Source organism: Vigna radiata, chromosome 11 (genome assembly GCF_000741045.1).
Source record: "Vigna radiata var. radiata cultivar VC1973A chromosome 11, Vradiata_ver6, whole genome shotgun sequence".
In the NCBI taxonomy this organism is placed as follows: domain Eukaryota; kingdom Viridiplantae; phylum Streptophyta; class Magnoliopsida; order Fabales; family Fabaceae; genus Vigna; species Vigna radiata.
In genome coordinates this window covers 3,652,209-3,776,303 of record NC_028361.1, presented here as the reverse complement: position 1 = coordinate 3,776,303, position 124,095 = coordinate 3,652,209, and the positions used below count along the sequence as shown (strand labels likewise).

At 31.4% G+C, this 124,095-nt stretch overlaps 13 protein-coding genes and 1 long non-coding RNA gene across 33 annotated transcripts; 10 read left to right on the top strand and 4 right to left on the bottom strand.

Moving 5' to 3' along the window:
- Positions 1-2,442: 2,442 nt before the first annotated feature.
- LOC106778096 lies at positions 2,443-9,263 on the bottom strand. Of its 2 annotated transcripts, XM_014666009.2 has the most exons (10): positions 9,115-9,263; positions 8,238-8,460; positions 7,818-7,975; positions 7,456-7,601; positions 6,047-6,109; positions 5,864-5,956; positions 3,999-4,160; positions 3,803-3,906; positions 3,204-3,382; positions 2,443-3,076 (listed from the first exon to the last, which is right to left on the bottom strand). In XM_014666009.2, exons 1-10 carry the CDS (start codon positions 9,215-9,217, stop codon positions 2,817-2,819), a joined length of 1,491 nt encoding a protein of 496 aa, XP_014521495.1. In that variant the 5' UTR covers positions 9,218-9,263; the 3' UTR covers positions 2,443-2,816. The 2 variants fall into 2 exon arrangements, with proteins under 2 accessions (XP_014521495.1, XP_022631310.1); XM_022775589.1 differs by lacking the exons at positions 6,047-6,109; positions 7,456-7,601 and having other exon boundaries at positions 5,864-5,973; positions 9,115-9,262.
- Positions 9,264-12,472: 3,209 nt separating this feature from the next.
- Positions 12,473-15,822, top strand: LOC106778086 (heptahelical transmembrane protein 4). 5 transcript variants are annotated; one of them, XM_014665987.2, is made up of 4 exons: positions 12,473-12,668; positions 12,793-13,025; positions 14,227-14,500; positions 14,969-15,822. In XM_014665987.2, the coding sequence occupies exons 2-4, from the start codon at positions 12,793-12,795 to the stop codon at positions 15,620-15,622; spliced, it is 1,161 nt and encodes a 386-aa protein (XP_014521473.1). In that variant the 5' UTR covers positions 12,473-12,668; the 3' UTR covers positions 15,623-15,822. The 5 variants fall into 5 exon arrangements, with proteins under 5 accessions (XP_014521473.1, XP_014521472.1, XP_014521474.1 ...); XM_014665986.2 differs by having other exon boundaries at positions 12,790-13,025; XM_014665988.2 differs by having other exon boundaries at positions 12,758-13,025; positions 14,227-14,458.
- A 7,785-nt stretch (positions 15,823-23,607) lies between these two features.
- Positions 23,608-27,051, top strand: LOC106778048 (galactomannan galactosyltransferase 1). Its single transcript, XM_014665934.2, has 2 exons — positions 23,608-25,262; positions 26,557-27,051. Exon 1 carries the CDS (start codon positions 23,866-23,868, stop codon positions 25,225-25,227), a length of 1,362 nt encoding a protein of 453 aa, XP_014521420.1. The 5' UTR covers positions 23,608-23,865; the 3' UTR covers positions 25,228-25,262; positions 26,557-27,051.
- A 130-nt stretch (positions 27,052-27,181) lies between these two features.
- LOC106777451 lies at positions 27,182-29,318 on the bottom strand. Its single transcript, XM_014665033.2, has 4 exons — positions 29,151-29,318; positions 29,017-29,080; positions 28,724-28,945; positions 27,182-28,625 (listed from the first exon to the last, which is right to left on the bottom strand). Exons 1-4 carry the CDS (start codon positions 29,220-29,222, stop codon positions 28,480-28,482), a joined length of 504 nt encoding a protein of 167 aa, XP_014520519.1. The 5' UTR covers positions 29,223-29,318; the 3' UTR covers positions 27,182-28,479.
- Positions 29,319-33,067: 3,749 nt separating this feature from the next.
- Positions 33,068-33,942, top strand: LOC106777421 (VQ motif-containing protein 29-like). Its single transcript, XM_014665005.2, has one exon. The coding sequence runs from the start codon at positions 33,426-33,428 to the stop codon at positions 33,867-33,869; it is 444 nt and encodes a 147-aa protein (XP_014520491.1). The 5' UTR covers positions 33,068-33,425; the 3' UTR covers positions 33,870-33,942.
- A 3,588-nt stretch (positions 33,943-37,530) lies between these two features.
- Positions 37,531-39,898, top strand: LOC106778090. Its single transcript, XM_014665995.2, has 3 exons — positions 37,531-38,215; positions 38,401-38,588; positions 39,012-39,898. The coding sequence occupies exons 1-3, from the start codon at positions 37,666-37,668 to the stop codon at positions 39,693-39,695; spliced, it is 1,422 nt and encodes a 473-aa protein (XP_014521481.1). The 5' UTR covers positions 37,531-37,665; the 3' UTR covers positions 39,696-39,898.
- A 2,464-nt stretch (positions 39,899-42,362) lies between these two features.
- On the bottom strand, positions 42,363-46,522 carry LOC106776469 (ACT domain-containing protein ACR1). Of its 5 annotated transcripts, none has more exons than XM_014663935.2 (8): positions 46,240-46,522; positions 45,648-45,779; positions 45,457-45,502; positions 44,612-44,726; positions 44,294-44,361; positions 43,228-43,872; positions 43,046-43,150; positions 42,363-42,968 (listed from the first exon to the last, which is right to left on the bottom strand). In XM_014663935.2, exons 2-8 carry the CDS (start codon positions 45,716-45,718, stop codon positions 42,588-42,590), a joined length of 1,431 nt encoding a protein of 476 aa, XP_014519421.1. In that variant the 5' UTR covers positions 45,719-45,779; positions 46,240-46,522; the 3' UTR covers positions 42,363-42,587. The 5 variants fall into 5 exon arrangements, with proteins under 5 accessions (XP_014519421.1, XP_014519420.1, XP_022631534.1 ...); XM_014663934.2 differs by having other exon boundaries at positions 45,648-45,776; XM_022775813.1 differs by having other exon boundaries at positions 45,648-45,771.
- Positions 46,523-50,483: 3,961 nt separating this feature from the next.
- LOC106776533 lies at positions 50,484-54,260 on the bottom strand. Of its 4 annotated transcripts, none has more exons than XM_014664016.2 (5): positions 53,955-54,260; positions 52,454-52,603; positions 51,917-51,967; positions 51,518-51,569; positions 50,484-50,860 (listed from the first exon to the last, which is right to left on the bottom strand). In XM_014664016.2, the coding sequence occupies exons 2-5, from the start codon at positions 52,568-52,570 to the stop codon at positions 50,670-50,672; spliced, it is 411 nt and encodes a 136-aa protein (XP_014519502.1). In that variant the 5' UTR covers positions 52,571-52,603; positions 53,955-54,260; the 3' UTR covers positions 50,484-50,669. The 4 variants fall into 4 exon arrangements, with proteins under 4 accessions (XP_014519502.1, XP_014519501.1, XP_022631281.1 ...); XM_014664015.2 differs by having other exon boundaries at positions 52,454-52,574; positions 53,955-54,257; XM_022775560.1 differs by having other exon boundaries at positions 52,454-52,574; positions 53,918-54,027.
- LOC111240534 lies at positions 53,670-54,202 on the top strand. Its single transcript, XR_002665943.1, has 2 exons — positions 53,670-53,795; positions 53,936-54,202. It is a non-coding gene; the product is annotated as an uncharacterized LOC111240534 (long non-coding RNA).
- A 3,167-nt stretch (positions 54,261-57,427) lies between the features above and the next one.
- On the top strand, positions 57,428-59,630 carry LOC106778067 (protein PHLOEM PROTEIN 2-LIKE A10-like). 5 transcript variants are annotated; one of them, XR_002665945.1, is made up of 3 exons: positions 57,428-59,008; positions 59,080-59,181; positions 59,369-59,630. XR_002665945.1 is itself a non-coding variant. In XM_022775571.1 (2 exons), exon 1 carries the CDS (start codon positions 57,728-57,730, stop codon positions 59,006-59,008), a length of 1,281 nt encoding a protein of 426 aa, XP_022631292.1. In that variant the 5' UTR covers positions 57,428-57,727; the 3' UTR covers positions 59,369-59,630. The 5 variants fall into 5 exon arrangements, 3 of the variants coding, with proteins under 3 accessions (XP_022631292.1, XP_022631291.1, XP_022631290.1); XR_002665944.1 differs by having other exon boundaries at positions 59,365-59,630; XM_022775571.1 differs by lacking the exon at positions 59,080-59,181.
- Positions 59,631-72,850: 13,220 nt separating this feature from the next.
- On the top strand, positions 72,851-73,818 carry LOC106777426 (bZIP transcription factor 53-like). Its single transcript, XM_014665009.2, has one exon. It carries the CDS (start codon positions 73,061-73,063, stop codon positions 73,583-73,585), a length of 525 nt encoding a protein of 174 aa, XP_014520495.1. The 5' UTR covers positions 72,851-73,060; the 3' UTR covers positions 73,586-73,818.
- A 13,540-nt stretch (positions 73,819-87,358) lies between these two features.
- LOC106777078 (AP2-like ethylene-responsive transcription factor ANT) lies at positions 87,359-91,175 on the top strand. 4 transcript variants are annotated; one of them, XM_022775890.1, is made up of 9 exons: positions 87,359-88,026; positions 88,119-88,647; positions 88,887-88,969; positions 89,159-89,167; positions 89,330-89,418; positions 89,513-89,586; positions 89,679-89,738; positions 89,848-89,924; positions 90,340-91,175. In XM_022775890.1, the coding sequence occupies exons 1-9, from the start codon at positions 87,768-87,770 to the stop codon at positions 90,951-90,953; spliced, it is 1,794 nt and encodes a 597-aa protein (XP_022631611.1). In that variant the 5' UTR covers positions 87,359-87,767; the 3' UTR covers positions 90,954-91,175. The 4 variants fall into 4 exon arrangements, with proteins under 4 accessions (XP_022631611.1, XP_022631610.1, XP_014520083.1 ...); XM_022775889.1 differs by having other exon boundaries at positions 89,679-89,753; positions 89,845-89,924; XM_014664597.2 differs by having other exon boundaries at positions 87,360-88,026; positions 89,679-89,729; positions 89,845-89,924.
- An 8,579-nt stretch (positions 91,176-99,754) lies between these two features.
- Positions 99,755-101,703, top strand: LOC106776495 (inactive LRR receptor-like serine/threonine-protein kinase BIR2). The gene has a single exon (XM_014663971.2). It carries the CDS (start codon positions 100,462-100,464, stop codon positions 101,266-101,268), a length of 807 nt encoding a protein of 268 aa, XP_014519457.1. The 5' UTR covers positions 99,755-100,461; the 3' UTR covers positions 101,269-101,703.
- Positions 101,704-113,057: 11,354 nt separating this feature from the next.
- On the top strand, positions 113,058-115,510 carry LOC106777325 (1-aminocyclopropane-1-carboxylate synthase 3-like). Its single transcript, NM_001317154.1, is given in 3 exon segments — positions 113,058-113,400; positions 113,631-113,923; positions 114,268-115,510. Coding segments are annotated over 3 exon segments (1,419 nt in total). The 5' UTR covers positions 113,058-113,253; the 3' UTR covers positions 115,247-115,510.
- Positions 115,511-124,095: the final 8,585 nt, after the last annotated feature.

Here is a 124,095-nt window from a genome sequence, read left to right as displayed (position 1 = left end):
CTATTCAAGCCTCACAATCATACAATCATTCGGCTCTACAGGTACTCGGCCATTCGGCCTCACAGGTGCTCGGTTATTCAAGCCTCACAATCATACAACCCTTCAGCTTCACAGACATTTGGTCATTCGGCCTCACAGGCGTTCATTCATTCGGCTTAACAGAATCTCGGTCGTTCGACCTCCAAGGCATCTCTCTCGCTGTTCGGTTTAGAAATGAGCAACGCCTAAAAGCACACTCCCCAGTACAACAAAAGCAGTCTTCCTCAAACTCATAAGTCCTATAGTTAATCATGGCTAAAGCCGAACGATTAACTCGAACTTAGGGGGCATAATGTACAATATGATATCTGGGTCGATCGGTTACGATATATCTTATTAAAGATATTGATAAACAGAGGATAAAATAATCAAAGGATAATCAAGAATATATATTTAAAGATAATTAGCAACTAACAAGATTTTCAAGTAAGTCTATTTATATTATATTTTGTTTTATTGGGTTTATATCAGTTTAAGGTCCATGAGACAAATTATAAATAGAGAGCCAGGGTCACAAGCCAAGTAACTTCCAATCACCTTCAAATCATCTTCTACTCATGCTTCATTCACACTAAAAAATATTCTACATTCTACAGTGATACCAAAATCACTTTCTAAAGAGCTGAGGCTCTTCAATACACGCCTGACTTGGGCGTCAGAGTGCCTTTTGCAGGTACCTCCCCCTGGGAAGGCGGACGAGCAGTCAAAGCTTGAAGATCACCGAACGACCAAGATTGCAAGCGATCGAGCGGTCAGGAGTAAAGAAGACAAGCGGAGGACCCAGTTCAAGCATCGGAAAGCGGCAAAGCCACGTCCGAATGGCCAAATGTCTGTGAAGCCAAATGGTTGTATGATTGTGAGGCTTGAATAGTCGAGCACCTGTGAGGTCGAATGGCCGAGTACCTGTAAAGCCGAATGTGGTACAACAGAATATTCGGCCTCACAGGTGCTCGGCTATTCAAGCCTCACAATCATACAACCATTCGACTTCACAGACATTTGGCCATTCGGACGTGGCTTTGCCGCTTTCCGATAGCTTGAACTGGGTCCTCCGCTTGTCTTCTTTACTCCTAACCGCTCGATCGCCTGCAATTTTGACCGTTAGGTGATCTTCAAGCTTTGACTGCTCGTCCGCCTTCCCGATGGAGAGGTACCTGCAAAAGGCACTCCGACGCCAAAGTCGGGCGTGTATTGAAGAGCCTCGACTCTTTAGAAAGTGATTTTGGTATCATTGTAGAATGTAGAATATTTTTTAGTGTGAATGAAGCATGAGTAGAAGATGATTTGAAGGTGATTGGAAGTTATTTGGCTTATAATCCTGATTCTCTATTTATAATTTGTCTCATGGACCTTAAACTGATATAAACCCAATAAAACAGAATATAATATAAATAGACTTACTTGAAAATCTGGTTAGTTGTTAAATATCTTTAAATACATATTCTTGATTATCCTTTGATTATTTTATCTTCTGTTTATCAATATCTTTAATAAGATATATCGCAACCGATCGACCCAGATATCATACTGTACACTATATATTACAGTTTATAGTTTTTTTAACTTTTTTTTTTTTAATTTTTAATTTTTTAGTTTTTCTTAAAATATTCTTATATATATAAAATCAGTATCGTATCATTGAATCTTACTTTTATCGTTATATATGTTATTTTGATACATTAACATTTTTAAAAATTAAATAATTTTGTTTTTCTTCAAATTTAACTTTTATATGATTATTATAAAAATATTTTTGATTAAAATTAACATTTAATTAAATATTTTTAACAAGATTAAATTTATTTAAATTTATATTTTACATGAAATTTTGTTTTAAAATTTTAAATGTATCTGTGTAGATATTTTATTACATTAAATTTTAATATTATTTTTATTTAAATTTATATTTTAAATAATTGTATATAAATTTATATAGATATGTGAATTTATATTTCAAATATTTGAATAATATCATATATTAATAATTTTTATAAAAATGGTAGAATTGGTTTAAAATTAATAATTTTATAAATTTAAATATAAATTTTTTAAACAAAATTTAAGTAAAGTTTAATATAAAATATAAATTTAAATAAACTTAACATTCTTAAAATGTATTTTACGAAATTATCAATTTTAATAAAAGTATCTTTATAACATTTATATAAGAGTTAAATTTGATGTAAGAGACATGAAATTGTTTAATTTGAAAAAAATTAGAATTGAATTAAGTTAAAATAACAAATACAAACATTAAATTAAGATTTAAACAATAACTTAACACAATACATGACAAAAAAAATAATTTTAAAAAAGAAAACTAAAAAAAATTAAAAATTAAAAAAACACAAATTGTTGCAGATTTTTAAAATAAAGATTCACCACCAATGCAAGGCTAAATACTGAATCATAGAATCTAAGTTTGGCATAAAACGTGTTCTTAAAAACAAAAACGAAGTGAACACATTCTACAAATTTCAAAATTAAGACTACATCAACCGGTATGGTCAGCGTTGGATACGAATTCAAACATTTCCCGGAAACTTGCCAGTGGAAAAGATCTGAGAAACCACCAGAGCAGGGAATGAATATCTATAATACACCCCACAAAACATTACTTATCACAAAAATTTACAATATTTAAGTTTGTCTATTCTACATTGCTCTCGTGTTTGAACCTTCTGCGATGGAAAAACAAGCGTTAGCTCAAGGGCAAGAAGTCCTGTAGGATTATATCAACTACTTCGATCAAACTGTCATAAATTTGTGGAGAACGTTTAGGTGCTTCCAGACCAGAACATCCATCTACGCCCACGACCAGTTTTCGTGTTGGGCGTTACGCTTATCCTACCTGCATTGGAGGTCAACCATTTACCGAAATCAGGGGATGCAACAAGTTCTTCCAAGGCTTTTTCAGTTGACTCCTTTGTGAACGCATCCCATTCTGCAGCTGAATATTTTTTTCTCTCCGGCGTGTTGTGTATTATGGACGGGTATAACGCTTCCTTCTGTGTTTTAAGTGGCGTCCTAATGTAACCTGGAAACGCATTTATTTAGCGTGTTAATCACCACTAATCTCAATGTTTTTCTTCATTGATCAATCGGTAGAAAAAAAGTTGTCCAAAGGTGACACTTTTAAAAGCAAGGATACAAGAGAGGCAAACCTTTAGGAGAAGATTTGCAAGGCGACAAGGTAGGGCTTTTCAGTCGTGGATGAAAAAGTGGAGAGTCCTCTTCATTTTGCATATTGTTGTACATATGTTCATCGTGTGAACCATCAAAAGGTGACGAGTCAGGAACCTGGGATCTCCTTCTGTTTTTCTTGGGTGATTTAAAGAAACGCCTGCAAATTTTTTCCACAATAAATACAAACCAAAAATTGAAGGATGCATTTAATGGACCAATACGAAGAAACTCTCACGATGACAACGTGTAGCAACTCCCAAGGGTAAAAACAAATAGAAAATAGAAATCTCCAAATATATTTTTGTATTTAACAAAATTTGCAGCATTCTACTAAAGATAAAAAACACAACGCGGTTTTAGAAAGGGAAATTGCAATCAGTAGGCCTTGAATTTGTTGAAATGACACATGCATTTCCTCTTCCATCATAGAAACAACTTGAATTTCCGATATTACTTCCTCACCAATAACTGAAATCACTGCCTAATAATGCTAATGTTAAACTGACAAATGAATGTAATAGATAATATCCCCTAATATATATTAATTGTACATTTAATTAAGAAATTCTGGACTAACCTGCGTAAATGACGAATGAATCTCACTCTACGCATCCGCTTCAACAAGGAGAGGAGTGATCCACACAGTAAAGCCAATGTTCCTATCAGGGGATCCATAGAACTCTAGAAACATCTTATCAAATTTATAGTCATGTGCTTATCTTGAGCATCAACAGCATAATAAAAATGTTGGGGAAGAAAATAAATAAACAAACCTGAAGAATCATAATCGCAGCCAAAATCCTTATAGCCCACGCAACAAATTGAGCAGTGTTTATGTCCACTGATCCATCTTCAGTCAAGACAAGCTTGTGTACCACCCAGAACCCCAACCAAGCTCCAATTATTGCAACAAATGTCAGCAGAAATATTGCCAACTGCAGTTGACATTGCATAAGTTAAGTGCTTAATGATTGTCATATTTGACTATTTGTGCATTGGACAAATATAACTAACTACAAAACATTTACTAGAATAGGCACAAAAAATACTACTAAGCAATGAATACCACAGAAACCAAGAAAGAAATGACAAATTAATGAGAAATTGCAAGAAAGTATTCATTGCGTACAATGGGATCAACTCTAAAGTTGAAGAAGTTGTTCGATAGCTGAATATCCCAAATTCAGAGTCCATCTAAACCATCTAGTTTTTTTTCTAAGATAGACCCAACTTGTATCCATTATTCATAGTATCTTGAGACTCGTGACTAATTGCAACAATTGGTATAAAAAATTTAAAAATACAAAGTTTAATTAGCTAAGGAAAGGTTGGAAAAGCCTAAGTATTTTGAACTAGTACGCAAATAAGAAAAGCTATGCTAGAATGGCTTGCTGCGTAGGGTACTGTGCGCTCACAAACTAAACCCGTAGGAGAAATCAATAGTTCTCCCTTGGCAGAGGCAATTTTACAGCTTAGGTTATATACTTAGTATTAAATCCAATTGAAAAAACACATACTAAGTTTTTTTTCCACATTGACAAACCATTCTCTTTTAAGTCTCACATTAGGTATATAATGCTCTTTCAACACTCCTTCCATCTCCTTTATAAGGAATCAATTATATACTAGCGCCCTCACTTTTGACTTGTAATCATTCATATCTTTAGCAAGTCGCATGCCATCTTCTACATCCAGTATCTCTTTTTTTCATTTTCATTAATTTTTCTCTCTTAAATAGGAGAAAATAAATGAGATCAATCTGACTTGCAGTTGTAGCAAGAGAGGATGTTAATTACTTGGAAGTAGAAATGGGAGAAGATTACATACCACAGGTTTCTAAGTTTAGACATCTAAGATAAATATTACAAAATGATGGGAAAATTAGTAATGATGTGTTACACAAAAAATACAAGCGAGATGACTAAAATGAAGAAAAACATTATGGGTTATAATATCATGCTCTATGATAGTGTACATTGAAATTTAAAGTGGCAAGAGAAAAAGGTGAGAGTATAAAAAAAAAAGAGCATATTAAGACGGATGGCGCAAGAAAGGACAAGATACAAAATTAAAGTATACAAGATATTAACATGACACAGATTGAAGAAGAGATTAAAAAAAAAAGGTAAAGGTAATTTTGGGATTTCATGTATGAGAATAGTGCTTGTAATGGATGTGAATGGTTGAGCACACAATGGACAAGTATAGCACAATGTAGGTTCCAAGAGTGGAGGGGGATTGGAATGGCATGATAGTGCCACCATCATACTATTAACAACTATGGCTTTAATTACATAATTGTATTCCTCGTGAAATGCACCTTCTGATCCTTATTCCTTCTGCTGAACTGAACTCAGGACTGTTCCTAACATAGTATTAGCAAAATTAATTTGTCTATTGTTCATGTCATGAATGATGGCATGGTTTTACAGATGGATGGCAATGGAAACCCTGCGTGATCATTTGTTGTGGACCATACACTCTTCAATAGCTAGCCATTCAAATTTACAGACAAAAATAAATGAGACTAACCAACACTATCATAATTCAGAATACATATGAATATCTGAAGGATATTTTTAAGCAGCAGTCCCATGTCTAAGAAAATCAGCGGAAAACAAATAGGTGACTTACATACAGGATTATACATGTCTTCATCAATTCCTAACTCTGTAAGTACTGAACGAACTAAGCCAGGAATGTAACGGAGGAGAAAAGTACCAAAACCAACCTGATTTAAAATAATACCTGAAATTGTTAAGTATATGATCCACATGATTAGTACAAAGATGGAAGAGAAGTGCGTTAAGGATAAACTTACAGCAGTTGAATACATAAATATAGCAAGGGAACTCTTACGACCAGTTGGAAGAACTTTCATTCCCTGTCAATTTATATGCGGCAATTTCCATGTTAATGTCAACAACAAAATTTCGATAGACATTTAATATAAAAATTAGTTTGCAACTGAGAAGTCAAACTAATATAGAGAGAACAGGAGTTTTCACTTCAACATCCAGACAACATTATACTTTATAGATAGGTATAATCCTCATTAGTTTTTCTAGTCTTCTATTTTACTTTATACTGAACAGAATTTATTTCCAGAATGAGTCCAACTTTCTTGAGTTGGGAAGTTTTGATCACATGAAAAGATCATATCACTCTCTATCTTCCCCTTCTTTCTTTCACGTATTCCCTATTTCTCACTTGTGGCTCCACTGTGTCATATCTCTATGTAGAGATAGCACTTTCGTACACAGCCTCCTTCCACCACCGTTGCAGACTACCTCCCATGGCCTTCGCTGGTAAGAGGTCTCACCCCTCTCCAATTGTCATGGAAGCCATCTCCTCCACGTTACGTTTTCAGATAAAGGGTCTTCGTATTCTTTGTCATAAGCTCACTCCCTTTTTTTGTGTATCTTGAGAATTGCATATTTAACTTCAAATGAGATAATCATCACATGGTTTCATCATATTTTCCATTTAAGTTTCACCTAATATCACTTGATTCAAATGTTAAAATGATATGCTATTAAGATACTAAATGAAAAACGTGATAAAAGGAAAGAAAATTAGCTTGCCTGTACATTGTTGTCATTTTCTTGATTTAATTAATTTAGTTTTTTTTCGTAACAATGTGTGATATTGCATTATATTTCTACTTAAATTTTATTGCTTTTTGAAAGTAACTGGCTAATTTTTAATATATATATATATATATATATATATATATATATATATATATATATATATATATATATTGGTGCCATAGTTGAATATAATATTTTATAATGAATTTGACTAGAAGATTAACTGCAAATAAGTTATTTCACTAAAAGAATGTATATGGGATAAAAGACACTTTATACTTGAAAAGTTCTATTGAAATAAAAAAAATAAAAATAAAACAAAAAAAATCTTTTATCACCATAAAATATGTAAAAAAAAATATTGTCAAAAATGTTTATGACTAACGATATAAATTTTAACCATTCCTAAAATCACAATACCCAGTATATATGATCAATACTCAAGATGAAGAAAAATCAAAAAGACAACATCGTATAAGATAATCTACAAACAAAGCAAAAGAAAAGTTTTCTTGACAAGAATTGAACTTTGAAGGTATGATTGACTACTCAACAAAACAAAAAGATTAATTATAAACAAACTAAGATTCGTTATTAAAAATTTTAAAATCGAAAGTTGAGGAAAAAAAAACGTTACCTGATACAGAATAATCAGTACAACGAGAATTATTCCAATTGCCATTGCACTGCTATAGTAAAATGCTAATGAATTACTTATAAAGGCTGCAAGGCTCATCAGAGTAATACCCAATACTAATAACACAATTCGATATACAAAAAATTCTGCAAAGGCGGGAAAAAAATATCGTTAGTGCTGGATGTAACTGTTCTTAAATGTGATCAACAGAGCTTCAAAAAAATGAAACTCATATTCATCAGTAATAAATGCAATATGTACATTTGGATTAGATTTTCTTTTATTTTATGCCCCCCTTCCTAACACAGATTTAAAAAAATAAAAAACAATTATTCTTCAAAAAGAATAGCTGAAACATTTACCTTCTTCGACAGAAACCTCAAAGTTTTCCAGTGTGGATCCAGCAGTCCTTATATCTAAAATCTTGTGGTCAAAAGGGGACATTGATCGAGTCCAAGAACCCTTGGCAACCTTCTCCCACTGGCTATGTGAACACATCCCGGCTACAAGAGACACATTCCTGAACAGGACGTATAGAAATGTCTTAAATCAAACACAATGATCATTTTTCCAATAACAGTTTAGGTGACAAATAGATATAGAGCAAAGTGCTAGTTCTTGAATAACCAAATGCATAAAGCACAAAATGAATGACTGTTCTGTCATGATCACTCATCAACTAAATACACAATAAGACCCTAGTTGATAGATAGTTCCATACACCACACACATGTACAATGTATGATCTACAATGTATGATGTACACTAGTACAAATACTCACCTATGGAAACAGACCTCTATGTTTGGCAGACGAACATTTGAGTGTGTAGGAAGTGGCAACACCTTCACTCTAAAGGAATGTGCAAATTTCCCCAGGCTTTTAAACCTTGACAATCCATGTATATAAACTCTTTCAACAACCACAGTAGCACCAGGCTTAGAACCAGGAGAATTTCCCACAGGCAAGCCACGTGATAGCTGCAGTGTGGCATTTTGAGTAAGAGCTGCAAAAAGAAACAAGGAGAATGATAAGTGAAATTTCAACATTTACATAATTATGGCACCAGATTACTGTATATATAACACCAAATATACAAACAACAATCTACGTTACTTGAAACAACAAATTCGTACAGAATACTAATATTAGTTTTTATGTTGAAAGGAAACAAGAATATTTCATCCCATCCACTACAATTGTGGGCGTACCAATAAACATTCATGAGGACTATCCTTAAGATGAAATCTTGTGACCAGATAATCATTAGGAGTTTACAAGTTATTTTAACATAAGAAAGTGTAACCATAAAGAATAATGTAGAACGTCTTTTTTAACGTTGTTGGAAAGGGAAACATGGAACGGGCATCATTGGCTTGAAGCAGTTCCAAATACAAAGTTTCAACATTTTAAACAAATTTAGGGCAACTTTCTTTCCACCGTTGCGTTTCCCGTCAGTGATGAAGATATTATCCTCTACTATCCAGCCAATATGTTTCGAGTTCGACAATCAAACAATGTCATAGGAAACAAGAAAAAGTGTAACCAAACTTTCCGGGAAGAAAAGGCACAACCAAACCAAACCCTATATTTGAATCCATAAAACGAAAAAAAAGAAAATAACAAAATTAATCAAGAAGGAAGGACAAGAATGGCATACACAAGGAATGTTCATCGGCGAATACCAGAACTGCAGAAGCCCAGAGGCAGAGCAAGTGAATAATCCAAGCAGATTGCGGGGTGTGAGAGCCCGCCATTGGCATACCAGGCTTGGCAATTGTGAGTAAAAAGAAAATAGAAGGCGCGCCTTCTAAATCCAAAAAAACTTAAGGGTAATTCTGCAATTTTATTGAGCATAAATTAACCAACTCTTTTTCGACAATTGCTTTTGGTCATTCGTGATTTCTTCTTTCACCTCCCTTTGTACTCCCTGAAATAGTAAATTTTTGGATTACACATTTTGAAGGTATTTTAGAAAACAAAAATTGAAATTGAGATTCCATAATGCATTTTTTAATTGATTCTTAATCTGAATCATGTATTCTAGACACTCTTTAAGAAGATTTTGAGTTTTTTAAAATATTCAAGTATATTAATTTTAAATGTTTTATTTTAATAAAAAGTATTGAATTTTATATTTATTAATTAAGTAAAGTGTCGATAAACATAAATCCCAGACATTGATAAAAATGAAAATTATCCCTGTAAATTTCATTTAAAAAAATATTGTCGATGTTAAAAAAATTAACTCTACGTAGGACCATTAAATTCCAACAAAAGTCAGTAGTATATAACTATGATGTGGATGAATAAATAAATAATTCAACCAATATGAAAAAAAAAAAAAAATATATATATATATATATATATATAAAGAAAAAAAATGTCCAACTTATATCATAGTCCCTTTAGTTAATATGTCACACAGCTAAATAATATATTTTGTTAGGTTTACCCAAAGACAATATTATCATCACTCCGACTTTGTTTGACTTTGCAAAAGCCATAAGAAAACTAATTTCATTACACTTTGTTTATTAATAAAATACAAAAAATCTTAAAAAAAAATACCGACGCAAGTTATTAATAATAATTAGAAGTTAAAGTGTCAAAATGCATAATTTAACAAACAAATAAATTAAATATTTAAAGTTTAAACATTATTAAATAATATTTCAATATTTAAAAGGATGGTATTAGAAAGTGAATTTTAAAGTCTAATTCAATCCCACAAAACGGATGAAACAAAATTGTCCAAAAAATAAGAATATCGGTAGTATAAACTCTGAAAACATATTAGAAAATGAGTTTTAAAGTCTAATTCAACCCCACAAAATCAACTTGTAAGGTAAGTTTGCACCTCACTTGTATATTATAAATTGGTCTTATCTCCCAACATATGAAATTGTGAATTCACATAATTAAAAACAATTATTAAAAGAAACAACACATAAAAAATCAATAAAAGATAATTGATAATAAATTACAAGTTAATCAACATTTAACTCAATTAAAACTTCTTTAATCTTCAAATTAAGTATATCAACCTAATTTTATCCACATTAAAAAAAAATCAAGTTGACTCGGAAAGTTGAAATCACTTTCACATCACTGTTTAATTTTCAGACATTATGTACTCAAAAGTATATAAATGGATTCCGATAAAGATGATTAAAAATAACAATTGATATTGATTAAAACAACAATAAACTATCCAACAAGATCTATTGATAAAGGAAAAAAAATGAAATATTTGAAGAAAATGCACGTTACACGAAATATTAACATGCCCGTCCAACACTCAAAGGAAACCTTCCAACTTAATCTATGGTATGTGTAGAAATCTATGTCAACAGTTTGAAAATGAAATTAGATAGAATATATATGGTTACATGACAAAGCATTAATTAACAAGTGGGTGTAGTTTGTTCCGTAGAGATGTGGGTCTATACCAATCCTTGATATAAACGTCATTTCAATGTTTAATTCCGTGCATGAGAGAGACACAAAACAAGAACAACGGTCACATTATTCATGAAACACCTATAATTTCATTCCACTAAAAGTTATATTTAACTAACACTTTCCCATCCAAAGTCTCAATTATTTTTCTTCATTTTGAACTAATTCACACTATTCTCGGAGTTAATATTTTAGCAAACACCTATATCTAATTGCTAAAATCTCATTAAATACTACCTTCACTATAATGATTATCATCGTATTTATAAAATGTTTTTGACATATTAAGATTTGTAATAGTTGTGACGAGGTCATGATAATGAACCATATTTTCAAGGCATTTTTATAATTTATTTTTTATTTAAATCAATGTGTATCATAAAAATTACATTTTAATTTATGTTTCACTTTAAAAATGATTTATTTATTTATTTTACTTTTATGATGGAGCTTTTTATTTAAGATTACGAATCTCAAATTTTATATCTATTAAAAATATCTATACCAATCATAGTGACAATAACTATTTATTTTAATTCTGAAAAGGGTAATGATACTTTAACACTCAGAGATAAATTTTTGACACTATCATATCTCATATTCTGGGTAGTCCACGTGTTTTAAAAAATAAATAAAATGATAGAATGACGTGGATTTAATGTATAGTAACATATCTGGGTTCAATATACAAATAAGTGGATAGTTTAGGCTAACTTTTAGCATGAGGAGGACCATTCCGAAATAAATGTTTTTCTTTAAAGTGATGGTGCAGAAAAGAAAATGGTAGCAATTAACATATAACTGAATAGTTTAGGCTAACTTTTAGCACAAAGTGGACATATTTGAATATGTCACTTATTTTGAACTCCAGAGTGAATTTACGTCATTCTATCATTTTATTTTTAAAACATGTGGACCACCCATAATATGACACATGACCGTGTGAAACATTTGTCACATTCTAGATGTCAAAGTATCGTTATTTATATATTATATATATAAATAATGACATTATCTAGTTTTATTCTCATTATTTATATATTATATATAAAAGTGAAAAGAAAAAACTAAAGGTAGTCTTTATAAAAAATGAATAAGCATCTCAACCAGCGTTTTTATCCTCTTTCAGAAAGTATATAGAATCAAAGATCACTGACCATAGCCTTTCTTATTGTTAATTTTTAAGACAGATATTTAAATAAATACTTATAATTGTTATTGAATAATTGAATTGATAAGATTATGCTTGAAACATATATAGAAATTAATCCATCTTTAATTTTAATTTTTTTCCAATTGAATCAGAGTGTCCATGTCTATCAAATAACCTTCATTAAGAAAATGCGAGTCACGAGGAGTGAGACGTGTAGGCATTATCCACCAAAAGTTAAAAATAGGACGTGATTATCTTTTGCTAACAAAAATTTGAACCGTGATTAACTTAGTGTAATGATGTTTTGTGGGTAATTAATCAGGCTTTTGGAAACTGTGGCTGGCGTGGCGCAACAGGCAAAGGAAATATCGTGTCTAAAAGGACTTAAAAAACAAAGAACGAAACTGTAGGTGGCACCGCAGCATCTCCTTGAAGAATCTTCCTCGTCACATCACACCTGTTAACGTCGAAATTTCTTGCAACTCTAATAAACTGCGTTTCCGCAATCAACTTCGTTACATTTCTCGCATCGTCTTTTGTTTTTCTCTCTCTCCCTTCCTCACAAATATCGCCACCTCTTCGGTATTCTACAATTCTAGGTACCTTTTAATCCCTATGTTTTGCGTAATAATCTCTATTTTCTTTCGTCTTGGAGATCTCGAAGAGCGTTTAATTGCGTTTGTTTTAGGTTAATTATCGTTTTGGCTGTCGAATTGACAGAAGATGGGGGCTGAGGATTTGAATTTGATGGAGAACGAAGGAGCGTGTCGCGGAAGGGAAGGGAAAGGGAGGAGGCTGTGGAAGAAGGTGAAGTACCAGCTGGTGGAGTACCATTCTTTACCCGGTTACTTGAGAGACAACGAGTACATTCTCGGTCACTATCGATCTGAATGGCCCCTCAAGCAGGTTCTGCTGAGCATGTTCACCATACACAACGAAACTCTTAATGTTTGGACGTAAGGATTTGCATTTCACCTTCCGCTTCCTATTTATTGTTTCCCACCAAAATGTTATGTTTTACTGTTATTTTTTTTCTGGAGATTTCTCTCAGGATTTCTTAGTTCTTTTACATGCGCTGCTTCTGAGCGTTTGTTTTCGTTCTGGGGATCTGTTTTGCTGGATAATATCCCCGTCATCGTCTAAATAATTCAATATTACACGAGGAAGTAAACCCTTTTTTGAATGAATGAATCGGTGGAAAGAAGAGAGACAGAGTGGAAAACAATAAAGAAATAAAGAAAGAATGAAAGAAAAGATAATAGGTACGATGATTGAGATAAAAGAGAGATAGAAAGAAAATTGGTACGTGAGAGATATAGAAGAGAAAGTATGTTCATGAATATAATTGCTGCATGTATGTTTGTTTTCCCGTTCATGGTAACACGAATTCCTGAATTTAACCAGAGAACCAATAAAGGGTTGTTTTGCAAAAGTAAATTGGTAACACCGTCAACGGTAACCCAGACAAGCATTATAACTCTGGTTCATTTTCCCACAAAAGATAAAGGCTACAGTATCATTGTTGTTATTAGCTTTCAGAAAGTGATGGGTAGAGTGACTTCATGGGCACTCCAGAATTTAGGGCCTATACATATGATTTCCAGCCTTGTTTCCTGCCTTTCCTTTAATCTTTGTTATCAATGAGGGGGACTGTGACTGTGAGAGCATAGTTCAATTTGGACTGTTTTATGAGGGAAGCCTAATGTTCATGGCTCTCACTCCTAGCCCTGTGAACAGAAAGGCAGTTTCTGCAATCAGAATCCATGATCAAGAGTCCACAGACCGTAACTATCAATCATGTCTCTTATATATTCAAATTATTATTTGCTCTTTTTTGAGGAGGAAATATCTTGTAAATAAATCTGTCCAATTTTCAAAATATTTTTAGAACAAGGTTGTCTACAATTGAATTGTATTGAGTTAGCTCTGCCTTTTTTCCATCTGGTTGGTTTTCCTGGTCTTTACCTTGTCTGTTAATTGTTGGTGTTAAATAACTATTGCCTTACAAAATTTTTACTTTATATTTGTGTTTCTTTTGTAAAGACATTAGCAACTAGAATGGCACAACCAATATTTGGATTAAAGATATATGTTTTTAGTTTAGTTCGTAGTTTTCTTGTTCTCAACCATTAAATGACAAAATGCTATCTTTTGAAGGCATTTGGTCGGGTTCTTCATATTTCTGGCATTGACCATATACACTGCCATGAAAATTCCAAAGGTTGTAGATCTTAATTCCCTACAGCATTTTCCTGACATCATGAAGCCCGATCTGCAGAAATTACAGTCAGAACTCTTGACGTGTCTTCCTTCCGTTCCCGATTTACACAGACTCAGAGATGAAATCTCAAGTTGGCATATTAAAGAACATCTGTATAATTGTTTGCCTGTAAGATTTTCCAGTAGCAATCATACTGATGTGTGTGTTCTGGTAATTGCTTTACAACTAAATACTTGTTTCATTTCTCTTTTTCCTTTTGTTGCTGGGGGATAGGCAGTGAGGTTTTAAACAAGCCCTCTGGTTGCTATCTCAGTTGGGTTTATCCTCTCTTTTTTCCTACTTGATGATAGATTCCTTTTTACAGATACCCACAATACTGATCTGATTAATAATAATCTATGTGTCGGGGTAAAATCTTTTAATCATATGGTTGACGAAATTTTAAAAAATTATAATCCTGGACTTAGAAGTTAGACTTGTTATACGGAATGATGGATTAATGATGATAGTTCCGGTAGAACTTTCTGCTGTGGTATTTCATATGTTTCTCTGTTGGAAAGTTTCGCCGGACATTTGATTTTTTTTTTCCTTACCATACTGTTTATATTGATGATTGACTAATGACTAGGTTTTGGGAGCTAATGCAGCATTGTTTATTTCTTTGTTGATTATGTGCAGCATAGCGTAAAGGAGGACCTGGCGAACATAATAGCACCACTTATGATTAGACCAATTACAAGGTGGCCTTTTTTCGCATTTTTAGGGGGTGCCATGTTTTGCTTGCTAGCTAGCAGTATTTGCCATCTTCTATCATGTCACTCTGAGCGAATGGCATACATCATGCTGAGGCTTGACTATGCTGGAATTGCAGCCCTCATAGCCACCTCTTTCTACCCTCCAGTATACTACTCTTTTATGTGTTATCCATTTTTCTGCAACCTTTACTTAGGATTTATCACTGTACTGGGTATTGCCACCATCTTGGTTTCTCTGCTTCCAGTGTTCCAAAATCCTGAATTCCGCACCATCCGAGCATCTCTCTTCTTCGGAATGGGTTTGTCCGGAGCAGCACCTATACTGCACAAACTTTTTCTATTCTGGGGCCAGCCAGAAGTATTTCACACAACCGGATATGAGATCCTGATGGGTGTTCTCTATGGAATTGGTGCACTGGTTTATGCCACTAGGATTCCAGAAAGATGGATGCCTGGGAAGTTTGACATTGCCGGACATAGTCACCAATTGTTTCATATATTGGTGGTGGCTGGAGCATACGTTCATTATCGGGCAGGGTTGGTTTATCTCAGGTGGCGTGATCTTCAAGGTTGCTGATTTAATAAGCATCTATAACAGTGGTTGAATACTCTGCTGTGATGTTACCAGTAAGTATGTTTAGTATACAATCCTCTAACTGATGTGAATTTGTGATTCCAGTTGGGGATGTTTATGCAACCATAGGCATTATGTATACACTTAGACCCTCAGAACAGAGCATTGATAAGGAATAAAAGTTCATTTACTCTCTCATGGCATACCAGAAACATTATTCTCTATTTGTGTGGGCGTATGCTTCTTATTAAAGCTGTGTAGTAATATGCTTGCTCGGGAAGTCGAGATACTATTTAGTAACTATTTTCTTTTTCGTTTTCTGTATTTGCAATATATAATATTTTTAAAAGGAAAAGATCCTTTATTAATAATTTTGTTGATTTGAAACACACCCCAAATTACAGGAACTTGGAAATGGTAACAGGCTTGATGTAGAAAGTATCATTTTCTTCTTTTTAAAAAATGAAGTGTTATTGAAAATTTTGTTCACTGGACTCACTTTTTTTTCTTCTCAAATTCGGTTACTTATATGGCCCAAGATTACAACTTTAATTTTTGTTTCAATTTTGAAGATAAATGAAGCTTCAATAAAGTTAGTTTTTCATAGAGTTGTAAGAGGGAAAAAAAAAACATTGTATCAGGTCGTTTAACCTGTTTTTTAAATAGATTATAATTTTTTCAAGGACTAATACACTATTTTTGTCTGTTTTGAAAAAAAATAATCAAATAAAAACAAGTTTTAAAAAATAAGTTACATTAATTAAATTAATTTAGATATGATAATTTTTTAAATATAAATAAATGTATAGAGATTAATCATAATACATATATTTAAAATTTTAATAGTATTACTTTTATTTTAAAAGTATAATTATTATTTTTTAAAGTGAGTTGTTCCATCCAAATCAATTACATTTAGATTATAATTAAACTGAGAAAAAAATTAGTTGACACTATTACGTATGCTTGACACTCCTTTTTAATAATATATATCATAATTTTAAATTAAAAATAATATAAAAATAATTAAAATATTATTATTTTAATTGTAATGTACTTTATTTTATTTTTGTGTCAAAATCACAGTCTTAAATAAATAGAGCAAAAAATAATTTAATTTAATTTAATGTGCAGTTTGTTTTATCTAACCTGTTTTTTGTGAATTTTTAGAACGTATGTACCAATTCTATTTTGCAAGTATAATATTGCCATATTAAAATGTTAGTAGTATGAGGCTTAATATGATGGGGAAAAAACTCATAAGTGCGTAATTAGTTGTTTATCTCCCATTGAAGAGTGATAATAAGAACTGACAAGCTCAAAATTATATGCAAATAAAACAAAGAAATATAATATTTGCTATCAAGTATAGAAAATAATCAAATACAAAATCATTATGTTATAAAAGTGTTGAAAGTTTTAAGAGTTCAAAATTGAAAGATGAAAAGGGAACGATTTTAAAACAATGGATTAGACTGAGAAAGTAATATAAATCGCAAATGTAAAGTATGTTTGACGAATATCTTATCATATAATAAAATAAGAGAATATAAGACAATAAAACAATAAGGTTACAACATAACAAAACATATTTAAATAACAAATTTCAATTAAAATTACATGCAATTTTAAAAATGACTTTTTATTTGATGATTTTATAAATAAGGAAAATCGTTAATTTTTAAATTAAACTATACAAATTTATATTTTATTTGTAGAATAACTTTTAGACTATAAAGAAATATGAATCGTTCATTCCACAACATCCCATTATAAATTTAAAGCCTGTGATAAAAACTTTTTTTGAGTTGAATATTTATTTTGAAAATAAATTATATAACCTTTAGAGTACTCTATCTAGGATTCCACTTCTTCGACTTTTCTCATTTTTTTTTTCCCGAAAGCTTTACGTTATGTTAAGCCATATAAGTGACTATTTCTTACAATGATAATTAAGGAAAACTAATCTTCTTTCAAAAACAAACTATGATGATGCAAGGTTTATCAAAATAAAACTTACAAAACAATGTTCTGGAGAAAGTTTTATAAAGTTTTTGGGTTTCAGAAGGCTTTAAATTTTATATTTTTAGAAAAGAAAAAAAAACATTTTCAAATACATTTAAATTATGAATAACGATATTTTAACATTTTTTTTTATTTATTTTAATGAATATTATTATGTATTGTACATTTCATAATGGAGTATTCAAAAAGTAAGTAATTAAAAAATAATTTGGAAAATAAGATTTTATGCAACATATTTTTTTCTAAAATTGTATGAATTTCCAGAAAAGTATATTTATCATTTAACTTTAATGAGAAGATGCGAAAAGAAATTAGGAAGGTGCAAGAAGAAATTGCCAAAGTAAATCGAAAATTGGTCTGGAATTACTAAGGCCCAAACTGGATAGATCTGGTGGCTGGAGCGTAGGTTCACGGACCGGGTGTTACTCCCTGTACCTCCCCACATGCTCCTTATACCTCCCCATTCCATTTTTAGCCTTTCTTTATTTTTTCTATTCTAATTTTATCCTTTCTATTTCAATTTTATACTTTAGGGATGTCCGGATATCAACATCCGTTTACGGATGTCTACGTCCGTTGAAGGATAAAGATTACGGATGTTGAGTTGCGTTGCATTGTTTTGATCTGTGTTAAGGTTGCAGTGTCGTTGTGATTTGTCGTAGCAACGTTGGATATACAGAGAGAATCCGAAGAAGAAATATGAACACAAACATCACTGCATGACAAAACCGGAGTACCCTATCGTTGATCGCAACCCTCCCTTCACCGGAGTCCTCTCGATTATCTCCCATTCGTCACCATCATCGGCGTTTCCATCTCCGTCAGCTATCTCTCGGGGATTAAGCCTGAAACTAGGGATCCTTTGATTGTTACAGGGGTTTGATTGGAGTGATGGGTGGTTTCATGTATGCTTACCATAATTCTGCCGGGAGACTCATGGGTTTCTTCCCCAACAACCACGAACTAGTTCGACACAACAAAAAAAGTAATCTTTTTTCGTTTCTCGTTACAAAAGTTGTTTCTGAACATTAATAATGACACTTTGCCTCTCCTATATTTTTAAGCTTTTATTTGTACGAAATTTACTTCATTCTCCTTATAAAGGAGTGACAAAACCTTGTTACTTTTGGATTCTATAATTTCGGTTAAGGGAAGCAGTGCCAATGTAATATGTAGTATGCAAGTTTATGGATTTAGTGCTATTCATTGTATCCTCAAATAAAGGTAACGAAAATTAAAAATGGGAATGGGAAATGGAAGCAAGAAAATGGAGGAGGAAACAGAAATAGAAAAATAAAAGAGCTAAGAGGAGGAGAGGAAGAAGAGAGTGAAAGGGAGAAATGAAAGATATGTGAGATGGTGGGGTGTGGGGGTACCGTGTCAGTGAAAAAGGGAATGAGAATGGGATTTGGATTTTAGATTAAAATAAATAAAAGAGAGAATGAGTATAAGGGAGGTGAGGAAGAAAAGGGGCGGATCTCAAATTTTGGGAGGGGAGAGGGGGTGGGACTGAGCAATGAGTAAAAATAGAGTTTGGTAAATAAGTAAAAAAATTAAAAAAAATATAAAGGTTAAAAAAGTAAAAGAAAAGGTTATACTTGTAATTAAAATAAAAATGTAGAAAGTTGCAGAGGTGGAGGAAGGAAACGGAGAGGTGGAGAGAGTAACACCCTCACGGACCGGAAGTTCATGGTCCCAATAGGCCCGTACGAGGACCACAGCCTTAGGGTCCACTGGTGGCCCAATATTGTGTACGGATAAGAAGAGTGCTGGAAAATAATACAATCTCTAACATATTATTACGACACAATTTTTTTATTAATTTAAGTTAATTCAAATTATAAAAGTTAAAATATACTTATCAAATATTGTGTGACGTCTACAAATTTTGCAACTGAAAATTTTAATTAATAAAAGAGAGTATATTAAAAAACTGTTTTTATGCCTTTTTGTTAACTGAGTCAATTGTAATCGCATGTAACATTGACAAAAATAAAAGAAACAAACAATCTACACCAACATATCAGTTCTTGTCAAAATCCAATGGCTAAATTTTGGAGACAAGTCACGTGGCTTGGGAGGGAGTTTTATTTTCACACGCATTAAATTTTCGATTTTGATATTATGGCAAAAGTCATTAAGAGACTTTAAACTATATTAAGGATTCATTAAGTATAGTTTCTAATGATAGTATATAGATATCGTTTGTGATAATGGTGTATAGATATATCTATAGGTTTAGAATTAATTCGTATTTATCATTTTATCTATAGATAGTGCATTTTGTCAAATAAGATTAAATAAAAATTATATATTCTTTATTTTAGATTATAGATGGTGTTTTTTAGGGTTAGTTATCTTTTGTGGATATACTGAATTCCGAATTCTAACTAGGATGAACTTATTTTTGATTTAGGATGATGGAGATTAGGTATCCCGTTCTAATAAATACTTATGTATTAATAACTTTAAAACTGTATTATCTCAAAAACATATATTTTATATCATTTCATCCTGAAGAATGTCATATAATTATAATTATTTACCAAATTAGCTACTGTCTTAAGTAATTTATTTTAAAATATTTAATAATTTATTTATATTAACACATTATAAATTCTATTCGTCTGATAGTTTTAAATTGATATGTACGGAATTTAGCGTTTGGTGGATGATGAATCATGATTGTACAGGCGGAACTCCCATCAATATATTATACACTTAGTTTAATGTTTCCATAAACATTATTTTTCAGTTTTTTTTAAATACTTTTACTCTTGAGCGTAATTTACACATTATATTAGCTTATCTTAGTTTTCTCTCTTGGGAATACAAAGACCTATAAGGTCTGAAAAAAATATAGAAAATTAAATATATGTGTTTCGGTGTTAGAGTCCGAGACCGAACCGACCCTCTAATCCTGTTTCCGATCGTCCGACCCGTTCGTCTTTTCTGATGTCTTTTATGGATCACCCAAGAGGTCCTGCAATAAGAACACTCCGACGCCCAAGTCAGACAGTAGATCAGTTAACTGGACCAATTTTGATTAGATTCAAGATCACTTTACCTGTCCTGCTGTTCCTATTTATAGACGATGTATTCGTAACTGACCATTAATTTCATTGATTTGCTATGCCTTCCGTTATATCTCCATCAAAGCCTTTTAATGCTTCCTCGACCCCACATCCACTTGATTCACACCATCCGGTATTAAGCCGCCTTTGCCTCCTGCGACTTTGGTAACCGGACCGACCGGTCTTCCTCCAGCACCCTTGATCCGGCCGACTCAACCGACCCTCCTCCACTACAATATGAATTGGATTAAATAAAAATATTATCCATCCAGAGTTATATTTACTCTTTTGAGGAATATGTTAATTTTTATGAACAATCGGTAATTAGCTATAATCTGTACAAGGTAGTTGATATCCGATAATTGATTTTCTACCTCTATTGAATATAAGGTAATCGAAATCTAGTATTAGAGACAAGATAGTTGATATCCGATAGTTGACATCCAAGATGTGTTGACCAATCAATTTTCTTAAGAACATCTTGGGCCACGTTCAATACTATAATTTTAAAATTAGTCAAATTTATATTTTCAGTTGGAATCAGTTTAAATTAATATAATAAGCATTATATATATGGGTGATGGTCCTTTAAAGCGCATAAAATGGGGTTATAAAGAGGGGGCCTTTAATCAGTGCATGATTGAAGGCAATACTTATGCATAACAATAATTTCGTTGCCCTAATATACTGTTAGTTGTCAAAAATATTGCCTCTCCGCGACTACATAATTAAGTTCTTTTTCATCAAAAGAAAAAGAAAACTGAAATCCCTCTCTTTGTTTTGGACCCAACCGAGTTCCTCAAAAACCGACAACAGAAAACGTGCTTTCGTTAATTAGTATAATTGCGCCTTTCATATATATGTTTGGCCTCTTCATACTAATTTTCCCTCTATACTTTACCACTTTGCACACCCTTTTCAACATTCATTCAATCTTTTACATAAAAAAGTTATTGTTGACCCGTTAAAGTCGAATATCGGCTTAAATGCCGGAAGCATCTCATAATTAAAATAGCGCAACAAAAGATAATGTCATAATAATTCGTGTAATAAAATTGGCTATGAAAGATAAAAAGAAAATTTGATTGAACATGGTAATATATTCGGTTCTGAAAAAAAAAATAGGATAATGATGCTATGTGATTAGTTTATATTGATGTTTATGATTATTATTATTATTAATCGTGAAGTAATTTTGGACCAATCACTTAATAACATGTAGATGATGTTAAAATACTGTATATCCAAAAAAAATATAATTAAAAAGAAGATAAATATGTATCAAACGCACTTGAAAGCGTTAAGTGTTTCTGGTATGAGGTCGAAGATTGCTGTTGCCCAAACTCCAACTACGTGTCTCTTGATAGTGTACTCTTTTAATCGAATGTTCAAAGTGGAGGTAGACATGTAACTAAGAATTTAACGCTTAGATATATTTCTCAAGAAAATTTTTGTACAGGCTTAGATTACTCAAAAAAGTGTCTTTTACCTGGAAACTAAACACGTATTTCCAAACCAAAATAAGATAAGATAATCAAACCTAATAATTACTTATTAATGACTCTTACTAACTCTATTAATCACTCATTAATGATCATAGTTACGACTTTAATGATTATCCTCTATGATTGTAACGTATGTTTCTCTTGCTCGGTTACTTTCTGTTCAGTCCCACACTAGGCCGATAAGTCATATACGGTACAGATAGTAAACCTTAAATTGCGATCGTCAGTGCCCCATCATAAACATGTGATTATGAAATGAGAATGTGTATTGTTTTATTTCAACTGTAACCGGTCAATAACCAATAGTGTGTCTGTCCCAGAGCAGAAATTCTTAAATTGATTGGAAATACTTGGACCACAGACTAACAGTTAAATTCCTTACACTCAGAACAGTGAAAAGAAAAATTAGATTTTGTTCCTCGCTAACTTGCATGATAAACGGAAAAATTTTCATGTTGAAGATAACTTTATTCTTGTTGGTGTTTTAACACGTTATGGAGCAGCGCAGTAAAACATCTTTGACTGAATAGGTATATATAATGACAAGTAAGAAAAAGCGCAACAGATAATTTTTAGGTTTTTTAGAAAAACTTAATTACTTTACAGCGAATATTATACTTTGATAATCTATACAGTTTTGCATGAACTTAGTTACTTATTCTGTTTGTGAATCTGAAATAACCTTAAATATGCGGAAGTATATATGCTTGTTAGATTGAGAGGTATACTGGTAGAAAGAAAGTTGGAATGGACTTTAAGGTGTTTGGCGGGACCAACGTGTCGGTCTCATTCCACGTGTCTATAATATGATGATAGGCACGTGAATTGCAACGAAACAAAGTAAATGTACGTACCCTACTTCGGTAATCCCTTTGAAAGGAATTAATATCAGTACCGGAGCAACATGCAAGGTAAATAAATGGTGTAACACCGTACCCTATCCTCCATTCATTCTTCCAATTAATATAAATTAACTGAGTTATTCTTATTGCTACCATGCTGATTTTTCATGAGAAGCATTACATATATTTCGCTTGGATTAAAGGAAAAACACTTTCCAGTCCCCTGGTTTTCTTTAATTTTAGTCAGCAGCTTCAATCACGATATAAATCTATAAAATCAGTTTACTTGGCCAATTTTGTACTGTACATGATTTAAAGCTTTCACATGCTCATCTCTTCTTTTCTTTCTTCATCCATCACTGTCCATGTATACATGCTTGAATGACACAGTCATCAGAAAAGAAATTAGAATCTTGAAAGTCAGTTTTCTGATTCTTTTTGCAGAATAAAACGTAGATGCGTAACATTAAATTAAATTAGAGCAAAACAAATTCTGGTAGTTAACGTTTAGAAATTTGTCGTTTATTTGTTTGGTTAATCTCTTTAGTTGTTTTTTACCTTTAACTTTATTTTTGGGAATTCTGCCATGCCGTAGATGGCGCGCTACCTCTTTCTTATAAACAACAACAATGCGCATAAAGATAGTCCCAGAGAGTTTCCAATGTTAGAAACCTATAGTACGTGTTACTCTTCTGCTTCCAGTCACAAACTCTGCTAATTTTATTGTAACCAACACTGGTAAAGTGGCCAGAATTCTGCGCAACAGCACGCAAGGTTTCCAGTTTCCACACTTCACTAAAATGGTAACATCTGAACTCTCTGATCACCACCACCACCACCAGCACATTAGCAACAATTCTCCCATGGCGAAGCCCATTTCCCGAAACAAAAACTCTTCTATATTCCTCTCCGACGGTTGCCTTTTCCTCGGAGGAGCATTATCCGCTCTTATCCTCGTCTGGGGTTTCTCCTCCTTCACCACCTTCCCCAACGACACCCTCAACTTCGAAACCCTTTCCCAAAACGACGCCGCATCGTCCCGCACTCCCGACTTAACTTTCGACCCTCCGGACAAAACTTTCTTTGACGACCCGCAAATGGGTTACACCATGGACAAGAAAGTCCGGAACTGGGATGAGAAGCGCGAACAGTGGCTCAAACTCCACCCTTCGTTTTCCGCCGGGGCAAAAGAAAGGGTTTTGATGATCACCGGCTCGCAGCCGGAGCCGTGCCGGAACCCTATCGGCGACCACCTTCTCCTGCGGTTTTTTAAGAACAAGGTAGACTACTGTCGGCTACACGGTTACGATATTTTGTACAACAACGCACTCTTAGACCCCAAGATGTTCGCGTATTGGGCCAAGTACCCTGTGGTGCGGGCCGCGATGATGGCCCACCCGGAGGCCGAGTGGATCTGGTGGGTTGACTCGGACGCGTTGTTCACCGACATGGAGTTCAAGCTCCCTCTGGAGCGTTACAAGGGGCACAACCTTGTAGTTCACGGGTGGCCCCACCTGATTCACGAGAAGAGAAGCTGGACGGGCCTGAACGCCGGCGTCTTCTTGATCCGAAACTGTCAGTGGTCTTTGGACTTCATGGAGTCGTGGGCCAGCATGGGCCCGCAGACGCCCAATTACGAGAAATGGGGAAAGACGCTGCGGTCAACTTTCAAAGACAAGTTCTTCCCGGAGTCAGACGATCAGACCGGCCTGGCGTATCTGATCGCGATCGAGAAGGATAAATGGGCGGACAGGATTTACCTGGAGAGCGATTACTACTTCGAAGGATACTGGAAGGAGATCGTGGGAACGCTGCAGAACATCAGCGAGAAATATAAGGAGATGGAGAAGGGGGTGCGCAGGTTAAGGAGGCGGCACGCTGAGAAGGTGAGCGAGAGCTACGGTGACATCAGGGAAGAGTATTTGAAGGATGCCGGGTTCGGTAAAGGGAGCATGCGGAGACCCTTCATCACGCACTTCACCGGATGCCAACCCTGCAGTGGAAAGTACAATGCCATGTATTCCGCCGACGATTGCTGGAACGGAATGCACAAGGCTCTCAATTTCGCCGATAATCAGGTCATGCGCAATTTCGGTTTCCATCGCTCCGATCTACTCCTTAACTCCGTTTCCCCTCTCCCTTATGATTATCCTCATCCATGACATCATCATCATGACGATTATGACCATGACCCCAGGTAATTCTTTAACTAATCTACTATTATTCTTCACCAGTTGTCAACTAATATTCCTGAACCAGTAGTTTCTTTATAATTATAATATTTCATTCCAGTTTAAGTGATAATTTAAATGAAAGGGATAGTTTCATTCTTCACGAATCCCTAAAATCTATTTTAATTTGTTTGGTGCTTTGTCCCATATTCTTTGGTAATCTTGTCTCCCTCACTTTTTTATTTTGACTAAATCAATGCTCTTTTTGATTATTATCACCTTGCTGCATGTCGTGTAAATTATAACCCAACTATTCTGGTTCAAAACGAATTCACGAATCCCACGCCGAAATATCCTCCCAAACCACCGGTGACAGCATAAAGTGAAATCCTCTGTAATCTCGAGTTTTACATTGCTCTGTTCAGCATGACTAACTTTTGTCTATTCTTAGAACATTAATTTTTAAATCCTATTGAAACTAACATAATAGCAGCACCTCTTGAGCATATAAAACTTAGGTATTGTACAATCAGAATTAGCAGGGTATTATTTTCTGATGAAAAATGGTATCTCATTTTATCTCAACAACATCAGTCCTTTTACATACCAAAATTACAATACTTGTTGTGGAGATAAAATAGTAGTTTTGTTATAGAAATCAACAATTTTTGCTGAGATACTAAAATTTTGAAATTATATAAGAATATGATAAAAACTAAATTTTGAAATAAAGTAGGTTTAGTGGGAATTGGAATACTGAACCAAAGCTCTGCGTAATTGCATTAGAAAAGCGTAAACATTGACGGTTACAGTGTGGGCATAACAGTAGTGCAACGTGAATGGAGACAAAATAGGAAGTGGTGAACAGATGAAGGAAGTTGAGTTTGTGCACACTGACAAGATTTCAATATGACATGGATTGAGGCAATCGAATGAAATGATACCTTGTATTATTGCAACATGCGGGTAGGGTGCCAGTTACGTTGTTGATTGTCGCTCAACCAACATGATCTTCAAATCATTCAATCCAAGGAAGTCAATCTACATACCCAACCATGTTTATCATTACTTTCCTGGAGTATTGGATCTGACAATCATGGCATTGGCTAAAAGGCCACTTTTACTAATTGTTTGCTTAAGTCCGCGCATGCATTCATACAGTTGATAAGCTGATTTTGAAAAACCTTTTCTTTATTTGAATCTCGAGGTGTTTAAAGTGTGCAAGATAATTCCAAAAAATGGAAAACCCTACGCTGTTTGTTGTTTGTTGTGGAAACATTTTATCGTGGATCTAATAAATGCTTACTTTTGGATGTGCAGTGTGAAGGACCCAGTGAGGTTGGATACATTTTACTGCGGGCCACTAGTAAACATGGATGGATGATGGGCATGAGCATGTGCATGAGTACAGAGTTTTCTTTCATCTATCTGTATTATTATGGGATTGTGGGGTTACACTCAACACTTATACCATTTAGTATCATACCCACCCATGTCAATATATTAGTTACTGTGGTGAAGTTTGGCTGTTTTTGTTTCCCTTTCCTCCAAGGCTAGTAGCTGCACATGTTACATATATACCAGTATAGCAAAATAACAGTGTTAAGCTTTGTGACGTTGTTATGGCTGCTCTTTTAGTGTTCCCAATATCAAGATGGCCAAAGAAGCCTATGGACTGTGACGTGAATTTTTGGAATGGGTTTTTCCATTACCAAACCTCTCTAAACTCATTTCTAAATACACCACAGTACTCTCCAATCAATATTTGTTTTTTGTTCATGTTGAAAGTTGGCACTACAAAACTCCCCAGATTTCCATTAGGTGTCATTTAAATAAGTAGGAAATGATTGTGGCAAAATGAGGCGAATCGCTCCATTTAACGAGTTAAGGGGAGTTAAAATATCTATTTAATTTTATAATTCATTCAACCCAATCTCACTATTTTTAAGTGAGTTGAAGGTGTGTTTGTTTGAGTCTACTCGTTGGGCTTGTTTCTTTTTAATATTCGTTATAGTTCACTAAAATTGAATTATGATTGTAAGTTTATTAATATTAATGTAGTTCTTTTTTTAATCTTTTAATGTCATTGGTCAGTGAGTGTATTTGCTGTTTTAATATATTAATTAGTGATTATTGTATTTTTTTGGCTTATATGCTTTTCAATTTATTTGCATTCATTTGGTGAATCAATTCACTATTCTTTTACAACCCATTTTGATTTTTTTTTTAATTACAGCAGATCAATCCAACCTTCATTACAAACTATTTTTTTTTTCACACGTGTGATATCATCACCCCAAATTCTTTGAGGTTCGGTTCATTAACGCCCAAGATTTCATTATGGCTATTTCTTCGTGCACCCCATTTTTTCTTGCTGCACCCCAGTATCATGAATTGGCCATTCTACCCTGTCTCTTCTCTGTCATTGGCCTCTGGCAGATGAGGAACCTGAAGAAAGAGTTCCTCTAGCACCTCCCTAACCTCGCCGGAGTTCCTCTTCATCAAAGAGGTCCGTCGCAACTGTTGTTTCTCTTGCGAGAACCTCACCTTTTGCATCGATTGCTGCTACCTGGCTGGAGCCCTCAACGACGCCTTCACATTGGAGCATCAAATAGCAGCTATTTTACACATTCCCATATTTGCGAAGGTCCAACGAGTCTCCTGTCTTTGAATGTAATGGCGAGGGCACTTACATTGACAGTTGCACTAACATTGTTGGCACTCTGATGATGTAGATGCAGAAGAATGAGTGATGGTGGTGAGGAATGAGCGAAGAAGATGAAGATCCAGTGTGAAAATGCCTTCTGAATTTTAAAATCCTAAAGGTTTTTTTTTTTTTTTAATTCATTCCATAAATAGTTTTCAGACTGCACATTTCGAAATACATTAGTGTATTTCAGATATGTAAAAAAGGACCAGCATTACAGGACTTCTCGTTTTTCATCACCTGGATGCAAGAACTGTAAACCCATTAAATGCGTCTACCACTTTCTCCTCTCGTGATCGATGATCTATTTTACACATTCCCATATAAATTGAGGGGGTAATAAATGAAATTATGAAGGAAACCACAGTCACAGAATGATGCTGTTAACCAAGGAAATTTGTTGAGTAACAAGAAGCAAACTCGTTTTAATACAGCCATCCATTCTGAAACTACTTTACAAAATTAACCACTGTATCACGAGCTCAACTATACTCTAAAGAATAGCATCTCTATCTGTGATTGTTTCCAGCATATACTTATAAACGGGCTTCTTTTAGGTCCTCAGCGGAACTTTGATTTGTGTCGCCCAAAGTAGAGGCATTTCCCTTTTGTTTGGCAAGCCTTTTTGCCATCCTACGGTGCTTCACTTTCCCTGATTTACCACCACAATCCGCCACACCACCTAAACCAACGTGTGTTGCATAAAAGTCAGAGAAAACATAACGCGATCAATAACACAATAAGACGTTGATAAAAGGATAGTGACAATGTTCTTGGAACCTTCTTCAGAAGCATTTGATCGAACAGGTGGAGTATCACGTGTAACTTGAGTGGAAGTCAGAGGCAACAGCGGTCCAATAAGTTTTCCGCGACGAACGACTTCTTCCTTCAGTTTCTTCTTCCGAATTTTCTTTCGCTGGGCCCTGCTGAGCTTCTCTGTCTCCGAGTCATGCTCTTCTTCAACGCTAGTCGAGGAATTGTTGTCACAATGATCCAAAGCACCTACATTTCAACAATGTTTCTTTCAATTTTTGCGATTGTTAAAGCATGGTTCCTGCTGTCCAAAATCGTACCTGAAATAACGTCAGAAGCAGACTCTTCGATCAAGGGTTCCGCAGGTTCCAACTCTCGTTCGCGCTAGACGACGATAAAAGTATACTATTAACCTTGGAATTGAAAGAAAATAATGAGAGGCAAAAAGATATACCTGAGGAGAGGAGGGATATAGCATATTAACGATGGCTTCATTGAACCTGCGTTTTCTGTCATCAGGATTCATCAAATCAATGTCAAAATTTGAAATTTTTTGGGACTGTCTCTTATTTTGGGGGCTATTTTTCTTCAGTACCAAGTTTTTTAAATTATTCTCAAGAAACTACGTTGTCATGAATTCTTTTAACCAATATTTTTCAACAAAATATTATCATTAATGGGGATGGAAGACAAAAATAGAGTCTGATGTTACAAGCGCAATTAAAAAAATTATTGAAATGTATTAACTAACATTATTTAATATAAATAGGTTCTTTTAATTAAAATATAATGATTTTTTAAATGCTTAAAACCATAGAAGGTTTGAATAAATTAAAACTCAATATTGGGAATACTGAAAGGGTAGAGATAAGAGAAAAAGTCCAAAGTCAAAAGCATGGTGTCTGCGCGAATGACTGATGTGAAAAAAAAAATGGCTTAATTGGCTCACGTTTTTTGTTGACTCGTCACTGGAGGATGACAAGATTGTGAGTTAAAAGAGTGAAGAATAACCCTAAAAATTCAGCACATAAACATTGACTCGCATCATCCCCTTCTATATATTTGTGAGCAAGAAAAAATATGTTATATTTTAATAAATATTCGTATTTTTAAACATGCACGCTTAATACTAAACATTTTATTTGATAACTTAGAAGGGTAGAATCTTAAAAATAAGGCTTAATTATATAACATCTAGCGCATAGCTTGAATTGAATTATATTTGACTTAAGTCGAGTTAATTATATATAAAAAGAAGATATATGTTAACTCAGCTTCAACTTGTTTCTTATGAAATTCAGCCTTACCGTGATAACTTTAAATTTATGTTTGAACATTTAATGGAATGTAGAACAGAATAAAATGGGATAAAATAAAATAGTGTAAATACAAAACCATAACAATTTATTTATTTATTTGCTAAGAAACTTTAATGATAAAACCTTTTTTCTAACACGTTTTCCAAATCAAAAGAAAAAAAAATGTGTATATTAGATAGAAAAGGTTGAAATTCATTTCACCAAGTTTCACACATTTTTCTTGCGATCACACTTTCATTCCATCATCTTATGATTATTTACTCTCACTTTGGCAAATAACAGATAGTAGAAGCAACAAAATCACTATGAAATTTTCAAAATTCTTTTGATAATTAATTCACACATAAACCATTTTAAATATTAATTGCCAACAACTAAATCGGTTGGAATTTAGAGAATACTATTCCGGTCGGGATTTTGTCTAAGCTCCTTGCACAATTTCCCATTTCGAATCGTCCGGTCCTTCACTAATCCAACTTCCGTTCGACCGTTCTCCTTCGTCAAGACCGGCCGGGTACCTGCCAATGGCACTCCGACGCTCAAGTCAGTGTTCAGTCTCTTTTATAATAAAGGTAGAGATAGAGATAGAGAGAGAGAGAAATAAATGTGCATTCAATGTGTCCTCTACCTCTTACCTTTGACCCCCTATTTATAGTTTTTCTCATGGGCCCATGATTAGTGAAACCTTAATCACGGCCCAATTGCAGGCCTGTTGGGGCTAATTTGGTTTTACCTTAATCCTGGATGCTTATCATGCTTCCATATTCGACCTCTGTCGTACGTCCATGTAGCACCCTAAGTTAAGTTTTCGTGTGAGCGTCTGGTTTTATGGTGGGCAGGCCCCCCGAGTTCTGACTGGCATATTTTTGACGTAATGACGCATTTGACCGTCCGGTCTTCTTGCTGTGATGAATTCTTCAAGGTTTTTCTTATTGACGCGTTCGTGACCGGCTATGATTATACAGTCATGCGGACACGACAGCGTCGTACTGGCGTCCCGACTCCAGACATGGCCAGCTTGGTTGCCGGCCGTCCGTACGGCGACTGGGAGCTTCGGAGCCCATCGCCTAGGTCATACGTTTCGTCTCTCAGGATTTCTTCAAAGTTTCTGATACACAAAGGTTAGTCCCGGCCGCCGAGACCGGGCTTCACCGTTGTGTTTCCTCGGGATTTTGGTGTGGCGGTCGTCCTGACGATCCCTAAGACCGTCCGTCTACCTCCTTACAGTACAAATACAATCGTTGAAAAAAAAAAAAACTGTTGCAGACTTTATGTTTGTGGCATGTATTAAATAAATGGAAGGCTTAATACCTCCCTTGGTCCTCGTATTTGTGTGAAAATCTTAGTTCGGTCCTCAAGTTTAGAACTGTCTCAATTCGGTCATAATTTTTGTAAAAATGCACACATTTTACCCCAACTGTTAACTGATCTCAAACGGCGTTAAGTTTAGCTGACGTGGTATGCTGACGTGTTGGCTTAATCCCTTCTCGGTCCTCGTATTTGTGTGAAAATCTCAGTTCGGTCCTCAAGTTTTGAACTGTCTCAATTGGGTCACAATTTTTGTAAAAATGCACACATTTTACTCCAATCGCTAACTGATCTCACTGTGCAAAAGTTATCTTCTGCTATCAGTGGAATAAATAGCTTAAAGGTTGGTGATGAACCTATAGGTTACCAAGTTGGTTCATTTTCAGAAAAGGCTGTGAGACTGATTGCATTGGTTACGCGAGTTTTCCGGTGACTTTATTTTTTGAGTCGACTAGATAATCTGTGTAAAATCCTTAATTCTCAGAGAGATGAATAAAATCCCCAATTCAAATAAACTAAATAATAAGCATTGTGCCACGTGAAACACTGCTTATTTTAAAAAATAATTCATATAATTAAATAATACACGTCAGCATGTCCTCTGGCTACCACGTCAGTTAAACTTAACGCCGTTTGAGATCAGTTAACGATTGGAGTAAAATGTGTGCATTTTTACAAAAATTATGACCCAATTGAGACAGTTCAAAACTTGAGGACCGAACTGAGATTTTCACACAAATACGAGGACCAAGAAGGGATTAAGCCAACACGTCAGCATACCATGTCAGCTAAACTTAACGCCGTTTGAGATCAGTTAACGGTTGGGGTAAAATGTGTGCATTTTTACAAAAATTATGACCCAATTGAGACAATTCAAAACTTGAGGACCGAACTGAAATTTTCACACAAATACGAGGACCAATGGAGGTATTAAGCCTAAATGGAATAACAGAGGCATTTTTCTAAAAGAAAAGCCAGGAGTTTAATAGCTTATGGTACGGAATTTGGTTAACGAAGATACCATTAGTTCTTCAACCTTTAATATCAATAATAATAATAATAATAATAATAATAATAATAATAATAATAATAATAATAATAATAATAATAATAATAATAATAATACAAAAATAAAATGGACACCTGCACATCATTAACAAGGTTAACAACAGGGACCAATCCATAACATACATGCACTTGAATAATTTATCGTTTCCCTTTCCCAAACTAGTAAAAAGAAAAACAATATGTCTTCTTTGTGATGTTGGCCATTTCTAGTAACTGTTCAATCTTCATTCTGAATTCCAAAAGGCACGAACATTCATTGAAAAGCAAGTATATAGAGTTTGAAATTGACAGCTTATGAGTAGCTAGGCGGCTATAGTTAAAACATTAACATTATATTGGAAAAATCGTTTAAAAGTAAATAAATTATGTTATTGCCAAGTGAATGGAAGTGTCTTTTCATTCTGTGAGTAGTTTGCTTTCAATTGACAAAACAGCGACACGCAGTTATAAGAATAAAATCTAAAAATTATTATTTTTCCCAGTCACGTAAATTGAATATAATAAAACTTTTAAGATGATAGTCATTTTAACACAATCAAATAACAAAAAAACACATGATTCATACACACGAGAAGCATCTTTTTAAAAGACAATAAATCACATGATTCAAAGCATAATGTGGAAAGAAGACAATCATAAAGGATATTGTAATTAATAATAGTAATAATATTATAATTAAAATGGTGATCCATCCAACCTCATTATTTTGACCATGAATGAGACGAGTTCGCATGTGCATTAATGATGATACATTCCGCCGACGGTCAAGACAAAAATCACGTCTGAATCCTGAGCTGCCTCATCCTCAAGTCGTTGTCTTTTATTGACATTCCATGCAACAATGAACTCTCCTTCATCATCGTTACCCTCAATTTGCACACGACAATCTATAAATAATAGTTCAAAAGCAGCACACCAACATCGTGCCCTGTTATAGCCTCCACCCACGGAGCTTGATTCTCATATAAACCTCAATTTTAATCATAATTCCTACAGAAAATCAAATCAAACCAACCAAACTAGTGATCTAATTCATGGAAGCTTATTCCAGCTCTTACCCTGCGTCCAAGTCTAGTTCTATGCTTCATTCTGTGAGGAAGGCACCAGCAAAACCGTGGAAGAAGGCGCCGGTGGCACCACCGGCACCGACACCGATCAGAGTGTACAAGGTGGATGCTATCAACTTCCGCGACCTTGTTCAGCGGCTTACGGGTGCACCCGAATTCAACCCTGAACTTCATAATCAACTTTTCCAAAGGGTTTCACCTATTGCTACCGCGCCCCCACAGGCAATGTTGTCAAGCAGAGACAACATCGTTGCACCATCCTCTGCTGTGTCCTCCGCTAACTGGTACCAGGAGCAGAAACCTCAAACATTGGAATTTAATTTATCATCTTCCTCTTCTCATAACTGGTGCTCTGTCCCTCGTACCACCCAAGGAACTATGACCACCTTGGAACCGGGTCGGGTTCTTTAGTTTTTCTATCACTGTTTTTTTTTTTCTTAATGCTATGATGAAATAACATAATTTAAACTATCTCCTTTAGCTACATACGTTCAATCATTTTGTCTGATGCAGATAGTTTTTGTCCACAATTTGTTTCTTCTGGACTTCAGCTATCTAGATCTAGGATCCAGCATATGCTAGCTACACCTTTTTTTCATTATGTACTTTTTTGTATAGATGAAATTATAAAAATTTACATCCAATAAAAGTATAGAAGCGTGTGCAGATTCATGTGATTGGTGTTAAACTGAATTGAAAAGAAAAGGTCTAAAATCAAGATGGAAGAGAGAATTTAACTAATTGAATTCAAGTGTGTTTTGATACACACGTACCATGAATTCACGAATGCGATAGAATAGAATGCATGTGGAGCAGACGAAACGAATTCCAAGTTAGAAGAAAAAAATTGTTCAAAAAAGAAAATAACGTATTAAACAAAAACTGTTTGCGGATAATTTACGAATTCAACATTTGTAAGACCTGTTTCACTGCTGCATCACTACGCAATCATATGTTCTGTTCATTACATATAGATAAGACTAAGTTCGCTTTATCATAATAATAATTGTTTTCACTGTAATCAAACAAAGCACGTGTTCTTCATTGTCGACGGCCCTTCAATGTTTTTGTAAGTATTTTGAAGTCGTCAAAGAATAGTTGATGGGATAAAAAGACGTGGAGATAACTTTTAAAACAAATACGAAGTAAAATGTACATTGTAATTGAAAGAAATATATTTTTTAGTTCCCTACGTTAATTATTATCGTAAATATGTATTAATAGACCCGTTTTATCTGTATAATTATTTTAGAAAATGTTAGTCATATTAATTTATGTAGAATATTTTAAATTTTCATCTTATATCTTAGATTTTTCTTTATTATTATATAATTTGCATTATATTTTAATACTCATCATTAATATAAATTTTGGTAACACCAAACATAGTGTAGTAGTTTAAACTCCGGTCTTTGTAACATTTTTTTTTCAATCTCCAAGTCCTAACGATTTTTCCTTTTATTATCTTTGTTTTTTCTTCATTTTCTTAACTTATTCTTTTTCTTTTGTGGTTTCTTCAAAGTTTTCAGGCTCTAGTATCATTAAGTTACAACATTCATTTATGTTTGTTAGAAATCGAACTTGTTTTTGGATGGATTTAAATGATGATTCTTTTTGAACTTGAACTGATGTTAGAGTTGCAAGAGATTTTGAAGTTACAAAGATATGTGTATGTATATTGTCTTCTCTCATTTCACTTTTCTTCTTAATTCCAAGTAACACTTTCATTTACTTCATGGTCTTTGCTAATCGTTAATGTTTTGGGTTTAGAGTTGAGTATCTCCGCAAAACACACATTCACACTTTTACTCCAATTTAGCTTAGGGTTGTTGGAAGTCTCACATCGACTAGAGATAAGGCGGATTTATAATACATAAGTGGAGTGCAAACCTCACCTTACAACCCAGTTTTGTGGGGTTGAGTGATGCTTAAAACTCAATTCATAATTTGGTATCACATATGTCCTTAGTCAAGATCCATCCTTGCTTATACTCCAAACTGTCTACAAGTATGGAATATAGTTAGCTTCTTGGTTTGAAGATTGTAGACTTAGTAGCCTTTTGATTGTGTATTGTATCCTAAGAAAATACCTTGTACAATCTTGTCAACTAGTTTGTGTCTCTTTTGGTCTAGAATGTGAATGTAACAAACAAATCTAAATGTTTTTAAATGTTTAGCTGATGGTTTTAACCTACTCCAAGCTTTGATTGAAGTCTTGTCTTGTATTGCCTTAGTAGGACATTTATTGAGTAGGTAGATTGCACTTTAAGCTGCTTTAGTCTTAGGTAGTCCTTTCTCCTTCAACATCGTCATCTCCATGACTGTGTGATTCTTTCTCTTTAACACAACATTTTGTTGTGAGTATATGCAACTATAAGTTGTCGTCATAGGACTTTATCTTTGTAGAATTTGTCAAACTCACGATATGTGTACTCTTGTCACAATCACTTCTAAATAATTTTATTTGTTTTTTCAATTTCTTCTCAACAAAGGGCTTAAATTTCTTAAAAATTCTAAAGACTTTTTACTTTGCATTTAAAAAATAAATCTATACTAGAGAAGTCATCAATGAAAAAAAATTGAAATATTATGAAAGCATCCTCATCGATCTACACGCATTAGTATAACTCAATTCTAATAAATCTTTTGTTTTTCATACTGTCCATCAAAAACAACAATTGATGTTATTTGTTAAGAAAAAATCTTTTATATGATTTATTATTTTTTATAAGCATAAAGGTTCTTTAATCATATTTTTCTAATATAAAAACTTTAAGGGTTAAATATGTTTTTAGTCCCTATATTTTGGGGCGATTTTGGTTTTAGTCCATCTTTTAAACTAAGGTACAATTTAGTCCTCCAACTTTAGAAAATTCTGGTTTTAGCATTTGAATTTTTTACACTTTTTGACACATTTTTGCTTCAATGTTAATTGAGAAACGCGTTTGAAACAACTAAGTAAAGTTAAAAAATTTTGATAAAAAAGACTAAAACAAGAGTTTTCTAAAGTTGAAGGACTAAATTGTACCTTAGTTTAAAAGAGGAACTAAAACCAAAATCGTTCCAAAATATAGGAACTAAAAACATATTTAACCCAAACTTTAAAACATGAATGTTAGAGTGATCAAATATCCCGTAACAAAGCCATTAATTATCAATTTCTACTCTCATAATATTAATTCCGAAGGTCTTTCCATAGTTACATTAATATTTTATAACAACTCCCACATTTAAAAGAGTTGTTAATTACGATAAAAAATTATGGTTAAACCCGCACGTAATTGTAATTAGTTAACTGTTTTTCTTGGTTGAAAGAAAATCTTCAATGCCATCTCACAAAATTGAAAAACTTTTAAATAAAAAACCTTGACATGTCATAAGCCACCACACCTGTTAGTGTTCGTTTATCATTTCCAAAAAAAAAATCTTTTACTTATTTTTTAATATAGCTTCCTTTATTTCCCACTTTTCACATTCATTTAAATATATAAGATTAAATATAATTTTAACCACTGTAAAATATCATATGTCCCGATTTTGATTCTCACACAAAACAAATTAGATTTCATCCTCTAAAATTTTAATTTTTTTATTTTAGTTTGTTTAATTGATTTTTTTGTGTATTCAATAAATTTTTTTGTGTAAATATTGGGGCATGATATTTTGTGTGATGATATTCATAGTGATTGAGGTTAAAAATGGCATCATGAGTTTTGCAATAAGAATTTAAATGATAAAATTTTCGAAGATATAAATGTGAGATTCATAAAGAAAATACTGAGAAGATTGAGTACCTTTGAACTAAGTCTTGACTTCACAAGTTTTATTTGACAAAATTGAAACTTAATCTATTCATTTAAGATTTGATTAAAAATATTTAATTAATTACAATGTGAAGAAATATAAACGTAAACATAATTAACAAAGAAAAATGTCATGTTTTTCAAAATTACGAATTAAAAGAATAAAAGTTGTCTTTAATCTCATTTTAAATGAAGAAAGGTTGCAGAGTTAGAAATAAGAATGAATTAGAAAAAGCTAATGAATAATTAGAATTAAAGGCAAAAAATAAAAATTTTTGGTTTGTGCAATCTGAAACGGTGTCGCAGAGTATGGTCTTATCTGGTGAAGGAGGGGAGTCTTGAGTTGGGAGGAAGTGGCGATCGAAATCTGGTAAGAGGCTGTAATCAATCAATCAAACCAAACCATGTCGTGGTTTGCAAGGACAATCGCAAACTCACTCAGACTCGACGACGATGATATCGACGATGACAATGGCGATAACCTAAAATCCCCTCCGCAGAAACCCGAATCAGAACCCGTTCAACCCGATTCCGCATCCACTCCCAGTCCCACCGCGCGCGGGGTCAAAGAGGATTTCAACGAGCTCACCAAATCCTTTTCCCGCCAGATATGGGGCGTCGCCTCCTTCCTCGCCCCGCCGCCTGATCCTCAACCCCGTAATCCCGACGCCGACCCCACCTCCTCTGACGAAGATATTATCGCCGGAATCCGTAACGATTTCGCCGAGATTGGTGGCAAGTTCAAGAGCGGGATCTCCAAAATATCTGGCAATAAGACGGTATCTGAATTCACCAAGATTGCTTCGAATTTCCTTCAGCTTGGATCCCAAGAGGAATACGATCTGGAAGGGGTTGTCGGAGTTACCGAGGACGTGGTTGCCTTTGCCAGAAGCGTAGCGCTGCATCCAGAAACTTGGCTCGATTTTCCTCTTCCTGACGATGCTGATTCTGATGGTATATCTACTATTTCACTCTTGGTTATGCAAATTCTGTTTACCGTTCCAATCGAAATTTCGAGATGATTTACTTTTACTTCTAGACATATGCCCTAATGGGCTTCTTAAGATGTTTATGTGTGTATTTTAGATGATATTTGATCGTGGCTGATGTTTCTCTATCTCTGGAATTTTGTCGCTTAGATTTTGATTTGTCCGATGCGCAACATGAGCACGCTTTAGCTGTTGAGCATCTGGCACCAAGCTTAGCTGCTCTTAGAATGGAACTGTGCCCCGGATACATGAGTGATGGTAACTTTTGGAAGATTTATTTTGTACTCCTGCATCCTAGACTCAGCAAAAGTGATGCTGATATTTTATCCACCCCCCAAGTAAGTTAAATTTTATTGGCGTTGGTTTTCTATATTCGTTGCATTTGAATAGTTTTTGTCGGGCAAATGTGAGCTGATGCCTCTAAAGTAAAATGATTGTGTTGTTTTGGTTTCTTTGTTTGCTTGTCTTAATTGCTTTAACTTTTATCGGGTGCTACTAATTATTGAAGCAGAGAAAACTAAGGTATTTCATTGTTCAGGATAGACATGGCATCGGAATCTTAAATCTTGTTATGAAAGTCCTTCATGATTCATGAAGTTATAAGTTATCTGTGATCCCTTTTTATGACTGAAGAAATGTGTCCAGCATGCTCCAAAATAAACATTGTCATGCTTGTCACATTTGATGTTAGCTATGTGGTAATTTTGGTGTTACTTGTGTCGTCCTTGCCTTTGTTACTACCAATCGTGGTATGTGTGCAGATAGTGGAAGCTAGAGCAATGTTAACTCAGGCCTTAGACAAAAGAGGTAAGGAAAAGAAAGAATCGGACTTATCTGCCGGAGGCAATATTCCTCCAAAAGAGGAGGAACAACATCTCTTTGTGCCAAACAGTTCTCCACTTGAATCTCTACCTCTTCAGGCATCTGTTGTTGAAGCAGTCCCATCTACGGTTACGTCTGATGTTGAAATGGAGAAAAATGCCACTCAAAGTGATGTTCCACAAATTATTGTCAAGTCCGTGGCTAAAGAGGAACCGGTAAAACCATCTGCAGAGCAATCGGCATCTGGTGCAACCAATAGATTTTTGGATGAAACCTATGAGGATGATGCCGACGATTGGCTGAAAGAAGAGGATAGTTCTGAAATGGTTGGTCCCAGTGGAACTTATATTCAAACTGGTAATGATGAGGATGTGTCATTCAGTGATCTTGAGGAGGACGATGTTGATGTACATGAAAGTAATAAGAAAACTAGATCAGGTTCTGACTCTTCAACAAAAGACTCCCGAGATTGGGTTCAGTTAGGTAGAAGTTCTCCTAGCTCTGACAAGGATAGGTTCTCTGTTGAAAGCAAACATGCTGGTTCTGAGCATTCAAGTTCTCGTAATTCTGTGACCAAGGAGTCCAGTGATTGGCTTAATGTCGATGACATTGATGTAATATGACAATGCCTTGGAATATGTCCCAGAGGTATGTTTTTTTATGTGATTCCTTTATATTTTGTGAATATCTGCATATAGTATGTGTACTCTACGATTGACATTCCGAAAGACTGTCTGTAAATAAAACCAGTCTCCACTGGGCATTGTGCTGTGTATGGTTATTTATTGCACCGTACATAAACTAAATCTTCTATTTGATATCTGAATTTCTAGTAAATGTTTATGATAAATATTTATTTAAAAGATTCGAACAACGACCCTTTATGAACATATACTGCAGGCGTTATCTATAGCAAAGTTTCTTAGCGTCCAATGCCATAGTGTTACTAGGCTATTTGGTTACCTAGAATCCTAGATGTTTCTTTTCAGGACTAACTACTAAATTAAGGACTCTTTCACCACCATTATTACAGACATTAAACAAATAGCTGTTGTGCCTAAACGTCAGATATCGTAAGTAGTTTCTGCTCACTACTTGTATTTGGGCTTTGTTGTTTCTCTTAACTTTACGAAGCATCCGTCTTTCTCTTGTAACTTCCATAATCTTTACACCTTTCTTGGTGTTCTTTCCTTTTTGAATTTTAATTAGAAAATATTTATTGGCTCTGCCTTATTTTATCGGTGGTTTAAATTACTGGGTTAACTATGTTGACAAGTTACAGCCTAAAAGGTTTGCATATTGTAGTGATAAATAATATTACCTCTTCAATATTAATAGAAGACATGGAAACAAAACTACGATTGTAAGATTAATTGTTATTGGACAACTTATAATATGGATGCTGAATATTATTGTTTTTTAGTAAATAATTAATTTGGTTCTTGTAGTATCATTATCTCATTTATTTGAAATTTTTCATGTTTTGTACCACCTATCGTGTTAGTTTCTCTGTTCTCGAGTTTGTTGAGTGATAGGCTGACTTAGGATTTCTTTCATTTCCCTTCTCTAGTGTTGTATCCATTTGATCTTTTCTGTAAAACAACATAAGTATGATTCCTCAGGATTACTTGCAACACATAGTACTCAATGAGTGTCCTAAACTTTTAGCATTTTGTCTGAGATGCTTTGTTTAGGAATTTATTTTGCTTAAGTATATACATGTTTTGTTTCTTGATTTTTTCATTATTAATGGTTTGACACGAGATACAAGTGAAGATTTTGAAAGAAAATTAGTTTTAATGACCAAAAATAATAGTCCAATTTTTTATTATTAAAGATCATAAAACCTTAAGGTACTTATTATGCTTAAATATTTTAAGAACTAAGAGAGAGAATAGCTCGATGCACAAATTACTGGTTTATTGGATTGTTTTTAATCAAAGTCAACTTTACTTTTTTAGTTAAGGAGCCATTTGATTTTAGAAAATATTTTCCACTTTTATCACTTTTTTATTTCAAATTATGAAGCATTGTTTTATTTTATTCTTTATTTTTATAAATATATACAACACACAGAAATAATGAAAATAATTGTATTATTTTCTGTTTTTATTTCTATTTTCACTGTTTTCTATATGAAAATTTGAAAAGAAATAAAATAAAGTGACATTTATTTTGTAATAAACAAATGAATACATGTTTTACAACTAAATGGTTCCTAATTGTTACCAATTTTAGTTATCTATATGAGAGTGACAATTGTTGAATGTGGAATCAATATTCGTTGGAATATTATTGACGATACATATGATAATATGATACTTAATGTAGACTTTGTCCATTGTTAGTTGTGTTGTAGTGATGCAATAACTTTAACTAGTGTTGTCGCAGTTTTATGGCCAACTGTTATGCAAGTCAGTGTGCAGCTTGACAATGATTAGTATGATAAATTATAGTAATAAATTTCCAGCATACTCTTTTCAGTTGTGTTCATTATTGGGTTGAAATTACCAAATTTACTATCAATCAGTTTTAGTTTATTGATATTTTACACGAGTTTTTGTAAGTAACACATGACATTCCTCTCGGTAAAAAGGAATTTAGCTGTTGTAAATGTCAAAAATATCATGTGTCTCGTTTCATTTTCTACTTTGAGTTTCTTGGAACATTTATGTCGCTATTTCTCTATCCACACATGCAAGTAGAAATTTGAATTAGATTTTATTTTCGTAGCAAGCATCAATATGAGTAGGAGGATGATAGCTAGAGCCAGTACGTTTTAACAGCTATTGAAAAAAGAAAACCTTGTGTTTTATTGAAGAATCATTGTTTACAAAATAAACTCTGTCAAATCAAGGTTAACAACAGAAAATTATTAGGAACTAGAAGGGAAACTGTCTTGTAAAAACAGAAGGGAAACTGCTGTTCATGTCGAGAAAAGGAGAGGCTGGTTTTGTTGGCTGCTTTGCCCCCTCTCTTAAAGGCGGGTAGGCCTAAACGTTAATACGTACTAATTATAAGTTGGAAGCTTTTCATTTGGAAAATTATATCTTGAGAGTGAAAGTTATTTTTTCAATAAACGAAATTACACTAGAATTAGTTTTGCATAGAAAGAAAGTATCACAGTGCCCTTTTTAATTAAAAAATATAATTATAAAATAGTTTTCAACATCAACTTATCATTCTCTCTTAATAATATTACTAGATCAAACCAAAATCAAACACTGGAAATTGGAACGAGAATATCAATAAAACTATTTCTATATGGCTAAATGCTCATCCTACCATGGTGACTTACGTACAGATAAAAATAACGACCTGGATATTGATGTGAGAAGAATGTGTACAATGACCATAAAATAAAAACGCAGGCTTATAATGTAGCCAGCTGCTCACTCTTTCAAAGTAAAAGGAAAAAGGCAAATTAAAAAAAAAAAAAAAAAGTCTATGTACAGAGCTATTTAGGAGCGATCGTTGGTTGAAGTAAAGGAAATAATTGAGGGGGAATAAGGTTGTCAGGATCTAATGGGGCCAAAACCGCCGGAAAGGCGTTCTAATCGAGACCATAGCAAGCTTCCAAGTGAGAATTTTTGCTTGGCTTCCTCTGTGTCGTTGGTTTGGTGTATAACCGAGGAGGAGGACGATGATTTATGAGGCCTATGGGGCGACTTATGATCAGTAACGACGGATCCACCGGTCTCTTGTCTCACCAATTCCACGATATTTGGGTTCACTTCTTCACCTGAACAATCTGTCACAAAGAATGATCCTACCGCTTTTCCTCCCTTCGTTCCGATCTCAACCCTCGATATGGATAACCCATTTTCACGTAACACCCGCGTCACATTCGACAGTAGCCCCACTCTATTTTCACTTACAATATCCACTCTCAATCCCTGCAACAGACATATATACATTCAAAATCCAACATCTCACTTTATTTTTAAAATGTAAGTACAACATACATACATACATGCGACAGTCTGCGCTCCACTGCAGCGATTAAGCATAAGGTTAGTTTTTGTTTCTCGCTTTCGCTGGGAATAACTGAACTACCCATCTGCCTTATGTAATACTCCTATGCATGACAATAGCACGTATTAGAACAACTGGCCCACCAATGACTAAACTAAGTTGTGAGAAATTATTATGTACCTGATGAGCAATAGATCTCTTGGAACTGATGGCGGCGTGGAACACCACATACTGCATGTCCGTTAACACGCACACGGTGTCGAACAAGAGCTTTGGACGGTCCCTGCTCCTCACGTTAACCACCAAGTACCCTTTGTCCTCGCATTTCCCGACAGACACGTGGGTCCCATCACAGCCCTTCTTGTGTTCCCCGCTACTGTCTCCCTCACACGCGCGGCAACTCTCGTAATCCCTGTCCGCGTACATCAGCTGGTGGAGCCTCCTCTCCCTGTGGGTGTTCCCCGCCCCCAACCTCGTCATCCTCACCCTCTTCCTCTCTCCCCTATGGGCCGCCACCACATTTTCCAGCTGCTCCTCCATTAAGCCCAACCTTTTTGGGTCGCTTATGGGCCCTGCTTTGATCGCATCTTCCACCAATATTATACACGCCACCCTGTCGTTGTGGGTCCATGCAGTTGCTGCGGTAACGACAAAGTCCTGCTCAACCAACACTCCTGCTAGCTCTGATAGTAGGCCAGCTCGATCCACCCCACTCATCTCCATCGCTGTTATCTCCCTTCCCACCACCTCTTCCTCTCCTCCTTTCTCATTACCCCCTTCTCTATCCCTTGAAATCTTTCCGTTGCTTCTTGTCACGCACAGTTCCTGCACCATTATTATCTTTATTTCAAATGCTTCTAATCACTCATTTATTTCCTATCTTCCTCTTAATCTTCTTATTTCAATTTTGTTTCTCAACTTCAACAAATTCGCTTTAAAATATTTGTTTTACACTAAATTCATCCTTCTTTCATCACCTCATTATACTAATTTTAGTCATGATAAGCTTGTTAACACAGGCAAAAATTGTCTCTTCAGGTATGCATTTATCATGTCAACCACGAGTTATGCAGAGAAGTCTCAATGATATTGTTAAAATGTAATTTAACTCTTCAATCCAAAAGTTAAATTGTAATTTAATGATAACATTCAAAGAATTCATTTATGAATTTTTATGTTTTTCTAACAATTTGAAGTGTGACAGCATTATTTTTCAGTGCGAATAATAGACAATAGACAGAATGACCTGCTGGATGTGGAGCATGAGCGTTTCGTCTGTGAGCTTCTTGCCAGCTTCATCAGTCACGTGGAACACTGAATTTTGCAATAAAAAAAAAAAAAAAGACCCACGCGGCATGGATCAGAACCGGACTACTGACGTACGTTTGCAGATAACGAGAGTGTCCTACCAAGTTATGGGGCTTGGTAATATATGACGCATGCATAGCTCATGCATGGCATAGAAAGTGATAAGGTATTTATTTAATAATTATACATATTTGGGTTGATTGCGGAAAATGCAGAAAGCTGAGGAATAAAAGGGACTGGTGAGGGAGACACTGACCGTCCATAAACCATCCACCATCGGAGGAAATGTATGATTTGGAAATGATGAGATCAAGATCTGTCAGCACTTGGACCATCTCCAGTAATATCCCCTTCCTGTTTGCACTGTCTACCTGCTTTTCCACAACACACTATATTTAATTAATCTTCATTTTTCTAAAACAAACTGAAATCAAGCTCTTAATTAATTGCTGCACCCAGGTTTTGCCTCCTGATTGCCATGCTACCAAGTCTTGCTTTTTTCAATTACATATTTCATGCAAAAAATATTATATACTTTTTGTAAAATTAGTCTTTTTCTCTCTATCGCTAATCATCTTATCCCGTTCATCTATCTAATATAACCCGTGACACACCTTCCTAAAGGATTACGTCATTTTGATTGAATAGGAGCCATTTCTTAAAGAAGAGGAGCTTTTTCTTCTTATAAGATGACAAAAAGCAGACTGCTTTTATCCTTTGTCATTCATATCCTCTTTTAATGGTTAAAAAAGCAAGCACGTATTATAATTTGCATTGGCTTTTGATACCAAGTGTTAGAGGGACAACTCGGTGTCTTTGCATCTAATATAATAATAATATAATATAATAATGATTAGTTATCATACTCAAGCGCCAAGTGGTAATGTGCAGAATGGACATTAATCTAACATGTATCATGTCCTTCCCATTTTCCAACAGTGTGCTCATTAATTTAGCCAAAGAAGTAGCATTAGGACATATCATTGAAAGCCACAAAGGACGAATTGGGAAAACACAACGTATACAAGCATGATTAAATAGTCAATTACAAAATGATAATTTAAGATATATGCAACTTGACCATAGAGAATTAAATCTAACCTTCACCACAGTGCAGTCTTGGCAAGAATCATTATCGATGCAGACCCTGCCAACACATGATCAAATACGTGTATATCATTAAGGAATCAATCCACCATGATTCGGCTAAGCAAGAAAAACAATGATATCTGTCAAGTTGAACAAGAATAAGAAGAGGACAAAAAATAGCCAGAGAGGTTGTGCAGCAGTACCTGGGAGGATGTATTCTTTCTATGAGCGATTCAATCTCGCGATCGATGTGAGCGTGGTAACATATTTCCATTCTTTCTTATCAGCTATTTGAATTTGGAGGCTATTGGACAATAACCCCAGAACCTGAACTGCTATCAGTATAATAAAGATTCACAGGCTGTTAACTTAACATGATTATCTATCAAAAGAAATAAAACTTCACATGTTTAGAAAGTTTAGGATAGAGAAATCATGTTTGAGACCTGGGAAAATTAATAGCTTCCAAAGAACGTGAAAAATCAAAACAAACAATCTGACATATATAGATTAAGAAGCGTTCAAAGGGAATGAACAGAAACGCATATTCAAATTATGTGATAATAAAAAGAAAACGTGGGTATAATGAAGCGCCGTATATCTCGTTTCCGAAGCGATAACGCAGGAATAGCGACATGTATCATAACAAATTATATTTGATAAAACCGAAAGAAAGCTGTGTGGAAATTGAGAGGGTTTTCCATTGATGGTAGCACCGAAGGTTTGAAAAAATTGATGCATTATAAGGAATTTGAAAGGTAGAATGAATGAGAAATAATGTAATAGGGCGATTACCTGCTGTTGAGGAAGGAATAGCAGCAGGTGAAATACATGGAGTGGAGGTTTCGGTTTGAGAAAGAATTGGAGAGAGAAGAGGATTAAAGAACGGGACAAATCTTGATATTTTCTATCTTTGGCAGTGCGGCCTCTATTAGGAAAACCGAGTGCGTTCAGTTCTCGCATGTAGTATAAGCTAAACCCCGCGTAGCCTTAACAATTGGAAAATTCAAACACAACCAAAATGCAAAAATTCTGGATTCTCTTCTCTTTCTTATATGTTTCTCCGTGGCATCTGGAGATACGACACAACACTGCTAGAAATAATAAGAGAGGGAACAAATAGTAACTGGGACACAGGGAGAGTGTGAACTATTGTTGTTGTAATGCCACGTGTCCTTTGTTCTGTAGGTGGTGCAGTTGTGGAACATGATGCAGTCAAATATTACTACTACTAATGACGTTGTCGTGGCATCATGATTATTTCCCTGTTCAAGGGGAATCCACGTGTTCACTTTAAGCACTTACTGGTTCCCTTCTGGAATCGTATCATACTTGTTTCCAATTTCTACTCTTCTTTCGTATGTGAAGTCACAACACAACTTCCAATGACTGTGTAGACTAACGTTTTAAAGCAACTTCTTTTATATTTTTAGAAGCAATTTAGAATGTCTTGTAAAAGCACTTTAAACCACATTATTTTTTTTTCTGTTAAATAGATATAAAGTATAATATATTTTCATCTATACTTTTTAAATCCTACGTTGGTAAAAGGCCGTATGCATACATGATTCTAGAAATAGTTTACATAGCAATTTCTGTTTCAGTTTTCAACGGATCCAAAAAATAAAAATATCACATTAAATTATTTCTAAAATTAATATTTATTCTTAGTTTGGTACAAATAGACAATTATAGACTGATTTCTTTAAAAGATGCATTTATAAGATAATATAAAAAATTCTAACTAATAAATTAGAAAAGGTTATATATAAAGTAATTAATTTGTCTCAATATGTATTTATACGCGGGAGATGATGGTTGAACAATATTATTGTATAGCTGATGAGGTAAAAAAAAGAAAAGATAATAGTGAAGATAGATTATATATGAGAAGACATATGATTCGGTAAATTAAAGATTTTTTTTTATTATATGATGGAGAGGGTAGAAGTGAGAACAGTATATCATAATAAGTTAAAAAACCACTTCCATCATTTTAATTTGTTGAACCTTAATAGTAAAGAGAATAAGTTATGGAAGGATGTGTGGATTGCAATTATAAATAATATATTGGATCATAAGAATAATATAGTGTTTAAACAAAGGAAAGAGAATGCAAATGAGATATTTATTTTGGCACGACTTAATGCTTGGACTTGGATGAAACATAAAATTGACAATGTTAATTTTTCTTATTCTAATTGGATTCTTTGCCTAATTTAGTATATTCAATCTATCAAGAAATATATCCACACCACACGTTAAGACTAATGTTCTTTGACTACTATATCTTATATTTTAATATATATTTTTTATTACTTTTAGTTTTCTTTTTATTACTATTACTTATTTTCTTTTTTATACAAATAATAAATTTTCACACTATTTTATATATTTGTTAAATTACTTTTTAATTCTTTATTTAATTGAAATTAAAAAGTTAAAAAAGTTAACATTATAATTTAAAATAATTAGTATTTTATTATATGGTGCTAGCTATATAAAAACCACAAAAGTGAAAATCATAAAAATAAAATTTAATACAAGAGTAGTTTAAATTGAAAAAAAAAATCAATTTCCAAAATCAAATAAACATTGAATTTGATTAATAATCTTATATCAACTCCTTTAAATAAAATAACTTACTCAAATAAATTAGGAAAAACATATCTAACACCAAAAACAATAAAATGATAATGATATTTTGCATCACTATGACATGACATAATACGACTTTTTTTTACTCTAATAGCATGTATGAATAAAAATTATCTAAATACAATGTGCCAAATATTTATTTAAATAATACAAGTTTATTTTTCATGTTAGAATTTAATTCCTTGAAAATTGAATTATGAGGTGTCATTGAAAAGAAACTAGTTGAAAAAAAAAATAGAATTTAGTTCCTTAAGATTGAATTATGAAATGGTTTTTTTCTTTTTTTTCGTTTTCATTTAAAAAAAAGGAGAAAAACAATTCTTGAAATAAAAATTACTAAAAAATAAGCATAGTTTTACTACTTAAAGATTTGACAAAAATAAATAATACTATATGTAAACATTTTGGAAAATTTGTTTAAGTAATTTTTGTATCCATGTGTATTATTTGGGTGAAAAAATTACACAATATCATCCCAATAACTAAACCTGACTAGAAAAACTCCAAGTTAGAAACTCTTAAAACCACTTTGATTTTGCGAGTTGGTTCTGGTGTCTTGTGAATTAGTATCCAGAATAAGCATTTTCAAAGATATTTTTCGTAGATAACCAAACTGAAATAAAAGAATACCACATTAAACTATAAACTTTTCATATTGTATGTAATTGTAAACATAATCACAAATTGATAAATCTCTAATCAATTTGTTGCAACAGTACATATTTTTTATTCAACCCTTTAAGCAATCTTCTGAAGTTCATGCAATATCTCTTGACCATAATCGGGAAAATGTTTTTTTCACGTGTCTATTCTATAGAAAATGAAAAAGAAAGCAATTTAATAACTAAATAATACAAATTATACAAAATTTATGGTCAATATAATAGCCTAAAATGTTATAAGCTCGTTAAAACGTTAGAAAGCCTTATTAAAATCATACACATGTGCAACATTTTGGATAGTCTTTCATTTACATACAAATTTGATGATTGAATTACTGAAAATGAAGAAAACGAATAAGAGTACATAATAATAAGAATTAGTAGGAATATGAGAAATCACTTTCACTCATAAAAATAATTTTTCATTTCATTTTATACTTTTTGGACTTGTAAAATATATTATCTATTTCTTGTGATTCTTTTTGTGATATCAAGATACAAATAGTGATAGTAGTTTGGATTGAGACTGAGTCTAAATTAAAACATTCAATCATGCGTAAAGAGTAAAATCAAGTTCGATCAAGAAGAAGAGAAACAAGATAGCTATACAAGCATGGAAAGTGTAATACAAACATAAAAAGTATGAGAACAATCTTGGCCATTGACCAGATCTAAAAGTTTTAAAATATTTTTTTTTCTCACATTTTTCTGTAATATTTTGGGTCAAGCATGACTTGCCAAATATAGCAATTTTTTTTTTGTAAATAACTTTTGAAATATATGAAAAATTGAGAATTTGAAACAAACACATGTGAGAGTAATTATCATGTGCTTATCTTGAAGATGAAGGTGGAATTTGATTTGCTTCTTCCACCAACTATACAACTTTTATCTTTTAGTTTGTGTTCACGTTTTTATGCTTTATAATTTTCGGTTCGATAATATTCTAATCTATTTTTATCCAAATTATGGTTAATTGCTCGTCTTTTTGAACCTTATGTTTATTTTTCTTCTCTTTGATGTGCAAGTAATTTTCACATAATATTACCCATTACTTCCTGTTATCTTCATTGTCTTTATCTCACTCAACCGCAAACTCTTCCATTAGGTAGACCTAACTACATTGATCAGATTATGTAATTCTTTCCATATGAAATCTCTAAACCTCTCCAAACAGAGGTGTTGCCATTTAGATAGATTAAAATAGACATTTTTACACATCCTTCGCCCACGAACCAAAATTTCCTTTTTTTCTTGCTTTATACAATATTTATATATTATCGTCTGAATTGTATCGTCATGTTGTAGTGTCCAAGTTCAATCTTTAAATGGTAGGATGATGGATAACAATATAGACAAGTCATATAAAGCTGATTGAAGTCTTTCTTTTAGCATCATGATCTTCTTTGCGCAATATAGGTACATGCACTTAAGTTTAAGAATATTTAAACAAACTCTACTTTTAGGAACAATTTTAAACAACTCTACCAAAAATATCCTATTTATCAGAATTGATGTGAATCATTTTAACTGTTCTTTCAAAACTATAATTTAATTTTTAATTTTGCAAGAAGACATTCAATTAAATTTTATCTTAAAATTCTTATTTTTATTTAGTTTTTATGATTATATAAACCACATGAGATATACGTGCATAAATTTAGTGGACTATATAAAATTAGTATCTTAACCAATATCTCAATTTAGTAAAATTGAAAATGATTATGAATGACACCTTAAATGATTAATACTACTTTAATAGTATGGATATACACCTACAAAAGAACAATGTTTGAAAAAGGTTCTGTTCTATGTACAAATCTAAAAGAAAATCCAAGGAACAAGGTAATTTTTCAAAAAGGTACACATGGCACCCATTCCCATGTTCTCTCGTAAGCATTATATTCACTTGACCTCCTCATCTGTGATGATGCTGTGGATTTCAGAATCGGGTGATAGTTTAAACTTGAGAATCTTGTGAAGTTGACAAAAAGGTTTCACTTGCTTTGTTGGAGTTTGACTTGAATCACTTAGTCTTGTTCTAGAGAAAAGATTCACTTCAGATGATCCTGTCTCTTCATTATCCACAGGGGCATCTGCATGTTATCAAATAACTTACTTTAAAGGGGAAGCAAATCAAATTAAAACTTATTTCTATAAAACATGAGCATCTTAACAATTTGAAAGGCATCGTTACTGAGCGATTAAAGGATGACTATTATTCTGAAAACATATCTAATTCAACAATAGATTGGCAAATAGAAAAAAAAAATAGAATAAATATAGAAATAGAGATATTCTTCATAGCTAAATCTTCTACAAGTTCATTTTAGAGTTTACTCGAGACTATAGTTGCACCATGGGTGGAGAAGCAACAATACCAACTTCCAAATATAGATTACAGTTACATGATCTATTACTCCTATATAAAATAGTACGTAGGATAACAGGACGTCAGATGCAGAGTCAATTAACGGATGTTACTAAACATGCCGACAGAGTGCAGCGCTGAGAGAAATTTGGGAAAAAAATATAAATAACAACATTGTAGAAAAATGCCCATGATTTTCAATCTCAATGGAAACAGGAACAAAGACGTTGTAAATCTTTTACTTACACAGGAAATGCGGAAGAATGAGATTAGGAAAACAGTTAACTCTTATAATGAGAAAAATATCCTGACAAGTGAGACATAATGATGGTTTTCAATAAGCTTTTTCAGACTAATTTTGCACACATTAACTGTAACTCACCTTGTTCCGTAAAAGCAAGACATGTGCCAATCGACTCCTCGTATTGCCCAATCTGTAGACAAAAAACCATAAGAAATAACAATCCTTAGATAATCATATTATCCATTCAGCCAATTTATCAAACAAAAATAACAAAAATTGATGGAACCAACTTTAACCAATTGAAAATTGTAGCTGAAATAAATCATTCAAAATTATTTGCCCAATCCTATAGGTAAGCATTGAAGAAACATACATCTAAGAAAATGGATAGGTTTCACTAATCTATATATGACTTCTAACAGATTACACAAGACTACAAAAGCACCAAAATGGCAATATATAACTTAACCCAAAAAATTCTCAATAATAATAAAACGTTAAAGGCAGAAAGTCAGAATTTTAAAGCAGGCAACTTACCAGCTTAAATTTGTCATCAATGATCAATAATGGGTTTAACGTATCAAGGCCCTGTCATTAACAAAAACTAATATAAGCATTCTTAACTTAGGTATAATATAACAAGGCAATAAAGATCACCAGAAAAGTGCGTGAAAGAGAAAAGAAGAAATAAAAGAGAGCATTCACAGAGAAATTAACCATGTATTGAATTGAATTTTTAAATTTCACAATTCCAAAGACATTAACATTATTGAGTTGGACTTTTAAATTAAAATTATTTTTTAAATGTTTTGTTTAGATAAGAAAATTAAAATTTATTGAATTTTAAGTTTTTTGGTTTAGAAAGTATGTTTAATCGGCACAAAAGAGTCAAAATGCAAAATAGAAAGCTTAAACAGCTAAGCAGTGTCATGTCATCTCAATCAAGAGAAATATCCTGTTTATCATAAAATGAAAACAAATTATGGTATCGGGGTTGAAAATCTATTTAGTAGATGAAGTTGATCTACATATAGTGAAAAATATGAAGAAAAGGCAACAGGTTGGAGAACTTACAGTAAGAACATACTTGGCATTTGCTGGAAGGTTAATTAAGTTAGAAACACTATCCAAGTCAAGTAGAACATATTCATCTTGATCCTCATGTTCATATGAAGCTGAATTTGCCTCCATATTCCTGAGCAGAGCAGAGATTGCAAGTAAATACTGACACACGATAGCAATATTTAAGAAAAAATAAAATAAGAACAGATTAAAAACTATGTTTAGTTACTAAAAAGAAGAAAAAAAAAACACGGTCAGAAGCTCTAAAACCATTTTTTACAATTTTAATTTTATCTTTTTATTTATTTATTTTTGTATACTTTTATTTTTGTATTTATTATTTTTTTTATATCTTATTACATGTTTATAAAAAGAAAACAGGCAATGCATATATTAACGGTGGGTATAGCACATGTAAGTAAAACAAATAGGTTAAAAGAGTAATAATAATAAAAGAGAAAATAAAAAGACACAAGGCTTGAGATATGAAACTGTCAATGAAAGGTATGCATCATCAAAGGAAAGCAAGAAAAAAAACAAACAAAAAAAAAACGTATAAGGAAAATGTGCAGCGGATGGAATATGGGGTTAAGGAAGTGGATCCAGAGCCCAAACCCTTTCTTGTCAGAGGCAAAAATGGGCCAAAGCCCTTTTGTCTCTTGCACTCAGAACCAAAGAGACCCAAAGTCTCTCCTTCGAAAAAAGAAAACCTAGGGAAGGGTTTGCTTCCGCGCCGCCACTGCCTCCACCGAACCAGCCGCCGCGACGGTCTCCGCTCGGCCTAAGGTATCGCCGACGACACCACTCGCCGCAAGGACCATCGCCGGCCACCTCGAAAATCTCCTTCTCCCGTCTTCTCTTCATGAGCGAAAGGGAATCACCCTCGCTCCTCCGCGACGCGCCCTCACCGTCACCAACGAGGTCAACCGTCACCGACGCCTCCAGCGGAAGAAACCCATCCTCACGACGGCTCCACCTCACAACGGCAAAACCTAACCGCTTGACGCGTCCTCACCCGCTATCGGAAAACGTTGCCGGCAACTCCTAAACGCGTGACCTTCACTTCCGCTCTCTCAACCGCCACTCAAGGGCCACCACCCCGATTGATTCTCCTATTCCCTTATTTTCTGTTTTGATTGGGTTGGTTTCCCAACGGGTGCGTTGATGATTTCATTATCGAAACTGTTGAAGATGGGGGGGGTTTGGTCGCGACGGCGTTGTGAGTGAGGGAAGGGTGATGATGGTGTTCGGTAACAATGGAGATCATTATAGAAGACAGAGACGACGGTGATTGAATACGCAACTGGAAACTTCGGGTTAAAGATGAAATATGGCAATGCATTGGATGGTGATGGTGGGGAAGATAACCGTGATATATATACACTTCTTTTTGAATATTTACCCAACAATATCATACAGAAATGTGTTTCAACAACAAGTGAAAAATGAGGTATAAAATGCAGCAAGTTGACTCACTAAAACATGATGACACAGGTGCGCAAGCGTTGCTTACCTCTTGGAGCTCCGTAGCTTATAACAACATAAGCTCCTTTCAAGGTTCTTCAAAGAAACAACAAGCAAAAGTTACCAAACAGACAGATTGATCTAACATCAAGTAAGCAAATGTAGCTTCTAATTTTCAAGATTATATGGTACTGTTTGGGAGGATAAAATGGGATTTCCATTAAAGATGCGTTGAACCAATATTTAAGTATTTTGTAGTACTATTTAATGTATGTTTTTTTTTTTTTCTGGGTTCAAGCATCCTTGTGTTCTACTAATATATATCGTAAAAAATAAATATTTTATATCTATTGTTGAATAATTAATTTAGAAAGTGAACATCACTTCATATTTGTATTCGTTTTACATTTTAAATTACCACCGGAATTTTTGTTGTTGTGATTTTGGTCAAATAACAAGTAACAATTTTGTCGAAAAAAAAAATCTATAACGATTAGTCTTAGACTAATTATTAAGAGTAAAGGAACAACTTATTCTCTTGATGTGAATCTGGACAGTTGGAACCAATTTGTGAGACTGCATATCTACCGTCTATCATGCTTCGCTAATAAATAATAATTATACAAGGGAATTTTATATATATATATATATATGAGAATATGGTTGAATATTATATATTTATTAAAAACTTTGTCGATAAATTTTTATTTGATAGATCACTCAAAGCTAAAATTCATTTATAAAAGTTTTGTAAATAATATTTATTAGTTCATCAATAATTATCGACAATATATTTTCTGATAATTATCTATGAATATATAAGATTTCCATTAAAAAATTAAATTATTAAATTTTCATTGTGCTTTAAATCTTCTCCTTAATCAATTTTGGTTTTCATCCCAAACTAAGAATTATAAAAAAATTAAAACACAAACAAAAAATTTATTCACACGTTTATAATTACAAAACAAATTGCAACAAATAGTTTCACTACCATTCTTTAATTTCCTCCTTCATCTTTGTTACATGTTTTAAACAAAAAACATTCATATAAATCATTGTCAAGTTGCATCATGTAAATCCAAAAAAGGAGGTTTGTTGGTGAAAATGAAACAATTAAAGTTTTCTATGCTCGTAAATTTTTATATTGAACCAACATTTAAATTGACTTTTTCTCTCCTTATCCGAACTATTATAATTTTATTATTATTAACTATTAGTTTCTTAGTTTTGTAAATATTAAATTTAAATAAAAAAATGAAAAGCTTGATATATATGAATATATCAAATAATGATTGCAATATTTATGTAAAAAATTAAATTATTTTCTAATTCACGCAGGCAATAATCAACAATCTTAAATAATTCAATAATAAGTAATTTATGGACAATAAAAATCTTATATTGTAAAAGTAAGAAAATATGGAATTAATACTTTTCTATGATTAAAATTATTTTTATCAATAAAATTTAAATGAATTAATTAATCAACTAACACAAAAATTAAAAGAATAATAAAATATCAATAATTCATGGTGAAAAAAATCTTATACTACAATAAAAAAAAATTGAGAAGGATTTGTTTCTACGATTAAAATTATTTTATCAATAAAATTTAAATAAGTAAATTAATTAATTAGCAAAAAAATTAAAAGAGTAATAAAATATCAATAATTAATTGTGAGAAAATATTATACTATAAAAAAAGAAATTTGGATAAATGTTTTCCTATAATTAAAATTATTTTTATCAATAACATTTAAATCAATTAATTAATTAACACAAAAAACTAAAAGAGTGAAAAATATCAATATTTAATTGTGGAAAAAAAATCTTAAACTATTAAAAAAGAAATTTGTAATAAATGTTTCTTTACAATTAAAAATATTTTTATCGATAAAAATTAAATGAGATAATTAATTAATCAACACAAAAATTAAAAGAGTAATAAAATATTAACAATTAAGAGTAAATAAATTATATACTACAAAAGAAAAGAATTCTGGAATAATTATTTTTCTCTAATTAACATTACTTTTATCAATAAAATTTAAATAAATGAATTAATTAATTAACACAAAAGTTAAAAGAGTAATAAAATATCATTTAAATTTAAACGAATGAATTAATTAATTAGCAAAAAATTAAAAGAGTAATAAAATATCAATAATTAATGATGAAAAAATAATATAGTATAAAAGAAAGTAAATTTTGATAAATATTTTTCTATAGTCAAAATTAATTTTACAAATAAATTTAAATGAATTAATTAAGTAATTAACACCCAAATTAAAAATATTAAAACATCAATAATTACTAATGATAATGCATAATTAAAAATATTAATATCATTATCAATAGTAAATATTTTAAATTATTAAAGAATTTTATTGATAAATTTTAATACTGATAAATTTTAACTATGAAAAAATTTATCTGTAATATATATTTCATCGACAAAAAAATATATATCTATAAATGAATTATATAATATTAACATTACGCACACATTTTTCTTGTTAGTAATATATATCTTTTTTATTTATTTTCTTCCTTTTTGTCTTTCTTTTATTTACATTTCTAGTTTACTTATTTGCTCTTCAATTTACGTTGAGTTTCAAACAACAATGTTGTAAAATTTCAAAAATATTTAAAGCTTTTTAAAAAAATCTAATTATTGAAATAAAGTTCATAAATTTTAATTAATATTCACATAAAAAGACAATTTAATAAAACTATATATATTTGTAAAATTGGTTCAAGATATAAATCTTTTATAAACAAACTTTGTGTTAATCATTAATCTTGAATTAAAATACTATAATTATGATTAAAATCCAATTTATTTGTTGATTATATTATAAGAATTCACATAAAGTATATTTGGCTCACTTTAAAAAAAAAATATCTGAACAAACATGGAGTCAAATTCTCGATAAACAGAACCGCAACTTATGTAAAATATGATATTTATTTTTCTTATATTTTTACACTGAAAATAATTTGCTAAACATATTTGACTACTCTTGTCTATATATCTCAAAGATAAGAAAAACTAGAAGACTTACAAATAATAGGAAATTTGAAAATTGTCTACATATTGCAAAGAGTAATTTTGTAAGCAAATACTAAAACAAATTTAATGCTAAATTTACGTTAATCTTAAAGAATTAATGAATTGATCTCGTAAAAAAAATCAGAATGAGAATTTTATTTAAGTTTAAAATTTGTGTAACACAGGTAAAATTAGAAAATTTAACTTTTTAATATCATTCATTCTCTAATTTTCATTTTATTTTTTATATCACAATTGCGTTGGTATGTAATTCCATTCTCTTTAACCCTTTCTTTTCCATTTTCACTTTTTAGATTTTAACAACTCAGCGGCCAAAGGCCAACCTTGAATGTTAAATCTTCTACATATATTTTCTATTTATATTTTTGTAGATAGTTTGCATATTGGTTATGTTAACTGTAATGACACTCGGGCTAGATCCAAAAGAGAGAAGCGTCCACAAAGACCAGCCCATAGAATAATATATCTCAACAAAAAAGAAAAAAAAAATTGAATAATTTGTGGTGGGTGTGATTTGTCTGTGGCGTGACGGCTGAATTGAAGATGACGGTTGGGGCTACTGCTTCCACCAAAATCAAGCAATAGCAAACAGCTTAAACTCCAGCACAAACTCTCAATTTTTGACCTCACAACCTTCTCCAAGCTCTGTCTTTCTTTTTTTCTATGTCTATTTAACATCGTTTGGTTTGGGTCAGCAGCGATCGTAATTATAAATTGGCGAGTTTAAATATCCGTAGGTGGGGTTAATGGAAGTGCAGTTAGTTGGTCAGGGTTTTCGTTTTGATTACGTCCGTAAAAGAAAGAAATGGATTTTCATTCTGTGTGCTGTTGGGTTGGGTGGGTTCAGCGCTTACAAGCTCTTTCATTCGCCTTCTGTTGTTCGTAAGAGAAAGAGGCTTTCGAAGCTTGTGGGTGCGTTGGTTTCCGTAGCGGAAGCCGTGTCCGAATCTGCAGATACCATCGGAATCGTATCCAGAGACGTCAAAGATTTTCTGCAGTCCGATTCAGATCAAATCCCCAATAGCTTGAAGCAAATTTCCAAGATTGCTCGCTCTCAACAATTGTCGGAGTCCTTGGTTGGGGTCACCAGTGCTGTCACCGTCGGAGTCCTGCGCGGTTATCAATCTATCAACCGGACTGGTGGTGAGCAATCCGGTTCAACCGCCGTGGACCGGGTGCTTGACAAAATGTTTACACCAGCTGGGTCAGGTTTTGCTTCGGTAGTTCTTGGAAGCTTTGCTAGGAACCTGGTTCTTGCGTTTTATTCGGATCAACGTAACCACTTTGGTGGAGAATCGAGCTCCAGCAATGAGACTAGTGGTGTCACACATGTTGGATCCAATTCGGATCCTGTTCTTGCTTGGGTGGATGTAGTTTGTGGTGATAAGTGCGGGGAACTGATTGGGAATTGTGTGCAATTGTTTGTGAGCACCGCGGTTGCGGTTTATCTTGATAAGACCATGCATATCAACACCTATGACGATTTCTTTGCTGGCTTAACTAACCCGAAGCATGAGACCAATGTGAGGGAAATCTTGGTTTCTGTTTGTAATGGTGCCGTGGAGACTCTCATCAAGACGTCTCACAAAGTGTTAACAAGTTCAAATGCAGTTATTGGTTCAGGTTCAGGTTCATATTTGGCTATTGGAGAAACTTTGATAAATGAGGACTTGGGTGGAGAAATGTCGTCCGTTGAATCGAAGATTGAATCGAAGGTTGATGATGTTTATGATGAAGAAAAAAAGAGTAGCTGGGTGGGCAAAATTTCGTCAACATTGGCGGTTCCCAGTAATAGGAGGCTTGTTCTTGACCTGACTGGAAGGGTGACGTTTGAGACTGTTAGGTCTTTCATGGAGTTTGTTTTGCAGACATTTTGTGCTTCTGTGATGAGATGTGCTCATGTTGCTCAAGAGGCAGTGCTTGAGATTGTGAGATATCTTGCAGCGAAGTCCTCNGTTATTGTGACTATNTGTCTCTCGTTGTATCTGCACATAATGGGTGGAGGCTGGGCTTTGGTGCCTGCTTAAGTANTTTTTCTGACTACTTTTCATTCACCNAATANATGTGATTGGTAACTAAACTAGAAAATTTTNTGGAGGTGCTGCTTCTTTGGGCTTGCAGCTTTGTCATAATCTCTATATACCATACATGGATTAACTTTGTAAATCTTAATATTATAGATGTACANTGATCATAGAAGGTACGTTTTCTCTTACATTNTAAAGTCANGGGCCAACTCCACAGCTCTCTCATATAAAGCATTCATCAACCATTAATACTATTTGTCTAAGGTGTATCAATCATGATTAGATCTATTCTTGACTTGAAACTTGTTGTAAATACATCCTTCTGTATAGTAAGATGATATGATATTTTCTATTAGCCAGGGCGCATCCTCGGGTCATTTGAACTCTGCCACCCTCTCCCTTTTTGNATATGACAACTCTGTTTCATGTTCTCTTATGGATATAACCACTTTGTTCTATGACGAAACTGAATGGGAAGGTGAAATGCTGACTGAGATTTTCTAATGCCTTGTTAACTTAGTGTGGTTAGAATTCCCTTGTGGCTAATGTTTTTAATCTGCTGTTGGAGGAGCAGATTCGTGTTCTACAATTGCTATTGGTTATTACTGTTACACTTTCTTAATCTGTCCAACTCTGTTTATAGACATTTTGGCATTAGTTGTGCTTAAAGTGCATTTCAACTGACATGCACCCAACCTGTACTTGTAAATTCTTTGAACGCCCTTCGTATTTGAATTATTCATTTCATCATCAATGAAAGTGGAATGTTTGATATCTGGCTGGCAGTGGCAGAGGAAATTGCACTTATGCACGTTTGATATGTAGTTTGCTAGTTTCACATTAGTCAACATTTAAAACAGCTAAAACTAAGTTCTATTGACGAGTCATGCAACATAGGAATTGTAAAGATGTGGTAGTTAGTTATACAATTTGAAGCTATATCAGAAGTTGTAATCGAGTTTAGAAAAAGGATTTCTCAATGTCAACTGTTAAATCAAAACGTTAGGCAGTTATTACTTTACTTTGTTTGTATGAATCAGCTGAACTAGGGTTATTAGATAATTTTTTGTTTTGAGAATGGGGATTCCGATGTAAACAACTGAAGCTTTCATCTGTTAAATCCAACTTTTACGTTTCTAAAAAATAATTTTCTAAAAAAAATCATAAATTTATTACATAGGTTTTGATTATGATTATAAAAACAAAGAAACAGATCTTATCTGATTATTATTTTTCGTTTTTTAAATATTAAATAAATATATTAGATTTACTTTTGTGTTAATTATTATTATTTGACTATTATTTATAAATAATAATGATGATGTATAAATATTTGATTATTATTTATAAATAGATATTCGTGTCATGCATACACATTGGATAAATAATAGTAGATTCACACACCTATACTCATTTAATAAATTTTTTATAATAGAAAAATGAAAAATAATATATTAAATGAGTGTAAAAGTGTTTTCAAATATATTTTCTTCATCCACCTTAGTTAGTCCTGGAACAAACAGTGATTTACCCAAGTTCAGAACATCCTTATTGGTTCTCAGAGCTCTTTGCATTCCAAAATCAATGACGTCACCCACAGTCTTGCCATCATCGGTCTTTCCCCACCATTTCTCAGAGCTCTCCACACGGGGTATTGTCGACTGCGGCTTGAAAAACACGATTTCAAATAAAATATTATTAGAAAGTTTAATTTAAATAAAATTAAACCATAAAATATTAGTATGAATAAAACCATTTTTTCTAATGTAATTTAGATAAAATTAATTTCTTTAAAATCAATATTTATTTTATAAATTTCAATAAAAACATACATTTCTAACATTAAATTATAAATAATTACTCAATTTCTGAGGCTGATATTTGTCCTTGAGACTCTACAATTTGCATGAGATTACGATTCTTATAGATGGTGGTGGGTGGAAGCAACCACACTTGCTTTCTTACACTATATTTGTATCTACGAATACACTATGGATATGGAGGAAATAGGAGAAATACAACCAGTGACATTTTACCTCCTTTATTTCTGTATATGACTTTAACTTTACGTGCATGCATTTGACGTGCATGTTGAAATTGATGGAGGAGAAGGTACTCTTAGGCCAATGTTCATCAAAATTCAAAGGAGTTTGTGGTTATTGTTGTTTGATTTGAGTCATGTCCTAAATCATCTTAGAAATAGTGAAATTATGTTTATTATTATTTATTTTATTGTCATATTTATTGAATTTATATCATTAGGTTTTTTATTAAAATTAAATATTTATTATTATAATAGATATTATAATAATGAGAAATAAGTCTTATATTATTTTAATTTGAGAATAATACATCATTAATTTGGATAGATCAATTTCATATTTAAGTATGTGATAAGAAGGCTCCATTAAACAATTTTATTTTCTACAGTGGTAGTACTTGTTTTCTTCTTTTCTCGTCGCATCTCAATCGAAAGAAAACACCGGTGATCCCAACACACCGCTCCTCGCCGACAATGGTAACGTGTTGCAGTGTAATAGTGCCGAAGAGTTGTCCGAATTTAAAATCAGATATTTGCTTAAAGGCGTGGGTATAAACCACAAACTATTATCGTTCCTTAGCACCAAAGTGGTAACATATTTTAAATTTAATAAAAGAATATATATGTACTGTATTAAAATAAATATTATAAAAAGAATTTAGGTTAACATATAATTGTCCGTAAAATGTTTACATTTTGCATATTATATTATCAAACATTAAAATAAAATAAAAAAGTATTTACTAAAAATGAAAATTAAAGGAAAATAAAATAAAGAATAAAACTAAAACAGTCTCTGGAGATTAATTATTTAACTAAGAAATTTCTTTAAAAAAGTATTATTTACTTAGTTTGCGAGTCAGGGAATGGATTCTCTGGTAGATTTGTTTAGAGTAGTTGAGAAGACAACTGAATAAGTATTGAAGAATAATGGGAAGTTAATGCCTGCAACATAAATAAAGGCTACTTTAAATACCAGTTTATTTCTTCGATACCAGTTTTAAATATCACTCTCTTCAACACTCAACAGATACACTCTCAGAAAATATTAATATCTTGCATTAAATTCAATCTTATGGCTATTCCTCAACTCAAGTCAACAACTATCTCACTTTCTGTTTCTTCTCATCTTCTGTCAATTCATTTATCTAACTTCTCAATCCGAGAGTAGAAATCCCCCTAATAAGTTATTCATTCATAAACATCAGACTTACAAAACTACAAGTTTGCAAGTCGAAATAGTAGCATATAGAAAATAATATGATATATGTAAAACATTAAAATGATATATGTAAGAAAGCAAACGGTTATCAAAATCTAACATATAATACAAAACAATTAACTTTAATTATTATCGTCTTGGGTATAAATATAATCTAGGTTTGCCGTAAGTGTCCTTCTCTTCAAACATTCATCCTCATCAATGCCGTGACAATTATCTTCTCCCAGAACATCCTACGCGTTTGAGAAATATATGAATCAGAACCTTACGAAATATCTACTGAGAATAAAAGAAAAAAAAAAGACTAATGTAAAAGCCAACAAGAACATCATTAAACGCAACGAACCGGATTTAGTGAGGCTCCCCTGCGAAAAGTTGATTCAGGGCGGGCCGCAGCATGGGTGATGATGGAGCTGAGTAACAGAGTCATGAACAATAGGGCTGTGATCTTTCTCATATTTGGTTTGTGTTAGAGAAGAAAACTGAAAAATGGAAGAGAAAGAAGGGAGAGTTTGTGTGTGTTGAATTTATGGTGACTGTGATTTTATAGGGATAAAGGTGTGAACTTTGAAAGGTAAAGAGAGAATTTATTTAATGGGGTGGCAACAAAATTCTCAAGGACCAAAAAGAATCCAAAAAAAGTATTCTCCTTTTTCTTTGTTTAAGAAAAAAATAATTAAACGGTCATATCAATAGTGGGGAAATTTTGAGCAGAACCAAAAGACAGGCACAACTAATGAACCAAAAGAACAAAGCAAGAAAAGAAAGATTCGAACTTCGAAATTCTGCACTTGATAACTAAAAGCTGGAATTTTTGTTATTTATAGGATTACTTCTTTGTCTCTGTTTTTAGAAAGAGGGAAAAGAGTGCCAGAAAACATGAAAGAAAAATGTAGAAAGGAGTAATAAAAGAACAACGTAAATGTGTGCTGTGTTGGCAGTGGCAGATAACTCTGTAATGAACTATTTAACTTTTTTTTCTTATATAGAAAACTATTTTGATGATCAATCAGTATCAAATTCGAGATTTTACTTAGATTAGTAACAGTTGAGTAAACTTAGCTCCTAGATTCAATTATAAATTTGTAAGAATTTATTTGAGATGAAAAAAATTATATATATATATATATATATATATATAATATCTTATTTTAAATAAGTTAATAAAATTATATAACTTTAAATAAATAAAATTTATAATTATATTATTTATAAAAATAAATATTATAAAATATAAATATTTAGATTATTATTATTAATTTTGATGCATTTTATTAAATATATAATTTTAAGTTCGTAAATCATTCTAAATTTATTATTTTACACTATATTATCGATTTTACAATTGATAATATTAAATTTATACTTTCTAATTTAATTTAAAAATCATATTTAAAAATGTAAATTATTCAAATTTATTAGTTAGCTCGAAAATTTGATAACATTATATTAAAATATTCTTTCAATTGCCGAATAAGAAATTGTTTCTAATTTTAATCTCTTTTTCGTAGCAGGAGCATTTGCTTTATAAATGAGCATCTTATAGCCTTTTAAGAATAGGATTTATATTAAAGAAATTACTAGAATGTAAAATATAAAGAAAGTTATGGAACTTAGGTAGGGCACATTAGTTGCAGCATTAATCTTTACCACACTGACTCCCAAGAGTATTTCCATCTCTACTAATTATGGAACTTGTTTCACACACTTTATTGAAACTAAAATATTAATGTAAATGGCATTATAGATATTACATGAATAAAAATTATTAAATTGTTATATTACAAAATTGAATGAAATGAAACCGTGATAATTAAAAATATCATATTGCTAAAATTTTATAATCTAGAAAAATAAATTTACGATAGTTCCAAACACTGTAAACAAAAATTCAAATAAGAATTAGTTAATTTATAAACTAAAAGTTTTTTATTCATAAAATAGTCATTATAAACAAAAATTTAATTAGTAATAAATTAATATTAACTGAACGCTCAACCAAAAATGAAATCAGACCGAATGATCAAAGTATGGTAGAAAATGAACTATCAGTTCAAAATGAATTAACTTTAAAACCATCTCTTTAAATACTTAATTATGATTAATCATATTTAAATCCCGGTCATAATAAAAAAAAATCTCACAAAATCCATAAATAAATGTCCAAAATAAAAGAAAAAAATATATTAATTATGTATTTACTCACTTCATATTTGAATCAAACTTACTTTTACATCAAATAACTTTTAATAAGGACCCCAAACTAGTATTTAAGAAAAGAAATTAGAAATTATATACTAATCTATCTTTAATACGTAATCTGAATTGAAATACGTTAAGTTTAACCTACATTTGAAACAACTTTTTTTTATTCAATCAACTCAAATCTATTATAAACCAGGTTCACTTATGAATTTAATAACACTCACATAAAATTCTATCATAATTTTATTTTCATAAAATATATTTGATTTAGACAAATCTATTTTCTTAAAAAAAATAAAAATTCAATGAGTAGACAATGTTACGTACAAAAACAAAGTAACCCTTATACGTGTCCCCGTGTGATGATGAGTTGTCAAGGCTTCGATTTGTAATTGTTGATTTTTGTAGAAATAAAAAAAAATTAACAACTTTTTTAAAATGTACATGTGATAATTTTGATTAATCTGTTTTAAATATTTTTTTTAAAATAAATTTAAACAAACGAATAAAATAATGAGATATGTTTTGTTATTAAAAATTATTAAAAATTATTTTAAAATATTACGATCTTTTGTAGAAATAGAAGAGTGGTGAAAGTTGACAATGTAGACAGGATTACTGAAAGTGGAATATGATCCCTAATACTCAATCCACAACAAAATCATCTCCAAAGGACAATTAATCTATGTCTATATCAGAACTCTTGTCTTTATGCATCTCTTCAACCTCAATTTTAGCCACTTTTTTCCTTCCTAAAACTAAGCTTCTTGATTGCTTTAATCAATAATTACAAATTCTTTTATGCATATATATGTAACAATTTTTTACTGGCGTTAGTAACAGAACAAATGAAAGTTAACTGGTAAAAATAAATAATTCATTTAAGAAAATTATAGCAACAAATATTTGTACCAAAATAAGAGAGAAAAAAACAAGAATCTACTTCAGCTCGTGAGGATCTAAAACTCGAAATCCACGTTCAGTGTGAGTGTATATCTCATGTCAGATCAAGGATGCAGCTTTCGGCAAAGTTTAATTAAAGCTGTATGTAATCTAGAAAACAAACTCTTGAAGAGAGAGTCAAACATGCTAAACCTCTTTCACACAATATTTGTTTACAAACCAGTTACTACAGGATACATTCGAAGATCGCACTGTTATCTTATCTCTCCTAGGTTTTCTTGCTTTTTCTCTTTCTTTTTTTTAGTGTGTTTTGGTTAGTTCTAATATTTATATTGCTAATTTAATTTACCATTTTATATGTTTTTTTTTTTTAAATTACAGTACTAACTATGGTATTATTCACTACTCTATATTATTATTTTTTTACTATTTATACAAATATTTATTATTGTTTTAATTTATTTTATATCCACTGTGTTTATTAAATCCTTTAAGTATTTCCTGCTTTAACAATTTTCAAAATAATTAACGTTATAATTGTGAATTTTCAATTGTTATTTGATCTTTTATAATTACTTGATATTTATGTAAATGTTATTTGATATTTTATTTTAAGATCTATGTTCATATTTTTTTTAAAATTGACATTAAATTTTTATAATATTATTTTATTTCCTATGTTTTCATTTTTTATTAGCAAAAAAATTGAACTAATACTTGAGATAGTGTAAGAATAAATATAGGTACCTGTGCATATATAAATATATAATTACTCCATAAGGATAAAAATGAAAGATAAATTTTATACCTAACAATAATAAATAGAAAATATAATTTTTTACTTTAAAAATAAAACCAAATATAACCAAACTTAAACTGATGTACTTGGTTTTCAAATGCAAGTTGGTATATTAGTTCATTAGAATTAGCGAAAATTGACAGTTATATTTTGAAGAGAATTATTATAACAAGGTATAGTACGGAATGTACAAAAACAGTGATTAGGCAAACATTGAGAAAAAAAAAACACTCAAAACGGCTTTTAATATTGTGCATAATTAGAATACGTTACTAGAATAACACTTTATGTTGTGTTAACGCAATGGTGGAAGATTTATTTAATTTTGACAGTGTTTCGTTTTAAGTCTTAATCTATACGGTTGGAATTATAAAATTATAAAAGAACTATGATTAATAAATTTGAAATGGAAATTATTTATGCTTTGTGATGGATGGGGTTATATTTGATTTTGTTATTTTTCTTCGGGGCTTGTAATATGTTCCGGTCGGGAATGTCTCCAAGTCCTCCTTCACACTTTTCTCACAAACCGTCTGACTCCTTCCTATCTGCTCTTCGTGATATTGTTCTTTCGGTCGAGCTTGGCCGGGTACCTATTAATTATACTCTGACGCTCAAGTCAGTTTTAATTCTCAAGGTTAGAGATAGAAAGAGAGTGGAATAAATGTGAACCAACCACCTCTTACCTTTGACTCTTATTTATAGTTTTTCTTATGGGCCAATGATTAGTGTAAACTTAATCAAGGCCCAATTGTAGGCCCTTGGAAGCTAATCTCAATTTACCTTAATCCGGAGTTGCTTATGATATTCTTAGTGAGCGCTGACGACCGGACGTTCAACGGTCGTCCTGAGTCATACACGTTTCGCGACGACAGCGCGAGGCTCTCGATAGCCGGTTTATGTCCCGTTCTGACTATCAGTCATACAGACTTCCTTATTGACCGATTTGTGCCGAGCCAAGTTCTTGCCATCGTGGGACGTCCGTCTGCGTCCGTCACCTTTAGTCAGCAACCCTCTGAACCCTAGCTCCTGATGTCCTAACTCTCATAGACCGTCCGTTCGTTTCTGCGACCGCACCGGTATCGACCGGGTTCTATATCTTGATCGTTGGATGGTTATGCGAGCGGTCCGTATGTGGACCTTTTGGTACTGTCCGGTTCCTACCGTACATAATACACGCAGATAAGGAAGATGTAGTATAAAGAGATAGCTAGCCGGTCGGGACAGGGTTTGGTGACGAGCAAAGGTTGAACGGTGGCCGATCGATGGAGCGATTCTGACAATTCTGACAGTGAAAGAATATTAAAGAAAACATTAAAAGGTAATTAATAGTATGATTTTAATGGATGAATATTGCGTAAGGAAAAATAGAAGATACGGTATTTATGAGCATTTAATGCTAATTATTGAGAACAATACCTATAAATACAATATTAATGATCAAGTAAAACACTTTTTTTCTAATAATATTCATTTTGACCTTCTTGAAACCTATCTGACTTGAATGTTAGAATGTTTCCAACAAGTTACAACCGTTCGATATCATGAAAAAAATCTTCTACAGATTTTGGAAGATTGGCGAATCAAGAGAAAACTTGAATTGTTTATAGTTTCGGATCTTACAACAAAACAACAGATAAAAAAAAGTAATATGGTGATGGACTTTGACCATAGTTATAATGATAAATGAGAATTATAGTTGATTTTCAATTTTGTCGGCGTCATTATCCACAAGAAAATATTGAATGTTTTCCTTATTGTGAACAACATGTCTATATGTTAATCTAGATTTGGACTCTGTTTGATTCATTTCATTTCTGATGAGTGCAAATTTTAGTATAACTCTCTAGCACTTAAAAGATGGAAACTAGTCTAAGTCTCTACCACTCCGCTCACTTCAATCGGTTTTGTTATTTCAACTGAATTTGGGGCCATAATTGTTATGTGCATGTGCTCAACATTCCATAGGGAGATTTTTCGGGGGTTACTCCCTGTACCTCCCCAATTCCATCCCTCACCCCCCAATTTTTTTAGATTTTTTTTTAAATACAAAAATAACCTTTTAGTTTTTTTTTTTTATTTTTACCTTTATATCCCTATTTATTAAAGTTAACCTACCTTGCCTCTTTTACACTCTGAACACACACAGACTCAAGATTCCCTCCTTCGCGTATTCCCACCCCCACCAAAGCTTTCATTTTCAAATGCTCTCTGCAACTCTCACTCTCCCAGTCCTCCTCTGAACCTGCTGTTGCTTTGTGCGGCCTGTTGGTGTGCGGTGGGTGGCGGTGCGGTGAGTGTGTGGCGGTCCGGCACGGTGCAGAGAGGTGTAGACGTTGGTTTCGTTATTTTCGTTTCTTCTATTTTTTTTTAATGTATGTAATGTGTAGGATTGGGTAGCCTTCTCTATTGTTGATATTTGGTTGGTGTGTTTATTGAGGTTTTTGTGGTCTGCTGTTGAGTTCCGTGTTATTTGTGTGCTCTGTGTTGTGTGGAATGAAGAAGACGTCCAGGCACTGAAACGGATGTCGATATCCGTTGACGGATTTTCCTATTTTTATGTTTTTAGTTTATTTTATAAGTAATTATATTTTAACTTTTTATTTTCAATTAATTTTGTTACGTTTTTAAATTTTCTTATTAGTTTATTGTATTTATAATTAATTTATAAAGTATTTAAATTTAATTTAATTTTATAATATATTATTTAATTATATCTAAATTAAAATTAATTTANTTAATAAAATAATTATTATTAAATTATTGAAAAAATATGAATAATTTAATGAAATAATTATTAATTTAATTAAATATCGTGAAAAATAAATAACAATATATATATAGATCTTTAAATATACATTATTAAAATACGTTAAAAATATATTTAAAAATAATACATCAAAACATATAAATTCCATTATTAAAATATTTGAAAATTAATATAAAAAGTAAACTAATAAAAACAAATCTTAAAAAATAAAACTAATAAAATAAAAATCTAATAAAAACAAATCGTAAAAAATAAAACTAATAAAAACAAATCTTAAAATATAAATCTTAAAAAAATAAAACTAATTAAAACAAATCCTAAAAAAATTGAAACTAATAAAAACAAATCGTAAAAAATAAAACTAATAAAAACAAATCTTAAAAAATAAAACTAACAAAAACATAATCTAAAATAATCTAGAAAACGCTTAAACGGATGTGGGAATCCGTAAACGGATGTCAACATCCATTTAAGGGTAAGCGGAAGTCACCATCCGTTTAGCGGTTTTACGAAAGTATTATTAACCTCGACTCGAAGAAGATCGCTGGTTAAAGGTTGGATACAACACCACCAATGCAATGCAGAGATATAATAATTCAAGGACAAATTCTTCCAGAGAAATCGATATCTCAATTATCACTTGAAATACAAGAAAAATGAGAGAAAAAATTTCTAGAAAATAGAACAAAGAATTCCTGAGAAGAAAGCGTAAAGATGAAAGCATGAAGATAAAAAAAGGAATAAATAGGTTATGTGGGGGTGGGAGAATAAAATCATAAAATTTTATTTCTAAATATAAATTTTTGCTAAAGGATAAAATTGGAATAGAAAAAATAAAAAAAAGGGTAAAAATGAAATGGGGGTGGGGGATGAAATTGGGGAGGTACAGGGAGTAACCCCCAGAATTTTCTTGCTTGGTGTTTTGTTCGGCCTGGTTTACAAAGGCGACAGAAAAAAGACACAAAAAAGGAGGCCCAACTTAAGTGTGAAAACAAAAACAAGCTCGGGTTCCATGTTGGACCAATTCCAAGAAAACCAAGCCCAATAATAGTTATGGTGATTTTATGATGTTGGATATTGTTATATTTTTCCATCATTTGGAAATATTAGTAAATTATAGATGTAGAAATGATTGAAAGAAACTTTTTTTATATTTTAGGATTTACATTTTGTTCTTGTATATAAATGAATTAGGTGATGGTACGTAATTGAGTCTGTTTTAAAAAGATAATCCATGTCGAACCACGTGAATGAGGCGATTTCAATAATAAACTCGTGCTTCATGTTTCTTCAACATAATAGGACCAGACTACCTAGCCAAAAGCAAAATAGAGGTACCTAAAGTAACCCCTTGCAATTTTCTTTCTTCCTATACCTCTCATCTTTCTTCACTATTTTACTTTTTTTGCATCCAAATATCTACTTGCTTTTTTCTCTTCCTCACTTTTTATCTCCTTCCTGTTCACATGGTTTTGCTTACCGCGTTCCTCCTTCCACCATATTTTTCAGCAATCATTGTACTTCTACCCTTAAAATAAAGCCAGCCACACATGTGTGGATTCAGCATAAAAAAAAAAAAAGTCAATAAATTAAGAGACAAATATGAATTTATATCCACATATATTTTTATTGATAAGAGATCTTTTAGAATGATACCAAAAATAAATTTGTGAGAACTTAGTCCAAAACGAAAAATATCTATGTGTATCAAAATATGTATACATTGAACCTCTCCAACAATGTGAGTCAAAAGTCTTCGACCTTTGTTATCTACATATATTTCTATTGATATGAGGTCTTTTAGAATGATATCAAAAATAAATTCGTGAGGACTTGGTTCAAAGCGGATAATATTTATATATACAAAGATATGTATATATTGAACCTCCCCAACAATGTGAGCCAAGAGTCTTCGACCTTCGTTCATCTTGTTTAACCATGCCAGTCATGCGTTTTTCTTTCAATTGTAGTGCTTTGCAGTAATAGTAATCATTTAAAAACTCAGCCTGAGAATATTCCTCAAATTGTTACACTCTATTTCAACTCTTTAACTCACCAGCTATATATATATATATATATATATATATATATATATATATATATATATATATATATATATATATATATATATATATATATTACGGCTGAGCAGAATCTCAACTAACACTCTGTTTCCTTTCCTGGTTTGGCACGAAATGGTTTTATACGGATGTTTCTTACACTTGTCACTATTTCTATATTCCTTCCTTCGACTAACTTATTCTCAACACATTCACGCGTAAATACAGTTTTCATATTTTCTAGACGAATAATAAATAAAGAAGATAATGGTATATTTACAGACAGGATATTGGGTATGCTTATTTTTCCTTTGGAGCGACCAAATAATTAATTGAACTCATATTACCAAAAACATAAACTTTAACTGAAAAAGAAATATGTCATAGTGATATGCAAAATAATATAATATTTAAGGTTAAGAGGAGTTAGCAATTATACTCTCAAGTGTTTGATTTGAAGTTGATGAACTAAAGTTTGAGTTAAAAGTATGTTGAGAACTTAATCTTGTCCAGAAAAAAGCTAGTAGAACATAGTTTATATTTGGATATTTCTTTGTCCAAAATTATATGTTTAATGAAATGAAAATCATTCATTTAAAGCTAATCAAGAGTACTTTAATTGTGTAATGGCTTAAAAGGGTTTCAAATTTATCGAAGGGATTAAATGTCTACGTATACAAATTTGTAAAAGAATAATAAATGGTTATTTTATTAAAATCCAAACGTAAAATATTAAATCTCTGCTTCCAAAATAAGCTCTATTTTGGGAATAATATTAATGATAAAATGGTTTCTTGAGACAACCAAACATATAAAAACATGTATAAGGCACAATATCTTGATGTTCCAAAGTGAAGTTTATATATAAAGTCACCAAATATAATCAGTCACATATGATAGTGGCATCCTTAAGTAGCCTGGTCTTAAATGTAACAAAGGTTAATTTGAATCATATAGATTCACCAGTCTATTTCCCTTTATTATATTGATTTAATTAGTTCATAAAAAAATTAACAAAAAAATATAAAATTAATAAACTAATCTCATTACGTTATAATAATGTTAAAAAGCTATTTTAACAGCAATTGAAGGTGACTTTTTAACTTTTAACTACGTTAATTATTTATATCTCTTTCAAAATATAAAACAATCATAACAACAGAGAGAGTAAGTAGGAAAATATATTTGTTTTCCAACCTTGTTTCCAACTCCTATTATGATTCTAGTAACCTAGAGATTCTCCTACCTCAAGACTTTTTTAAGTACCATTATACTCCGAACAATACAATACGTAGCTGCTTGGCCATTTCCATACAATACGTGCGTATGATAGCATGTACAACACAAGGCCATTTTCATACACATTATTTAGTAATTTAATGCTACTGAAAGACTGTCCTACCAAAAGTATGACAGAAAGAAAGAAAAAATAACGTGAATTTTTTCAACCACTTCTATTGATGTACTAATTAATATCAGAATTGCGGTTAAGCAATATTTTGCTTTTAACATAGTGGGAGATGGATATAGCTGAATTTAAAGATAAAACAATATATTTAGCATTAATGATAGACATAATGATAAATAATTTGCGTATGCGCGAAGATGACCTACTACCAAATCCGGCCACTTGTGTTAATTAGATGTCATAAATAAGAAAATTAGATGGTTTAAGTTTAAGTGGTTTGGGTTAGAATGGAAGATGAACGTCATCAACGTATACTCCCAATCATTGGACATTCATAGACACACTCCCACACGTGTCAAGCGTGGACCCCTGCTCGTAATTTTACCTTCGCCCGTAAGCTTAAAATGCAGGGACCCACTGGCTGAGGTCACCGAATAAAAAAGTAATTCCACCACCCTAGTGCTCACTGACTCAAAAGCCATCCCATGTACAACATAGGTTTTCAACACCATTTCCCATAATACCCTCTTAACCCTACTCAATTACGCAGCTTTAGCCCTACCGCATCTCCTTAAATACGACTACCCTAAGCTGCGTTTCTTCCCTTTCTCCCTCCTTCCTTTCCCCCTCCCAAGTTTCCGACCATGCTTTCTCATCTTACCTCTTCCGATTCTATGCTGGGAAATGCATTCCCCGCGTTCGACTATGCTCTCACGCCCTGGGATGGGCCTGATTTTTTGCCCTTCAACCCCACTAGCCCCAACCCCGTCACCTCCAGTTCCGCTTCGGACGACCCCAAAACAACCCCTGCCCACCAAAAACCGCCCTCGGACCAGTCCAACCGGGTTGTGTCCCTCATGGAGGAGCGAAAACGCAGGAGAATGATATCGAACCGGGATTCGGCCCGAAGGTCACGCATGCGTAAACAGAGACACCTAGAGAACTTACGGAACCAGATGAACCTGTTTCGGGTTGAAAACCGGGAACTGAACAACGGGTTTCAGTTCCTCCTTCACCACTGTAACCGTCTACGAACCGAAAACGAGTGGCTCCGGTCCGAACGAACCATGCTCCGGCAAAAACTGGCCGACATAAATCAAATTTTGCTCTTCCGACAATTGCAACCATTTTCCACTGCATGGCCGTGCAATATTGTCATGGCAGAATAAACCTTTGATCACCATTAACCACATAAACTACTAATCACAATTCGGCGTTCCTTAAGTAACTAAAGACAGTAACTTGTCTTAATTTATTTTCTGTGTAAAATATTTAGAGTAGTTAAAGGTGAAGTAGGGTGGGTGGTACGTACCGGTTCTTTTTTTGGAAACACGGTTACGGTTTTGGAAAATACATGTTATTTTTTTTCAAAACCAGAAGGGTTATTAGTTATTATACTATGTAAAGCATTACTTACTGTGAATGTAGCTTTTTGTGGTTGTTTTGCTGATCAAATGTTAATAAGAAATTAAATCATCTTTAAATAAAAGAATTATTGTCACCAAGAGCAAAATATAGAGCCGTCATAAAAATTACTATGAATATATTTATATTTTTGTATATGTATATTTATATTGTCTATTATCCATTCTTCACTTTCTGGAGTTACAATTCGTTAACTCGAGGTAGTGCTGCGGAGTCCAAATCATACCAGTAAGAATAAAAATGGCAGCTAACCCGAGAGTAAAAGGGAAAAAATTAAACATAATCAGATGACATAATATTGACCCGATTCGAGTCCAATGCCCTAAAAATACGCACACTCAGATCAAATAAACATACATCTGACGTGTACTGCATGAAGTGCTCGAACTAAAACATTTATAATTCGTGATATAATGTAATAAAAAATGAAAGTGAGTGGTAATAATTGTTAATTAAGTATTTAATATATATCATGAATTATAATAATGTTTATGTCATTACTCTGTAACTCAATTCTAATAGCTGGCATGCAAACAGTAGGTGCCGATATCGTTTGTCATGCAATGTTCAATTAAACGTTTCTTAATGTCCAAAATGCCTTCTCTAATCTCCACTGCTTTCCTGTTGAAGTGAACGTGTATATTATAAGAGGGTCTAATATTATTTTTAATATTTGAATTTATCTTTGTTAGACTCTCCAATTGAACTTGCAAACTCAAGAAGCAATATCCATATAATAGATTTGAGAACACATTTAACTCATAAATTTAAAGAAATATATGTTTATGTATATTTCATTATATACATTACTCGTCTACCAGAAATATTTATGATATTCGAATTCAATTACATAAAAAAATTGACATAGTTCTCAACTAAAATCCTTAAAATAAATTAATGAATCTTCACTTTGTGTAATATTTAACTTTCTTATTTTTATTCCATATGAAACTTAGATTCATGTTTAAATTTTTAACATTTATCTCCTCCCTTAACTTAATCATTCATAGTTTTATATGTTTTACTCAACTCTTTTCATCTTAACATCGTTTAATCAACCATTACCCAAACATATATATCATTTACTAAACTAAAACGTGTCTTGTGTCCTATCACGAAACACTACTAATATCGGGACCCTACATATACATTATTCATTGCTTCCTTATTCAACTTCCTTCTGTCACAAGATTATAATTTACCCAGTAAGAGTCCATAACTTTGTTAGTAAAGTGTTGATTTTGAGTTTTCTATCTTTTTCCCCATAGATTTCCCTAACGCCTCATAATTTCTACTCTTGTCTCGCACAAAAATTGACGTTCATAAATTATTTTGGCTTTAGACCACTAATTTCCCTATAAGATCTTCAACCATTAATATTTATGTTTGAAACAATGAATTATTTTAAATATATATTAATTCAATTGAAAGTGAAAATTAGAATCTATACAATTTAAAAAAAAAAGATAAATATATCTATACTATTCATGAAAAACTAGTACGTCACCACCTTCAATCAAGCAAAAGCAAAAACTCCATCCCTCTTTATCTTTAATAGAAGATTATTGGTTTGGATTGAGAGCAATCAATAAAGAAAAACAAGTAATACTAATATATTATAAAGTGATAGGTGCATGACTTTAAAATCATTTATTTTAAACATGAGGGGTCCAAGGCTATATAATCAGAGACGTAAATAAAATCACAATTTAATAAACAGTCTATTAAAATGGAATAAACAAAGAACATCTCTACACCTAATTAATTTGATGGTTTTTCAAGAAATTGCGTAATATACAATTAATCACACGTATAATAATGTTATATTATATATCTCTTTCACTACTTTAGTTTCACATAACACTTCGAATTCAGGAGGTGTGGAAAATGAATATTCTGAGGTATATTTTGTTGGAAGGAGATTGTGGACGTATTTCGTCACAACTGCTGCATTCGATTGGCTATAACTGTGAAAAACTTGGGGAGTTGTTTTACTTTAATTATTTTTAATTGAATAAAAACAGATCAAAAGTGGGCTTAAGTAAATACTTTGTGTATAATAAAAGATAGTCTGACGTAATAGTTGTCGAAAATAATGGCAATAAAAATTAATTTAATTTCGGAAATTACAATATAGATATGAAATAACTTTCTTCATTCAATTGGAGGAGGGGTCTGTTAATAATTTGAAGGCAGTCAGATTGAATATTGTTTAAGCCAGGTGGTGTGATGATGAACTGACGTGATACAAGTAGTAAGCATATTTAAGGTTTTTTTTATATTTTATTAATTATTTTTCATTAATAATATAAATGATTTTAATATATACGGTAAAACTATTACCTATGAAATGAAGTATTTTTTTGCTGATTTTTTTAAATAGTTAATTTTAGTATTATTTTTCGAAGGCAACACAATTACCATTTTTTTCCTAAACAGTTGTATGCAAATAACATATTAGAATTAATACGTAGTCAGTGAAAACTGGGTCAGATTCTTAAACAATGTCTCGAGCTTTAATTTTCTCAACAAAATATATAATTACTAGAATTGTTTTTTTTTTTTTTACTGAAGTTAGTAATGGAGAGTAGGTATGCCAAAAGTCAGTACATATGTTATAATATAAAAAAGGTAAAAAGAACTAAGAAAAATATATAAAGAAGAGGCATGCATATCCTTTTGCTTTCGTAAAAGTCACCAGAGTAAGGTTTTCTAATTATATAAAAAGTAATATTAACTGTTAATGAGGCATGGGAAACAACATAAGTCTTTCTTATTTCTTAAAACTTCATGGAAATTCACTAATAATGAATTTAGCGTTTCCATTTATTTTAGATTCTGAATAACAAGAGAAAGATAAATAAATTTTACATTCAAGTTATATGCATATATATCACTATATAAGCAAAGTAATATTCTCTATTTAATCCATTGTTTTAACTATAGATCATTACAATTATCTAATTATGATATAAATATATATCGGAAACATTCTTCAATATCTCTTGAAATGTTGCTATTAAATATATTTAACTCCTAATCTAATTTACATATAATAAATAATAATATTATGAGAATAATCAGAACACATGGTAAAAACATCAAATTATAACAAAATAGATAAAAAAAAAAAAAAAATTGAAGATATGAAAAACAAAAACGGTAAATAACAGTAAATTAAAAGCCAAAAATTAATGAAAACGGTTGAGATTCCTAAAAATAATAATGTTTTAAAATTTAATATATTTTATGTACTTAACCTCTCAAAATTTTGTGTACATCTATATAAAAACTTTGATGCCTCAAAATATTTGTAAAAATATGTCTCAATTAATAACATACTTAAACCCAAAAAATTTCATTGCAATCAGAAAGAGATATTCACTGTTACATAACACTCAAAAACCACCAAAATTGATGACATGAAAGATTAATTTTACACTAATAAATCATACAATACGTTTATATGCATAAATCGTACAATATTATCAGTGGGGATTGAGATGAGCCTTGATTCCCCAAATTTTATATATAAATATAAATTAAAATATGTTTTTTTTTTAAAAAAAAATTTAATATATTTTATATGTTTAATTACTTCTAAAAAATTTTATACATCTATACAAAGGTTTTTATGTCCAAATATTTGTTGAACATCCATCACTAAAAACCGCCTAAGTTCATATGCATAACCACCTAATTTCATATTTAAGTCTACGTAAAGTCTAAAATGAAACAATTACTCAAATAGTCTTGTAATTAAGTTTTAGAAATTGTAGTACTAGTCGAAAAATATATTTAAAATGAATTAAAATATGAGATGTGAGTTTTACTTCCTTGACTTAAGAATTAAAAGGGTGGATATATAGTTAATAATTGAAGGATTATTTAAATAAATTTTATTATTTAATGTCATTATATGTAATTGAAAGCACATATAAACCTAACCCGTATATAATATATATTAAAAACGGAAACTGGCATATTTGTAATGGAAACAATCCATTTTACTCTGATCCTGGAAACATTTTCGTTCAATTAGAATTGAGTCAGTCACTATCGGTGGAGTTAGGTATTAGTTCCAGCCATTTCAAATCCATGCCTTCGTCTTAATCTTTGTCCTCTCTTGGTTGCGTGTTCTCCTTCTTTGCTTCCAGATTGCATTCTGCACCTTCTTTCAAAACTCATGCAGATCTTTAAAGTTTTCGATAATGACAAATATTAATTATTTTATACTCAATCTTTAAAATCTACATTTTACGGAGATATAAATCTTTTAATGCAAGGGCTCTGCATTAAATATCAATCACCATATTCGGCAAATAAATAATTCACCTTGACAAAAAAATAACGTGATATTATGATATATAAATGAGTATAAATTTTTATCTTACAATTCTGTTTATAGAATTTAATTAAATTAAAGTTTTTTTTAACATAATATTAAAATCATATAAGTTAAAATTCATCATTTATTAAATTTATTATATGTTATGGGACTATCTATTAATATATAGTTTCAAATATATATATATATATATATATATATATATATATATATATATATATATATATATATATATATATATATATATATTAAGTTATAAATCTTAATTTAATTACATATAACATAATTTCGTAATATATCTATGATTTAATTTAGATCAATTTCCACGCCTTTCTCTTTTTATTTTTCACAATTTTTTTTTAATGCAAACTAATTATAAATGAATAAATCTCTGGTCCTAAATAATTCATTATTGAATAATATAATCAATTGCCTGCGTGTTACGATAATCTAAATAAAAAAATTGTCTTAACATTTTACAAAGAATTGTTGTTCAGTTTCTATTGTACAAGTTCATTATAATTTAATTTGTTCTGAAAAACCTTTGAAGACAGGTTTCGTTCAACGACATCAAAGTATAAACTTGTAACCTAACAAACGACTTTTTTTTTTTTAAAAGTTAAATAAGATGTTTATATACTTCCAAAATCGATATGTAACAAAATTATAATCCCTACATCTTTTTAGTATTTTTATATTCGAGATTTAATAAATATGTCAATTTCTGATTGTTTTTTAATAAATAATTTTTAAATGTTAATTTTAACCTGTCATAATCATCATAATGATGATGAGGACAATTATATGTGTTAACACTATCAATTCAAAAGTTATAAAACGATAAAATTAACAAATTAACTCAATTTTTGATACAAAAGTATTAGAAAATTCAATAATTTATGAATTTGAATAATAGTAAATTTTAGATTTTTGTTTTATTTTTGTTTCCTTTCAATAATTTATCCAATAAAGAAAAGTTTTGGTGAAGAAACCCTAGAGAAGATGTTATTCTTAAAGCCGTCTATAAAATATTTGTATTAATGTCCGTGTGGACCTTGAACACTGCATACCTACTTTTGAGTCCAATACTACCATTACCAGTCACATAGCTTCTGCATGCCTTTGCTTTAAAATACTACTTAGACAAACTACTCTTACTCCATACTTCACTTTCTCACATAATCAATGAAGAGTAAATTAAGTTGAATTATCGGTACTTTTGGCTGAAAGTGAGAAGAACAGTTGATGAAAAACAGAACGAAACCTATGCATTTCCATATAATTTTAAAAATGAAAATGAGTTTATTTTGCATGATCTGATATTACCATGAACTATCTAATGTAAATAAGATTGTTGGACCTCTTTCTATATAAAGTATCGGATCAAATAAGGTTATGTCCATTGGTAAAAGTGCCTTAGCCTCTAAGACAATTTGTTGTCCTATAAACAATGACTGTGAAATGAATATGATGATGATGATACTAATAAATATGTTTTTTCTTAATTTTTAATTTTTTATTCATAAAAGATTACAAAATAGAAAAAATAATTCGTGAAAATAAATATAAATATAAATATTAGAAAATAGTATTTCAAAAATTCAACTTATAGTAATTTTTTTTTACTAAATAATAATATTACGTTATAGAAAATTTCAACAAAGAAAATGTCCTTGCACTATTTAATTCAATTAAGTGGGTTCATTTTTTGTAGCCATAATTTGTGGCTAACCTATCCATTGTAATCTGTTCTCTTAATTAAACCCTCTCATGTTGTTGAAAATTTATTTATTTTATTAGAATTTTAATATATTTGTATGACTATAATTAATTATGCTTAACTTAAAATAATTACACTTTCAATATTTTGGCGTAATTTATACTATTGAGTGAATTTATTAAATTATGTGTCTTTAGTAAAAAAAATTTAATGAATTGCTTGATAAATCTAAAATCATAGAATATATATATATGATGTTCTATATCAAATTTATTTTATGAATAAAAATATTTTTTTGGAATATTTATAGTTTTAGTTTCTAATCGATTTTAAATTATTTTATTTCATTTTTATTTACACATCAATCATTTTAATTACATATAATACTGATGAAAAGGAATCTTCACGTTTAGAAAGGATGCTATTAATAAAAACAACAGCGACAATATAATAAAAGTTTCAGCCAAGAAAAAGTTGTTTTCATTTTATTTATGATTAAGACCATCCAATAATTTTATTTATTTTTTGCGTAAGAATCTTAAAAAATGATCGCTATAATCTTAAAAAACACAGATATATAAGTAAATTGCACCCGTGAATGGTTAGAAGATTATGGGACTTTTACGACAATTTAAGTCTACGAAAGGTGTTTTGTTTTATTTTTATTAGAATTTTTTTTTTAATAATTTTTTAATAATTTTTTGACAATACATATCTAACAAATTATGATTCTTTTGTTTCAAATATTTTTTTAAATATAAATTTAAATAAATCAATAAAATAATCAAATGTATCTAGTAGTAAAAAAATTGTTAAAATGATTTGAGAAAAATATCATATGACAATTTTATTAGTAATAGACATCTGTTTCATACACACTGCAGAAGTTGTTTCTTATTTTATATTAAACACCTTTTCGGTGGCATTTCAAATCATACCTAGTTCTTATAGAATGACAAAGAAAAATTGCTCTGTCCAAAAAGAAAACAATGCAAAATTGTCATTGTCGTACCCAAATCGCGTAGGCAATTGCAAATTTGTCATATATCTTCATCCAAGTTGATTTCATCCTTTTGTGTGTGTGCTTTCTTATCTTCGTGTCTACTTTCCTTTTTTACTTTTCATACACACAAAACAGTAGCCATATATTCGTTTATTGTAATTTGTTTTTTAATTAAATATGATTTTGAACGAATTAATAATGAATTAGTAATTGTGAAGGTATCTATTTTATCAAATAACTTTTTCAGTTAAAAATTATGTTCCTACAATACAATAAACATAAATACAAATTTTATTAAAAGATAACATTGTCAAACTAAAAAGTGTGCCTTTATATAATAGTATAAGAAAATTCAGCATTAAATACGTATTTCGCTTGTTATTTTGTGAATGTGGTTTGTAGACACAGGAAAGTTTGTTAGAATAGGATTGTTTTTGTAAACAAAAGATAAAAAAAAATTAAATATATTTTTAGTTTTTAAACTGATATGAAAATTAGGTCAACATAAAAATTTGATATATATATATATTTTTTAAATCAGTTATATTGATAGAAACCGTCTAAATGTTAATATTAAAAGTATGTATGATTAATTTTTAAAGTTTAGAAACTAAAATATATTTAATTTTGAATAAATATAAATTTTAATTTGTTAACGAACTAAAAATATATTTAATAAAAGAATATGGCAGGGTAAATAGGTAAAAATCACTGTAAATAGCACGGGCTTCCATTGATTTGGAAATATGGGCCTTAACCTTCAAGCTGTTTTGCTTCCGATGGTGGCCCAATTATCATGTGTAGACTCACTTGGGTCTGAAGAACAAGAATAATAATTTAGAATTAGGGTTTTTTTTGTTATCCCGGTATTTCTTCAGCCTGCGTCGCCGTGTTTCCAAATCTTTCCGCAGAGCGTTTCTTTCATGGGACATGTCTTGTATCCTGCGTGCCTTTTTCTAATTTCTAATTCTCGTTGTGTTTGTCCCTTCTTCCTTTTTACATTTTAATTTTCGTTTCTTCAAATCTGAAATTTTCAATGCACGTTCTTTCCCCTTTTTTGTTACTATGAAGGCTGTGATGACCGATAACATTTCTCGATCCTGATAACGACCAAAGCAAGTTGTTTGCTCTGTGATGACAGTGTTTGTGCGTGTCTGAGCCTACCTTTCAACTTTTAACTGTTGGAGCAATTTTGACAAATCATTTCATCAGTTTTTTATTTGCAGTTTATTTATGGTGCAAGATCGTTAGTTCCCTCGTCAAAGCACTTGCTCTATCTTCTGCTTTGAATACTGCTATATCCATTAATCCATGTGCTAGAGTTTTGCTAGGCATGCTGCAAGGAATGTTTTTTCTTTTTGGTCACATGACTTGTGTCTTTGCATTGCGCCTTAAGATTTAGCCTGTGTCCTGTGGACGAGATATCTTCTCTTTTTCTTTATTCATGCGTTAAGGTCTAAATAAAAGGATTTCAGGACTTGTATCAGTATCTTCTTTAACCTTTCCGAAGATACATTCCTTGATGAAATTAAGAACAGTGTCAATTTCTAAAATTTTCGTATACCCAAAATCAATTAGATAAAAAAGATGTTAAATATCACAACAAATAATAGAATCTAAGATCACGATATAACAATCTAAATCTTTCTATTGAAAATCGCTTCTTCCTACACCGGGAGCTCTGTTTTTGTATTACTCTTCTATAACTTTGTTCTGTAAATTGAAGGTCTTAATGTTATATACGTCAAAAAAACATTTAAACGATGTCATTTAACTTTTTATTTTACATTGTTCGATCCCACTTTAAGAGTATCAAGAGGCTGATAGAAATAATTCATGCATATCTAAAATATCAGTGATGGGATTATTAAGAAAAACAGAAAACAGAGAAAATGATAAAAACTTGGAGAGTGCTATCGCTGGAAGATATGAGCGCCAATTTGGAGAAGACTACGTATTGCTGAAAGATATGAAGATACCAAAACCAAGAGCAATAGCAAAAGCATGATCCATGTTTCTAATTACTAGTAATATGTCTCATGATCCATTGAAATTGTTTATGTCATATGATTTTGAATAGGCTTTTAGCTATTTATCTGTTTTTTGACCAGAGAGATGAGGTAAGATGCATATTACGTTAGTAAATAATTGTCACCAGACTTCGTTAATATTTGAAATTTGATTACTGTGGAGTTTATTAGCTAAATAACTGATATTACAACTAGAAAATTTCATTGACAATAACAATTGGCACAGTTATACGGATCAACAAGAAGTATCAATACCCTTTAATTTTTCAGAAAATGATACCCCAGATAGATGACTTATCAGTGCAGTAGCAGTGAATTACCTCAAAGCCAACAACGGTGATAAAAAGGCATGAAGATACGCTTCCCATCGCCCCACACGAAAAGGATGGTGAAATGTAAAGAAAGCAAAGTTTGCCGAGGCATTGCAGAAGCTACTTTACTGGCCATGCCACATAATTTTCAGGCAAACTGTTAATTGGTCTCTGGTATTTGGTGAGTGGATATACTCATCATTACCACTATAAAAAAGAGTGTCTCTTTATCTTTCTCAACATTCCTCCTAGTCTTGTTCTGCTTCTTTTTTCACTGCCAAAAACTCCCTCACCCATCTCTTTTTCTCAAACCAAATCATGGGCTCTAGAATTTCTGTCTCCATGAACTCGGCCACGCAAATTTGCATGCAAACTAATGATGATATTCATCAAAGTGAATCTAAATTTAAGGTTTTTGTATGGGCAATCCCCATTAATTGCACAGTCTGTATGAGACTGAAATAAAGTGTATACGAGTTGCTTCTAAAGTGGGGACTCACAGGAGCCAAATTGAATTCAAACCCGATGCCCAAAACACTCAGTTCTTTACTAAATTGTAACTGCAAATTTGTAAAAGAACTAATAAAACTATACTTGTGAGGCCAAAAAATAAAAAGGAAGAAAAAAACCTTGAATAGCACTAGAACTCCGTATGCATTCTTTCGTGTTTGTTGCTGCTGTTTTGGTTCTTATGGCGTTGTCGTACATGTGGACCTCAAAGGATATTGTTGTTTAGCGATTCCAGTACTTTACTGTCTGTACTGATATTAAATAACCAGCGATGATGTCTTGCAAGCCTTTATTATTATATGCTAATTATAAAAGTTAATGTGTGTACCATATAAAAAGTACGTTTTTTAATGTCCTTCACAATATCTCTCTAATTTGATTAAGAGGGCATACTCCAAGACCAACTTAATGGTTAGCATAAGCATAGTAAAAAATCTTCCTTGTCATAGTATATGAGTGATTCTTTGTGAAGTTACATGAAATAGGAGATAAGATAGAAACTGGTGTTCTTATCCTATTCATCCTTTTCTGCAGTGATCTTTCTTCTTACAGGGTCTTTTTGTTTTAAAACTGATGACGTGCCTCTTAATAGCCTCCAGAACATGGCTTTCTAGAGTAGACCAGTTGACCAACCCATATGCTTAGACATTTTTTTACATTAATGGTGCTTTTACGTTTTTTATTGTATTGGATTGCAGCAGCACATGGAGTGGAGTGGCACAGTTTTCCCTCTCCCACTCATAGAATTCATATATGATATATCCCATGTTTCATTGGGATACCTTTATGGGACCCACGTTGGGAATGTCCATAGAATATGAGAAGTGCTGCTTTATATAAATATATTGTTCGTGAAAAAACAAAACTGAAGGTGAAAAAAGAAAGAATTAAAAGAAAGGTTGTGCAGTTTTGGTGAGTATTGAGTAGAAATAATGGCCAAAAGCACATAAAAAGAAAAGTTCAGGCTCGTCTACTTCTATATGCAATCATGGATACCCATGTCACGTTGGGTCAGATTAGATCTTATGAGATATCATAATGCAACACTTTCTTCAGCAACCATTACATGTTGCAGAACACCTTAATTTCATGCTCTGGAATGGTCAAAGTTGCTTTGTTCTTGAATGCAAAAACCAGAGGTTTCACAATTTCTATCAAGACAAAGATATTGGGCATATACTTGTATTAAATTATGACGTCTTCTAAAAACACTGATAAATTAAGATGCAGAAGGAATGGAAAATCATTATGGGTGAGATTAACAGAATTATAAATTAAGATGACCCCACCTCATTCCCAGTCCTTTAAACAAATATTGGTCATAAACAAAGTTAAGTTAAATAACCCCTTTTCGAATTAACAGGTAAACTATTATAATGATACTAATAATAACAAAGAATTTCATTTTATCTACCTTCAGGATAACTTTTTACATTAATAATTTATTTAATAAGCAATGGAAATATGAAAACCTCGTCGTGAATGGCTGTCCAATAATAACACAAATTTTTAGAAGAAAAAGAATAATAAAATATTTTTTATAAGTTGTTCTTTTACATCATTTAGAATTGTCTTTTGTATTATTCGTAATATTTTTATATAAATTTTCTAAATTCTTACTTTTAACTTCTACATATATTAATTTTACTTTATGAAAAAAAACATCTTTTAAGCTATTTAGAAAAAATTGTCGAAATAAATTCATGACTGATTGGGGATTAATGGAAAATTTGTTCTGTTAACATAGTTATATTTTTCTTGACTTAATAATAAAAAGAAGATTGGATATGTCGAATTTTATTTAAAAAAAATATATTCATCCAAATAAATTTGAATTATTGCACTTTATACGATTAATTATAATATTTTTGTAAACCAATAATTGATAACAAGTACTAAATATTTGTAATTATTTCAAGGATGTATTAAATATAAGTTTCACCCTGCTGTCAGCGTATTAAATAAAACAAGAGGGATTTGATCCATTATAAGCTTGATTGTAAAATGTACTTTTAAGTAAATTCTGTTAAACGTAAATTTATGTTATATAAACAATTTACAAAATGAATTTTATAATGTCTTTCAAACCTATTTTTATTCTTGTCTTATGTCTTAAATAAAAGTCATTTTAATTATTACTTTTATTTTTTGTTATAGTTTATAGAGTTTTTCTTTCCCCTCAAGGTTTGGGATTAACATATTTGAGATTGTTTATGTTATTCTCAACTATTTTCCTTAACGAAAAATAGATTTTTAATCAAGCTAGTATGCAACGTTGGACTTTTTAAAGTCTAGAAATATATATAAAAAACATTTTTAGAGAAAAACAAATAAAAACGTATATACTTTACTAATTTATCGCTAAAGCATATACTTTGTAAAAGAGAAATATTAAAAAAAAAACTCAATTATTTTCCCTATTTTTCACTAACTGAATATTAATAAAGTACAATAATATAAAAAATAGTTATTAAATACATGGATAAATGTTTTAATTTATGTTATGCATATATTAAGAAAAGTTTGGTGAGACATGATTCCTTACGTCATCACAACCGAGATCTGCCTCTGCTCTCTCCATTAATTCAATTTTAGTGGCTCAGTTGGTAGTTGCATCTAAAGTTAGGTATAATTGTACCAAAAAATAAAACTAAAAATATATAATTGTTTAGGTGTTTTTGGTATTAACTTTTAAGTTTAGTTTTGAAATTTTTGGTATCGAAGATTTGTATTTCAAATATTGAATTGGAATTTTCCTCTTGGTATGAGCGTAAAACAAAAAGTAAAGAAAAAACTTTAAAGATCGTAAATAAATTTTGTCCACTCTATCTTGGGTGCATTACAGGACTGCTTTTTTTTCTTACTAATATTAAGCATGGTGATAATTACGTGTTGCTTTAATGCTTTAATATCAAATAATTACATTTTTCACACTTTAATAAACTTTTTCCTTTTCTCTCATTTTCTTATCATTTAAGGTAACGTATGTATTAAAAATTTAATTAAATCAAATTTTAAAATATAATAAGGTCGATAAAGATTACTTCAATAAATATCCCACTTTCTTCAATAAAATAATATAATCTAACTGAAATAACTTTATTTCATAGATGTCTAACTGTACTGTTAACAATATATTTTCTTCTCGTACATTTATTTCTCGAAAGTGTTATTCAGAAAAGAGAGCAAGTGATACTTTCTTATGTTCAAAAGTGACTTAACTAATTTGAGACAGACTAAAGATGTGAAACAGCCCAATTATTAGTAATTACAATTACGAAACTAAACAATAAATTAATAAGTAAATATTAAGTTATCGAAAAATTAAAAAGTAGCGTAAGGCAGTTAACTAAAATATAAATTTACCCAGATCATTGTTTAAAAAGGTAAAGAAAGATTTATAACTAGCATTGTGAAAATTGTTACATAAACATTTAATCACATTGTTATTTGTATGTTTTGAATAAAGAAATTAGATAAATTTTGTGTCATTTTTAAAAAAGAATTGAAAGGTATAGAGAAGAGTAGAGAAATATGGTGTGAATTAGATGAGATGAAAAACAAGAGTAAAAGAGAAAAAGGAAAGTGAAGAAGGGACAGGGAGCGTAGAATAAAGCAAAAGGGAATGTCTTTCTCAAGCACGGATCCCAATAGAAGGCGGGAAGTATACCTAGCAATGCTTGCTGGAACACATTCTTTTTGTTTAGTTTAAAGCATTTTGCTTTGTTCCATACACTCATTTATACACGCACAAAAACTCGTTTATTTTTACACACTCGGATAGAATTTAGATTTGGCCTATTCAGTTCAAAACATAGCTCTATATTTAACAAACCAAGGGAAGGAAATCATAAGTTATTAGATATATATATAAATATGTGTGTGAATCATGACTTAGTAGTTTATCTGTTTTCCAATGATTGACTTGTCTTGCCTTAAATCTGCCTACAGTTTCTGTTAGCCAGTGAAGTTAAGTACTCTACTCATACTCAATCTACAAGATCATGAAGCCTGTAGAAAATCGCGAAACCGTTGACATAAACTATCAAAATAGCTGCTTAGGTTTCTCCCTCTCCCCGCAAATGAATATAACTGGTGCTGCTGCTGAAACAGTTCCACCAACGTATTACCACCACACACCTCTTCATAACTATGGACTCCTAGGTGAACATGTTGGAATGTTTTCTTCCTTGCCTATCATGCCCCTTAAATCCAATGTCTCCTTCTATGGAATAGAAGCTATCAGCAGGTCACAACCACAAGGTTAGTTCCAACTCAAACTTCTGCTTTTTTTGTATGACTGTACTAATTATGCAATTCGTTCAATACTTTTCTTTTATCTATACATTGTGAAGAAATGGCAACTACTTCGGCAATACCTCTGAGCTTGGATAGTATGTTTTACAACCAACTCTCGTGTCATGGATCGAACGATCCAAATAACGAAAACCATGTACAAGAGAACATCAGCAAGCAACAGCTACCATATTATTCTTCCTTAAGAAACAACCATGATGTTATTTTAGAAGGGTCTAAGCAGCAACTCCCTTGTATAGCTGAGGATGAAGTTGCTTGTCTGAAAAGTTGGTTCTCAAGGGACTTTCCTGCTTGTCAAGCGCAGGAGTCAAGGATGTTTGTTCCTTTGGAGGATAATGGAAGCAAATCTGGACCCAATATTGGATCAATAACATATGAGGATTTACATTCGTTGAATTTGTCTGTGAGCCCTACCAGACGATCTAGCTGTGTTACAGGTTCGCCTGCTATCAATGATACGAAGAAAAGGGGGCTTGAAATGGTGGACCAGAATCAGAAGAAAATAGTACATAGGAAATCCATAGACACCTTTGGGCAAAGAACATCTCAATATAGAGGTGTAACAAGGTCTGTGCTCCTCTCGTCATTTCTAAATCATATTAGTACTTCAGGCACATTTATTTTAAACGATAAGGCTGTAATGATATTCGCTAACTTGCTTAATAACTTTCTACTTCTGTTGTGCTCTTTGTTTAAGAAGTTAAGATTTTTGTCAGGTTTCATGCAGGAACAATGCCAACAACATATTTGATTGTTTATTTCCTTATTATTTTTTGCATCGATTTCTAAGAATGTTTGTTCATCAGGCATAGGTGGACTGGTAGATATGAAGCTCATCTCTGGGACAACAGCTGCAAGAAAGAGGGCCAAGGAAGGAAAGGAAGGCAAGGTAAGAAAGCGACTATTTTCCATCACTTTACCTTTTTTTCTTTTTCGGTGAATATTTTTGGTCAAACAAATCCATTGACTTCATTTTTATTCCCCTTTGAAAAGCTCTGCATTTAGTGCTGATCCTTCTTTTTTTTTTTTCTGTCTTTGATTCAATGATGATTCCACTCGAACATGCAATGCATCTCAGTGTATCTGGGTAAGGTTTTCCAACGCCAGAAATTTTATTTATTTTTTAATATAGTTCTTAAAGATAGATTAACTCGAAGTTTAAGATATCGTTTTTATTATATGTTGCTCATGATGATAGCAAAAGAAGAAAAACAATTTAAACAAGTAAATTCCAAAAATTTTATTGTAGGGGGTTATGATATGGAAGAAAAAGCTGCAAGAGCTTACGACATGGCCGCACTCAAGTATTGGGGACCCTCCTCTCATATAAATTTCCCTGTAATGATTACTTTCTTTCTCATTTTTCTTCTAATTGAGGCTGTATTCAGCTACCAGGACTTAATTGACAGTAACTTACGTTATTCTTTAACAGTTGGAAAATTATCAAAACGAACTTGAGGAAATGAAAAACATGACGAGACAAGAATATGTTGCTCATTTACGAAGGTAAAAAATATCTTTGATTTCTGCATCATCTTGAACTGAATTACTAATCCATGTCCACAACCATTACATCCAACTTCTTATCCAACCATCAGGAAAAGCAGCGGATTCTCAAGAGGAGCATCCATGTATAGAGGAGTAACAAGGTCTCACAGGCTAGCATTTACATTGTATATGCATTGCAATTTAACTTAATAAGATTGAAATCTGAAGAATAATTTACTTTGTCCTAAACCCGGTTCATTCTTATTAACTTGGTAGCAGGCACCATCAACATGGAAGGTGGCAAGCTCGAATTGGGAGAGTGGCTGGAAACAAAGATCTATATCTTGGAACCTTCAGTGAGTTCTTTCAAATTATCTGCTTTATTCTTTTTTACAGTTAAATCATTATAATATTTCCTTCACTGCTCACCACTGTTCTTTTCATCTAAAATGTTTAAAAATAGGAAATGACTAAGAGGAAGCTTTATGACTTAAAAGCTAATCTTTGATTGAACTTTTCTTTTCAGTCACATATATAAGGCTGATCATGAGCTACTTTAATATTGTAGAGCACTGTTAGTCTTCAAGGCAGCTTTTATCAAAGCTGTTAGTTCAGAAGGATAAACAATCATGCTTTCAACTAATATTTTTAATTATATAAAACTCTTATTTCGTTCTCATTCTCATGCTTTAGGCCAAACAGTAATATAATTCTCATCCACTGTCGGTACGGGAAAAGCTAATTCTTACCTTCATTGAAATAAAACTTTAGGCACCCAAGAGGAAGCAGCAGAAGCCTATGATATTGCTGCCATTAAATTCAGAGGAGTTAATGCTGTTACTAACTTTGATATAACAAGATATGACGTGGAAAAAATTATGGCAAGCGATAACCTTCTTAGCAGTGAACAAGCCAAGAGGAGCAGAGAGAAGGAGGATGGAACAAGAAACGAGGCCTTCTCTAACCAAAATCCTTGTGTATATGAACACAATAAAGAAACCATTGTAATGCAGAAAAGCTGCAAGATGGTTCCCTATCCCCCCCACCAACAGCTTGACCAGAATCCACCAAGAATCGAGAGTTGCAGAACTCATTCCTTCTCAACGGCTTTAAATAACATATTTCATCAAGAAGTAGAGGAATCGAGTAACATGGGAACACACTTGTCAAATCCTTCTTCTCTGGTGACAAGTTTGAGTAGCTCAAGAGAAGAGAGCCCAGATAAGACAAGCTTGCCAATGCTCTTTGGAATGCCTTCAACAGTGTCTAAATTATTCACTAACATTCCAACGAGTGACGGGGATTCTTGGGAGCTATCGTCCAATCTCAGGCCAGCTCTTTCTTTGCCTCAGATGCCAATTTTTGCTTCCTGGACCGATGCCTAATTCTATGTTTTCTTTTCCTCTATCAAAATGGCAAAACCTTGTTTTTTGCATGCATGTTTACCAGAACAGGTGAATTTCGAGCTGGTAGTACTTGTGCGCAAGTTTAAAATGTTAGCTTTAATCATTTTGCTCGCACGATGAGAAGTAACTCCTAAGTTTTAGATCCCACAACACAATTCGTATCATTAATTTTTGGTATCTTGTTATCTAAAAGCTATTTGGAAGATCAACTATAATTCTAATCACGTTTAGTTAGTGCTTTTTTTTCACATACAAAAATTGAAAAACCTCTTTTTCATACACAAAAGAATGAAGTTCTTTATTAATTAGAGCTTTACCAGTCAGAAGTCTAAAATGGCTTCTGGGAAGGAAAAGAATTTCATAAAAGCATGGTTAGAAACTGACAAGAAGAGACTTAGAAGGATTAATTATGATTGAAAAGATAAAAAGATTATCTTGGGCAATACAGGCGCTATTCGTCATTCGTTTGAATCCATCATTAGCTTCTACTTTGTTGGTCGTCGCAAGTACAAAAACAGCTCATTATGGTCTCAATCATACAAGGCTGGGCCTGGGATTTCTCTTTATCATGTGAAATTCTTATCACAAGTGCATTCCCCGGGGACTTCAATCATATTCATTAAATATATATCTTAAAGATTTTAAAATATTTAACATTTCTTTTGAAGAAATTTTGATTTTAATTTTCTCATACTTCACTGTTTGTGTTAAAGCATCGTTTTCAAATAAACTATTAGAATGATTATTAATGTTGTAATAAGGACTTATGTCCTGATATTATTTTATTATTTGAGGTTGATAATCGATATCGTGATGTGATTGCTATTGGTTCTTCACGTCCATTGTGATGATTACTTAATCGTTTATTCTGATTGAACTTTGCATAAAGGCAGCATGACATTAATTCCTTACCCAATTCAATCAAAGAGGATTATGTTATGCTATGTGCAAAAAATAGATTCCTTCATAATAAGCTCAAGGTGATCTGATTAATGACCTGTATCGAGTTACAATTTGTCTGCTGCTTTAAAGAAAGTTATTGTTGAAAAATCCTTTCCAGAATCTATCTGTAATCTTAATGATGGTGTTCATAAAAGCAATCTGATCTATATATATATATTCTAATGGGGTTTGGTCGTGGCAAACTGATCACTTAGCATGAGCAAGTTTGTTCAACGTGGGCTATTTATATATGTAGTATTATCAATTTCCGGCACATGTGTGTGCTTGTGATCTAAATTGAATCACCGAACAACAAGGATAAAACCAACACGTAAGAAAGTAAGAAGGGCATAAATAATTTATTTTGGGACAATCATATTTTGACAACACTTTTTGATAATTTTTTTGACAACGGAACCTGTCATCATTTTATTGGTCTATTTAAATTTCTATTTAAAAAATATTTAAAACAAACCAATCACGTATGCGTTGTTAAAAAGTTATTAAAATGGTATTGTTAAAAGGAAAAATTCCTTTATTTTGTTCTATAAATATATGACTTTTTTCTACCCCTTTCACTTCACCAAGAAAATTTTATATTCATAAAATATTTTTTCTTTCAAACGTTTATCGGGTGAGTTAAAATTATGGTAAATAGTTTCAAACAAAATTAACTATGAGAAAAATTTTAAGAGAATATACAGCCTAAGAAGGTGATTAGAAAAATTATAAGAAAAACCTTATCTAAATACTTATCCAAACACGACCACACTCGTTACAAATTCAAGGCTTAGTTAGTTACCTATTCAACATTTTCATTTATTTTCCCTGACAGATTATAAAGTAATCTGGGACTAGTTTACAGGAGGAAAAATACTTTCATTATGGTGCGCAGTTACTAAGAAAAATTGAGAAATAGACTTAAAAAAAGTATATTACACACTGTAAAATTATAAAAAAAAGAATCGCGATGATTAAAAACTGGACAAATGTCATATAATACATGCTCAGAGCACCACGAACACAGGTTTTGTTTGCACTCATAATTTATATTTTTTGACACGAATGGTTAAAAACCTGAAATTTCTTGTAGTCGTTATCATAAAGGAGACTGAAAATAGCACAACCAGAAAATATACATAAGCTTAGGCAACTATTTGAAAATGGAATTGATATAGTTTTTGAAATAAAAATGTGGTCCTTTTTTAATATTAAAAAATGGTATTGTGAAGGTGTTGTCGAATCCTACTGATGCATGGATCCTGAGCAGGGAAGAAATGTTTGGTTGTGCATGTCCATGAATAATGAAGAGTGACATTTAATGAGAAGAAGTATTTTGGTGTCCATCCTTTTAGTGCAGACATTCTCCCGTAGTGCATGGCTTTAATGCCAAGAGGAAAGGGTTTTTTGTGTTCCTCATCTTCTATTGAATATCCCATTCAGGCCAAAAAGAAAACCCTTTTGTCCAACATTATGCCGCCAAAGTCTCCTTCAGGAATCAAGATATGCTATTTTCATCCTCAAACCCTTTACACCATCAACAACCAGAATGCGACTTTGTCTTCCCTTCCATCTTTTATTTTTTTCCTGTCGTTTCTCTTCTTAATTCCTATCAAATCTCTTATATTATATATGTTCAGTATAATTTGAAGAAATTCATCCTATCCTATCTCTATTTTAATAAAATTAGTTATAAATAGACGACTAAAAAGATAGAAGGAATATATATGCTTTTGGAGATTATAAATGAAAGTTGGGTTTTTACTGTTCTTTTTACAGTAAGGAAAGTAATAACAAAAATGAGAAAGTGCGGGATAATATAATTGATGTGAAGGCTGATGAAAAGAGGACAGAAAGAAAAATAGCATTATAAATGTACATGATAATAACATTATATATATATTTATCCATGTCAACCTATTATTTTTAGGAGAAAACATTTTTATTAGCTATACTATGATTATATTTAAAAAAAAATTAAAGTTATTGTTTATGGACATACTTTTTTAAGATTCAAGTTTGTCTGTGTTAATGATTATAGAGCTTAATACACAATTATTCTAATTTTCAGAATAAATTTATTATAAGTTGTATTAAATATTAAGAAAACTAAAATTATCATGATATATTTCTATGTAAATGTGGGTGTATAACAACTAGGTCTATTTTGTATGTTTATTACAAATTATAGTTCTATGAAAATTATCATTTATCCGTTGTTAAAACTATAGTTTAAAACAATGATGATGAAATTTATGTTTGTTTTTTTTTTCTTCCAAAAAATAAAGGAAAATTCAATATCATGCATATCTACCTACCAAACAAGAACAGAGAATTAAGATTTGATTTATATACTGTTTCTGGTTAGTTAAACATAGGTCACATCCAGCAGTGTCAATGACAAAGTCAAAAATATCCGATTGTCTCGCATTATCGCATAAACCAAAACCAAGATGCTATCCATCAAATTCAAAGCCAAGAATAAGATTACTCTTGTTCTATTGTTGTGGGACCATATTGGGCTGTGGGAGGTGCACGATCCATGACATTTCAGGGCCTCATTTTCAGCATTCAACTCAAGGCCCGTATTTCTAACCACACGAGGCTCGTGGGCCCCTTTATCATCCTCAAACAACTCTGTTTTACAGTTGCAACCTTAGCTGCCGTCCCCAAGAGTATGTTGTTGTGTCTACAAACTACACTCACGTTGGGCCCTTTGTTATCTCCGACAGAGGCAAATACGGGCCCAATAGAAATGGGACCACCTTGCCTAATTAATAAAGCCCAATTAGATAAAGCCGTATGACCCAAACAAAAGAAAATAATTAGGTTGGATTTTGTGGGTTAAATGGTCCGGCAAAAGAGACTAAGAGAGTGAAAACGGCGTGCCTAAGTAGCGTAACAAATTTAAATTAAGCCATCTTGTATTTTAAATATTCATATCCCCTGAGATCAATGCAGCCATTTAAAAATTATACCTTTGACTTATTGACTATACGGAAAATAAGGAAGGTGCTGCAATGCATATCCAATTTTATTTTCTTTTTCTTATTGCAAAAAGCATATCCATTTTCATGTTGTTCATTAGGGTTTTTTATTTGGTCAAATTCCACCACCACTCTTACTTTCTTGAGATATTATTAATGAATGAGCCGGAACTAAAAGAAATTATTAAAATTAGTTAATATACTCTACGATTATTAAGATGTATTTTTTAGCATTAATTTTAATAATAAAATTAATATTTATTCTTTAATAAAAACACGTATTTTACAAAAACGACCCTTTATCCTTTCTTCCATATGAATTAATGAATTTTAATATTTTTATTTGGAACAATTCCCAATCCGCAATCTCTCATGGAGGGTGCAAAACAAAGAAAATGTAGGGATTATCCCCATTCTTCAAAGGTGCAGCATGCACGCTTCTTTTAGGTGTTACCAATATGGTACTTTCCAATGCACACATATTTATATATATAATTAACAAAATGTTCCTCCAAGTGGAGTTTGATTTTCAATACCCTACCTATGATTAAAGAATTATTGATAGAGACCTTTTTCTGTATTGCAGTGAATTAAAATTGTCGCACGGTATAACATTATACTTTATTCATAACCATATGATCCTTCCTTTTCTTATCTCCAATTAATAAGAAGTTGTTCCTTTTCTAATCATGTTTAAGATTCGCTTGGATTATATCTAATTACTCTATTTGTCGAGTATTCTTTTCTTTTAGTATAATTTCTTTAGATGCTTAAAATTAACCTTGCCAATAATCTCACTGTACCTTGATGGTTTGAGATAAATCATATATTATCTACATAACTTGAAAGAATTCAAGTTTAATTAAATCTTGTTTTACTATTGTTGGCTCAATTTTATAATAATAATTTGAATTGATAGCAACCACATGGGTTTTGATGATGAGTATACAAACCATAGACCCTGAAGTCATGGGATGTATATTTGATACAATATCTTGAGAAGTTGAATCGTTAATGCGTCTCTGAGATTAGACTTTCATTTGTGCTCAATCAATCTGAATTTTTTTTTGTACTTTAAATATATTGTAATTGATTGCTTTTATTCTTACTTTGATTAAGTAGATAATTTATTAAAAGTGTTTTAACCTTGTTTAAAATATTAAATGTACTTTAATAAATTAAAACTATTTTTACGCAATTAAAACGCTCTTAAATGTTAAAAGAACATTTTTAAAAAATTAAAATTTATACATTAAATTCACTCGAACTTTTAAAACTCCAATAATCACAATTTTTTTATATATTAAATCCATATTTTAAGACATCAAAATCACTTAAAAGTTACACTGATTATTTTATTCCATCAAAACATTCTTACCTTTCACATAGGCTAAAACTTATTGCTTCCATGCATAAGACATGACTCTCATAATTGGATTTGAGAGAAATTAATAGTTTCAATGTTGGAGGACCCAAAGGTTTTTGTTGTTAAAGTCATGATTGATCTTTTAGTTTTTAAGAAGCTGTATTAAAATAAAAGCAAGATATAGCAAAAATAAATAAGGAAAAGACGATTCAATATATTAATACTACACATAACATAAAACTATATTTATGTAAAACTAAGTTAATGCTACAATCTACTTAACCCGTCACATAACACAGGTCTTTTAAATTATTAGAAAAAACACTTAATTTATTTATGTAAAACTAAGTTAATAATAACTCGTTTTTATCATTGGTGAATAATTATAATTTGTTGCTAAGCAACTTTTTTACCCATTTTTATTATTTTTGTATTAAAGGTTAAACATGTTTTAGTCCAATAGGTGAAATAGATTTTTTTGTTGTTGTCAAAATTAACATAAAATTCATCCATATACATTAGTATAATGTATATAATATGTTATTTAGAATTAACATTGTTAATTTTTATATGATTTATGAGTGTTGATTTTTATATGATTTATTAGTGTTGGATTTTTAATATGATTTTGATATTTATTTTATTTTGATTATTCATGAGTTTCACATAAATTCATTCAAATTTAGTTTATTTTGCATATTACAGCACTATGATAGAAAATAAAAGGAAAAACATAATAGTTGAATGAAAATACTATAATGAAAATTATAATAATTTACTTCATCGTTTTTTTTATGTTATTAGATGCTGGAATAGATTTAAAGCTCTAGTTAGTGAGAGAGTCTTGATATTAATGTAAGTGATTTATTTATATTAAAATTTGATTATTTTAGGTTCTAAATGATTAAAATTGATTTATAGTTGCATTTGAGAACACTTTTGTGATATGAATAAAGACATAGTGGTAAAAACTTACTTCAACATTAAAGTGTTCAACGAACGACCACGTTGACTGGATTAAAATGTCAGAACATATAACTAATACATAATAGACACATGTCAATCAAATATAATCTTTTTAATTTTTCTTTTTCTTTTATAATTTATTTTTCTTTGGTTATGAAGAATGCATTTCATACATTATTAAAATATATGGGTGAATTTTGTATAAATTTTGCAAGAGAAACAAATTTTAATTTTTTATGTAAATTGAGAGACTTAAATCATACTTGGTAAGAATGTGTTCATTAACCTAACAAATATCAATATTTAACTTGCAAGGCAACATTAACAAAAACCTGTACACAAACTCAAAGTTAGAATATGTGCAAAAAATACTTAGTGTATTATAATGCATGTTAATTTTTCATTTTGTGTACCATAAAACATTTAATATCTACTTAGTGCATTATTTATGACACAAGTTGAATTCTTTTTGTAAAACATATAACATTTATATGGTATGCATACTGAAGGACTTCAAATTGTATTTTACTTAAAACCTAATGGATAATCTATATCAGAAAACATAATAACAAATTATGTTAAGGTTCTATTAGTTCTCTTCAACCAATTGTTTGGTATATGCAAAAGAGACTAATTATATTACTTTTTTAAATGTTTTTCCATTTAAAAACTTTATTTTGAGACACTTTTTTTGATCATACATTTATCTATAATAAGAATTAGGTTAATTACGTTTTTAATCTTTCAATTTACATGTTAAATTAAAATTCATTTCTCTTAAAAATTTCATATAAAATTTATTCTTGTATATTTAATAAATTTAATAATAATGAAATATGTCATCGGAAATTAAAAGAGAAAAATGTAAAACAGAAAACAAATAAAAGAAATAATAAATAAATTATAGGTGTCAATCATATATCCTTACCTTTTAATTTAACAAGCACATTACACCTAAAAAGTTAATGTTGAAACCTATTTAATAAATTATACTAAAGTATATGAATATATTTTATATTAATTTTGAATCTATCTTCTCTTAAGGGGATTTGTTATTTTAAATATTTCGAAAGGCCGATTTATGATGGATTGTGGTGTTTGTTTTTAAATATTTGAAAAAGAGGAATAAAGTGGATTTGTGGAATACAATACTTTTATCTTCAAATTATATTAATCATAAACCTCATTCATTAGAAAATAAATTATTTTTACTTATAATTTATTTAAAAGAAATATAAAAAAACACAAATTTTATTTTTTCATTTAAATAAAGAAACTAAAAATATACTTAATTTTCTTTTAATTCTTATCTTTTGTTTGTTTATGATACTATTTTTTAGTACAACTATTAATTATGACTTTCATGTTTTTGATTATAATTTTAACTATGTATATTTTAATAGATTAATATATAAGATTATTCTTTTGTTTCTATAGTTAAAATGAATAAAAAAAAACTTACATTATTTTTACATTGATATTATTTTTAAAAGGTTTATATTTATTATTATTAATTATTACAACTGTTAATTAAATAAATAAAGTTGTAATATATAAAATCTCATTGTTTCAGTGGAGGTGTCAGCGGCATGTGAATAAAAAAATAATTACACATAAAAAAAATTTAATATTTCATATAAAAGTATAAATGATTTTTATAAAAGCATCATGAGCGAATAATACATACATCAACAGACGTCCTGCTCTTACTAGAAATCATAACAACGCTTATAGCTTCCATCACTCAAATTCACATTTACAATTATAATATGCAAATTCTTTAAAACAAACATGCTAACTTACTCATATTTTCATCTTCATAATAAACAGTATATCTGTTAAAACAAACAATTGGTTGATGTTTAATTCTTCACATGTTACCACTGACTCATAGTTTAAACTAATTAACTGAAAAAACACTAATTTTACATGGGTTACACGTTATCACTATTAAGATTATATACATTATCTATCTTAGAGAATTTGTAAGCAGTTTTTTTTTTACTTCCAATAATTTTTTAACAGAAAACTTAGTGCAATATTTTTAAATATTTTAAAAAATTATTATAATATATAAAAAATACTGATATAGTATTTTCTTAAAACAATTAAAAATCAATATAAAAGTGTGCTAGAGATAAATAGTATAAACAATTAAACTACTATTATTTTATCAATTTCACCCAATAAATGAGTGAAAGAGTGCAGAATGCCAGACACACAATGGAATGATTAGTTTAATGTCATTGATCGATCATCAGCAGGCGTAGTCATAAATATCGTGCAAATTATTACATCTCAGTCTAATATAATATATATTTATTTACTTGGAATGTTTGAATTCTATAAATGATATGTTCAACATATTTTTTTTTAACATACTTTAGGATCCACCATTAAAATATTTATAAATACTAAACTAGTAAAGTTAAAAGCAATTAAAAATATTATAAAAACAAAATAATTAAATTGAGGAAAGAAGTTAAGTTCAAACAGTCTTCTCTCCAAACATAAGTAGTTTAATTATACAAATATTAGACCTAAAAGATATAACTAAAAAATAAAAAAACTTATATTGTTCTGTCTAGTGAAGAAGATGAAATTAGACTATAAAGAAAGCAGTATAAAGGGTTTGATTGTTGAAGAGGAGAGAATAAGAAAGGAGGGTGTTTGTGGTTGTTGGAGGTATGAAGGGGGAAGTGCAGTTAGTAGTGTGGAAATGAGAGTGGCGTGGAAATAGAAAATGGTGGTGATGTAAAAAGTCAATAATGTCCTTAGCGTATTGTCGCTGTCTTAGGCTTCGTATTTGCAGGTCATCGCCCCCCACAAACTCCAATCGGAAAGGTCCCACACAGACAACAAACCCTTTAATTTTTCTCTCTCCATCAAACCCCTCAACTCATTTCTCCTTCCTCACACGCACGCGCTCGAGTGAAGAAGACCATTTTTTTCAAACAGTCTGCCCTCTTTCTCTCTCATTCCCTCATCTCACTTTGGCCCAAGACAACAATAACAAACATCAAAAAATCCGACATCTCTCGCTTTCCCAACTTCACACCCTGTTTCTTTTGGATAGAAGGAACCCTTAAATACACCATCTATCTCTTCTTCTTCCACTCTTCATGCTTCTCAATTACTTCTTTTTGGATGAATCTTGATCTCTGTCTCCATTACTCTCCTCCTACAAGGTAACAAAAGCAATCAAAGAGGGCGAGGTTGTCTTGTAATGGATGTGGGGTGCGTGCTGTTACTGTGGTGGGTGACTTTGATTCCGGGGATTTTATCAGATCCAAGCGACGAAGCATGTCTGACGCACCTCAGCAAGTCCTTGGAAGATTCCACCAACTTGCCCCATAACTGGAAAGAAGAGAACTTTGCCAAGCCCTGCAACGATTCTACCTCCATTCTCCAAGGTGTCATCTGCAACAATGGCCGCATTTACAAGCTCTCTCTCAACAACCTATCGCTCCGGGGAACCATATCCCCATTCCTCTCCAACTGTACTAATCTCCAAGCTCTTGACCTTTCCTCCAACTTCCTCACGGCTCAAATCCCCCTGGAACTTGAGTCTCTTGTCAACCTCGCCGTTCTGAACCTCTCCTCCAACCGTCTGGAAGGGAATATTCCCCCACAGCTGGCATTATGCGCCTATCTCAACATCATCGACCTCCACGATAATTTGCTTACCGGGCCTATTCCCCAGCAATTTGGCCTGCTTGCTCGTCTTTCCGCGTTCGATGTGTCCAATAACCACCTCTCTGGGCCCATCCCCGCCTCCCTGTCAAACCGGAGCGGGAACTTGCCCAGATTCAACACTAGCTCCTTCTTGGGGAATAAGGATCTTTACGGTTACCCGTTGCCGCCCTTTAGGAATAAGGGGTTGTCCATTTTAGCCATTGTTGGAATTGGCTTGGGAAGTGGCCTCGCCAGTTTGGTACTTAGCTTCACCGGAGTTTGTGTCTGGTTAAAAATTACGGAACGGAAGATGGCGCTGGAGGAAGGCAAAATCAGCCACCTTATGCCTGATTATTGAACATTAATCACAAATTACAATACTTTCAAATATTCCAACCCATCTTTCTTTCAACTGCATCCAAAAAAAAGTGCCCGTACCAGGTACTTATTTTTTTGTGTTTATAAAAGCGAGGTTGGGTGTGGGCTACCCCTAATTTCTTCGTACTTATGGGTGGTTCAGATCATTGTCTCTTATCGATCACGGGGACATATTTTATTTTATAGTAATTTATAAATTTATAATTTCTCTCTCCTTTTCTTTCCATCATAAGTATTGACTGTTTTAAAATTTTGCGCTTACCCGATTCCGGTTGGCTGTATTATTGTTGTTTCCATTTATTGAATAGGATTAGCTTAAGAGAGTGAAAATAAATTTTGAAAGAGATGCATGGGTGGTACTGATGTTGTGCAGCTTTAATTTTGTTGCTTGTTGGGTTGATGCATGGATTGACAATGCGATGTCTCGATTTTCGTAATTTTGATATGAATAAATCTGTGGGTGGGTTGGCGCTTGGCAGGAGGGTAGGGTAGGTTTACTGGGTGCGGTACTGCGATGGTAGTAGTAGTAATAGTGTTAGATGAAGAAACACTGCTGCGCCGTTCACCTGCAAACCTGTCTGCCAGTGTGCTAAAATATATCAAAACCAACACAAACAGCTGGTGCCATTTTCCTCACACAAGACTGCCGCGTTTTTCTCTCAGTATCGGACTTGTTGGTGGAGCCACATGGATTGAGACTTGTCTTCTCTCATAATCACTTGTTCTTCCACTCTTCACTTGTTAGTCCAACGTCAACTGGTCAACCCTGTTTTTTAGAATCTGCCTATGTGTCTGTCTCTCCCCACATACCATTAGGATCTACACAACACTTAATATACGTGTTCTGTTTTATCACCAAACACGGCAATCCATTACACTTAATTACTACTCAATACCAAGTCAGATATAAAATCATTTTTATTTGCAGCCAAAAGAATATACCACCTTACTTAACTATAGGTAATTAAGTGATATGGTATATTTAATGAAGTTTATTGTTATTAATGTATATTTAATGACACTTTATGAATGATGATGTTGGAGAAAGTGTGAGCAAAAATTAAAATTTACAGGCATAAAGTTAAGAGGGGTTAGCGTGAATGTGGTGCTTCCCATAATTATGGCTAGTGGGTTCCTTTGTTTGTTTATTTGCTATTCTTCTTTCTTTAATTTTTTGGTCAGTCCTTCTTTCTTTCTTATGGCCTGGTTTTATTTCTCCTAAAAGCTAAGTGGGCCTGGTCTCTCACACCAGGTTTGGTTTCTTTTTAAAGCTACTGTTCATCTGGAATCATCGCTCACAACAAAATAAAACGTGGAATCGTTGCATATGCTTCCTGTTGCGACAAACTGACAATACATTTTCCATTTTCGTTCCTTTAAAGATTACACTGAATTTATTCGAGAAGGAAAACTTTGACTGGGCTGCATGGTGGTGGCACCCAAGATTTTTAAAGGGTAAAGCCGCGTAACAAATATTCGATAGAATTTAGCTGAAATTTGTCAAGATTCAAAAGTGGTGATTAAATTTTCTTGGTTGGAAAATAATTATGTTGTCTTATGCACGTTAAGAGGATGGACTAATAATATTGTCCAGCCGAAAAGGAAGTAATGTGAAAGCAAATCCATGATCCATCCAACTAGATTGTTTTGATGAAAGAGTAAAAGGTGATGATTAATCGGAGACTTTTACATTGAGATTTTAGCAAAGCAGTTGAATGTGACAGGATTGAATCTGGGGAGAAGAAAAAGAATGAGAGGAAAGAAACATGTAATGCTAAGATTGGAGTGGCAGGGATAGGATGTATTCCATAATAAATCATTGTGACGTATAAAATATATATATATAATAGATATTGAAGTTAGCTAGACCGAAAGTGAGAAGGGTCAAGGCTGCTTTATTGTTTTTGGGGTGAAAGTCAAATATGCTTTCATTGGGTTCATTAATGGGTTCTCCGAGATTGGCATGAATGAGATGATGGAGCTGTGGCTATAGCCCCACCCATGTTGTTCCTTTTATTTTATGCTCTCAAAATTTAAATTCAAGAAAATTCTTCCTACCTATTTAATGGAATTTCATCATTCTCACTCATCTATCTCATACCTTCACAAGGAAACTGCATTTCCTTTTAATCATCTCTTTGCCAGACGCGTGACAAAAATTAATCTTCCTATTCTCTCTACCTCATCTTAACTCAGATATTCAATTTCAATATTCTCTAATTATTATTATTATTCTTATTCAATATTTAAGTATCATTTAAAAGTTTTATTTTTCTCTTCTTGGGTTCGTTCCTGGTGTGGGCTGAGAACTAATTTAACAATTTCTGTTGGATTCACCAAAATTCTCAGCCCAAAAACTTCGTGGTAGGTGTCATCAAAGTTTCAACATCCTCCAAGTTCCAATTACTGTTTTTTCTCTTAATTTTATTTAGAATGTACACTTGGAAAGTTAATTTTGACTTTCGAATTGCACAGTCAAAAAGAAAAAATGGAAAAAAAAGTTATACAGATACAAGAAGAAAGTTATATAGGTGCAGAAAGATGCTGCCATCTAGGAGTTTCAAAACGTTTACAATTTAGGTCCTTTCTTTCCGTAGCCATATAACTTTCATGTGTGTAGCCCAGGGGAGTAAGTAAAAGACAAAATTGCCCCCTTGATGTCACCGTGTACTTGCTGTTCTCATTCCTTTGTCAACAATGCTCCTTTATCGTCACAATCACTTGTCTATGTGTTGTGTTATAGTTAGACTTAATGAAGATAATGTTCGGCATAAAGTTATTTTTTATATAAAAATCCTTCTTTATTGTATGATATAGAAGTAAAAATATAACTTCTATATTATACAATTCGAAAAAACACCTTTTTATTACAATGCAGAATTTTTTAATGAAACAAATATTCTATATTGTGTAATTAAATTTTTTGCATTAACTTTTAGATTTTCTAATTTACAAGTTAATTTTTTTTTATTTCTCACAATTCAAAAGTATTTTTAGAAAAATAAAGGAAGAATTTTCGTATTTATAGAGTATAGGAAAAAAATATGGTGGTATAAAAACAAAGTCCCCTAAAGTTCACTGTGGAATGAATTGGGCTACATTTGGTACCTTCGACCCATGTAGAAATGGGGAAGTACAAAACTAAGGGGCGTTCTTCCATGCACCCCCAAATTTTACTCTTAAGCCTAATATGTCATTTTTAATATATATATATATATATATATATATATATATATATATATATATATATATATATAATTAATACTTACTATACCTATTTATTATGGAAGGTGATATATTTACTATCTTTTCACTCTAAAGTTAATTTTATTTTCAGATACAACTCCAACGGTAATTTTTTCAACTTTAACTTTCTGCTTTGAACGATGTTGGGTTTTTTTCTTATTTTGTTCATCTTCGTTTAAATATTTTTTGTCATTGTTTATCTTTGTTTGAAAAAGAGATATATGTATTGGCTTCATTCTTCTTCGATTATACTTTTGTTTTGTTAATGCAAATTAATATTTATTTTTATTATATTTTGTATGTACTGAACTTTAAAATCTAATTTATAAAAATATTCATTGAAATTTGAAAGTAACAAAGTTTCAGTATAATCAGATTTCAAAATGTAGATTAGAGTAGTATCAAATTTTGAAATCTAATTTATAAAAACAACAAATTTTGAAATTCGATTTATAAAAGAAAAAAATTTTGAAATTCAATTAATGGAAACATTAGATTTTCAAATCAAATTAAGTAACTCATTAAATTTTAGAATTCAATTTAGAAAAAAAAAAAGATTTTGAAATTTGGTTATGAACTCATCAGATTTTAAAACTTGATTTAAGAACTCATCTAATTTTAAATTTTAGTTAAAAATATTTTCAAATTTTGAAATCCGGTTAATCAATCTCTTAGATTTTGAAATCTAGTGTTATTTTTTATTTTCAAATTTATTTTGCTTCTTTCCTTTACCGATTTTTATTTAATTTATTTTGGTTGTGTTTGTTTTGTGAATTTGTTGATATCCAATTATTAGTATTAAATAAATGAGACATTCTATATTAATGTCATATTGTGAGTGGATTGAGTTTTCATATCTAAGATAAAAAATTGTCCATAAAGTTTTATGAAATCATAACTAATTTCAGCTTTATATTAGATTTATCTTTTTTATAAATGAAATGTGAGGAAGATTAGTCAAATAATTTTACAATTAGTCACATTTTCTTCACACGTGGTTGGTTAATTCGGTGAATACAAAACATGTTGATGTTTAGCATATCTCGTCAACAAGGAAGTATCATGTGGACTTTCATTATATCCAACAACTTCATTCTCTTGGTGAATAATACTTCTTACTACTCATCATTATCATGACCAACAAATGTTGCAACCTCTCTACTTTCACCATCACAACCCTTTCTTTTAACATATACTATAGGTTTCATTTTAACTTCACCTGATAGAGAACTCCTAACTCAGTTGAGATATCTCATGTTTTGCCATTTTTGGAACAAAAAGATCAAACAAACAGTAAAGACAATACACCTAACAAATAACTAAACGTGAAGAGAATAAATAAATAAATAAATAAAAACACACAAAAATAAATAAAAATAAAAACAAAATTAACAAAACCATAATCCCTTAAAAATAAATTAAATTTTTAAAAAATATTATATATATTTTTAGATTTTAGATTTTTACCTTAGTCAAATTGGGGATGTAGGAACAAAAATTGGAGCTCCATGAAGAAAGCCGCTAAAACAAATTTGAAGGGTAAAATTAACCTCGGATGCCACTGGATCGAGAGGCATTTGGCGGAGAATAGTTTAAAAACATTAAGGTTTAATAGATTTGGATGTCCCTATATTTGGGAGTTTGTTTCAATTAGGTCCTCCAATTTTGAAAGTGATCCATTAGGTTCTTAATTTTGTCAATTTGAATCAATAAAAGTCTTTCTGTTTAATGCATTTAACGCCGTGAAGTTTTTGAACATTTGGCACGTGAAGCTTCCAGGTGGCACCGTTTCAAGTGCATAGGTGAATTATAAAAGGGTGAAATCCCTTTTAATTTAGGGATTTCACCTTCAAATACACCCTTTTAATTTAGGGATTTCACCCTTTTATAATCCACCTATGCACTTAAAATGGTGTCCTTGGAAGCGTCAGCGTGCCACATGTTTAAAAACTTCATGACGTTAACTGTATTTAACAGAAAGACTTTTATTGATTCAAATTGAAAAAATTAGGGACCTAATTCATCACTTCAAAAATTGGAGGACCCAATTGAAACAAATATCCAAATATAGAGACCTCGGAACCTATTAAACCAAACATTAAATAAACAGGAGGCTGGTGTGAAGGAGTGGTTTGTGTGGCAGTGGCTGCATGTTGTTCGGGTATTGGTATGTGTTTGGGCCCAAAACCCAAAGCTCCAATCAATTTTACTAAAAAGGCAAACCAGACAATAGGTTGGCCCAATAATTGAGCTCGAAATGGAAACCCAATGGCTATTAATTTGAATGTCCCTACGTGGCTACACCAAGCTTATAGATGAGTGTAGCAGAGAAATTCTTGCTACATGTTTGTTAACATCACATGTTTATCCAGTTGTTTGGAAGTATGATCGTAACAAGTAATAGAGATAACTATTCACTTCTGCAATCGCTTTCTTGATTGTTACCAGTGATGCTATCATAACAAAGAGAAGAAATAACTTGTCCTAAGCGTCTCTGTTTAACAGCTATACCTGTTAAGAAAATGAATAATGTTTTTTAACGTGATGTGTTGAAAGATGGAAGAAGGTCATAGAATAAGAGTTGGAGAAATAAAAGAATGAAAGATCTAGATGAAGAAGAAGTGAATGCCTTCTTTTTCATTTTCTGTCTTCATACTTACTCTGACCCACATGACTTTAATAAGACAATATAACAATTGGACTGAACCAACTACGTCACATTCACTCTTCACTTCATAAATATTTCCTTCTGACTTTTTTCTTCCTTTATCTCTTACCTTCTGACTTTCATCTAACAACTTGCCTTCTATTATTCATCTTTCAACTTAAATATCTCTCACATTTACAAAGGAGGTGTATTAAAATTTGGAGTGTGAAACACACTTTACAACATCAAGTTTATCGTTGAGAGAGTCCAAAATGGTAGGAATTTTGTTGAGGACAGTGGCTAGAGAATGGTTTTGAGCAGATGTTGAGAATTGATGTTGTTATTAAAGTTGGTAGAGGTAATTTTCGTTGACCTCAATGTACTAATTAATGGATATGAGAATGATTGAGGAAATTTGTTTTTTCACTGAGAAGCATTGAGAATGGGCAGGGTCCCAAGGAACCTACTACATTGAATAAAGGGAGCAATCAGCAATGTGGATCATGGCCATGTTTTCCAGTCAGAGAATAATCAACTAATTAATGTTAGCATGGTGTGTTTGCTAACATTTTATGCAAATTCTTAACCTATGCGGGGTAGTCTTAACTCAAATCCTAGTGTGTAAGATTGAAACATTCCGGAGGCATGTATGAAATCAAGAAAAAAGTATGTTTTGGCAATTTTACTAATAATGATTCATTGATTTGCAAGGATTTTGTATCCATGTAACACTGGTTTTATCATGAATTGTGTTTGTTTCTTAGAGTTAAAATATGATGCATTGCATCAATCAGTTCGTTCTACCTCAATCAAAGACCAAGTTTGATATTGTTTGCTTGGAAAGAATTATATGGGGTACCTATTCCCACCTTGTCCTTCAATTACGACAACATTATTAATTTCTCATTGCACTAATTCATATTATTAATTTCTAGATCGCCAGAGTGAAATTAAGGTGTGGGGACTTTAACTACTTTGTCTTTATACTCTAGACTACCCCATTCATCTTTCTTTAAGTCCCTTTCAGTTTTCATTCCTTGCTTCTATTTAATGGAGTTTTTTTTTTTTTTTTTCTTTTTGAAATTTAACCTTTTATGAAAGAGTTAGGTTAATTTTAAATTATCCCTTATGGTTCGTTTAAGAAAAAAAAAATTGCACATGTATTGAAAAGGTCTTAAGCCTTTATCTCATTTTTAAGTTTTTTGAAATAAATACTCCATAATGAAGTAAAATTTGACTTTATGTTATCTATATAGAGTTTTAAACTAATTAAATTACTTTATCCACATAAATTATTTCAAAAGCACACAAACTATAATTAAAACATTAAACTTCCATGCATTCAAAATTTATAAATTTCCATCAAAACATTATCTTTTATAGATATTTTGTAAGTGACGTGCTTAAATCTTTAAACTTTTATCATTTTTTTAATTTTGTACAACTTTTTTGTAAGACTACAAAAATTATAAAAAAGACTTTATTTCTTGTAAACAAAAGTATTGTTTTGAAAACTTTATGGAAGCCTTATTTTAAAACTGGCACGTGGGGGTTTTACTTTTTCAAACTTTCATTGTGGGGAGTTAGTGTAATAATTACTACTATATTGATTAAAATGGTGATATACATTATTTTAAAAAGAGACAGAAAAACATTACCTAGCACGTAAGTCATTTGTCATTGACTAAAAATGTCATATAAAGGAAGTCTATTAAAAAGTTTTCACGATCTTGCATAAAATTGGTCGGAGATGGAATTCATTTTCAAAATGTCAAATATAGTTATCCATTCATTTGGTTGAGTGTATCCTTTGTATAGGCAAACATGACCTGTACTAATATCACTATAGACTATCTTAATTAGTGTAAACTTTTATTAGGCTTAGCTTACTGTTTCAAATCAACGTAATTAATGGTAAATAATTCTCCCCAATCTAAAAACAATTTTGAAATTTGGAAAGCAAATTAACATATAGTTTAATATTGTAAGCAAAAGCGCTTTTGAACTTGCAGAATAGCATTCTTCACTTATCAATAAAATAAGTTTAAACGGTAAGGTTGTTTTATTAATATAATAATTTATATTGGTAAAATTTAAATTATTAGTAAGTGTGAAAAATATTTGTTTTTATATTTATTAATTAGTTTAAATTTGTGTTTATTTATTAAATAATATTTTATTTATTCGCTCAGCACATTAGTATAACTTGTTCAGAGAATTGAGTTAGTCAAGGGATGATCAGTTGAACTTTCATTCAGCGCATGCATTGCTGTGAATTATTATTGCAAATTATTAAATTCTGGATAGGTTTTGAGTTCAGAAAAGATAGAAAACACTGGAGTTCTGGATAGAGAAACATTTGAAATTTTTTTTAGAAATTCAGGAGTCTACTTCAGGATATGAAGATACCATTTTTGTAAAGAATTGTTTCAAATGTATACGTTTTATATGACTAAGAGTAATTAGAATTCTCTTTCATTGGAATTGGATGTAGTGGATTCATTGTAATATATGTTGTGTTCAAATGCTCTTCTTATTTTTCTTGTCATAATATGAAAGTATAATGAAATTTTGAATGATTATTATTATTGGAAAATGAACTTAAATGTGGACATAAAAAAAAAAAACCAAAAGGAACGATATTTCTTCTGGTCATTGTTAAGCATCAGATTTCAATGCAAATTATATGTTAGAATAATTAAGAAATTAATAATTTAACATATATATTTAGAACTTAATTTGAGAAATTTAACAAAGTATACAGTGATGTGAATGTTTGAACGTATAAAATATTGTCTAGAATAATACTGGAAAGTGATTCATACACTGAATTCCAATGAAGCTTTCTTTTAAACTTTAAATCATAATTTTTAAGATTTTGTTATTTCAATACAATTTCATCAATATGAGTTCAACTCTTATCATTGCTAAATTGAATTTGGTAAATATTTCCAATTAGACAACATAACACAAGTTTCTTGAAAGAATGGTACTATATACTCTTATACTTACTACTTGAAACAAATTGATATACTTGCCAAAATATTATCAACATCTCAGATGCACTATTGCACTACATATATATATATATATATATATATATATATATATATATATATATATATATATATATATTTAACTCTTTAAATTTGAATATACTTGTAAATAAAAATTTGGGATCCTAAAATATTTTTAAGGAATTATCAGGGTTCAATTCAAAAAAATCTCTAATCATTTTATGAGATTTTTTTATATATTACTTAATTTTTTACTTTTAGTATTTCAACTAATACTTATTCTCATTAGGTTTAATACCGTTTTTGGTCCCTAGTTTGGGATAGTTTATTCAATATGATCCTACTTTTTCAGTTCCATAACAATTGATCCCACCTTTTGATAAAAATTGTTCAATTGAGTCCTTTTTGTTCATAGTGGTCCCATATTTAAGTTTAAATTGTTTATTATAGTCCTTATTATATACGATGATGACATGATTTTTAACATAACATTATGTCAGGACTGTTAAAATAACATTTGGATAGGTGAATGCATGAAAGAATATATTGACCTTGTAACCAGCACCGTTAGAAAATTGACGTCGTAACAAAAAAGGAGTCAATTCAACCGTTTTTTCAAAAAGTGGGATCAATTGTTACTAAAAAAAAAAAATAGGACCATATTGAACAAAACCTTCCAAACTAGGGACCAAAAGCGATATTAAGCCTTCTCATTAATATCTGTAATCCACATAAAGAATTAATACCATTAATTTATAATCTATTAAAACAATAAATTATTTATATATCTCAAATTTCTAATTTTTACCCTATATAATACTAGTACTTAAATTTGTTAACATAGTTAGTTACTATAGTTTATTATACCAATAATAACACTCTTTAAGCTCGTATGTGACAAATACTGTTACACCTTCGCCACAACTCAATTTGACATAGTGATGTAATGAACAAAGTCTAGTTTGATACTTCATATGATTAATTTGTTTAGCCTTTTCATGGTTTTGAATGAAATGGTAGGAATCCACACATCGAAGTACATTTTTACTAATGGATCATTATAATTTAAACTCTATATTTCAAATCCTTTTGATCATGAAAGAGTTGTACTCCAGCTGAAAGCGCACTATTGGAAGAGCTTGTACAATTGGCAAAAGACCCTCAATCCTCTACATTATCAAATCATTTTAGAAAATAATTTATGGACATTTAAAATATTAATCAGCACTCTCTATACATATAGAGATAAATATAACTTATAAATTTATAAATATATGGTATAATAGGAAAAATATATATAGAAACTTAACGTAAAAGGGAAACTGAAATTATTTAAAAAAACAAAATAATGTTAAAAAGGATAAAAGGAAACTGGGTATGCAAATCAATGAGCGAATAACTCGTGGATACTCAACAATTAACTACCTTACCAACTCAGTTAGGTTTTCTTTCTTTGCATCAAACAATTGCTTTATAAAGATAGAGATTAACTACCGTCCCTTCAATCACTTTATTACCTAAAAATGGACGATCTCGCTTTCACTTTAACAATAGCTAAACTGGGTGAAGCGATTCAAAACAGGTTATTCACTTATATGGTAGAAAGTCAGTTTTTTCATTAAAGCATATGTGTGTTCACGATACTTCATCATAAAAAGTAAACTGCTTAGTTTGAACATCATTTTCACCAAAATCTTAATCCGAAGATCCAGTGAGTCTGTGTTATAATGTGACATTCACACAGAAAGCAAATCAAAATTTTCGTTTTATGTTACATTCGTAAATAACTTAACGGTAGTGTGAAAAGAGAGTAATATAGTATGGTTGAAATCCAGTACAATGGTAGCACTGGTGATGATACAGAAAGCTAAGTTTGACCACATTTTGATATTTGATTTAGTTTAATGGTTACATGACAGTATCTGTAGCAAGGCAAGATATGTGTCACGGTGGTAGCAGCAAAAATTAGAAGACGCTAGCTAAGAAAAGAAACATAGAGAGGGATGAATGAAGAAATTGGCCGACAAAATGAGAGGGCAACCAGGGAGCATTTGGGTCCATCCTGTGGGGAACCTAGGATCCAAATTCAGCTTCATGGACCCTCTGCTTCTCTACCCATTTTCCATGTAATTTCCTGTCGGTAAGCTGTTCATATACAGCCGCTACATACTCTATGTATTCCCTTCCCATCACCATTTTTGTTTTTTTTTTTTCTCTTTTTTTTTTACTCAATTACCCCTCGCATTCTAACCAACTTATTCATTTATAATTCATAAAATATAATTTTTTTTTTCTTTTCTCACTTCACATTTATTTTATTTATTTTCAAAAATATATCCATGTCTTGTGTTTTATTGTATACCTTCCCTTGCAAGATACTTTCCACTATTAATATATATACTAAGTAAAAGTTATTTTTCACTTCTGTACTTCTTTTTCAAGGTTCATTTTTTCAATTTTTGAAAATATGTAATTTTAGTTATTTTATATTTAAATTTAATAATATTTTTCACTGTTGTGAAATTAATAAAAAACAAAATTTATTTAATAATAATTTTTAAAGTTGATAGAAGGATGGGGCGGTGGGGGGAAAGTGCGTAAAATTAACACATTCATTTGAAGGATTTGCCACCTCTTTTCTCTGTAGTAAGCAATTCTCTCTCCTCGTAAGCAAGGACACTGCTTGGTCAAAAGTGTCATATTTAACATCACGTGGCCCTATGTGCCAATGTGATTTTGGCATGTATACATGACCCCACCTATATCCTTCTTCCCCCACAATTGCCACGTATAAATACCATGCCTTGTGCACTACTTCCCCCACCAATCCTCTTCAACATTTTAGTACAAAAGGATCAAGAGTTACAACCTTCACTTTCTACTCTCTCCTATACATTCTTTCTTTAGATCGCTTTTACAAGCTACTTTATTGCTTCAGCCTTTCTCCTTTTCAAGGGGCTTCGATTTAATTTCCTTATAGTTCTTTTCAGATAACACATCGATCCCAGACATCTCTTTCATCCTTTTTCTACTCTCACCCAGAAAAAAACAAAAAATGAAGTTCTTGTCTACAAAAGCCACATGCAACTCTCATGGCCAAGATTCCTCATACTTCCTAGGATGGCAAGAATACGAGAAGAACCCCTACGATGAGGTTCTGAATCCCCAAGGAATTATTCAGATGGGTCTTGCAGAGAACCAGGTTAGGAATTAATTCTCGTTGTATGCGCATAGTAACCTTCTATTATTATGAATAATAATTAATAAAAAGACAAAAAAAGAACTACGGAAAAGAAACAAAGAAGCAGAATTCACTGTATACGCTTTTGCGTAATATACAGCTTCGACATGCCATCTTATCAAGCTTTATTGAGTGACATCCTAATAATTAAGGTGGCGAGTTTATGAAATTTCTTTTCATTATTTTTTCAGCTCTCTTTCGATCTCCTAGAGTCTTGGCTCGCTAAGAACCCTGACGTGGCGGGATTCAAGAGCGATGGCAAATCAATATTCCGAGAGCTTGCTCTGTTCCAGGACTATCATGGCCTCCCTTCCTTCAAGAAGGCATTGGTGGACTTCATGGCTGAGATTCGAGGAAACAAAGTGACTTTTGATCCCAACCACATTGTTCTAACAGCTGGTTCCACCTCAGCAAACGAGACCCTCATGTTTTGTCTTGCTGAACTAGGAGACGCGTTCCTCCTTCCCACTCCTTATTACCCTGGGTGCGTATTAATTTCATCTTCTCCATAGTAACTTGTATAACATTCTGCATGCTTCTTTTGCAATAACTATAATTAATTTCCACAAACAGGAATCATCTCACATCTCAAATAACATATCATGTTTAAATGTTGTGTCAATCTCTCTCCATAAATATTAAATAAGCCTTATTTATTTATTGTCTATAATGAGAGAGACAAATGCACTATTTGAACACGATCTTATTTTCCTAAAATTTGACGTAAGAAAAAACAATATATCCTATTACACATATACACATACATACATGTGGTAGTTCTTTTTTTGCTCCCCATACATATCTCTGATGTTGCTTGCGCTTGTGCAGATTCGATAGAGATCTCAAGTGGCGAACTGGGGTGGAGATCGTTCCAATACAATGCACTAGCTCCAATAACTTCCAAATCACTGAAGCCGCTTTGAAACAGGCTTATCAAGAGGCGAAGAAGCGCAACCTCAGAGTCAAAGGCGTGTTGGTGACAAACCCATCCAACCCACTTGGCACTACCATGTCCCGGAGTGAATTGAATCTTCTCGTTGACTTCATCAAAGACAAAAACATGCATTTGATAAGCGACGAGATTTACTCCGGTACCGTTTACAACTCCCCAGGCTTCGTCAGCATCATGGAAATCCTTAAGGACAGAAATGACCTTAAAGATTGCGGTGCCAATGTTTGGGACCGAGTTCACATAGTGTATAGTCTCTCCAAAGACTTGGGCTTACCAGGATTCCGTGTGGGCGCAATCTATTCTGAAAACGAGGTCGTTGTGGCGGCTGCGACAAAAATGTCAAGCTTTGGCTTGGTTTCCTCACAAACTCAGTACCTCCTCTCAGCCATGCTGGGTGATAAGAAATTCACCAAAAACTACATCTCTGAGAACCTAAAGAGGCTGAAACGACGCCAGAGAAACCTTGTTTCAGGCCTCCAGAAAGCAGGCATTAGTTGTCTTAAAACCAACAATGCAGGCTTGTTTTGTTGGGTTGACATGAGGCACCTTCTCCACTCCAACACATTCGAAGCTGAGATGGAGCTCTGGAAGAAGATACTCTACCAGGTTCGGTTAAACATATCCCCAGGGTCCTCCTGCCACTGTACCGAACCTGGCTGGTTTCGGATGTGCTTTGCTAACATGTCCGAAGAAACTCTAAACCTAGCCATGAAACGGTTGAAGACCTTCGTCCAAGAGTCAAATCACGACAACGGGTGCACCACGAAAAGAGTTCAGTCTTCAAGAAGAAAGTCACTCTCCAATTGGGTATTCCGGCTATCTTCTCGCGAACATCGTGAACAAGAACAACGATAGCCCGGCGGTGACGTGAACTGTGCTAAGTCTGAACGCATGCAGAATTAACTTTATTATTTTTTCCTCACCGAATATTCTTGGTGGAGTTACAACTACGTAGCTATATAGTTATTGTTATTTATTACTATTACTATTTTTTAAAATGATGAAATTGTAGCTAGAGAAGACGAACACTCTATCCATTTGGATGTAAAGTGTGGTCTGTTAATTAGTGAGCTACCATCGTTTGTACAACTTCCATCTCAATCATCAGTTACCTTATGCATGAAAAATCTTATTAGTACCTTGGATGAAAAGTTTGTAATGTACAATATATCAATTATTAATTAGAGTAGCCTGAGTTTAATTCTAGTTAGTAATGAATGATATATATGGTACATATGTGTGAACATCGACAAAAAAACAAAATTAATGTATATGTGTGAACACTTACGTTGCTTGAAAGCTTATAACATGTATCTAATATAATAGCACCGGCAACCATTGGTTCTGCCGACGCTGAGACGGCATTTTTATTTTATCGTATGAATTCAAACCATTGATTCTATTCAATTTATTTAAAAAAAAAATTTGAAACAAACTAATTATAAACTACCACACACACTTTTTTTAAAAAATTATTAAAGGAACTTCTTTCCATTCAAAAGATATGTTCAACAAAGCATACGTTCTGGACCCTTGACACTGACACCGTTATTACTCACTCACTGATCCTCTTAGAATTTTTCACTGACAAGCTATCAGTTTTCAAGGCGTATCAGTAGGAGAGAACACGTTGTAGTTACGATGTGAGACAGAGAACAGAAAGTCAATAACGCACCCCATTTTTGGTATTGAAGAGAAAGGTGAAAAGAAAAACAACTCTTTATGTTTTAAATATTATTTTTTTCTCATTTTTCTTTTCATCAAATAAAATACGTATTATTATACATGTTCTTTTTCTTCCATTTTTTCTTTCTCTTATCTAAACAAATCACGTATTTGGTTTTTCATATAACTGAAAAATAAAAGAAAGTGATGCTATTTGAATAATATTTATAAAGAATTAAATATCATTTATAAAGATTTTTTGTTTCCATTTTACGGGATGAATAATACTAACTTGATTTCTCAGTCAAACAGTACTAACTTTTATTTCTATTGTCTACAAAGGAGGAAATTAAAGGTTACGTGGGGCCACTGGAAAATAAAAAACTGTTGTTTGGACTTGGAATATTTCTAAACTTAAAAGAAGAATTATACAATTTTGTACACTATCTATATGAAACAACATCTATTTAGTTGAGAGACTTATCTTTATTACATCATTTCTTTAGTCTGATTAATTTATACAGTAGATATGCACCCGACGTTAGTGAAATTAGCTCTATTTAGCAAAAATGTTTCTCGTTCTATTCCTATAATTTGTGAAATTCTTTGAATTGCCGTCATAATATTGCAAACATATAATGATATAGAAAAGCAAGTGATAAAAATACATATTTTATTTTTATATCTATCTTATTCTTTTCCATGTATCTGTGAATATTTTTGTTATTTTTATAAGTTACACGATGGAGATACAGAATAAATAACTTTAGTTATGGGTGAAAGAAATTATATGCTAATAATGTTATATAATAAATTATGAAAGCGTTAAAGCATTACTAGTTAATTCTGTCGGTAATTAAAACTATTTATTTCATATAAATAATATCAGACAAAATTAAAAATAAAGGAAGAAATCAATAGATGTGAGTGTTAAAAGGTGAATCGTGCAATTGTTTTATAATTCGTGGTCACCAAGTACGCAAGCTATCAGAAAATGGTGATCAAAAGCTAGAGGTTTTTTCAACGACAAATAAAGTTGAAAACGCTTTGCTTTGTTGTTGAACTTTTGTGAGAGTAATCATCACTGCTGAAAAAGTTATTTTGTTGAAACAAAACAATTACGCGGTGTGAAGTTGTAGTATCGTGTATGTGCAGGCCATCACTATGCATATCGTACGAACTACGAACTTTCTTCAAGCAACTTTTAGCTGAGCCACTTTTCAAGAAACCAATTAACGTGTTAGAAGTTGGAACATGGAAATATGGTTGGTAGGTTGAAAAATATTGAGTTGTTGTGAAGCATAATCATTGTTATAATTAAAAAGGTTTTTGTTAGGTGACTTTATTGAAAATAAGATAATTAATTGCAATAATTGCTTTTGCAAAAAAAAAAATTTAAGAAAAATTAATTTTACTTGTTATTATGTGCTTATAACCTGCTTGGAAATAATCCAGCAGTTAATGTTAAAAAAACATTTTATTATCCTTGAGTTTTGATAGAGTTGAACATAGTTAAGATGCAATTAACATTATAATGACTATTATCAAATCGTTAAAGTTTGTATTCATAATCATGTAAATTAATTGTTCAGATTCTTATAAATTCTATAAATAAAGATTTAATTTAGAGATAAACTCACTCTTATCACCCACATGTCATTCTCATACACCAATGAATTACTTGGAATAAGTCGAATATTTGACGCATAGTATATTTACAAAAGTGTCATCCCGTTTCATTTCAGCATAAAGACTACTAATTTTATTTTTTTCTTTATATAAAACTTTTTTTTTTTGTTTTATTTTTCAATAGTCTACACACACATATATATATATATATATATATATATATATATATATATATATATATATATATATATATATATATATATATATATATATATATATATANTATATATATATATATATATATATATATATATATATATATATATATATATATATATATATATATATATATATATATATATATATATATATATTCATTGGTCAAATTATGTGTCCAATTTTTCTTATTGTTTGATGATTGCTGGAGATAAAAAATGTGCCCTTGCAAACCTTTTTTTCCCCTCTGGTAAGCCAAATGTCAGAGTAGGTGAAGGTGGAGAGATTCCATTTGTTTTCTATAACTGTTATGCATGAAATAATTTTCTTTTCATTTTTTGTAAAGCAGAGCGTTCTATCACATTTAATTGTACTGAAATAAGTATGCATTTGTATTTAAAATATGTATATGTTTGCTTTTAACTCTTTTGGAATGATGGATGGTGTATCTTTGTGTATACTTTCATAAGTATTTGAAAAAGAAATACCCATAAAAATGTGAAGAAAACATAATTGAATATATTTTATACATAATTGATTATTTTTATTTCTGAAATTTGTTTTAAATTATAATAATCGATTTTTACATGTTAATTGATTATTATAAGCACAAATAAAATATATTGAGTAAGTATGACTACATGTGCATCACTAATTGATTATTTCTATAAATTATCAATTAAATATAACAACAAAAAGTGAAAGAAACATGATTATGCTTTGAATAGCCAATTATTTAATCAATTATGTAAATGAATTATATTAAGTTCATTATGTAAATTTGTTTAGTAAATTACATCTAATAAGATCACGAAATCAATTGAATGATGATACGTTGTTATGAGTGACTCGAAAAATTAATTAATTATGACAAAAAAGATCATGTGTAAGGTTTGCTCATGTAATTTGTATGATGAATGAGAACACTTACACAAAAGCCTATAACTAGAGAAATGTCTCTAACGTGAAACTATATCTGTAAATCTTTTTGAGCAACTGTAATAATAAGATTTATTCACATTTATACATTTAATTTTTTTAATATTAAGTATATATATATATATATATATATATATATATATATATATATATATGTGTGTGTGTGTGTGTGTGTTCATGTTTATTTCACTGTTTCACTTTTCTAATTAGTAAAATAGTTTGATAAATCTATTAATGATGTTTTATGACATTTACTCTACTTTGTTTATTTTTAAACATATTTACTATTTTTTTTTGTCGTTTTTATATAAGGTTACATATTTTTAAACACCCTTCTTTTATTTTATTAAACAGGATTTATCATATTTTATACAAAGTAAAATTGTGTCATTTCTACCCATTTATTAGATAATAAGCTTATTTTTGTTACTATTGTAAAAATATTATACTGTTGGCTTAACTAATATGTTATTCAAAATAAGTACAGTTGCAACATTCCATATAAATATAATCACTACTATTAAAAACATTGAATAAAAAGTATATATATTGTAGATTAAATATATTTGTATTTTTTAAAATTTGAAAACCAAACTATATCAAAATTTAAGATAGGAGTTTTAATTTACTTTTAAAGTTTATGCACTAAAATCATATTTACTTCTTATTATATTTATAAAATAGCTTAAACATTTTTTTGTATAAATATTGTATATAAACAAGTGAATTCATTTGAAGTTATACTTGATTAGTATGCTAATTATTTTCAAATTATGTCTATTAGCTAACTATTCCTAATTTAATAGATATGGCTTTAGTTAATGGTGTAATCAATAGAGATATACAAACTTATATTATAATGGATTTATTATAATACTTGATTCTACAATTCTTCGGTAGATCGAAGTCTTATATTATAATCATATGTTATACTACATGATAGACCCGTTTACTACTACTAGTAGTTTAGAAGACGTTTATATGCTACTTTCTGTTTTTTGTTTATTTATACGTAGGTCTATTGTAAATTGATGTATTATGTAAAAATAGTATTATTTATTTTATTATCAAGGTTACTCACAACTATTACATACTTCTCTCCCCTCCTTTTTTTCCATTCAGGTATTGCCTCTTTTTAAAAAAAATCCCAATATGTTAACAACTTTTTTTAACATGTTAAAATGATCCGATTATAGTGATTAAGTATAGAAAATGATGGACGTAATTGAATAATATTGAATATGATAAATTATCCTGGACCCTGAAGAAAACCGTGGCAAAATAATTGAGAATGAAAAGCATATATAGTTGAGATTTTATGGTATGAATTTTAGAATTAAAAAATTGAGGGTGGCTTAGATGTGACAATTTTGATTACGTGGTATGGGTGACATTAAGTGACATGTGGGTTTCACATGATGTAGCAGATGCTAGGGAACATAGAATACCTGCAGTGCACAATTTGAATAATGCAGAGGGTGAGAGAGAAGAGAAGGTAATTAGCAATGTGAAGAGTAGTTTGAGATGGAGGAGGTGAATCGGAGACAAGAAGGGTCAATGGAACATGGCTAATTATGCCTCTCACCGATAACCCATGCAGGAATTTTAGTACCCTAATCCTGGGACCCAGAGGTCTGCTAGATACACCCTTGCCATGTCACTCAATCATTCATCAATTACAATGCTGTCTTCGTTTTTCTTACCATCAAAATATATCCAATTTTGTCTCTTTTCTTTTTTTAATGCGATGCGATTGCGAGCCACCCTATCCATTACCTTCTTCGTCAGATTAATTTACGTTGTCTCTCCGCTGTCGGGACTGTTTCACTCTCGCGTCACTTCAAAATCAAATTTCATCCACCACCTTATTTTAAAACATAAAATTAACGGAAAACTATCTTTTCAAAAAAATTTATTTTTATCAATTTTTTCATAACAAAATTTCATGAAAAATACCACTATAACTTTCTTGATCAGATATAGTTCTTTATAAAAAAAAAAAAAAACTCGCCGTGCTCTTATTGATTAATATTTAATAAAGATTTTGGTAATTTTTTATTTTTATAGTTATATTTTACTATTAATCTTATATTATATATTAAAATCTTTTCCAAATAAAAAATTTTTTAAATATAATATTAACATGATTGTTTACTTTAAAATATCAAGGCATCTATCTATCTATCTATCTATATATGAGGCCAGCTACTGATCACAAAATTGGGTTCAAAGTAATGTTTAAGCATCAAAATAAATAAAATAACCAGTGTAATGATTAAATAATTAATATAATATAATAAAACAAGAAATAAATAAAACCCCTTATCAATACATTTAAAGGTAAGAATTAAATTTAAAAACAAAATATTACGCTTAATTTTGATCTTGTATAAAAATAGAAATTAACACCTTACTTTAAATAGTTTCATGTTTATAGAAACTTTAAATAAAAATATACTTTGACACACTTATTTTTTTATATTCATTTGACATTACTCTTATTTATTTTTTACTCTCATCTTTCTTAAAAAATTATAAAACTTTACACTTTTTAGATCGTTTTATTCTTATTATATTCTGTGTTAAATGAATATAAAAGTGTGTTATGATGTTATTACTTAATTTTAAATAACTTTTTGTAAGAGGTGCAAATTATTAAAATAAATTTATTTGTTGAGTGTAATTAATAGATAACTACGGAGGTAGAAAAAGTTTGTGATGTAATGCCAATGATGTAAAATGTGGGAACTTGTAAAAGAGGCTCTTTTGGATGGAGTAGATATTTTGAAGTAGTCAATAATATTGCGAGTAATATTATTCTTAGAAGGAGATACAAGGAATGACACACGTTTGTTTCAAAGGTCTATCAGGAAAATATAAGAAATCTTAATATTTAGGATTTTTCATACTCAGTATTTTATTAAGTATTTAATACTTTATCATGTAATTTTGTTATAACTTTTAGGTCCTCGTTATGCTATAAGAAAAATTGTACAATATAAGTTGAGCCATGCTGATTTTTCTTGTGAATATTTGACGAATTTTCTACAAAATGTCGTCCCGTAACATTATATGGGGGATAATATGAAATTTACTTAAATATGTCAAACTTAACATATCAAGATATTTATTTATATTAATATTGTTATGAACATATTTTTTATAGTATTTCTGGTAACCTTTTTTAAAAAGAAAATTATAGATAGTTTTGTCTAATAAAACTAACCTGGAATTTTTAAATAAAGGATGTGTGAAAAAAATGCATGTACACTGACAGTATGAGTAAAAGTGTAGTATTGGTAATTTAATTTAAAATAAACGATTTTATTAACTAATGAAGATATGATTAACGGAACTTGGGGGAAAAACCCTTGGGTTGAAAATTTAAAAAGGGAAAAACTTCTTTTAACAACACTTTTTTGACAATTTTTTGATAACGCATATATGACAGCTTGTGATTGATCGATTTTAAATATTTTTTAAACATAAATTTAAATAGACCAATAAAATGATGATACGTATTTCATTGTCAAAAAATGTTCTCAAAATATCATTGTCCTTTTAAAAGATTGCGCTTTTGAAAAACATGGTTTGGTTAGTCAATGGTTCCTTTCAGTGTGTACTGAGAGATGTAAGAAAAAAAGAAAGTAACCCTTTTCTTGGTGCGAATGCAGTGATTCATGACCATGACTAAGTTGGTAGCTAAGTGACACAGCATAGTGCAGATGTTGTCCCTTTAGGAGGCTCCACTGCGAATTCAACGAAGAGTTGCTCTGGTCTCATCATTTATGTTGAAAGCAGAGAAGGGAGACTATGAATCCATTGTTTCTCTTTAGGGAAAAAAATGAAGTGGTGGATCTCTGAACTTGCATCGCCATTACCAGTATGTTATGTTTGGAATTGTTATCGGTATAGAGTCAAGAAATAGGTGGTTATAATATTCAACGTTGTGGCTTGTCTTTTCCACTAGCAATGAAAAGGAAAAACGTGGGTCAGTGAGCAAGAGTGGGATGTTTCCTTTCCGGGTATTAATTAATTAATTTGAATACGGTTGGGAGTGATGTGTTACAGAATTTGCAAAAAACTTTAGAGGCAATGGAGAAAGAGAGTTTGCAGGATTCTGGTGCATGCCATGGGGTCTGTCCACTTTCACACTCTTTTCAAATTCTTTTGCCTTTTCTTCAAACCCACATTCTCATTATACTAATCTATATAGTCTTGCCAAAAACCAATCACTCAAACACATTTTTCTTCCATGCACTTTAATTTAATGTCATTTTCAATCACTTGATTCACCCTATTTCTCTATCACTTCATTACTGTCTATTTCATCGTATATAACTATTCACATCTTTTTATTATGCTTTTCTTTATCTTTTTCCTGTACGTGTATAATTTAAAAATAATATTCATGAAATAGGTATCGTTTATGGTTCCATTATTTGACCATCCTAAATTGACAATGTATATATCTTATATCATACATAATTATTTCTATAACTAAAAATATATTTCATGAAGACCAGAGAAAACATGATTTTTGTCCTCCAACTTTAATGTTGAAGTGAACATTTTCGATTTGTCTATACACAACACAATGCGAGAATGCCCTGTTTCAAAATAGAATGCCGTATTCAAAGAAGAAAAGAAAAAGTAGAGTCAACGTTTGCAACAAAATTCAATTCTAATTCATTTTCAAGACCTAAAATTTTTATGACAGAGAAATAGCAAGGTTGTGTTTATATTCACTGTACCTTATCCCTTGTATCTCACACTTCAATACTTGACGATGGATTTTTTCCTTTTAAATATTTAATTATTATATAGAAATTATGAGATAACTATTGCAAAAATGATGACAAAATGTCATAGTTGCGCCATATATAATGGAAAATGATATTTTAACACCAATTTTTGACACCATTTTGACATTGCACACGTATCAAAATGTGGTTAGACAATTTCAAATTAAAAAAAACTGATACAAGGACATATTTGAAAGAGAAAAATCACAGTTTTTTTTTAATTTGAAATCGTCCAACCACGTGTGCAGTGTCAAAATTGTGTCAAAAAATTGGTGTTAAAATATCGTTTTCCATCCATAATATATATACCATGGTCTTTTAATCTTGTTTTAAAAATCAAGGTTTACTTAATATAGAATTATGGAATCAATTACAGTAATATCTTGTGATGTATAGTTACTGAATTAAAAATTATTTATGCCTTTTATATGCCTTGTTAAAATTTATTTT

Excerpts from the sequence above, each read along its gene's own strand:
- LOC106778096 (XM_014666009.2), bottom strand. The coding sequence starts at position 9,217 with ATGCCAATGGCGGGCTCTCACACCCCGCAATCTGCTTGGATTATTCAC. Across the intron at positions 5,957-6,046 it reads TATTTATGTATTCAACTGCT|GTTGGTTTTGGTACTTTTCT; the intron begins GTAAGTTTATCC and ends ATTTTAAATCAG. Across the intron at positions 4,161-5,863 it reads ATGAAGACATGTATAATCCT|TTGGCAATATTTCTGCTGAC; the intron begins GTATGTAAGTCA and ends TGTCAACTGCAG.
- LOC106778086 (XM_014665987.2), top strand. The coding sequence starts at position 12,793 with ATGGGGGCTGAGGATTTGAATTTGATGGAGAACGAAGGAGCGTGTCGC. Across the intron at positions 13,026-14,226 it reads GAAACTCTTAATGTTTGGAC|GCATTTGGTCGGGTTCTTCA; the intron begins GTAAGGATTTGC and ends TATCTTTTGAAG. Across the intron at positions 14,501-14,968 it reads ATACTGATGTGTGTGTTCTG|CATAGCGTAAAGGAGGACCT; the intron begins GTAATTGCTTTA and ends GATTATGTGCAG.
- LOC106778048 (XM_014665934.2), top strand. The coding sequence starts at position 23,866 with ATGGTAACATCTGAACTCTCTGATCACCACCACCACCACCAGCACATT.
- LOC106777451 (XM_014665033.2), bottom strand. The coding sequence starts at position 29,222 with ATGAATCCTGATGACAGAAAACGCAGGTTCAATGAAGCCATCGTTAAT. Across the intron at positions 29,081-29,150 it reads TATATCCCTCCTCTCCTCAG|CGCGAACGAGAGTTGGAACC; the intron begins GTATATCTTTTT and ends ATCGTCGTCTAG. Across the intron at positions 28,946-29,016 it reads TGCTTCTGACGTTATTTCAG|GTGCTTTGGATCATTGTGAC; the intron begins GTACGATTTTGG and ends GTTGAAATGTAG.
- LOC106777421 (XM_014665005.2), top strand. The coding sequence starts at position 33,426 with ATGGAAGCTTATTCCAGCTCTTACCCTGCGTCCAAGTCTAGTTCTATG.
- LOC106778090 (XM_014665995.2), top strand. The coding sequence starts at position 37,666 with ATGTCGTGGTTTGCAAGGACAATCGCAAACTCACTCAGACTCGACGAC. Across the intron at positions 38,216-38,400 it reads TGACGATGCTGATTCTGATG|ATTTTGATTTGTCCGATGCG; the intron begins GTATATCTACTA and ends TTTGTCGCTTAG. Across the intron at positions 38,589-39,011 it reads ATATTTTATCCACCCCCCAA|ATAGTGGAAGCTAGAGCAAT; the intron begins GTAAGTTAAATT and ends GTATGTGTGCAG.
- LOC106776469 (XM_014663935.2), bottom strand. The coding sequence starts at position 45,718 with ATGGAAATATGTTACCACGCTCACATCGATCGCGAGATTGAATCGCTC. Across the intron at positions 44,362-44,611 it reads TGGTGGATGGTTTATGGACG|TGTTCCACGTGACTGATGAA; the intron begins GTCAGTGTCTCC and ends TGCAAAATTCAG. Across the intron at positions 43,151-43,227 it reads AGAGATCTATTGCTCATCAG|GAGTATTACATAAGGCAGAT; the intron begins GTACATAATAAT and ends TGTCATGCATAG.
- LOC106776533 (XM_014664016.2), bottom strand. The coding sequence starts at position 52,570 with ATGGAGGCAAATTCAGCTTCATATGAACATGAGGATCAAGATGAATAT. Across the intron at positions 51,968-52,453 it reads ATGCCAAGTATGTTCTTACT|GGCCTTGATACGTTAAACCC; the intron begins GTAAGTTCTCCA and ends TGTTAATGACAG. Across the intron at positions 51,570-51,916 it reads TTGATGACAAATTTAAGCTG|ATTGGGCAATACGAGGAGTC; the intron begins GTAAGTTGCCTG and ends TTTTGTCTACAG.
- LOC106777426 (XM_014665009.2), top strand. The coding sequence starts at position 73,061 with ATGCTTTCTCATCTTACCTCTTCCGATTCTATGCTGGGAAATGCATTC.
- LOC106777078 (XM_022775889.1), top strand. The coding sequence starts at position 87,768 with ATGAAGCCTGTAGAAAATCGCGAAACCGTTGACATAAACTATCAAAAT. Across the intron at positions 88,027-88,118 it reads CAGCAGGTCACAACCACAAG|AAATGGCAACTACTTCGGCA; the intron begins GTTAGTTCCAAC and ends TACATTGTGAAG. Across the intron at positions 89,419-89,512 it reads CCTCTCATATAAATTTCCCT|TTGGAAAATTATCAAAACGA; the intron begins GTAATGATTACT and ends ATTCTTTAACAG.
- LOC106776495 (XM_014663971.2), top strand. The coding sequence starts at position 100,462 with ATGGATGTGGGGTGCGTGCTGTTACTGTGGTGGGTGACTTTGATTCCG.